General features: G+C 33.0%; 1 protein-coding gene across 1 annotated transcript; it reads right to left on the reverse strand.

The window, feature by feature from the left end:
• Positions 1–6,812: 6,812 nt before the first annotated feature.
• Positions 6,813–70,870, reverse strand: LOC127705968 (mannosyl-oligosaccharide glucosidase-like). Its single transcript, XM_052210350.1, has 7 exons — positions 70,419–70,870; positions 59,216–59,795; positions 57,746–57,850; positions 38,358–38,645; positions 32,159–32,227; positions 30,505–31,097; positions 6,813–12,179 (listed from the first exon to the last, which is right to left on the reverse strand). Exons 1-7 carry the CDS (start codon positions 70,467–70,469, stop codon positions 10,353–10,355), a joined length of 3,513 nt encoding a protein of 1,170 aa, XP_052066310.1. The 5' UTR covers positions 70,470–70,870; the 3' UTR covers positions 6,813–10,352.
• Between the last annotated feature and the right edge of the window lie 62,596 nt (positions 70,871–133,466).

The following is a 133,466-nucleotide window of genomic DNA, read 5'->3' on the forward strand; positions in this document are numbered from 1 at the left end:
CCAAAAATAAGCATTTTTGTAACTTCCAGACATAACTTGTGTGTTAGTGTATGGATCTCTCTGACATTGTACCACAAGGTTCCATATTACAAAAGGAATGCTGGGAATGATTTTGGGGGTAATTGCCTCCAAATTTTAGGAATTAGGGGCCAAAAAAGGGGCAAAAAACAAGCATTTTTCTAGTTTCATGACAATAACTTGTGTGTAAGTGTATGGATCATTCTGAAATTGTACTACAAGGTTCCATATCACAAAGGGAAAGCTGGAATTGAGTTTGGGGGTAATTGCCGAAACGTTTAGGAATTGGGGGCCAAAAAGGGGCCAAAAATAAGCATTTTTCTAGTTTCCAGACAATAACTTGTGTTCAAGTGTATGGATCTCTCTGAAATTGTACTGCAATGTACCATACCACAAAGGGAAGGCTGGGATTGATGATGGGGGTAATTGCCTCAATATTTTAGGAATTAGGGGCCAAAAAGGGGCAAAAAACAAGCATTTTTCTAGTTTCAGGACAATAACTTGTGTGTAAGTGTATGGATCTTTCTGAAATTGTACTGCAAGGTTCCATATCTCAAAAGGAAAGCTGGGTTTGAGTTTGGGGGTAATTGCCCTAAACGTTTAGGAATTTGGGGCCAAAAAGGGGCCAAAAAACAAATTTTTCTAGTTTCCAGACAATAACTTGTGTTCAAGTGTATGGATCTCTCTGAAATTGTACTGCAAAGTACCATACCACAAAGGGAAGGCTGGGATTGAGTTTGGGGGTGATGAATCATAAGGGGGTTCAAAAAATTTGGGGGGGGGATTTTTTTTTTTCCTTTTTTTTTCTTTTAAAATTTTCCATTTTAAGTTGGTTATTTCTGATTTATATTTAAAAGCAAATAATAATGATATGGTAGGAGATACACACCAAACAGGAAGTGTAAATTATTATATAATAAGTATTGTGCAATAGCAAGAAATTTTCAATTGCACAGTATTGCACAATAACAAGAAATCTTCAATTGCACAGTATTGCGCAATAGCAAGAAATCTTCAATTGCACAGTATTGCGCAATAGCAAGAAATATCCAATAGCACAATATTGCGCATTAGCAAGAAATTGTCAATTGTACAGTATTGCGCAATAGCAAGAAATATTTAATTGCACAGTATTGTGCAAAAGAAGATACTTCGTATAAATTGCTTATTTTTTTACCAATTTCAATGGGGTTTTATTCTTGAATTCTTGGGGTTCTTTTATATGCTGAAACTAACCGTGTATTTAGTTTTTGGATTTTGGGCCCCGTTTTTAAATTGGTCCACATTGAGGTCCAAAGGGTCCAAAATTAAACTTTGTTTGATTTCATCAAAAATTGAATTATTGGGGTTCTTTGATATGCCGAATCTAACCGTGTATTTAGACTCTTAATTTTTGGTTCCGTTTTCAAATTGGTCTACATTAAGGTCCAAAGGGTCCAAAATTAAACTTAGTTTGATTTTAACAAAAATTGAATTCTTAGGGTTCTTTGATATGCTGAATCTAAACATGTATTTAGATTTTTGATTATGGGCCCAGTTTTCAAGTTGGTCCAAATCGGGGTCCAAAATTAAACTTTGTTTGATTTCAACAAAAATTGAATATATGGGGTTCTTTGATATGCTGAATCTAACCATGTATTTAGATTTTTGATTTTTGGGGCCCGTTATCAACTTTGTCACATTGAGGTCAAAAGGGTCCAAAATTAAACTTTGTTTGATTTCATCAAAAATTGAATTCTTGGGGTTCTTTGATATGCTGAATCTAATCATGTATTTAGATTTTGGATATTGGACCATAATAGGTGAATGTCTAATTTAAAATTTTTAAGTTCTTAGACCACATTCATTCTGTGTTAGAAACCTATGCTGTGTCAAATATTTAATCACAATCCAAATGCAAAGCTGTATCAAGCTTGAATGTTGTGTCCATACTTGCCCCAACTGTTCAAGCTGCGCCCTGCGGAGCATTTTATTACAATATACGAACGCGAATTGTCTTTTTTTTTAACAACGACTGCTGGTTCCCAACGCTTTTCTCTTTGAACATATACATTGTCATTAACGTTCAATTTTGAAAGTTCTATTGTTTTCTTTTCATAATACAGTTTCTGTTTCTCTTGTTTTTTAACAAAAGTGTTCTTTGCATTTTCCGGAACTTCGGTTCTCAGTTACTTCTTCGTTTTCGATAGTTTTGTTTTACGACGGCGACCCAGCAATAGTTGAGATGGCGACGGCATGTCACTGTCTAACGGAGTATTTCGGAAATTCAAGATACTCATATACGGATATTTTCCTTCACGTTCGGCTTTCTTTAATAGCTGTTTAACGGTTTGAACTGTCCTTTCCGCTAATCCATTGCTTTGTTGGTATTTTGGACTCGACGTAGTAAGTTTAAATTCACATGATTTCGCGAACTCTTGGAATTTTGAACTTGTATAATACCTTGCATTGTCAGATACAAGTATTTCCGAAATGCCATGTCGTGCAAATATCGACTTTATGTTCATTATGACTGTGTCACTAGCCAAATCGTTCAGCATACTCACTTCAAAGAACTGTGAATAGTAATCCACAATTAACAAATACTGTCTGTTCGGCTTTAATCATCGGCTCCTTCGCATTTGAGTTTTGAAAACGCTTGCAAATGTCATACTTTTGAACCACGTCTTCTATCTGTTTTGACATAGCGGGCCAGAAAAAACATCCCTTGCTCTGTTTTTACACCTTTCTATTCCTTAGTGTCCCTCGTGAATAATTCTCTGTAACATTTCTTTTCTTAAAGCAAACGGAACTACGATTTTTTCTCCTTTGAACACTAATCCTTGTGTTTCATGAATTTCTTCTCTGTAGTCCCAATATGGTTTGATTTTGTCGTTTATTTCGGCCTTGCTCTCGGGCCATCCGTCCTTTACGGTTTTCTTTAGTTCTGTTAATGTATCGTCACAGTCTGTTTCTTTTCGAAATTCGTCCATTTTCGACTCTAATACGGACACATGTTTTTCCAATAAATGTACTTGAGCACCTATGTCCTTGTCACATGAGTTCGTTGTCGAACTCATTTAGGTAAGCTCTTGACAAAGTGTCCGATATGTACATCAATTTTCCTGGTTTGTATACTACATTAATGTCATACTTCTGAAGTCGTAGCATAAGTTTTTGTATTCTAGGAGGCGCGTTTACTAGTGGCTTTTTGAATATTGCTTCTAGAGGTTTATGGTCCGTTTCTACCTCAATTGTCCTTCCGCATACATACTGATGAAATCTTTCACATCCGAATACGATGGCGTACAGCTCTTTTTCTATTTGTGCCCAATTTTTCTGCGATGTAGTCAGTGCCCTCGATGCATATTCAACTAGCAACTCTTTCTGTAATAGTACAGCACCTAGTCCATTTTGTGATGCATCTACGGATAACTTCACTGGTTGTACTGTTGAAATATCTTAGCACCGGAGAGTTTGTGATCAATGTTTTCAGATCTTTGAATGTTTTATCATGATTATAGTCCCATTGAAACGGTACATCCTTTTTCAGTAAATCCCTCAAAACTGCTGTGTTTGATGAAAAAATTTGGTACGAATTTGGCTATATACGTCACCATTCCAAGAAAGCGTTCAATTTCTTTTTTGCTTGTCTTTGATTTTATCTCGGTTATCGCTTTCACTTTGTTGTCATCCATTTTCAATCCTTCTCGTGTATACCTGTGACCGAAATATGTTACTTCTGAAATTCCAATTTCACATTTATCACGCCTTAGCTTCAAAATTGCGGTACGGATTCGTTCTAGAACCTCTTTTAATCTCTTGTCGTGCTCTTCTTTTGTACATCCACACACTAATATATCAAAATGATTCGACACCATTTAATCCTTCAAGAATTTTACCTACGGCTTTGTGAAACACTTCGCTAGCAGATTTTATTCCAGACGGTAATCTCAAAAACTTAAATCTTCCGAATGGTGTGTTGAACGCACATAGGTTTGAACTTTCGTCGTCCAATTTTATGTTCCAGAATACACTAGTAGCATCAAGCTTATATTTCGCTCCTGCTTGCTTAACAGTTATTTCTTCCTGTCTCGGCAATATGAAATGCTCTCTCTTTATTGCTCGATCAAGACCTTCAGGATCAAAACATATCCTCAATTTACCATATGCCTTTTCTACAATAACTATTGAACTAACCCATTCAGTAGAATGTTCCACCTTTTCCACAATGCCTAATTTTTTCCATTCTCTCTATTTCTGATTTTATAAATAATCTTTCTTGCAGAGCAAACATTACTCTTCGCGGTGGATGAATAACAGGATTGATTGATTTATCTAATTCAATATGATGATATCCTTCTAATTCACCTATTCCTTCAAATAAATCACTTTTTTCCTTCAAAATAGATTCCACACTTTTTTCAACTGACAAAACATAATTTTTCACCAGCACTTAATCCTAATATACATTGAGCATTGAAATTTACAACTGCGAATTCCATTCTTTCAATTTTATCTTAATGAGATACATTTATGTAATATTTTCCTACCACATTCATTTTTTCACCTGAATATGTGACTAATCTTGTTTTGCTTGGAATAATTTTAATATCTCCTTTCACTAATTTCAATACTTTGTACGGAATTACATTTGCTTGCGCACCCGTATCCAATTTGAACTTCTGGTTTTTTCCATTCAGATTCAATACAAAATCAAATCAACAACACACAGAATCGTCAATCTTTTTTAGTTTCCACCTTCTGCACCAACCTCCAGGACTTCTTTCTTTTGTATTTGTACCAGTTTGTTTCCTCACTAGCAATGCCTCTCATTTTTTGACATTTTTGCCTATTATGTCTGTTTGTTTTGCTCACACATTGTTGTCAAGATAATAGATTTTATGCCACTGTCATACAAGTGAGAGGTTTAGCTAGCTTTAAAACTAGGTTTAATCCATCATTTTCTTCATAAGGAAAATCCTGTACCAAGTCAGGAATATGACAGTTATTTTCCATTTGTTTGATGTGTTTGAGCCAGTTGATTTTGAATTTTCCTTGGAGTTCGGTATTTTTGTTATTTTACTTTATACAAAGAAACTCTGTTTGTGTCATTCTCAACATCACTTTGTTTTCAACGTCTGGGGGATTTTACTTTACCCGACCATACCAACAAGTTAGCAGTCAAAATATAATTGATAACGACATTTTCATTTGTTTCTTACAAAGCAAGATCAGCACGTAGTTCTTGACCTTCTGCTAAAAAAAAACCTTGCCACAAATGACAACTTCTAACCTTGGAAGTAAGACAACCGATTCTATAACAACCCGTCTAAAGCAATCTTTAGATCCCCGAAAATGTAAGTCTATCCTGGAATCCTCTACATTAAATAGTATTTTACTATAATCGGTGAATCACTCCATGGATCCCAAGCCAAGTATATCATCAACTTACGGATCAGTCATTACAACTTCAGAATGCAAATTATTTGGACTAATTGTTTACGAAAGAGAGGCGAATGATTCCAAACGGATATTCAAACTCATAAGTGGAAAACAAACCGACAATGTCATTGCAAAAAAATGACAAACAACGAAAAGACAAACAACAGTAAACGAAACACAACATAAAAAACCATAGAATGAGCAACACGAACCCCACTAAAACCTTTGGGGTGATTTCAAATGGCCCGGAAGGGTAAGAAAATCCTGCTCCACATTTGGTACCCGTGGTGTTGCTCATGTAAATACAAACTAGGTGATAAGTATATTTCGGTAGGTCGAATTCGAGGAAAAGAGGAGAGGATTGCCGTTACGACAATAGAACATATCCGTCGTTATACATGTCATATGTAACACAGATATTCCATAACGGTCGAATGGATAATTTCAACTTCACCACTTGGAACTCTATCATTATGATCAAGGAAATCATTATAGGAAATGCAAGCTCTAGAATGGCGTATCAACTCGTAGATATATACTCGATTTGCAGCGGCTGTCGGAATGTTGCACACTTAACTGTATCTGTTATATCCTTTATTTCAAGTTCGATGGGATAAATGAGTTCAACAGTCTCCAAACCGTGATTATTTATAGAGAAGACATCACCTATATATCGAAGATTGAAGTTAAAGGACAATACTAGCTTCTTTTTTTCTTCAGTAATTAGAAGCTCCTGTATGAAGTCAGCCTTGTATGAATAAAGAAACAAGTCGGCAAAAATAGCTAATTTCGTACCCATGGGAATGCCGATAGTGTGTTGCAAAACACTTCCTCCAAACGTAACAAATATGTTGTCAATCAAGAAATCAAGCATCTTGATAATGTCATTTTTAGAGAATTTTTTGTTTGAATCAGAGTGATTTTTTCCAAAGTACGATTTATCCCTCTTACGTGTTTTTGATGCAATCAAGAACAAGCACCAACATTATCCTTTGTTGCACTACGATGCAATTCCATATTAGAGACTTCAATCCCTAATGATCACGTATCGTACGTATCATAGCCATTGTCTTGGTAGACTTAATTAAGACGAATGACTCTGAAACACAATTCTCGTCGACTGATAAACGACTCTAAGGGGCATATCTTTATTGTAAAAGGAATGTTCCCTAACATTCCGCATTGCTCATCGAAGAATTTCTCTTCGAACACCCCTTTAAAGTTTACCTGGCTTGATTTTACCCGTTAAATATGTTGTTCATTTGTATGTTCTATCGTAGTATTATCAAAACGTACAATAAGGTTGCTATAAAACTGTCACTATTGTAAACTATCTAACCTTAAATTTAGTAAATATAACAAAATTAAAGTTTGTTTAATGTTCACATCTTTAATATGCATACGTCTTTATATAACTTGTACAATATACTATGAAAGTTCGCAAATATATTCTCTTTGATACTAAAACAGACCAGTCTTAATCATTCTATGAACATTATGTTGTCTATTTTACACCAAACTTTATGATATTGATAATTTTGATAAACTTACATCTTTTATCAAACTCAACATTGCATGTACCATATAAAATGTAAACATTAATTAAGATGAAAGATCATTAAACTGATTTGAGTATTGAACATAAAATTTTGATGTCATTGACCACGCCACATCATTCACAGATTTGTTTCGAATTATAAGAAAAAAGTAATTACATAAGTATATCAAATGAGGAGGCATTATGAATATTGAAAAGAGTAAGCTATTCTTTTGTAACTTATACTACACTAAACACTAGACTAATTACCAAAGAAATCACATAGCTATGCTATATAATTAAAAAATTTTGTCATGATAATTTTGGGAAAACTTGCACAAAGATTACTCTTCACAAATCTAAATTGACAATTTCCAACGATTGATATTTTGAACAACAAATAGAGGCATCATAAAAAAAAATCTTAAAAACATACAAAATCAATTATAGCAGTACAATACAAAAGTTTGACAATTATTAGATATGTTTCGTTACATATAATAAGGTTTATTCTGAATTGGAGCGTTCAAATCAGTGTAAACTAAATAATCAAATTATCAAAAGCGTCATGTAAAATCATCTGATCATTATCCCTGGGCAATCGAAATAATCAATAAATAAAGTGAATCAGCATGAATTTCGTACTACTCAGGGACCTTGTAACCTTTGAATGCCCAACACTGCCAATCTTTTGCATCGAGTACCTATGCAGGTACATTTATTAGCTTTTGTTCTTAACTTCATAGAACATCCCCACATTTTGAATGGCTAGAGATTGAAACGAAGTTAAGCAACATGAGCGAATACACAAAATCGGATTTAGTATGAAGACTACAATTTAAATTCATTAAATAAAGATTTAAAAGAAAAACCAAGAACTAAAATGAAAATTCAGGAAACGCCATTAACAATTCTTTTTTTGATGTTGGAATTTTGAGATGCAATTTTGACATTCTGGTATCTAGTCCTTTAGATGTACCCACGACTTTTGTGTCGCATTTTATCTAAACATATTAACTCTATGTCCACTTATTTAGTTTTTTTTTAAATCCTGTTCAAGGACTTTGTAGACTTAAACATAGAGTAGAACCTTAGATATACAAATAAACAGTGTCATCAGCATAAAAGTTTGCACTTCACGGTTACAGTTAGTGTTGCTCTTTGTGCTCCCTAGAAATTTTAAAGAGCTACTTCTTTTAATGTCTTCCAAAGATTGAATTTAATACCACCATGCAGTGTTGTTCACATCAATTTCTGGCAAATGCATATCCAGAAATGATGAATTAAAGCGATCGACACACAGATTCCCAAATACTGTATGTCACGTACATTATAGCGTCTAGTCAAACTATTGCATAATAAATTGCCATCAAACGCCAGGCTAGTTATCTGCTAATGGATGCACGAATTGATCCTTCCTTCCGAACACGCCATTTTTTTGATAATTCTTCCAAATTGTGCATGCATCATACCTCCGTTATACACCAGAAACTCGGAAGTGGATGGAAAGAATATTGTTTTAACTGTTTAAATGATCATATAATTGATTGATCATTATTATGTGTCCGGAATCCTATACTTCATAATAAATATATGCCGGGTCTGATATAACATTTACCCGACAACATAGGGATCAAACTATCACATTTACTCGTATTAATTAACTACTGTTGTCAAAACTAAAGTTTGTTTAATGTTCACATCTTTAATATTCATACATATTCGTTTAACAGGCATAATTGACAATGTGTGTTCACAAATATAATCTCTAGATAAAATCACCTGTGTACAATTCGATATTCTTAACAAAAACTTGTAGATTATAAAGGTTTAAATCTATGCTAATTTGGTTTCTATTTCATTCCAAACCCTGTTTTGTGGTAACGGAATATTATTATAAATTCATCACTTTTATTGCAAGTTTACAGAGCATCCGATGTACTATATAAGATGTCAAAATTCATTAAAGATGAAAGATTAAACTGATGAAATCTTTGTATTAACCATCAAATCTGTCATGTAATTGACCACGCCACACTATATTACTAAGATGAAATATCATAGAGGTAAATCATTTAAGAGTTATGAAAACTTTTGTTAAGGAAAATACTTTCTTATCGATTATCTGAAGTTACAAATATTTTCAAATTTGTTTGATGACATATAACGAAAACAAAATGGAACTAAATTTATCACGGCATTAAAAAAAAACCTTTGATATATGTTTGGAAAAGTATTAGAAACACTTTATAATATTGCTTTTACATTTACAAAATTCCAAAAAAAATAGATGTGGTTTGCCAATGAGACAACTATCCACCTCAAATGACATTGATATAAATATCTATAGGTCAACATCCAGCCTTCAGAATTAGAAAAACCAATACCGTATAGAGTACACGTCAATGACATTTCATTACCACCAAGAAGAAATACTCTATATCCATATATGATAAAGGAAATTCAGCTTATATGAACATTAAATGTATGAAATTTGCTATGATCATGTATTCTTTGATTTTTTGTATGTATATTCTTCACAGTTTTAATTTACCACAAGTTTATGTTTTTGTAACTTTATTTTTTTGTTTTATTCGTACATCTTCATTTATTGAATTGTTTAAAGTTCAAGGAAACAGATCTTACTACATGTTAGTTTAACATTTTTTTCTCCGTTATGAAATATCTGTTTTACAGATGACGACAGATATGTTCCAATTGTAGTAACCACAATCCATCCCTGTTCATTAAGTTGAACACGAATCAAGTTTGAAGGCCAAAATCAAAAACGGAATCAAAGGCATCTCAAAACAAAAACAAAGCAAAATAGTTGTGCCGAATATTGTTCAGGACATACATAAAACAGGCTATACTGAAATATAGCAGTTTACCTTATTACGACATGCATTGCTTCACCGCTAGAAATTACACTGCTTACTTCATACATTTTTACAACATCTCGCAATTTTGTTTTAGGTTTTTAGGCAGACATCACTAACACTTAACTGGAATTAACGAATTGAGAATGTATGATAAGATTTATTATATCATGTATATGGTCCAATAGAATTTCCTATTTAAAAAAAAAATAAAAAAACAAATTTATTAAAAAAGATACGCAAATCATATCAACCCGATTATAAATGACATTTATTCCCAAATACCTTACTAGTTTTTTAAAGTTGGTTTTGTTTATAGCAATATATAAAGGGAAAATATTCAAAAACGCAAAAAAATGTACTACTGAAATCTGACAATGAAGTTAAAAGTTACGATACAAATGATATTTAATTAGAACATATATAAATGAAATGTATTATACATACGAAATCACCCAACTTACGAAATAAAGGAGTATTTTACCGAATACGCATTAAACGTATATTTCTGCCATGATTGCCACAATAAGTGCCGACCATCCAGAAAAAGGGTGACAACCCTCTCCTTCTCCAGTTTTATCGTTGTATTTCTCATATAAGTAACCTTGTCTGTAATATTCCTTCATAACATTTGTTACTAAATTATTCCTGAGGCTTTTGTAAATTTTTGCTGCTTCTGTCTGATATTTTCCTGGTGTATTCGAATAATAGTTGAGTCCACTTAAAACTAGATAATTCATATTAATCCAAATTGACCCTCGCCAGGACGGATTATCAGTTTTTGAGTTCTTCTTTAGGTAAAATGGAGATGTTGTTGCAAGAGACCGCAATCCATAGCATGTCCATAGTAATTGCGGATTCAATAAATCTTTAAGAACCCTTTGAAGCTTTGGGGAATTTGGATCAATTATTTTTAGCATCAATGGAAACAAACTCACATATCCGAATGAATTATCGATGAATCGTAGTCTGGGTTCAGTCATGAGAATACGTTTTTCTTCAATATTATTATACAAAGCTAAATCATCTGTATGAAAACCATAATCACTATAGATTTCTTTTTTAGGTGACCAGTGGAAATAATCAAGAATTTCATTATTCATCAACAGCTGATACGTATCATCGTACTCATGCCATTCGTTGTTGGTTTTCTTAGCTATGTCAGACAACACCCCAGATGCTATAGCTATCCAACATCTAAGGTCCAAATGGCGTTCAACAGACGATGGATGGGACGCCCGAGGATAATCATCTAAACCGGATGATGAAGTTTTTGGAATTAACTCAATTTCTGCTCCATAGTTTCTGCCTCTCCAGTAGAAAGTAGTTGGTATCTCACCAACCTGGCTGGTATTCAACCAGTTGAACCACACCTTCAATCTTGGAAAAATCTTTTTCAAAAAAGTAGTATTGGTCAAATCCCTTGCAATAAGATTTTGAAGTGTAAGAAAAAATGTTGGAGGATTAGCAATGCCATTTTCCTGTACAACAAATTTTTCCGGGACTTTAGCTCTAGCCTCATGTCCTAAAATTTGTTCCCTTGGAAACCAACCTTCAATGTTCAACAAATCTAACCAATACGCAATTATTTCTTCAGAAATTTTGGAATTCCAAAGGCTGATAAGAAGATTATCAAAGCCAACATTCCATAGAAAGCCTCTTGGGAAAATTGACCTTGATGGAATTGAGGTATATAGAGGAGCAGACCAATAATCAATAGGTTCCTTGTTGAACACTGATTTAACACGAGATGAGCCATAAAAGTAGCTTATTTCTCCAAGTAAATTACTTAAACCAGCTTTTGCAAACTCAATTGAACGTGTATTGAATCCCTTTGTTTCAAGTTGAAATATTGATGAAAAACGCTCATCGAATGAGTGTGAATATCCTTCTAATGCTCGTGTGAAGATATTGTCTGTAAGACAGTCCTGTCTTTGATGAAAACTCTTTGATTCGAATACTATGTCAAATTCGACAGGAAGCTCTGCTGTTACCTGGTAAACAACGAAGTTTGGTGAATTTTGCCATTTTTTTGATAAAGATTTAAAAAAGTGAGTATTGGTCCAAAAATGGTGAGTTATCTCCGTCTTTATTAATGAGTCGAGTTGAGTAAAATTTGCACTGTTTGTAACGATGTGAGAAAATTTCACTTTTTTTGTCAATTTAGTCTTTGGAAACTTTAGTACAAAATGACCTAAATCTCTGGTTGATCCCTTTATGTAATCAATGCGGTCTTCGTCGTTTAAAACAGGTAAAAGGTTTCCTTCACCTTCAACAGCCAAGTACACAAGAAAGGATACTATCGTTTTATGTTTGTTGTCCTGCAAGTAATCAAAAATATGAATCAATATAACATAGAACTTGCTTAAACATGTTAAATATCGTATAATAAAAATGCTAGTCAGCATTATGAATAGTCATAAGTATGATAAAATAAAAATTTGCAATTTAGATACTATGATGGTAAAAAAAAAGTGCAGTTGATGAAATGGAATATCATTTAATTCATTTTCAAGTCTTGATTTTGAAACTCGTGACTATCAAAGTTGCATCTACTGACAAAATATTTGTATTCCTCATCTCAGATATGGACTTTAACGCAGCCTTTCACCTCATTTTCTCATCAATGAATTTTATGTCAAGATGACTTATTTTTTAGGATCCTCCTGACTATAAAAGATGCATCTGCTGACAAAATATTATTTCTCCACGAGTTGTATCTCAGATATGGACTCTAAGGCAAACTTAAATCAGTCACTCATATATGAAATGTAGGTCAAGATGACCTTATTTTTATCAGGACCCCTTGGTTATTCAATACGCATCTATGAAAAAAATCTCATGATCTATGACTTATACTTCCACAGATAGATGGACTTTAACTTTGTGACGGACAGATGAAACACTATCTCCCTTCCCCAACTTCGTTTGACAAAAGATATAAAAATCTTAAACCAAACAAAGGTCCAATTATTCCTCTCAGTAAAGGTTGAGAAATCCTCGACAAAATGTTGTCATTTCTAAACGGTTTTGGTGAAATTTTAAAGTATCAACAAACAGACATAACAATATGGATGTAGCTTTGTATGATATTTAACAATGAATTCTGCTCAAACCGATACGAAGGGTCAACTGGAACTTATTACCAGTTATGAGGAATATTGCTCATTGTTGAAAGCCTCATGGTGACTTGAAGATGAATGACAACAATAAAAACGTTCAATTTTTGGGTTTAACCATGTATTGATATTAATATTGTCTCATGTACGTTTACCCCATATCCCTTCATATTTTCATTGGTTATACGACAAAATAAAAAACTGCTTACATACTACAACTAAAAATCAGAAAGCTTCAGACAGTATAGCAAATTATTCTCTTCGTAACAGCTGAGAAGTCCTTGACAAAATGTTTTCATTTCTGTTGGGTTGCAGTAAAATTGCAAAGTATTAACGTAAAATTGCAAAGTATTAACAAACACCAAGTGGATATTTGAGAGGCTTGAAAATCACTTTCAGTTACTGAAGTTAAAAATCCTTTTTGCGTGAACCCCCTGTACATATTGGTGAGTTTTGGAAGTGTCTATGGGTCATTCAAAATCCTCAGAATCAAGATTCTCGGAACGTCTTGAAAATTTTCGATCATTTATACAGGTAGTTATCTATGTCTTTGATACGGTCCCTTTGTGGATAGGCTACCACGTGACATATTTCAACAATCAAAGATTGGAAAGTAAAACAATAAAGACTATGTTGCAGTAAATAAATCAATTATATGTTTAGAACCTATTTGCCTTTCGACAAAACATGTGTTTTAATAATGTGAATGTTTATTAAATATCAAGTATAATGAAAACGAAATTATATACTACATGTTTTGAAATGGTCCCTGTACGCGTTGTGTGTGTAGTATTTAATATAGCGTCACGTTGTGCATTGTGGTTATAAACCTGGGAATAGTTTATTGATATATAATGTCCCAGAATAAACTGATTATTTCTGAACGTTTATCATTTGATATTTTGTATCTCAATCATAGCATGGGAAAATGTCGGAAGGCATGATGAAAATTAAGAAAACGATATTTCTGTTAAAAATATTTATCTTAGGTCGGAAACACAGTGGTCGGAAAGCAGAAAGATAATCAAACAAAAGGATTTTTCCTGCTAAAATATCTATGTTTCATTAATAGATACTACCAGATTAAGAGAATATTCTGATTAAGTTTAAACTGAGACTGAATTTATTCTTAATAGAATACTAGTATGATTAAAATAGTCATATATACGTGCATTATGTCTCACAGGTTTGAACAGTCATTACATTTATGAAAATTATATGCAACATATGAGCACCAATGAGCAGGGATGCGTACCCAAAGGTAGCTAAATATTAAAATTCTAAACAGTCGTGAATGAAAAAATATGAAGATATGATAGATAAAATAAATTATCCAGTTTATAAAGCAAACTACATGAGTGCTTAAATTTATATTGCGATTGGTTTGTGCAATTTGCATTAGACATCCGGTTTGTAGAAACTGGGATTTGCAAAAGAGTTATGAAAAAATGATGTACACTCCCAAGTAATAAATAAAATAGTCGAGCCTTAAAATGTATATTCAAATAGTAGCTGTACAACTATCCAACATTGCTTTCAAATGACTTGTGCAAAAATCTACACACAATTACATATTTTCAATAAAGGTGTTTTAACATCATCATAATCTTATTCTATTCACAGTCAATTATTTCAATTCAAAAGCAAACAATTTTCAGCAACAATGTTTTGGTGACCAGTCAGCAGTCTTGGGTTCACGTATTGTTTTTCTTCTTTTTTTTTTTTTGAAGGAAAGCAACTTGTATCTGTGCGATGCTTCTGGATTGGGCTGATGATAATCTCCGAGAAAAACGAATAGCTTGAACTTTGACATTTCTGTGTCTTTGTGAAAAAACCGAGAAACATTGTAATCGTTTACGTTGAAAGTAAAGATATCTTTATTATGATTATTTTTCATAGTGATGAAAACTGTATATATAATAATCAAAAAAGAATATAAAATAACTATTTTGAGAAAAAAAACCCCAACTATAAATCATTTCCCATGTTCCAACGACGAGTTGTTGTAAGATTATGGTAGATCTCTACCTTGTTTACATTTCTAAAAATAACCCGGTTTGGGAATTTACGCAAATATGAGTCACCATTTCGTGCATAAAAAAAACAATGAACATTCATTGTTATAAATATGTTTAAAGTTTTCTTTGGCATCTTCTTCTTTTATAAAAATTAATAAAAATGTAATTATTTCAATTACCTAAAATCTTTAATTTTGCATATACAGAAAATAATATATATAGCTCCGCAGATAATCATGTAACAATCTCAAACCCACATCATATGATGGACCGGCTTAGTGCCGGCCCATAATCAGGCAACGAAAAGCATAGTTATGTGACCAGAGAGAAAAAAGTGGTAGAATTTTCAATTCAGGCCATCTTTATAAATTTTTTTGAATTAGAAAACAGTCTGGTTTCTCATGGCGGGTGATGCATGCAAAACTGGACACGCTTCTCGTGTAACTTGAGAATCATGAATAGTAGGAAATGCTTAAACCTGTAAACGTATCTATTTTCTGGCAGTTTAAATTAATGGTATTCTAACATTATTACGTCGATTTCTGTTTATAAGCAGGACTTATGTAATAATTATTAAGTTGGTATATACAGAATAAAGATATAAGGCTTATAATTTATTTTTGGCTAGGCTTGCGTTTGGTCTACTTAAGACTCGTCAATGATGCTCGAATACAAAAGCTAAAAGGTTTATCATATTTTTCGATCGTTCAAGAATCATATTAAGGCAATATTTGACAACCAAACATATTGTAAAACTAGCTTCTGAAATTCATTCATATGTTGTACTACAATATTTAAAAAATGATTACAACACAATTTTATTGCAGCAAAATTTCTTCTGTTTCGATTGATATCTGTTACGGATAGTACATACTAGTACGAGATGTTCGCGCTACCGCTCTACATGTATACGGCGTCACCACAGTTGTGACGTTACCTACTTCAGAGTTCCAATACAAGTATCATTGCAATCAGACGTTTTTTATTACTCAGACTTAATTTGTGTTCGATACAACAACTCTGCGATGTTGGTACCGAAGCCAGGATGAATTTGAAGCTGCGTTCGATAAGAGCAGGTCATAGAAGTGCAGTTTCAGACTGATAAAGAAACTTGAAGACATTCAACAGGAGGGAAATGGAACCAAAGACACGTACGATTTGTCAAACATACAGGATAGGCTGAAACGGAAGCAGGAAATATTAAAAAAATCCGCATGATTTCAAAAATTTCTATATCCGTCTTGGATTTTTCTAAGTTTAGTGAAAAAATTATTTTTATTCAAACATTTCAAGATTAACTCCGTCATATGCATTGACGATATAACTGTAATATTTGCCACTGAACATATAACAAGAACAATGCATGATTTCGATTGTGATACGCGTTTCTGACGAAAATTGATATAAAACGCCCCCAATATAAAACAGAAGCCTTATTTTAAAATCACGTGACATCAAATCCTACAATTTCATTGGTCGAGAGCACTTTGCTATATTCTAATTGTATCATAAGTGTTTGTAAAACGGAGTTCATTAACTAAGTTTTATGTTTTGTAAATCTACTCACTAGTATCATAATAAAATATGTGATTTCAAAAGGCACTTGACTCCAGAATAAAAAGATGGTAGCTGCTGGTGTAAGTATGTATATTGATATAAAGCGGTGTTTTACTACATGTAATTCTTAACAGGGTAAGATGACAAAATAAATCGACCAAAAGCAGGCATATATAATTAAATTACAGTGGAAGCTTTACATGTTTTGAAAACATTTCTCAATTTCACAGTAAAATTAAAGCTATAACAAAGTTGAAACATATAGATATATGTGCCCATAGATAGTCTACGAATATTTTTTTTTATTTCAAAGTAAAAACTAAAAGATTTATCAGAATATATATATTGGTGGCACATTCCCTTCAGACATTAGATCACGGTTTTTCAGTTCATGATGAAATAGATCAATTTCCTTAAGAAAGTTAAATAGAAATCATCACTGACCAAGTTGCTTTGATTTCCCTTCACAAGGTTTTATAGTACACACTTGTTTTTGTACAAAGTAATTGCATAGATGATAAATTACCACAATTATAAGATAGCGTTGTACTCTAATCAAGGTATTAAGGACCATATCTGTTATATATGTACCCGGGTATATGTAACACTTAGAAACGTGTCCATCCCCCCAGACGTGTCCGATTCTCCCAAACATGCCCATATGACGTCACTGAACTGCAAAAACTAGTTGCTAGTTGCTTAAGGCGAAGTTTACGTAATTGAATGCCTCTAGCGGAATTTAGGATAAAAAACGTACGTCGTTAGTTACGCGGGTTATCACCCCTACTTCGTGCGGTCTATCATGAATCCAAACAAGTATGAGGGTCGTAATGGGGGTACCTTCATGCCGAATAACGGTAAAAAATCTTGACAAATGACGTTAACGGTAAAATTTAGTGCATGACGATAAAATGTACACTTACTTTCAGAGATAAAAAAATCAACTGATTTTGACGAATCACGTTAATTTTTTTCCAAAAATAACGATAACGATAATTATTTGAGACCTCTGACGAATCACGATAAGGACATTTTGACGAATCACGGTAAAATTTTAACCAATTTGACGCTTACCGTAGCCGAAAAATGACCGTTTGACGCCTGACGGTAAAGGGCATTCCTACCCTCAAGTATGCCTGAGGTAGCAATAAACAGTTAGGAAAAAATATTAAAATTTTCCCTCATAAATTTTACCATCCCCTTTTCATTGCCTTCTTGCAATATTAAGCTTACTGTTTGTGTCATATATGTGTATATGTATGTAATCAGAATCTTCCATAGATTTCATATCCAGTATATGAAATGGTAAAATATAATTTCTCCTTGGTGTATCCATGGCAACAAACTGCATTTTTTTGTTATAAAATATAGCAAAAAGGGGGGAAAAGATGTCACATATTTCCCCAAAATTTGACCAAAAGTAGAATTTCAATCACTTCAAGTAATACCTTTTCTGAAACTGTTTACATATATCTTTCAATAAATCCAATGAAAATCATATGTCTTTCGTCTCATTTTTTGGTAAAATTGCGTCAAAAACTTCGTGTAGAAAAAAAGTGTTTGTAAACATTACATTAATTTCTGGACCGATGACCGGTCTAGCTATGAAAATACGGAGAGTCAAACAGAAAATAGCATGTAAAAAATAATCTTGATGTTCTTATAAACCACCTTTGAAGGCTAAATTAGTACTCAGCTGTCTAAAAATGAATTTTATTACACAATAACTTTCATATTTGAAAAATCCACCAGGGCCAAAATGTGAAACCAAATTCCTAACTGTGTATTGCTACCTTAATAGTAAATATTTTTTTCAAATTCTCCCCTTTAACTAATTTTCTCTGTTCTGCTAGCTAAAACGAGTAAAATGGCCTTTTATTTCTGAAAATTGGTTGAGTAATGAATATTTTATGAAGGTTAGCAGTTGACACTGAAACGCGACAAAAACTGATTTAAAGAAAGGTGTCAAGTCAAAGTGTAAAATCTTGTTTCTACCTCAATTTTTGGCAAAATCTTAAAAACTATACCTCTTTTGTCAGTTTTTTAATGTTGAAAATCTTTATAAAACCTCTGATGATTCAAAATTGTACAAAATTTAACAATTTCAAGCATGAAAATGTTAATCTTTATGTTTAATGTATACCAAAGACTTGATTAAAACACTTGGTAATGGGGAATCAATTTCTTACAGCTGAATCAACTATACATTTAATATATGTCAAAATGTAACATGAAATCTTGATAAAAATAATAATTTGATATATTCGCAAGAAAAAATACAAAACATTCAATACTTAGGCTACTACATACTGCGCAATCCTTCAGAAGCAAGGGTTAAGCAAATAGAGTACAATTATAAGCCTTGTGTCAAAATGTCTAATTTTGGTTGCTAAGGACTGTAAACAATAAAATTGACATGTATTGTCATTCTTAAACACTTAATCCCATCAGAAGTTGATTTAGAATCTAAATATCAATAGATTTGTGGTATGAAAAGTCTTAAATTGTACAATTCTGAGCTTGGTAAGTATGCCATAATGTAGCAATAAACAGTTAGGAAAAAATATTAAAATTTTCCCTCATAAATTTTACCATCCCCTTTTCATTGCCTTCTTGCAATATTAAGCTTACTGTTTGTGTCATATATATGCATATGTATGTAATCAGAATCTTCCATAGATTTCATATCCAGTATATGAAATGGTAAAATATAATTTCTCCTTGGTGTATCCATGGCAACAATCTGCATTTTTTTGTTATCAAATATAGCAAAAAGGGGGGAAAAGATGTCACATATTTCCCCAAAATTTGACCAAAAGTAGAATTTCAATCACTTCAAGTAATACCTTTTCTGAAACTGTTTACATATATCTTTCAATAAATCCAATGAAAATCATATGTCTTTCGTCTCATTTTTTTGTAAAATTGCGTCAAAAACTTCGTGTAGAAAAAAAGTGTTTGTAAACATTACATTAATTTCTGGACCGATGAGCAGTCTAGCTATGAAAATACGGAGAGTCAAACAGAAAATAGCCCATAAAACATGTAAAAAATAATCTTGATGTTCTTATAAACCACCTTTGAAGGCTAAATTAGTACTCAGCTGTCTAAAAATGAATTTTATTACACAATAACTTTCATATTTGAAAAATCCACCGGGGCCAAAATGCGAAACCAAACTCCTAACTGTGTATTGCTACCTGATCTATCTCAAAACTTCAAAGAATTATCAGAATGACTCCAATCAGAAATCAGAGTATCCTATTATGAGTTAGTCTAGTCCAAATAATTATGACGTCTTGAAAGGCTATTTTAATTTTTTTCTGTGACGCCTTCCTACGACGTCATAACGCTGAAGCCATTTTTTCCGTCTGGACTTTGAGAGCAAATTTTGGGGGGAACTTTGAGACCCAATTTTAGCATGAAATTTTCATTGCCAGCTAGAAATTTTGGCATAGTTACAAAGTCCTACCTTTTTTGTGCTTAATGATGCAAAATATTTCCAGAAATATCCAAAAGATATGATAAAATAAGATACGATTCCATTTGAGGTGAGCAAATATTTACTTTAATTTCAAAATGGTTTCCCAGAATTTCCAAAATAAGTCACTTCCGAAGGAAATTCGGGTCTGCCAAATTTTACTGAGTTTGATATTTTATACTCTTCGGAAGTGACTTATTTTGGAAATTCTGGGAAACCATTTTGAAATTAAAGTAAATATTTGCTCACCTCAAATGGAATCATATCTTATTTTATCATATCTTTTGGATATTTCTGGAAATATTTTGCATCATTAAGCACAAAAAAGGTAGGACTTTGTAACTATGCCAAAATTTCTAGCTGGCAATGAAAATTTCATGCTAAAATTGGGTCTCAAAGTTCCCCCCAAAATTTGCTCTCAAAGTCCAGACGGAAAAAATGGCTTCAGCGTTATGACGTCGTAGGAAGGCGTCACAGAAAAAAATTAAAATAGCCTTTCAAGACGTCATAATTATTTGGACTAGAGTTAGTCTGACTCTATTACCACTGTTTTTGTTTTAGACACGCAGGAGCAGGTACACAATACGACTCGTGTTTATTTCAACAGAAGGTAAAAACGCAAACAACAAATTTATAACCAAATACACAAATAAACCAGTGACAATTCTGCTTCTATTTGTATCAAATTCATTAAAATCAAACCAGATTTGACCCCACAATATTTTTTTGAAAAACCATCGTTTTGAATGAAATTCACAGTGTAGCGTAAAATTGTAGGTAACGAATAATATTGCATGTGAATTTGTGTGTTGAACTAGAAAGACGTTAGCATGTCCGTTTTTATGCAATTGAAAATTTTATGATGCTTAATATTTTATTATTTATGTGAAAAGTATAAAAGATACTAAGGGGTAATCGACCACTAGTACAACATTTATATACTGAAGAACAAAGCCAACAGGAAAAAAAAAACGAAAATAATCATCTACGATACCTGGGACGATCTCATTTTACATGTTGATATTAGCAAATTAAGTGGTTAAACTACAATGTATGTACATGGTGTTTTACATTCAAATTGGGGATACAAAGAAAAGAAGCAGTGAGCTGTTATCTTAATATGACTACTTAGGAAAACTGAATTGTTGAAGTGTGTAATCTGTTTCATTGCGGTATTGTGAACTGGAAACAGGAATGACTGTATGTATATATCTTAAAATAGGATTTGTTTTTGGTTTAAAAAAATTTATGAAGTGTTATTTCTATTGTCTAGCTCTTGGTCGATACTGCTGCTGGTTAACTGCTAATTCCAGAGGGTATCATCAGATCAGTAGCCAATACTTTTGTACTGATATGATTTATAATTTACTTTTCTAAAATTCTCTGTCCAGAAATCTAAAACTTATTATGAATCTAAGGTTTTAATCCGGACAGGAAAATTAAGGTCCCGCAACGAGGATGCGGGAGCCCTATAGTTTACACTTGTCCGTTTGCGTGTCCGTCTGTCCGTCAACAATTTTCGTAAACGCAAAAACTCCAAAAGTGTGGGAGGCCAATGAAATTGTGCACAGTTGTTGTGGATAAAATGTAGATGTGCATATTTATGTTTTGGTGAAAACTGATAAATTTTGGAAATGTCTTTTGTAAACGCAAAACAATCTAAAAGTATAGGAAGGAGGCAAATGACATTTTGCACAGTTGTTATGCATGATATGAAGATGTTAATACCTCATATTCATTATTTCCTATCACACAAAACCTCAAAAAGTATAGGTAGGAGGTCAATGAAAGTTTGCACAGTTGTTATGCATAATACATAAATGTGCATACCATATATCTTTTCTTTTCTATTATTTTATATTTTGATGAAATTTGGTTTATTAATTTCCGAAAAAAACTACGAGAAATGTCTTTTGTAAACGCAGAAGCTCCAAAACTAGAGGCTGTAAAGAGCCTGTGGCGCTCACGTTGGTCTATGTGCATATCAACCAAAGAACACTCTCCAACATTGTAGACAGGAATAGACTTCATGACAAAAATCTTTATTTTGTTGATCTTGTATTACTGATCTTTTAGTCTGTTTAGTTTCTCTCTATCTTCTTTAGTTTTTGCTCAAAACACAAAAGAGGGTACAAAAAATCCTTATTTAAGGGCAATCACTCCTATGAAGAGTGACAGTCTACTAACTGTATCGGCAAAATTTGACTTTTTAATAGATCTTGCCTTGCTGATCATTTTTGTGATTTAAATTGTTTATTTATCAATTATAATTTAAATCATATAAGGCATAACGGAAAAAGATGCTTCTCTCTAAATATCATAGTCTTCATGATAATAGGCAATAAAATGCTTCGCTGGGCGCAGCTTGATACGACCGCAGAGGTCAAACCCTGAACAGTTGGGGCAAGTATGGACACAACATTCAAGCTTGATACAGCTCTGAATTTGGATTGTGATTAAATATTTGACACAGCATAGGTTTCTGACACAGAAAGAATGTGGTCTAAGAACTTCAATTTTTTTAATTTACCTATTATGGTCCAAAATCCAAATACATGGTTAGATTCAGCATATCAAAGAACCCCATATATTCAATTTTTGTTGAAATCAAACAAAGTTTAATTTTGGACCCCAACTTGGACAAACTTGAAAACTGGTCCCATAATCAAAAATCTAAACACATGTTTAGATTCAGCATATCAAAGTACCCGAAGAATTCAATTTTTGTTAAAATCAAACTAAGTTTAATTTTGGACCCTTTGGACCTTAATGTAGACAAATTTAAAAAACGGGACCCTAAATTAAAAATCTAAAAACACAGTTAGATTTGGCATATCAAAGAACCCCAATAATTCAATTTTTGATGAAATCAAACAAAGTTTAATTTTGGACCCTTTTGACCTCAATATGAACCAATTTGATAGCGGGCCCACAAATAAAAAATCTAAATACATGGTAAGATTCAGCATATCAAAGAACCCCATATATTCAATTTTTGTTGAAATCAAACAAAGTTTAATTTTGGACCCCAATTTGGACCATCTTGAAAACTGGGCCAAAAATCTAAAATCTAAATACATGTTTAGATTCAGCATATCAAAGAACCCCATATATTCAATTTTTGTTGAAATCAAACAAAGTTTAATTTTGGACCCCAACTTGGACCAACTTGAAAACTGGTCCCATAATCAAAAATCTAAACACATGTTTAGATTCAGCATATCAAAGAACCCCAAAAATTCAATTTTTGTTAAAATCAAACTAAGTTTAATTTTGGACCCTTTGGACCTTAATGTAGACCAATTTAAAAAACAGGACCCAAAATTAAAAATCTAAATACACGGTTAGATTTGGCATATCAAAGAACCCCAATAATTCAATTTTTGATGAAATCAAACAAAGTTTAATTTTGGACCCTTTTGACCTCAATATGAACCAATTTGATAGCGGGCCCACAAATAAAAAATCTAAATACATGGTAAGATTCAGCATATCAAAGAACCCCATATATTCAATTTTTGTTGAAATCAAACAAAGTTTAATTTTGGACCCCAATTTGGACCAACTTGAAAACTGGGCCAAAAATCTAAAATCTAAATACATGTTTAGATTCAGCATATCAAAGAACCCCATATATTCAATTTTTGTTGAAATCAAACAAAGTTTAATTTTGGACCCCAACTTGGACCAACTTGAAAACTGGGCCCATAATCAAAAATCTAAACACATGTTTAGATTCAGCATATCAAAGAACCCTAAGAATTCAATTTTTGTTAAAATCAAACTAAGTTTAATTTTGGACCCTTTGGACCTTAATGTAGACAAATTTAAAAAACAGAACCCAAAATTAAAAATCTAAATACACGGTTAGATTCGGCATATCAAAGAATCCCAATAATTCAATTTTTGATGAAATCAAACAAAGTTTAATTTTGGACCCTTTGGACCTCAATGTGGACCAATTTAAAAACGGGGCCCAAAATCCAAAAACTTAATACACGGTTAGATTCAGCATATTAAAGAACCCCAAGAATTCAAGAATAAAACCCCATTGAAATTGATCAAGAAATAAGCAATTTATACGAAGTATCTTCTTTTGCACAATACTGTGCAATTGAATATTTCTTGCTATTGCGCAATACTGTACAATTGACAATTTCTTGCTATTGCGCAATATTGTGCTATTGGATATTTCTTGCTATTGCGCAATACTGTTAAATTGAAGATTTCTTGCTATTGCGCAATACTGTGCAATTGAAGATTTCTTGCTATTGTGCAATACTGTGCAATTGAAAATTTCTTGCTATTGCACAATACTTATTATATAATAATTTACACATCCTGTTTGGTGTGTATCTCCTACCATATCATTATTATTTGCTTTTAAATATAAATCAGAAATAACCAACTTAAAATGGAAAATTTTAAAAGAAAAAAAAAAGGAAAAAAAGAAAAAAAAAAAAAAAAAAAATCCCCCCCCCCAATTTTTTGAACCCCCTTATGATTCATCACCCCCAAACTCAATCCGAGCCTTCCCTTTGTGGTATGGTACCTTGCAGTACAATTTCAGAGAGATCCATACACTTGAACACAAGTTATTGTCTGGAAACTAGAAAAATGCTTATTTTTGGCCCCTTTTTGGCCCCCAATTCCTAAACGTTTCGGGCAATTACCCCCAAACTCAATTCCAGCTTTCCCTTTGTGATATGGAACCTTGTAGTACAATTTCAGAAATATCCAAACACTTACACACAAGTTATTGTCATGAAACTAGAAAAATGCTTGTTTTTTGCCCCTTTTTTGGCCCCTAATTCCTAACATTTTGAGGCAATTACCCCCAAAATCAATTACAGCCTTCCCTTTGTGATATGGAACCTTGTGGTACAATGTCAGAGAGATCCATACACTACCACACAAGTTATTGTCTGAAAGTTACAAAAATGCTTATTTGTGGCCCCTTTTTGGCCCCTAATTCCTTAACTGTTGGTACCATAACCCCCAAAATCAATCCCAACCTTCCTTTTGTGGTATTGAACCTTATGGTGAAATTTCATGGAGATCCATTCACTTAAACTAAAGTTAGAGTGCGAAAACCAATGTGTCTTCGGACGACGCCGGACGACGCCGGACGACGACGACGACGACGACGACGACGACGCCAACGTCATACCAATATACGACCAAAAAAATTTTAATTTTTGCGGTCGTATAAAAATGAAAAAAAAATTGTAAAATTTGTCATTTATGGGCAATGACTCCTATAAGAATTTGTCTTACAGTTTTGACGTATATGGACAGTTGGTAGAGCTCATTATTCTGAACATTTTTGCTCCTTTAAGATTTTCTCTATTTATAACGGTTCAAAAATTAATAGACAAAACTTGCATTTTACCCCTATGTTCTATTCATAGCCATGTCGGCCATGTTAGTTGTTAGACGGGGTCATCGGACACATTTTTTAAACTAGATACCCTAATGAAGATTGTGGCCAAGTTTGGTTAAATTTTTCTCAGTAGTTTCAGAGGAGTAGATTTTTGTAAAAGATAACAAAAATTTACAAAAAATTTACTATAAAGGGCAATTACTCCTTAAGGGATCAATTGACCATTTTGGTCATTTGACTTATTTGTTTATCTTACTTTGCTGAACATTATTGCCGTTTACAGTTTATCTATATATATATATCTATAATAATATTCAAGATAATAACCAAAAACTGCAAAAAAAATTTTAAATTACCAATTCATGGGCACCAACCCAACTACGGGTTGTCTGATTTGTCTAAAAATTTCAAGGCAGATAGATCATGACCTGATGAACATTTTTATCCCTTGTCAGATATGCTCTTACTGCTTTAGTTTCAGAGATATAAGCCAAATTCTGCATTTTACCACTATGTTCTATTTATAGTCATGTCCGCCATGTTGGTTAGAAGGCGGGGTCATTGGACACATTTGTTAAACTAGATACCCTTATGATGATTGTGGCCAAGTTTGGTTAAATTTGTCTCAGTAGTTTCAGAGGAGAAGATTTTTGTAAAAGATTACAAAAAATTACAAAAAATCGTTAAAATTGACTATAAAGGGCAATAACTCCTTAAGGGTCAATTGACCATTTTGGTCATGTTGACTTATTGGTAGATCTTACTTTGCTGTAAATTATTGCTGTTTACAGTTAATCTCTATCTATAATAATATTTAAAATAATAACCAAAAACTGCAAAATTTTCTTAAAATTACCAATTCATGGGCACCAACCCAACTACGTGTTGTCTGATTTCAAGGCAGATAGATGATGACCTGATGAACAATTTTACCTCAGGCAGATTTGCTCTAAATGCTTTGGTTTCAGAGATATAAGTCAAAAATTTACATTTTACCCCTATTTTCTATTTTTAGCCATTGCAGCCATCTTGGTTTGCGGGCTGGGTCATCGAACACATTTTTTAAACTAGATACCCTAATGATGATTGTGGCTAAGTATGGTTAAATTTGGTCCAGTTGTTTCAGAGGAGAAGATTTTTGTAAAAGTTAACGACAACGAACGACGATGACGACGGACGACGGACAACAGACGCCAAGCGATGAGAAAAGCTCACTTGGCCAAAGGCCAGATGAGTTAAAAATACGTAGGAGGCCCATTTCATTTTTCACAGTCGATGTGGAAAATATGTAGATGTGCAAATAATATTTTGGTGAAATTCGGCTCATTTACGTTTGAAAAAACTTCCTTTTTTGTTAAAACACTAATATAGAGGCGTATAAAGTTATTTCAAAGTGATTGATAAACTAAAAAATAAAAAAAAAAAAAAAAAATTGCAAAAACTTCTTGATAAATGATATAGGCATAACATGAATTCCAAATTGTTTCCTCAGGACAAAATTGTGTTAAAAACTTAGTTTAAATAAAGATAAATTTGAGAATCATATTTTTTGCTATGATTCAAATAGAAAAAGTAACATTACGTATCAAGAAATACTTCTCTGTGCCAAAACTATTTGTTGCCCACCATTTACGAAAATGCCCATTAAAATACATAGTGCTTGGATTTTAACAAAACATAAATTGATCGAGAACACATCCCGAATAAATTAAAAAACAATTGTTCAGAGAACAATTGAAGGTCTTGCCACCCGAAACGATATATTTTTATATGAAAATCTTAATATCTGGTTTAAAATGTCATTTTCAGTGTCAAATGATAGCTTATTGTAAGCTAATTCCAAAATTATATGGTTTCTATACACTTTTGTTTGAAATATGGGAGATAATTTGTTACTTCTGGTTTGAAAAATGTCACTTCCAGTACTATTTGATAGTTAACTTGACATTGATTCCTAAAATATATGGTTCTGTATACTTTTACATTAAATAAGTACAAGAAAATAGCTTCTTTCGGATTATACAAGGTCACTTTTGGTTGGCTTTTTCAAGGTCATATGGCTTACAACCTAAAGCACAAAGTCTTATGGAGTTATCATGTATACATAAGAAGTTAAAGCAAAATCTAGAACATCACATTTAGCTATGAGCTTGACCTAAATGTCAAGGTCATAAACCAAGGACCTCAAATCTAAAGACCCTAGGTCTTTATTATATATGGTTAATGAGTTAAATCATTATACGCGTAATATTGAATATAAGAGGGGAGAAAACTTTCATTAAATGTCAACGTACCCTTTCAACCAAAATGTATGTGTTACGACATGTCGCAACTAACAATTTAATAAAAAAAATGTTGTCAATATCTTATACGGTTTTTGAATAGAAGTGAAAATAAGCCAAAATCAAAATTTAGAATATGACCTTGACCTTTGACCTTGACCTTATTTTCTTTTTTTGAACCAAGGACCTCAAATCCAAAGACCCTAGGTCTCTATCACTTATGGTTTACTAGTTGCAAATGCATATCACTTAAATCAAATGCATAAGGGGAAATAACTCTCATATGGAGTCTCCGGAACGCTTCGATCAAAACCAAACTCAACGATGTTTTTAGACTAAGAACCTACACAATAAATTGACAATTCTCATTTAATATTAAATAAAAATATTGAACGCATCCATGCATTACCAACGTGCTTGTATTGTTTTCTATTAAAATGCATCCTTATTTCTATAAAACATATTTTGTGTTATTTTTAATGAAAAAACCCCATTTTTTCTCTTATCTGCAAAATTGTTTTTCTCTATCTAAACGTTGTCCACCTGCAATAAAAACTTAAGTAGCAACATAATTCCCATTAAGATTGAAATCTTAGAGCTATTTATGAATTTTGGTAGATTCAAAATGGAGGAAAGATACCAAAGGGGCAATATAATGTAGAGATCATTACCCTTTTTATAATTATATTGTAAAATTAAATATTGGATACTGTTAAACATTCAATACTTTATTCAGATTTCGACAAAACAAAATTACGAATTTTGACCGTTGTTGGAAATTTTTGGATTGGTTGAGCTTTTAATTTATCTGGTTCTGGTATTTAAATAAAGTAATTGAATACTTGGTAATCAATTAATTCCAGTCGTACTTACACCAAAATGCAATATGGAACGAAAGATCAGTTTTCACTGCTATCTGTGATTTCGATCAGAAAGTTTTTGTCTTTCATAATAATATGTCCTGTTCGTGCTTGCTTTTAGTATTAAACTTAAGAGCTTGAATTATCTGGATATCATTTTAACTGCATTTGCCAGTATGACGAAAACTAAAGTTATATCCTATAAAATTATAGAAAAACAAGGACACACTTCAGTTCCTCTAATTTCATAGACTGTTACAATGGTTACCATTCTGTGTTTTGGTAAAACTAAAAGCATATTAAACATATATTCAGTGTGCAATGTATTGCAATAACTGAATTATTGTGTAACTGACTGATTGTCATCATGCCATCCTTCATGTATGATCGAATCTAATTTGTGAAGAATTTTTCAGGATTACGCTTTTTATAAGTGTAATTCAAACTGGATAATTCATTAAAGTCTATCCCGAGCTCGTTATAAGACATTAATGGAAAATACCATGGTCAATAGGTAATATTATCAAATACGAACATTATAAAATGTAGATAAAGTTATCTGATTGTTCTTCAGTTTAGATTTTGAGTAAAACGTGAAGAAAAATTCAGACAGACAAACGGACGGACGGCTATTGACATTGCAGTATTTAAATTTACAGGTTTATAATGACTCTTTTTTATAAACATTGTCAACTGCGGCCATGTTGGTGTCTATGTTTCTACCACTTATGGGATTTGATTGTCCCCTTGTTAAATTCTCTTTATTTGCAAAATCAATGGAAACTGTGAACCACACCAATGCATAGAGGATACTACACTCTCCAAGGAGGTTGTATCGCTCACCAACTCCATGCAAAGATGTATTTCATATGCTATGGTTTATCGACTTGTAGATTTAGTAGGGTAAACCATATTATTTTAATCGGTTAAAAATAGAAATGATTCACGAAACAGTATGTAAGAACTGGGTATGTGAGAACTCAGTAAGTGAGAACCGGTTTATTTGTATTTTTCATTTGTACTGTTGCATAACGGCGTCAGTTGGAATTGAGATCTACATAAAAAAAAGATTCTAAGCTATAAAACGTCAAGTCATGCATATAAATAAAATGTACCAAAGATACCAGCTTATATTTTGGTACATAAAATTCGAGTTATGCCTTCCTAAAACTCATCAGAGTTGTTGATCTATAAAAAAAAAAGATGCCGAATTTTAAACGAAGAGCACTGGAAACCAAAATTTCTGAAAAATTGTGCAAAATACGGTTTTGACTTTATATGCATAGCAGTTGGAAACCGTAGTGTCTTGCACATTTCAACATTTTATAAACAGTAAAAAAAATGATATTTTGTTTCAACAGTGCTGAGTACTAGGCTTGTGATATAATCGGGAACGAAATGTCTGTCATCGACCCAGTGTTTTCAAAAAGTATAAAAGATAAGAATAAGATGAGGAATTTATGTCCCTTATTCGTGCCAAATGAATTAACAACCAAGGTGCATAAAAGCACAACACACATACATGTAAAAAGACATCTATGGACAGACAATTTAGAAGAAAATTATTTAATTCTAACTCATTAAATCAACCGACTGAAATCATATTAAAATAAAGCCATAGTAGAATCATTTAACCATTCATAGATTTAATCGACTCAGAAGAATAATTTTTTTTATCATCAAATCAAAACCCACTTCATTGTCCAAACTTGACAGACCTGAAAACACAAATTCTGATAGGAATGTCTTAATCAGCATTTCATTTTAGGATTTATGTAGACAAGTGGTGTCAAGGAACAACTATCAAAGTCTGTTTTTAGCTGCAAAAGTAATTCCTGACCCTTATTTCATATATTCGTTAAATTGCACCACGAATGTGTCTAATTTCATTTATTATTAAGGCAATCTGCTTATTTTACATTAAAAATACTTCATGAAATACTTACAATTGGTATTGCTGTTATTCTCGATGACCAATCTCCACCATTGATTCCTCCTGGTCGCTTCACAAAAGAGGTGTTGAACTTGAAATTGTTCTCAACAATTTCTTGTACACCGAAGTTTTTTCCATCATGTTTCAACCATCCATATTTCTTAAGGTAGTCTCCTTGGTCACACCAGTGTCTAATCTTAATAACAGGATTTTTCCATTTATCTATGTATTGTTCAAACCACATCAGTCCAACCACAGGAGATTTTGGTGATCTCGTTTTCATTCCGAAATATAAATTTGAGCGATATGTTCCCCAGAACAAATCGGAATCCAAATTTACATTCGATGAATTTTCTAAATTAATTTTTGGAATATTCAAAGGGGTCACAACTATTTTGTCCGGATCGTTGGAGGCTCTGTCAAACGCATATTTAGTACAAACAGCTGCAATCACGCATATGACTGCAACAAACGCAAGACAACTATTACTGAAATGACTTGTTTTACTCGTGCCCGTCATTTTGGGATGTCCTCCTATGTCAAATCTGGATCGTGCACTACGTTCTGTCATGATGTCCATCGAAGGAGTTGCTTTGTATTGGTATTCTATAATGAAATAGACGCTGTAATATAATCACATTCATATTTGTTTTGTATTGAGCCAAAAACTGTATGTAAATATTTACGAACAGATTTGAGTTTTTTGTTCTTATTTTGATTGATCTCTTGGTATTTTCTAGTTTAAACAATATTTTATTCAAATAAATTGAAGTGGATTGGGCAATAGGCAACAGGCAAAGCCTTTGTAAGCCATCTCATTTTCAATCTATTGTTCATAAAATAAAAGCTCAACAATCAATTTCCTGTGGTTTTGTTTTATTAAACCTGTACATGGTACAAATAGCTGACTATGGTCCCGTTTGGGAGCAAACAGGTGCACGGCAGCAAAAGTGAAAAAGTCGGATTACTATCCCAATGATCTGGAATGTCATATATCGTCTAAACGCAGTCATATACGTTCGTAACAAGGTTTTATGGATCGGGAATGTTCTGGACAGATTGACAAATCACTCCCAACAGAACGGTGCGTCCAGTAAACATTCGGAAAGCTCGACCGATTTTGTCTAGTCGGATTATAATGGTCACTATGGTGACAGATTCTGCTGTATCGGATCAAAATCGTAATTTTGTCCTGCATCCGTTTGCTGTCTGATCACTATCTGATCACTGTCGGATAGCATTCGGGAGAATATCTGAGCTGACGGACATACTCGGTCAATTATTTTTAGCATGCGAAAGATAAAATCGGATCAGAATCGAATTTGGAATAGGATAATCGGGACGCTTCCTGAACAATATCTGATTGTTGTCGTTATTTAATAAATGTTTTGGTCAATTACCAGCCACGAATCACTGGATCCAGATCCCAATGTTGATAAATTTAACATGTTTAAATCGAAAATTGTCCTATCAAGAACTGCAGTAAAAATCCTGAATGTGTGACAGAGCTTTAGATAATTCTGAACTAACTACTAAAACATAACGTGATCTGTGGATATTTTTCTGATCATAAATAAATAAAAGCTCAGTTTATTGATCGAATCAAATTTGTTTACTTTTTCCTCATTTGAACTTGAAGTTGTCGATATAATATATCATTTGCATACCTGGTTTACCTGGATTGCCTTCAGACATTGCCACTTGAGCTTGCCCATCCATTTTCTGTTCTGAATGATCTTGAGATAAATACAAAAAAACATTTATATATCGTATTTAGATTCACATTGTCCTCTCAAGTATTTAACAAAATCAATGTAAGACTTCTTACATATTCTAATGAAAATGAATTCAGATCATGCAAATCTTACCTTGCCTCGTTTTTTTCTTCTAGAATATCTGAATAATAACTGAATAGTTACAAATAAGTTCATGTCTTCTTTGCATAGCGATTTAAATGTTCTTTCATAGACTTTAATTATATGGGCAATAAAAAAATATATATATACTCAAACGACATTTATCACGGAGGGTAAGCTTGGCTTGTGAGAGAAGGTTCTGTTCTGTGCTGGTGATTTGGACTGATCGGTGAAAACATGCAAGCAAAGACGAACATGATGATTTTTTGACATTTCCTAACATAACAAATGCAAAAAAATATTTGAGATATTTTGCTTTGGAAAAGGGGGGGGGGGGGGGGGTCAAAGACCAGCAACTGAAGAAGATCTTTTAGGCCGCTTCTGAATGAGTAAGACGTCTTAAAACATCTAAAAAAAGCTCCTAGAATCTGCTTTATTGACAAAGTTACACGACATAATCCTCCTATAAAAAGTCCTGTTGCAATTTCTTATAAGTGTGCAATTTTTATAAAGTAGGCATGTTCTGATTCTATGCTGGTGGATTCTGATACATGCTGGTAATTTTTTACAAGACATTTATTATTTGGATCCAATAGGAGTAGGCAAATAACGCCTTTAAACGGATTTGTGACACATATTTTAAAGTTGGACATCTATCTTTTAAATTATTATCACTACATATTGGTGAAAAAAGAAACATCTTTAATTGAAAATGAGATGAAAACATTTTTAGTAAGACTAATTTTGCTAAAGCTATTAAATGGGTATTTTCATCAACACCATGATTCTTAAGTCATATTTATAAAGATATCAAAGTTGAAGGTAAGGGGATGACCATTTGATATTCTGGGGGGCCAGGAGGATTCGTTTTGGATCGGTTATTTATTTTTTTAAAACAAGAGGACAGATTATCTATTTTCTGCACTATTGAAGCAAGATTTTTCATTTTCATTAAAGCAAGGGACTGATTATTTATTTTCACAACTATATTTATAATATTCGAAAGCATACAATTTTTAAATTATTTGTTTATTATAAATAATTCATGTATAGTCAAGTCATTACATTATCATTTAATCAGAATTAATTATTATCGTCTGCAGAAATGAATCTTCTATATTCCCCAATGCATATACATGTATTGCATACATACACAGTATTAAAGTTTGGTTGTAACTAAGGCTCTTTTAAAAGTATTGGCAAACATGTTTCGCCGAGCGGAGCAAGGCAAAATTTTTTTTGAAGGGTTTTTGAACCGCTGAAGGCCCAAAGAAGCTATAGAACAAATGATGCAAAATCATGCCTTCTGGGTGTTCCCCAGACCCTTTCTTAAACTGAAAATGCAAGTTCTGTTTTAATAATTTTATAACAATATTTTGGTCTCAAAGCAAAATCAGGTTATAGATTCAGTGTAAGACTTAAGTTTCTAGGAACAACATCAAAAGACAAATATGCATGATAAAGCAAAAATGTAATTCACATAGTTAAGTCTGTGGCTGCTGTGTTTTTTTAAACTCAAGATCAAGTTAATAATAAAATTACTAAATTACAAAATGAATGCAACACTAACAGAATACAGAAGGGCAATCAATGAACAAAAGACAAATAAATAAGAAACATTGATCCCGAAAAATCAGGGGCTACGTCTGAGGGAGAACAGAACTTGCTTCTTGCAAGGCACTCACGGTGAACACAATTTGATATAGAGACAAGCGTTTGGTTTTGAAATTTCCTACATGAGGCATTTGTCTCAATGTAGTTACGGCCCTGATTTAATAAAAGTGAGGTAAGTGTTCCTGAGACAATTAACCTTAAGTTAAATGAAACCAATTTTCTGACATTTCAAGTACATTTAAATAATATTTATACTTTTATTATTAAAAGATATGGGAAGTGTTTCCCTGATTTTTTTTTGGAAAAAAAATGAATTTATGAAGAATCTGGTGCCATCTCATACTTTCGATTAGACCTGCTGAGTTATTTATTTTCAATACATTGCAAGTCAGGTAATTTATTTTCAAACTACCACAGAACAAACCATTTATTTTTGTGATTATCAAGGCTGAGTTATTTATTTTCAAAATCCTCCTGGCCCCCCCAGAATATCAAATGGTCGTCCCCCAATAGGGACGTGAATGGGACGTGAATGGGCGATCTCACGGACATTAACAATCAGCTTAAACATGTGGAATTGCATTTTGTTAAAAAGCATTAGCTGTCAAATTCATGTTCACTGATTTGACTCAAATTCTTATATTCAACTTATAACATATTCAAATGCATATCCAAATTATAAAAAGTCTAAAATAAACAATTTATGATGCATAGACTCGATAGTATATATCAGCATTTCGTGTGTATTTCAGTCTAGACATCTTCTAATTAACCATTGATGTGACCTCCGAAGACTGCCGACGGTCATATAACCCGATATAAACATAAACATAGTTATAAATAGATTGTGAACTCGCGCAATTTGATTTTTCTAGGTCTGTTTGATTTCATATTATAGGTTAAAAAAATATGTTAATAATCATTTTTATCTGTATAAGTTATGAGTTTTTCTAGATCGAACCAGTCATCTAAATGGTTTACCCTTGTTTCACTTTCAATGTTTACATTCTTTTCCATTTATTAACTAAACACGCCTAGTTCATGCGTAACCCATCTCTAGCTATAGGGATCAATAACAGTTCACATGAATACGGATTGAATGAGGTCGAACTATTCACTTGCAAGTGAATAATTCATTATCGATGTTTCTTTGCTTAATTTGACAAAACTGAACCAAACTGGCTGTTAAAAGCGAATTATTATTTCACTATTTCACTTTCATTAATGATTGAACAAAAAAAAATCATATTTTATTTGTTTTTATATCTCGTAGCTAATGCCACTTTAAGAATAATATTTCTACAAAACAATTAGTTTTATTGATACAAATTCATTGGGTCATCGCAATCGTTTTTTCCTGTATAAATCATTCAGGTGTATATGTTAAAACATCGAAAACTAAGGGCCGATGCACAATGAAGTCACGACGTCACGCTAACGTTGCCTTTTCGGTGCTTTTTTAAAAAATACCAAATTATATGCCTATTATCTTTTCGGCCATGTGAATTATTTGGAGATCTTATTTTGCTGCTTATATTTTTTTCATTTTTACTGTTTTCCCTTTCAATGATAATTTCGGCAGACAAAGAATACAAATGGGTAAAAACTGTCATTCAAGGAGCATTACTTTTAAAGTTGTCAACTGACGATTCCATAGTACTGACTTATTTGCAGATTTAAATTTGCTGATAATTTTTACTGTTAAAAGTTTCTCTTTATCTAAAAAACGTCATTAAGATCATCCCCAAAAGCTGCGAAATTTGCTAATAATGGATATTTCAGGGGGATAAATTAAAAAAGAGCTATCTAAATTGAGCTGAGCTATAAGCCAAAAGCTGCAGTTTTTCAATCTGTTCTATTTTAACCAATAGCGGCAAAGTTCGATGATTTGTCAAATCCACATCCCTGGAATTTTTTTCCAAATAAAATGTCAAATGAGCATTGATTGTTTATTAGTCAATTTTGGCCCAGTAGTTTCAGAAGAAAGACTTTTAAAAAAAAGGTCATGACAAGGAAAGACGAAAACGGTCGACAAGTGATAACAATTGCCAAAATGACCTTTTGGTCCAGATGAGCTTTAAACAATGTGTTTTGATATCCACTGCAGCAGAAGATAAATGCTGTATGAATGTATTTCAATATGTTTTCAACATCTCAAATTTCCCACGACTAATCTTTTGGTAGGCTTCAATGCGTCGTTACAAAGAAATCCTATTTAAGCTTAATAAGACATATATCGGAATAAAGACGACGAAATTCATTTGGTTAAATACAAAGAAAAAGATCTGGAGTATTCTACGAAATTAACACTTTGCCAGAAATGAGATCAAGGATAATTACGCTGCATCTAACTTATTGCCTTACATTTTGTAAAGGGTCAGACTTTTTGTAAATCCAACTGGATAACCTTCCCTAAAACGAGGACACAACGTTCCAATATAGGATCATTACATATCTTTTCAAGCGCACCATTTACATAGATAAATAACATTCCACATTTTGATCTTAGAGCCACATGTTATATCATCTTTTTTGTTTTAAGACAAACTGATTTTAAATATCAAATTGTGTTCGTATTAGCTGGATACATTTTTATTTTACGAGCACTTGACACAAAATTTTAAGAATAGGGTATTTTGCAGGTTCTTATGTGATCATGCATGCACCTGTCAATTATATGCATGTTTTCCAGCCTGCATATGTATGCTAAATGTCTTTACATTATTTTGCATCAATGATCTTATATATACATTTCTCTAATTCTTCGTCAATTTATCCCTTTCTGCACCCATTGTATTTGAGTTTTCTTGCTTTCCTCTGAATTTCCTATTGTGACGACATGAAAAAAGGCGACCATGCCTGATGACGTCACATAGAAAGAACACATCTTTTTGCAGATCATTCGAAAAGAAGGAATAAATTTGCCTGCGTATTGTTTGAAAATCATTAGAGAAACAGATTCCACCACCAAATCTCGACAGTTAAATTTTAAATATTTAAAATGCTCGGCGAGCCTCGCGTTTTAAATTTGAAAACTTAACTGTCTCGAGTGGATAAATATCGTATCTCACTCGATGCAGTGGTAGAATCTATATGTATGCCACGTTATACTCAATTATGATAAGAACATTATCAAAATATTGTTGCACAGAACCAGAACATTTTTCTCATCATTATTAAGACAATTATGTGCAGCGAATTTGCAAGACTTTTGAAATAAAAAAAATTCTGTAATATAACTCCAGAGGTACGTAAAACAAATTAATGAATAAGTTATCAACAGAATGATTTTTAATTGCCGTTATGATATCATGTTAACAAACCAACCAGCACAAAATCAGGATTCATCAGCACCGACCAGGACGAAATCACCAGCACAGAACATTCTCTCGCAGAACAACATTCTGCATTGTGTTCATGATATACGTCATTACTTCAGAAGCGAAAAAAGTAATATATGCATTAAACATAAGATGCAATACAGTTAATAATTTTAACTTTAGAAAAATAATACTTGTCCTTTGAGAAGAAATTAATACTGTCAGAACTAAAATCAATAAAAAATGGTTATTTTAAATTTTAATACCATTTCTCTTCAACTCTAGTAAAGCTGTAACTTCTGGTTTACGTGTTAGAGACTGCCTATTCATATTTTGCACAACATTTGAAATGAAATTATCAAATGTCTGTGAAATGGATTCATCAGTTTCAAAGGCACTATTATTTATTTCAAGCTGTATTACAAGGTCATTATGCCCTTCCAATGGCTCCATACAATCACCGTCTAAGAATAACCAAACTTTTTTTAGTGCTTAAGTTACGACATTGTGTCAAAATAATTAATATATTGACAATTTTATCTTCATCTTATTTTGATAACAGATTGAACATTAATGCTCTTCAACTCGTATTTTATTTGTCCTTTTTAACTTTTTGATTCGAGCGTCACTGATGAGTCTTTTGTAGACGAATTGCGCGTCTGGCGTACAAAATTTCAATCCTGGTATATATGATGAGTTTATTCAGAACTGTCTACACCTTTAAAGAGGCTGATGACTGAGTAATGACATACATAATACTAGTTAATGCATTATATTAAATTGTGTATAGTTGTTACTTAAACCATTCCAAAATAAAATGGCCACGGTAATTTTGATTTGTTTTCTCTTAATGTTCAACCCTTGTCGTATTTTGTTGAATACTATTGAATATACACAAATTGTGAACATAAACACTGTGATGAAGGTAAATCTGGATAATTAAGCAAATGTACTACCCTTATTATATTTTCTCATATACCTTGTTGAATTTCCCATTCTAAAATGTGATATTGAAAATAACTGATTTTGAAATATTTTGATATGTTATAAACGGTAGTAAATATGCCGGAACTTACCATTTTCGTTCTCCATGTCTAGAGCTACATTGCACTGGCTATATAAAGTGCATCTCAAATCCGCAATGTTAAACAGTTGGTCAATAAAACTTTTCAATTCAGTTTCCATCGATTTGTCACTTTGAAATAAGCTGTTTTTTATTGCCAAAAATAGTAACAAACTTCCATCTGTTGCCCTTTTGATAGATATTTTGTCTGTGTTAATATCATCCTTTCTTTCATAAATCAGTTCGGCTTTCTCGTATGAATTTTCTAAACCAGGTATTCTTAATTCTGCTGAACTTGTTCCTGAAAAAAACATAATTCATCTTAACACGTCATGAACATTGTTCTATAACATTCAATCTATCTTATTGAATGATAACACCAGAAGATATAATAAAGGAATATATAGGATGAAAAATGTTGTCCTGCCTTTTTTTTTAGTTGTAATCTCTGTCCTGTCTTTTTATTTTTCACTTTATTCGGTCCTGCCTTTTTTTTATTAGTTTATCCTGACTTTTTTTTACATAAATTTCCATTCTGCCTTTTGTTTTTGTAGAGTTGCTCATCCTGCTTTTTTTTTTACTCAAAACTCCTGTCCTGCCTATTTTTTTCAAATTTCATCCTAGCCCCCCATAAAAATCAAATGGTAGCTCCCTTAGACAACACGCAAACAAAACAATAACCCAAATGAAAAGATGTTTGGTTTTCTGTTTGAGTGAGTTGCTGTTTCCTTCCAAGTCGCATACAATTAATATAATTGCTTTTTGTTAAACGTGCCTCGTACAAACGCAGGATTGTACGAAAGCCGAGACGGATCATTCATATTTCAAAATTCAAAATTCAAAATTCAAAAATCCTACATTAATCTATCATGTTTCCTTACGAAAAGCTAACAAAGATCTCACTTTAATATACTACTGACAGCTATGTTATAAAGTTTGTTAAGAACACAAACCCAATAAAACAAGGCACAGGGTCCGATAAACTTTCAACGGGATGCATTCAATTTTACCATTTGAAACCCTTGGTAAAGCAGTGTCCTTGCAAGCAGCAACCCTCTATCAAGACAATTGGATAGGAAGCCCTATAATATCGTATCGTATCGTATATATATATATATCTTTAATGTGAAGACGCAGCTGAAATGTCGCTTCACAGAAATGGAAGGTTCACACTGAGAAAATTGAAATCATCGCTTTTTCGTAAAGTTTTAGATGTCTGCCAACCCTCGTTTTCAATTTCAGAATGTAATGCAGACTAAACTGTACCTGTGGTATCGTTATTTTAGGTTCATTCATATATATTTAAATAACCTAAGTCGACGAACGCTGATTGTTTCATCTATGTCGCAAATTAGAAGTAAAGTTAAGATAAATCCCAGTTATTTTCATTTTTTATTTAAAATTGAGAAGCTCTTGTTTTAAGTCTGTCTCTTAAAAAAAAAAGATGCGTCTCTTTTTTTTTTATGTTTGACTGTTGTATAGAAATATGGTCATCCCTTGGTATTCTTCCAATTGGCAGTAAAACGCTTGTCAAATCAAATTATTTTTGATGTGCGGGACGCATGACCTTGCAGTCACGCCCGGTCATACTGAGGGCGTTTAATCCGATGTTTCGTGTAGAGAAAATGCGTCACTCTCTGCACGTTACGAATCCTTACAAGACCTTTTGAGGTGTCTTGTCACAAGGCCAAATTTCTGTTCTATTCAATATATCCTTATTTCCAGTGGCATTCAAAATGCTCGCCCTTCATCTCGGTCGACCGCCTATTACAGGGCCTACCCTTTGTATTAATTGTTATTTTTCTCAGGTCATGAATATGCATGAAATATTTGCCACTGGAGGTTGAGCAAACAGCAACCACTCACTTATTCTAACCCGGTTTTCCAAAGGAAGGTTCAAGTTATTAAAATAGGTATGTACAGCAAACAGATTTTGTTTATCCTTTATCAAATTTTTGATATGTTGTTACATTGACAAAATTAAGTCAAGTTTTTGACGATTTTCATTTTTGTTGTTTGGAGTCACGGTCTGTGATTGAACGAAAGATGACACTTTTATTTACTTCTGTAAATAAAATTGTACATTCATAAAGTTAAGTGTGTTAAAATTATATATATATATAAAAGCTGATATTTTATCAGCTATAATTAGAGGAGGGGAAAGGCGTCTGTCCAATGCTAGGCGGTGTTGTCGTAGAAGTGAGAAGTGAAAAGTACAGGTTCCAGACCCGGTCGGGGAGTAAGTAAAGAATCAGATCTACTCTAACATTGTTAGGTTGATTTTCTAGGCCCTTTATATACATGTATAAAAGATATATATATATAATGGTTTACTTTTATAAATTTTGACTTGGATGGAGAGTTGTCTCATTGGCACTCATACCACATCTTCTTATATCTATGTATTAGATACACCTTGAGGGCGTTAGCCTGAATGGTTGTATCTAAATTACATCAAGATAGTGTTGTCAATGCAGAATGATAGTTTTCAATAATTTATAGGAGGGGGTCTTTCAGCGATTTGATCATATGTTATTGAAAAGCATGATAAATGCAGGATATACAATTTCATTTAACGACATCTTGATGTAAATATATGAAATCGAATGAAATCTTGGGATCGCCCAGAATCGATGAATATGAAAGAAAAGTCTAAACAAAGCACACAATTCATATAGAATAATTTCATAATACTCTCATTGCTAAGAGCATAGATGTAATATAACATCTATGATAAGAGTTGATCATATATAATTACATTACATGTATGTTACATTAGAATTCGTACTTTTTATTGTCTGACAACAATCGAGAGTCATTTCAAGACCATATTTTATTACCGTATAAAATACAACAGCTATGACTGCACGTGCTATCCGTGACAATGTTAAAATAGTGCATTGAAAAACAAACGAAAAACGATATAATTTCATTGTTGTAGCATAAAAATGTAATTATAAGATTTGAATGCTTCTTTTTATAATTTTATAGGGTTGTAAAAGCGTTGATCGTGCGCACATTTTTAATATGAAGCGCTTCACCGCTTCATTCAAAATGTGCTTCAGTCACCACATTCACACCCTAATAAGATTACAAAAAGAAGCATTCAATTCTTAAAATGAAATATAAGAAAAATTTCACAAAAAGCAGCAATAATAAGATGTAATAAAGTTTGTATTTCTCCCTTATGGACACTCGTATGACCGACATACAGTAAAAAAACACCTATAGGGCGAAGAAAAAAGGCTACCACACAATTAAATTTCAAATAAACATGCAACTATACACATATATGACAATAACCTTGTGTGTTTCAAAATACTTGATTATTAATTTTATTTACAATAGTTTACCTATATAAGATATAAAGGTAATTTTGAACATACGAAAGTTGTAAATCGTTCTCCCAGATTACTGCAACGCAAATTTTATCTTTAACATGTTAAAGTTGAATGTCGTTATAATCTGTTTTACGCATAAAACTGATAAAATGAAAAATATGTCAAATGTTAAAAATTACCAGTACAGCTTGTGGTATATCAGTAAGACACATGTATTTGAGAATGTTTCATGAAAATTAATAAGGTTTCCAAAATTTGAAAAATAAATCAATTCCCAGGTCAAAGTGGACAGCAGTTCTTTAGCAGTTTATTAGCATTCACAGTTCTTACTCAACAGCTGTTCTTTAGCAGTTCATTAGCATTCACAGTTGCCAAATTCAAGGCAATAGTTAATTTGCATATAGGCATTTCAATAGCATTCCATAGCAGTTTCTTAGCAGTTTATTTAGCCTTCACAGTTATTTAGCAGTTATTTTTGACGAAAAATTTAAATGAGATACTCAAAAACTGCTATCTTCTCTGAATATTCATGAGAACTGCTATAATAACAGCTATCAATAATGAATATTCATAGATACTGCTAAGTTGTACATCCTAATATGGCTTTCTAAACTGCTAATAACTGCTATGGAATGCTATCAGATCTGTCAAAAGTTGGAATACAAAGGTACACATGAATATACAGTGTACAAGATATGAATGCAAAAATTAAATTCTAATATTTTACTGCAAGTCTTGTTGAAATTTCAAAAAGTTGTACCAACTTATATTTGTAATTTGAGCAGTAACTGCAATCAAATGACTCTATTTTAAGGTAGATTCATGGTATACCGCCATCTTGGATTGTACAATCGGAGTACACAATCGGTCTAGATCTTTGCCCAAATCTGCAAGTTTGGAATTCAATGAAAGAAAACTTGGTGATTTATTGCATTATTCAAAATGTTTAAATAAATACCAAATAATTGTGTTTTTAGAATTATTTTTTCAACTTGGCCATTTAAGGGGAGATAACTCTTTTAGTAAAAAAATTATACTGGACTGATAGAAAAATTTGAATTTTTTACTTGTAGCAGGAAAACAAATTCGGTGACACCATTTTTTCTTTTTATTTTCTTAAAGCATATTATAAAACCTATCTTTTCATATTTTATTTCAAAATTCTATCTCATAGATTTCTTTTTATGCACAAAAATGTGTTTTTTCATGAACAATCTAAGCAAATTTGTGCAATTTCGTACGACCCGTAGCTTGAAAAATAGCACGGTGACCCATACTTTTTATTATATTTTTGGAAAAAGCATAGAAAAATCTTTATTTTGGCAAAGTATAAAAAAATTCTATCTGAGGAAATATATACCTATGATCTACCTTAATCCAATAACAGACTTGTTAAGGGGTGTAAACATGCTTTGTGAGTACTGTACCTGGCCTTATACCCCTTATTAATTATGTCAGTGGCAGAATAATAGGAACAGTTAAGAATTATAATGCACTTTAAATATCAGTGCTTATAAAAAGCAACTTATTCATTAAGAGTGGTTACTTAAGAGACTATTTATTACCTTGACTAAGTGATTTTCAGATTAAAAGTTATTTTATTTTTATCATTATTTGATTACCAAATGTACTACTTATTTCTCTTCTACTATATATATTTTGTGTGGACCAAAAGAAAACAGTTATCTCCTCTTTCTCTTTTGGAATTAAACAAAATAATTCTTAATACATGTAATATATTATGTTTCCACTTTCTGAAAAAAATTTAAGTAACATTTATTAACTTCATTAAATGGATTGTTTGGTCAATAATAAACAATCAGCTATATGTGACCTAGGTTTCCCTAATATTCCCTCCCCCTTTTTCAACTCTTGAATATGATTTATTTTTTGTTTTTTTTACAAAATTATATTAAAATATTCATATTTTTATTTTCAAATAACATCTTGCACTGTTAGTATATGCTAGTATTTTATTACAATCCTATCATCATCAGATATTCTATTTGAATAAACAACTATCCCCCCTTTTTTGGGGCTTTCTGTATTATTTCTGTTTTTCCCTACAAAGTTATGTCAGAAAAAACACATGCATTATCTGTAACTTCAACTTACTGTACTGCAGGTGTGAGAAATTATTCCATTTAGCCCAAATTAAACTTCATAATTGACAAAAATACAGTTTTTCACTAGCAAGTATTTACACACAGCTTGGAGCCAAAATGCACATTTGAAAATGATCAAATAACCTTCAAATAAAGGTTTACTATCAAGCTGAAAACACAGCCAGATCCAAGCATTTTTATAACAAAGATTAAAACCAAAACTGCTATCAAACTACTATTGAACTGCTGTCATAACTGTTGTTCAATTGACAAATTGACAACAGTTTAGAAGGTAGATCCAGACTGCTAAGATGAATACTAAGAGGAATGCTAAGAAATGGTGAAATAAGGCAGTTTCTCAAACTGCTATTAGATGGAATGCTATGAACAGCTGAAAGACTGCTAAAAATATGAAGAACTGGCAAATAACAGCTAATAAACTGCTAATGTTAGCAGTTCAGTTTGACTTGGGAATTTTAAGAAAATGTTATTCTCTTCTTTGCTTTCTCATAATTCCCGAATTCTAAATGATCTCCAATCACAGGCGCTTATAGGGAATGGATCCCCCTTTTAAATTTCATTTTTGGAATTCATTTAAAATTGAAATACAGGGGCATCGGTCATACAATACTCTTATTTTCAAATCGTTTGATAATAGCAAGAACACGTTAAATAGGGGGAAAATAAGTTAAAATAATGAAGAAATTAATTTTTTTTACTTAAAATGAATAAAAAACTAGAGGCTCTCAAGAGCCTGTGTCGCTCACCTGACTCTACTTTGGTTTTAGAAATCATGTAAAGATAGATAAAAATCATAACAGATACCCAAATAATGATTGAGGCCAAATTTTGATTAATATTGGTCCCGTTATTTAATAAAATATCCTGGTGGCCATCTTGAACAGTAAATCGGCAACAAAGTAGCAACACTTGGTCAGCACTTCATAAGGAACATTCATGCCATGTTTGGTTTCATTCCATTCAGTGGTACTCAAAAAGAAGACATTTGTATGTATTTCCCATAGGGTCCTATGTTAAACTAAGCCCCTCCCCCTAGCAGCCATCTTGGATGATGGATCGACTGCAAAGTAACAACACTTGGTCAGCAACTCATAAGGAACATTCATGCCATGTTTGGTTCAATTCCATTCAGTGGTTCTCTAAAAGAAGACAATTGTATGTATTTCCCATAGGGTCCTATGTTAAACTAAGTCCCCCGCTGTCGGCCATCTTGGATGATGGATCGGCTGCAAAGTAACAACACTTGGTCAACATCTCATAAGGAACATTCATGCCATGTTTGGTTCCATTCCATTTATTGGTTCTCCAAACGAAGACATTTTCATGTATTTCCCAAAGGGTCCTATGTAAAACTAAGTCCCCCGCTGGCGGCCATCTTGGATGATGGATCAGCTACAAAGTAACAACACTTGGTCAGCATCTCATAAGGAAGATTCATGCCATGTTTGGTTTCATTCCATTCAGTGGTTCTCTAAAAGAAGACATTTGTATGTATTTCCCATAGGTCCTTTGTTAAACTAAGTCCCCTGCTGTCGGCCATCTTTGATGATGGACCGACTGCAAAGTAACAACACTTGGTCAGCACCTCATAAGGAACATTCATGCCATGTTTGGTTTTATTCCATTCAGTGGTTCTCTAAAAGAAGACATTTGTATGTATTTCCCATAGGGTCCTATGTTAAACTAAGTCCCCCGCTGGCGGCCATCTTGGATGATGGATCGGCTACAAAGTAACAACACTTGGTCAGCACCTCATAAGGAACATTCATGCCATGTTTGGTTTCATTCCATTCAGTGGTTCTCTAAAAGAAGACATTTGTATGTATTTCCCATAGGGTCCTATGTTAAACTAAGTCCCCAGCTGGTGGCCATCTTGGATGATGGACAGACTGCAAAGTAACAACACTTGGTCAGCATCTCATAAGGAACATTCATGCCATGTTTGGTTCCATTCCATTCAGTGGTTCTCTAAAAATAGACATTTGTATGTATTTCCCATAGGGACCTATGTTAAACTAAGTCCCCCGCTGGCGGCCATCTTGGATGATGGATCGGCTTCAAAGTAACAACACTTGGTCAGCACCTCATAAGGAACATTCATGCCATGTTTGGTTTCATTCCATTCAGTGGTTCTCTAAAAGAAGACATTTGTATGTATTTCCCTTAAGGTCCTATGTTAAAATAAGTTCCCTGATGGCGGCCATCTTGGATGATGGATCGGCTACAAAGTAACAACACTTGGTGAGCACCTAATAAGGAACATTCATGCCATGTTTGGTTTCATTCCATTCAGTGGTTCTCTAAAAGAAGTCATTTGTATGCATTTCCCATAGGGTCCTATGTTAAACTAAGTCCCCCGCTGGCGGCCATCTTGGATGATGGATCGGCTACAAAGTAACAACACTTGGTCAACACCTCATAAGAAACATTCATGCCATGTTTGGTTTCATTCCATTCAGTGGTTCTCTAAAAGAAGACATTTGTATGTATTTCCCATAGGGTCCTATGTTAAACTAAGTTCCCCGATGGCGGCCATCTTGGATGATGGATCGGCTACAAAGTAACAACACTTGGTCAGCACCTGATAAGGAACATTCATGCCATGTTTGGTTTCATTCCATTCAGTGGTTCTCTAAAAGAAGTCATTTGTATGCATTTCCCATAGGGTCCTATGTTAAACTAAGTCCCCCGCTGGCGGCCATCTTGGATGATGGATCGGCTACAAAGTAACAACACTTGGTCAGCACCTCATAAGGAACATTCATGCCATGTTTGGTTTCATTCCATTCAGTGGTTCTCTAAAAGAAGACATTTGTATGTCTTTCCCATAGGGTCCTATGTTAAACTAAGTTCCCCGATGGCGGCCATCTTGGATGATGGATCGGCTACAAAGTAACAACACTTGGTGAGCACCTCATAAGGAACATTCATGCCATGTTTGGTTTCATTCCATTCAGTGGTTCTCTAAAAGAAGTCATTTGTATGCATTTCCCATAGGGTCCTATGTTAAACTAAGTCCCCCGCTGGCGGCCATCTTGGATGATGGATCGGCTACAAAGTAACAACACTTGGTCAGCACCTCATAAGGAACATTCATGCCATGTTTGGTTTCATTCTATTCAGTGGTTCTCTAAAAGAAGACATTTGTATGTATTTCCCATAGAGTCCTATGTTAAAATAAGTTCCCCGATGGCGGCCATCTTGGTTGATGGATCGGCTACAAAGTAACAACACTTGGTGAGCACCTCATAAGGAACATTCATGCCATGTTTGGTTCCATTTCATTCAGTGGTTCTCTAAAAGAAGTCATTTGTATGCATTTCCCCATTGGGTCCTATGTTAAACTAAGTCCCCCGCTGGCGGCCATCTTGGATGATGGATTGGCTACAAAGTAACAACACTTGGTCAGCACCTCATAAGGAACATTCATGCCATGTTTGGTTTCATTCCATTCAGTGGTTCTCTAGAAGAAGTTCAAAATGTAAAAAGTTAACGCCGACGCCGGATGACGACGGACGACGCCGGACGACGGACGACGCCGGACGACGGACGCCAAGTGATGAGAAAAGCTCACTTGGCCCTTCGGGCCAGGTGAGCTAATAAAATAGGGAGCATTCCCTAAGCGAATGTGACTCCAATATGATGGGCTTGGGTCGCTAATGATCTTTGTACCCTATTTTCTATGTAAAGTTTTTTTGCTGGCGTAGGAGCCAGGGTCAAGGGGGGACAAAACTATGAACTTTGAATTTAGGTGGCGTCACTTTTAGCCGTTCTTGAGTTATGTCTCATTGTAAATTGAAAAAAAAATCAGAATATGCCGTATATTTACAAGCGGGGCCATCTGTGTCCGATGGACACATTCTTCAGTTATTTCATTATATTTTGTGGTTGCAATTGTTTTATTTTTAATAAGTCGATCAATATTTCAATGGGTAAATAATTTAAAATCTGGTATATAATGAAGGATTTCAAAAACATGGTTCATATATGAATGAGTCAACACATTGATGCAAAAATATATGCATGGGATTTTGTGTCCTATACAACAATAATAAGATGTGGTATGATTCAATGAAACAACGTTCCACCAGAGACCAAATGACGTAGGAGTATGCACCTATAAGTCATCATATACGGCCTTCAACAATGAGCAAACCCCATACCGCATAGCAAGGCATAAAATGTCCCAATGTCAATATATGAAAAAGAGGACTGCTTCAAATGCCATCAGTACCCCTGAACAAAAATGTACATGTAGAGCTGATCTATAAATGTTAATGGGGGAAGATTCTTTTGTTTATTATCATCCTTATAGGAGCATGGAGGTCTATAATTCGTGAGATGAATACACAACAGACGTAACATTATACCAATTTTAGCAAAGGGGGGTTAGTCGTTGCAGATTGACCAGAAAGCTACAGAAAACTACAAAGACCAAATTTATTCGAAGTGTTCACCCTATTGAAGAAATTGTTTACTAATCTGTGTTATTAGAAGTATACATGAAAATACACGTTTTATGTCCATTACTTATCGAGATAATTACATTAGAAGCTTGTGAAAATGAAATTTAAAAAATGTTAATCTTTGCTGCATATTGATAAAAAAAAAGTTGGAAAAAATCATGTACCTATAAGATTTTACGGGTAACCAATTTTCGGAGTGTTCCACAATTTCCAAAAATATACATATTTTTCATATTTAAGTTTTCGAGTACACCGGTCTGCTTTTGTCATGTGAAATTTCAATATCGAAATATTGTCTTTTCGTGAATATAACAATTTACTATTTTTTGGTACAATTTTAAGAAATTTTCTATTTCTGTACATGCATTTGCAGACTTCTCAATCTACTCACGTTCAATGTTTGCATCGGGTTAATGTTGGTTTGAATTTACTTAGTAACTTGATTTCAAAAGTGTTAATCTTTGCTGCATATCAATCGATTACCTTGGAATTTTTTTCCTGAACTTCTCTGATCTAGCTGCATACATACGCGAATAATTGGCATGTTCCTGAGAGGTATACAGCTAGTAAAAAAATAAATTGAAGTTGGTACTCTTATATATCTTGCATAGCAATTATTAGCGCAATTTAACACAAAGCTCATATAGCCGTTTGCTATGTTAGGATGAAAATGATAGCATTATATGGACATTTTGTTTTACTTAAATTTATTTTTATTGTTACTATTTACCAGAACGTTTACTTGTGAATTCATAAGTATTAGCGTCTTTGCTAAAACAGAACCAATATTGAAAAGAACAAGTTTTCAGTGTTTACAGGGGAGGTAGTATTTTGACGCTAGATTTCCTACTGACAGTGTTAAGATGCAATGACATATTCCGGAAGGGGTAAAATTGATATCCAGGAACATTGCAAAACATTTCGCCCTTTACAAAGGCAATTTTGGGTAAAATAAATAACAGAAATAAATCAATAAATAATCATTTAAAAAAATAGTTGAAATTTAACAGAATCAAATATATCATGTCAAAATTATGTAAACACGTCCACTACAATGTAAGAAAATTTGTCTTTTCTGACACAATGCAAAATGCTTGATTTCCTTACAGCATGAAATTCCCAATGTGTTACCTGTGTGAATAACTTACTGTTTTTAAATGAAATATGTAGTCAGTCACGTTTATTTACCAGCAGGTGCGGATTCAGGCGAGGTGCACCTGGCGCCCCCCCCTCCCCCCCCCCTTAATAAAGAAAAAAAATGTGTAATAAAGGTAAATTTACAGCAAATTTTGCGTCAAAATACGGTCCACTAATTCCTCATTCTAAGGAGCCCCCCTCCCCCAATCTAACATCAAAGCATGGATCCACGTCTATCCTGTGACCTTTAAAATGTTCAGATCAGTTTAGCATGAGGTAATTTTGAAACGTGACCTACTGGCGCCCAATTTTTCAACTAATATATGGTATACATGTATTGTGAATTTTTCCTTGCACGTTACTATTTTATCGCTATAGAATAATCCAATTATACACTGATACATCCCTGAATGTATTAGTGTATTCTACGGGGAAAATGTAAACATTATAAATGATTTTCAAGTTATGAACTGAGGAAAAACATGACACATTCGAAAAAGGATTGAAGTGACACGCGATCTCCCCCTCTCCTGGAATATAAGTGATAACAAGAAATAGTTCACTTGTCTGACATAATGTCGGCACATATCCTTTCATATTCTTTCGCTGTTTGTCTGTACACAATTATATTATTATTTATGTATAAAAAACTTCACTGTCACTACTTTACACAAAGAAAAAAGTTAAGCACCCCTAAGTCTTTTTAAAATGACAAAAGATTCAATTAGATTTATTAGATTAATTAAAGCAATGAGATAACGGACCAATTAATCACAAACATACAAATGTTGCCAGTTACGATATTAAATTAACTTTAAGAAAACACAACAAATATTAGCACAAGTGTAATTTGATCAATATATTATCACAACATCACAAGCTCAGTTATTAGGTACACTAAAACATATAAAAAATAAGAAGATATGGTACGATTGCCAATCAGACAAGTCTCCACAAGAGACCAATTGACATAGAAGTTATAAACTAAAACCATGGATACCGCACAGTCAGCCATAAAAGGTCCCGAAATCACAAATGTAAAACAATTCAAACGAGAAAACTAACGGCCTGATTTATGTACAAAATAATGAACAAAAAACAAATATGATATACAGCAACAAACGACAACCACTGAATCGCAGGCTCCTGACTTGGGACAGACACATACATAATGTGGCAGGGTTAAACTAGTTTGAAGGCACCAAGCCTGCACCTAACCTTGGACAGTAGTTTAACAGTACAACATAAGAACAATTATAAAAATCAGTTGAAAAGGGCTTTACACATCAGATCGATACAAAGCAGAAAGACATCTAACAAAATCACTGACCGGACGTAAGGGGGTATTTTTACATCCCCACAACAAAAAAGACACTATATAAATAAGAAGATGTGGTATGAGTGCCAATTGCAATGAGACAACTCTCCATCCAAGTCACAATGTATAAAAAGTTAACAATTATAGGTCAAAGTACGACCTTCAACACGGAGCCTTGGCTCACACCAAACAGCAAGCTATAAAGGGTTCAAAAATGACTAGTGTAAAACAATTCAAACAGGAAAACTAACGGTCTAATCTATATAAAAAACGAAAAACGAGAAACACCTATGAACCACACCAACAAACAACAACTACTGAACAACAGGCATCAGACTTAGGAAAGGTGTATAAAAATGCAGTGGGTTTAAACGTTCTAACAGGTGCCAACCTTCACCCTAACCTGAGACAGTAGATTAACATTACAATATAAAAAGACACTCTATAAAATATCAATTAAAATGGCTAACCTCGACCAAAAAAGACATTTCAACAAAAACAAGTAAACATAAACACGATGTAGAATGGTAACGGACTAATCGGGTTTTTTTCGGCGTTTCTGCACTAATCGGGTTCGGCAACGGACTTATCGCGTTTTCAGATGACAACATTTGGCGTTAGTGGTTATTTCTTTCAACTTGTATTAAAGCAGAATTGATATTTCCAAATAAGCTTGATGTCACGGAATGGGGAAATTATTTATTTTGCTGGCTAGCTAATCATATATTCATGGGAAGCTACGATTTATTTCAAATTGTTTCCACCAACGTGGTACCAGAACTTGAACACAAACATTTTTCATGGAAAGATGTCTAATTGAAGCGTGTTTTAAGCATGCTGTTTTCTTTTCCAAGTAAAGTTTTGGTTATTATTCATTAAATGTAGACATTTTCCCTTTCGGAACTGTTTCATGCACTATTAAGGTCTTAAATGATGGTTAATTTGAAAAATTAGTGGCACCGGACTTTTTGTGATATTAGCACCGGACTTTTTGTGCGCAAATGAATATGGAGACTCCTATCTTCTCAGTCAGTCTATGTGTTTACTCCACCTGGGTTAATCACCTCTTACTTTATACATTAATATTTTATTAATCCACAAACAAATGTGTGGGATTCTATCAGTATCTCGTCCTCATAGCAGGAATTTAAGGTTTCTAGTCCATATAATTATGACGTCTGGGAAGGCAATTCTAAATTTTTGCCTTGACGCCATTCTGCGAAGATGTAAGGCGTCAAAAGAAAGAAAAAAATATAATAAATAGCCTTTCAAGACATCATAATTATGGTACGGCCTTCAACAATGAGCATAGTCAGCTATAAAAGGCTCCGAAATGACAATGTAAAACAATTCAAACGAGAACTTTTTAACGGCCTTATTTATATAAAAAAATGAACGAAAATCAAATGTGTAACACATAAACAAACGACAACCACTGAATTACAGGCTCCTGACTTGGGGCAGGCACATACATACATAATGTAGCGGGGTTAAACATCACGGTTAGCGGGATCCCAACCCTCCCCTAACCTGGGACAGTGGTAGAACAGTCCAACATAAGAATGAACTATAAAAATCAGTTGAAAAAGGCTTAACTGATCAGATGGACAAAAATACAAGTGGAGGTGGCCGGGTACTTGTACATCCCAACAACAAAAAGACACTAGGAACAGACCTGCGAATACTTGCAGTTAACTGACAACCAGTTCAAAGCCACTAACAACTAATAAAACAATCATGCATCTAAGACTAAATGGGTTAATAATTTGTCACAGTTATTCACCGGCTCCATCAACAATTGTTTTTCATGACTGAAACATAAAGCTTCACTCATACATGCATCATTATGAATACGTCGAAAGAAGACTTGGTATGAATATATATATTTAGATATATAAATTATGTAACGTAAAATAGGCTAACATTGAATTGAATGTTGCTGATTGTTTTTTAACACCCTTGCCCTTGGCCTTGCATTTAAACGAGAGACATTAATATTAACCTGTCTTTTCTATTACGCCGGAATGAATGTGTCTTTTCGAAACATCCATCAATAGACCTGCACATGTTAATCTGGGAAAGAGCAGAAATAAAAGCCTTATTCCTTGACCATTTGTGTTTTGTTTGGCATTGCATATGATATTACCCCATACCGGTGTACTTTTACTCAATGTCCCTTTATTTTCTATCATAATGTAAAAATCAAGATTGAAAAAAACACTTGTCCGTGATAAGTTCCAGACTTGTATATTCTCGCACAAGATGTCAAATGGGGTTTTTAAAATCTTTTATTTTTCATTTCCCAAACAAACAAAAAATACGAAAACATCATTTTTTACCCTTTTTAAACAATAAAAACACAAAAAGTCCTTTGCTCAATAAACCCCAACAGTTCCTTGCCAAAAAACACGTCATTTTAGGGAAACCCGATTAGTCCGCTGCCAAGCAATTTTGAAAAAGCTTTAATATATGATATTTTTTGTTTTTGAATGCACACAAGTGGTTCTAATATGTATTTTGCATGAAATAAAGGAGCACAAAAAGTCCAAATTCTAATATACTGTGTATTTGAACAGAAACCACACCACTAGTAGCTGTGTTCGGCCGGTTGTCCTGTTTAGTGTTGAGCTCTTTGAAAAAGCCAAGAGTGGTACCGAAGCAAAATGAAAAATTTTGCAAACTTAGATCATCGGTGCCTTCCGTGATCATATAAACATAAACACTAACGACTTCTTTTCATCTATTTGGCTCATTTTGTGTCACACTGTCTGGAAACAAAACGCGATAAGTCCGTTGCCGAACCCGATTAGTGCGGAAACGCCGACAAAAACCCGATAAGTCCGTTATCATTCTACACCCTGATAAACTGAACGAATAAGTATGTCCGTTTTAAGTATTGACCTTCTGAGTTCATGATGCCCCATAAGATTGTCGTTTCACTTGGAAAACGTCAATTTTGGGTCACTTAACGACAACTATGGTTCAAGGTAATTAATATCGAGTGAAACCACCACATGCTTGGGTGACGGCCTAAACCCTGCGTCTCATCCCTCCTGTCATTTCCTGCTGTGGTAGCTGTCACCATTCTCCGTGCGATGCTGCTTTCAACTGACGTAAGTTTTTTAGAGGTTTTTTAAATGCCTATAGACGACGGCCTAACATTTCCCATATAGACTTATAGACTTTATCGGATTCAAATCAGTGCTCATGGCTGGCCATGAAAGAGAAGTCATGGATTCACCTTGATGGTAGGCGGTTATGGCCCTTGAAAGATGTGGCCTAGTCTGATGTATTGATCACCAGTTTCCTCTTATGGTCACCAAGTCCAACTTGCAATTATAAGAGATGCACCCCCATTTCATGACAGAGCTTCCACTGAAAGGAACAGTTGGTTGGGTGTTCCTTTGGGGTATGTGCTGTATTTTTCTCTCTCCAAACTCTCATTCGTCCATCTGTTGCATGCAGCAGATACCGGCTCTCGTCCGACCAATGGATCCTGCGCCAGGTTCTCAAGTTCCAACCACGCTGCGCTATACACCCTGCCAAATGCAATCGTTGATGTCCATCAGATAACATGGGATGTTAATAATAACTACTTTCATTGACTTCAGTCCTGCTGATTTCAACTGATTCCTCACTGTTCTGGTTGATAGACGTCTATATATAGCTATTAGGTAACCATTGCCTTTGTAGAACAGGACTAGTTGTAAATGGCTTTCATCAAACCAGGAGATGCAGTGCCCTGTCTTCACGCTGCGATGTAACGGATGGTCTACTGGATCAAAGCAAGTCTTTCACGGAGTTGGTTTGTAATTTTTCTCACAAGTGCGCTGGCTTACTACAGTAAAGTGATAGCCCATCTGACGTCCACTACTAGTAGCTTTAAAGCCTAACTGTCCTGTTGACCACATGTCGATAATTTGCCATCTTGGAACCTATGATATTCGTCTGCGTTCAATGTTTCCAGAGAATGAATACATTTTTCAAATAGCCGGACTTATATTCCCAAATTCAAAGCGTGGACATACTGAATTTTTAATATTGCTTTGGAGGCATGGTTTACGTACATGAAACCTCAATATCTTTATTACCGGTCACACCTGTATGATCACATCTTTTTAATGGAACAATGGTCTTGTTAAAAGCAACGAATTTCTTAGTACAATGGTATAATTCAATACATGAGGGGGTGCTTAACTTTTTTCTTTTGTGTTTATAATGATTTTCTATACGGCCTGATTGACAGATATGTTCATATGTTACAGATAGTATCACCCTTATTTTGACCGATCAAAATTAAGGAAATTCTTTACGTAGTAGTTATACACCGAGGGATAGGTGTGTCTGGATAAAAAACCCTGACGGCCGGAGGGGTTTCTTATCCAGACACGCCATATCCCGAGGTGTATAACTTACTTACACCCCATGCTAAACCTTATATTTCTTAACCTTGATTACGAAATGAAAAAGAATGGATAGCTTATTTATTTACAATATCAAACTATGATTTATAAGATTTTTTTTACATGAAACCCCACTAGTAACCTTACTTCATGTACTTTGGCTACATGTATCTTCGTTCAAACTTTGACAAGTGAGTAGATTTTACAAATGTCGAAGATGCTGTTTTGCATATTCCCGTTAAATCCTTGTGCTAATATGGATCAGCAGGTCAAGGTTGACCGTTTCGTGCATTTTCATTACAAAAAAAACATCATGCTCCTTGTATGCAGTTGTCAATATGGACGGGTGTAAGACAGACGACATTTTGAGTCAAGCGTTGGATTTTGTAGAAGAGACTGAAGATAAAGGCAATATAATAACTCAAAGTACTTCCCTGTATCAGTTTAATGAAGGTGTTTAATGAAGGTAATCATAAATGTATTTTTTTATGTAACGGTTTTATAACCCCCCCCCCCCCCCCCCCCTCTATTATCAAGTATAAACAAACAATCATATTCGGACATACTGATGATAGATGTGTCTGGATTAGAAATCCGAGGACCGGACACGCTCAACATACAAAAATACAGATTGAATATTTAGGAACTCCCTTTTTTGTTGGGCAATCCAGGGATGGAGGTCCGGGAGTTAGAAGCTAAGTTTTTTTTATAAAGATCAATGCTTAAGAATAGAGACATATGACCGGGATCAGTGGCGGATCTAGGGGGGGGGGGTCTGGGGGTTGGAACCCCCCTATTTTGTGACGATCAATGCATTTGAATAGGGAAACATGGTTGGAACCCCCCTTTTTATCCTTTTTACCTTCAAGCAAAGGAGTATTTAAAGGATTTTTTTTATTCAAAATAGATGCTTAATACTTTTTTCGCTATTTGAATTTCAAATAGCGAAACAATTTAAAAAAAAACACATTTTAGGAAATTTAAATTGAATTTCCTAAAATGTGTTGTTTTTTTTTTATATCTTGAAACAACTTGTAGTGAACACTATTAGTAATTTCTTTTGTTCATGCTATTTAAAAAAATAATCCATTTCTATTGTTATGAATAACAATGGACTGTGTTTTCGGGATGTAGAAGCAGGGGTGTCCAGAAACCCCGCTCGTCACACCCTGTGATCAAAATCCATTGTTCTTCGTTACAATAGATCTATTCAATTTACACTTGTTTCAGAAATAGAAACTATGAAGTATAACAATAGAACTGGGGTGTAAGTCATATTATTTATCAATGAGTTTTCTACAATAAAATTATACCACAGTGACCATGGTGACTGATGGTGTGTATTTTAAGATAGGATTTTATGAGAGGCGTAATTAATGACAATAAACCTCTGCGATCAATGGATAGTCTAAGACTTGAAAATAAGCCAAACTATCATCCTTCTTTCTCCTCCTATGGTTCTACCCCAAGTATAGGTCGCATTAGCCAGATTCGGTACACCATTTGGGATTGTTGTTTATCAGTGCACATAATTTTGCTTTGCTGATCATTTTTATCGTTTAAAGTTTCACTCCATCTACTATTTTATTTTTTTTCAAAAAATAGGTATCGTTATTTAAGATAGATAGATATTATCTATTTTGATAGAGTTGACGTCCTATCAAATGTTGTATTTCTCCTTCTTTTGCTGCGTAAAGTTTAACGTTTTGTGTGATCATGGTTTTCAACAAAAAAGCTAAAAAACCCGTAAAACATCATCATTTAAGGACAATAATGTAGAGTCGACTGACGATTTCGGCCATATGGACTTATTTTTAGATTCTTTTTTGTTGACTTTTTTGCTGGTTTTTTTTAAATACTATTGTTTTATGAATAAAAAAGTGGTAGAAATCATCATTAAAGGACAATCACTTCTATAGGGAGTCGATTTCCTATTTGGTTTTGTTTGTTAGTTAGTAAATCTTGCACTGCTTATTATCTGTATGTTCCCCTCTATCTACTATAGCTGACGCTAAAAAATCAAACCCTTTGAATTCACCAAAAGAACAAAAACTGGTATAATGAGGCGGCTGGCCATTTTGGCCATGTTAACTCATTTGTCGATCTTTTCTTGCTGATAGTGTTTGCAGTTGAAACCTCTCAATCGCAATGAGTAAATGTGATCATTTATCAACAATAACTCCTATACGGAGGATTTGGCTGACGTTTTTGCTATGTTTACTCATTTGTAGATCCTGGTTTGTCGACCATTTCATATTCTAGGTTTAACCATGAAAGTTTCAACATAATAGCCAAACAAAAATGCAATTATAAAAAAGGGCAGTAACTCCTATGACAATGAAAAGTTAACGATCGACGGATGTCGGACGACAATGCAAAGGATGGTTAAAAATCACACTGATCCTTTGGAATAAGTCAATATTTGTCAGTACGATATATTTTTATCTTACTCGTCTAAAATTAACTTTTATTAGTATCGTTGCACAGACCTCTAGACTTAAAATATATCTTCAATTTTAAAGAACTTGGGTTCTGGAAAATATTACTGCATTATAACTTAAATGTCACTTTTGTTATCGTATAGTTAATGCATTTTGCACATCATTTTACCTTCAAATGATCCTGTAGCCTGTATTTGTTCAATTGCAATTTGCGTTCCAGTTGAAGCAACCATGACTACAACAACACCCTGTCTTGATTTTGACCTAACCAATACTGAAAAAAACCCACTAAATATAAAAAGTCCATACTTCTCTCTAAAATATAAACATTCGTTTAACATGTTTAAGTTGTTTAAGTCTTCCTGTCTAGGTAATATTTGTCATTTTAACAAGTGATTTTTTTGGTTGACATTTGTCCGTTGTTTTCTTTTGCAGGCATTCAATCACATTTGAAACTTTTTGTCTGTTAATGCGTTACAACGTGATCTGTAAAACTTTTGACACTCTAAAAACGCAAATAAAATACAAATATTTTTGTGGAATTTGTTCTTTTAAGGAAAAATATAACGTTTTTTATGGAAGTTTTAAGGCGATTAATCAAAAACCAAAGCTATTCATGCTATTAATGTATTCATCATTGAACAATAGTGGGATTCCATACCACCATAAAACGTCTGCTATGATTTATGAATTAAAGATTCCTGGAAGATAACGGCATGATGCATGAAGTCTTATATTGCGTATCCATCCCATCCTCTTTTCCTCGAATATGGCATCAACGATATTAGGCTTATCACCGAATTTACACTTGCATGAGCAACACAACAGGTTCCACGTGTTTAACAGGATCTGCCTACCCATCAGGAGTACCTGAAATCACCCCCGGTTTTCGATGGGTTAATGTTGCCCAGCTTTTACTTTTCTATGTTGTGTTTTGAAGACTGTTGTTTGTCTTTTGGTTAATTTTCGTGTTCTACCATAACGTTGTTAGTTTGTCTTCGACATTACTTTGGTATTTTCCACCTCTCTAGAAAATATCATTTAGACTCTAAAATTGCTTTTGAAGGAATATCTATGTGCACCATATGTACCTATTGATAAAACCATCGAAAATGACCACTTTACATCCTAAAACCATCGAAAATGACCACTTTACACCCTAAAAAGTGTTTATACTGCATCTGCCATTTTAGATTTTTAAAAGTAAAACAAAAGTTATATCGTATGAATTATTTTCAACCGTAACAACGACCAGAATGTGTGTAACTGCACCTAGTGGTTTGTGTAATAGTGTGTGTGTGTGGTTGATGGTATTTATACTGTATTGATAATGACATTAAGTACTATAAGATGATCAGATAAGACAGAGCTTTTATGGACAATTCATTTATAGAAAAGAAAAAAAATGAAAAGCGAATAAATTAATTAATTCGTGTTAATAGTTTTGAATGTGTTATGGCCCAATGGCTATACAAAGAAAGTCAATAATTTTTTTTTTCAAAAAAGGATATCAGAATAGATTTTAATATGTTTTCCAATGCTCCTTATGCATAACATATTATCAATAAGCAACTGCCAAGGATATGTTTCGGAGTAATATTTTAGTTTTAGAATGCTAACATTTTATTGTTAAACTTACTAAGTAGATCTTCAATTTCTCGGGCCAATTCATCCATTTTTTCCTCCATGTCTTTGTCAATACAACAAGTTTTGTATTTTTCTATGCGACGCCTAAAGCAATATTCACTCTTTGATAGATGACTGTCAGCTCTTCTGCCAATGTCTATATATTTTTCAAACAATTCTTTAAATTCTGATTCCAGGATAGTCGTATCGATTTTATGAGCTAAGTCATTTCTGCATTTATAAATGCGCATAATGTTATCTCCGATTGTATTTTCGTCTTCTAATGGTTCTGAGCCCCACTTACGTGTTGGTATATCCGGAATTATCATGGCAAATTTTTGATGTTTCACAATCTTGTACATTAAGCTGATATCAAATTCTTTAAATCCCGCTTTTTCCAGAGTCTGGATTTTGTCAAATTCTTTCGAGTTTAGAGTTTTTTTTAATGACGAGCACTTCATTATGTTTTCAAAAATTACTTTTGGAGGAATGCCTATCTGCACCATATATTCCCGCATTATATCTGTAAAAACATCGAAAGCGGCCACTTTACACCTCAGAAATCTTGTTTGTCCTGCATCAGTCATTTTGACCTTTAAAAGTAAAACAAAGTTTTTTTTAATTATATGGAATGGAATTATTTCCAACCGTAACAATGAAATACATGTGTGTGGTTGTAAATTTGGTTTGTGTTCTAGTGTGTTTGAGAGTTGATGCTGTTTATACCATATTGATAATGTTATTTTTATTTGTCAAAACTAAATTTAAAGATAAGACAAAAGATATATGAATAATTCATTTATAGAAAAGAAATGAAAAATGGTGCATCTGTTTCATTACTGCTCTTCGTTTACATTCACAATAAAGTCTTCAACACGGAGCAAATGTTCACACGATACAGCAAGTTCAATAGGGCCTGAAGTACTTCTTTCAGAGGAAATGCAAGATGGTAATTACGATGTTCCGTACATATTTGCGTCCAATTGTTCTTTGTTTTAAGAAATTAAAGACTAAACATGTATTCGTTTTTCCTTTTTGATACCAACAAACGAAAAACGAATATGGATTAATTTTCTTTTTTTACTTTTTGAAAGTTCAAAAACAACAAAAAAACAAAACAAAACAAACAAAAAACGCAAATTGCGAATTTGATTTTAATTTCATAAAACAAAACCTTTAAACGACATTTGGAATACATTTATCTGTCCGATTCTGGATAAATGTCAATGAAAAAGCACTATGTTGTCTTTTTCCATTTATTAATAGCAGTATCGGAAAAAAGAAAATGATAAGACTGTTTAAATTGCGTCCAACACGTTTCATTTTCTAACGCTAAAAAAATTCTTGCTAAAGGTAAATGAACTACACCTCGATACTTGATCTGTAATTGACGTTTGAATTATGAAAGAATTGGATAAATATAATTTTTGTCGTTTTATTTTAGTATAAATCCGGCCGTTGGTATTCTCTTTTGAATTGTTCCATATTTTGTTATCCAAGGCCTTTATATTTTACTATACGTCATCATGGTCATAGGTTTTGTTTTGTTGTTGTTAGTTTAAACAATATTTATTCAGATAAATCATCACATAACGATATAATACAATTGAAATAAATATTTAGGATTCAGAAACATGCAAATATGCTTTTACAAATATGTCTCCTAGTTCACAAATTATACACTTATTGAACAATACATAAATATAAATACTGGCATGCTCTGCAATAAAAATATGAATATGAAAAAGGTGAAAAATACAATAGAGAAAACAAAAACACATGAATTTTTGTAATGTATACAGTGTTTGCTTTTGATTATGTATTTCTGCACCAACCTAAATAAATGACTATTTGCTCATCTGAGAGTACCGTTGGGCCAAAAAGCAAAGTTTTTGTGTCAACTTGGGCAGAAAGACTGAAACTCATGTCTTAAATCGGTGTAAATGGGACTAGATAACAGGAAGTGAGAATTTGTTTTTTAATCACCACAACAACAGTTTGGGGAGTCTACTAAATTACGAAGGGATAGGTGAGAATTCAACGAACTTGAATCCATTCTTTAGCAAGCATGAAGTATTTGACCATGACGATGTCCTACATAGCAATATATTGGGACCTAACTATTTTGGGTGCGAATTTGTTTTTTGAATAATGGTAGAGATTCACATTTTCTTATGTTTAAGTTAATTGTGTTCTATAGTCTTGTTGTTGCTGGGATAAAATATTTAGAATACAAACGGGTCCGTGTGTTGAGTTATGTTATATTATTTCTTTGTCTTGTATACGGTAATGTGTTTCCCTCGGTTTTGGTTTGTAACCCGGATTTGTTTTCGCTTAATCGATTTATGACTATTGAACTGCGGTATACTACTGTTGCCTTTATAATGGTCATGTCTACTTCCCAGTGAATCAGACATTATGTCTCTTAAATACTCTGGTGTTTTATTATTCAAAATTTTGTGAAAAAGAATTCATCTATTATTGCATCGTCTACCAGATAATTTTTCGCATCGAATTTCCGTATATAAATTATTAATACTGGTAAGTTAAGTACCCCTCGTGACTATATATACACGCCTCATCAAGCTGGATATTTTCAAGTTTAGTAATCAAATTCTGATTCTGAGAGTTCCAAACGACATCTGCATATTCGAGAATTGGGAGAACAAATGATATGTAATTTTTTTTCAATTGTAAACCTATCAAAAACTTTTTTCATTTTCCTCATTATATTTATTTTTGTGTAAGATTTAGAAATTATATTATTATTCAATATGGTCATTCTATGACCCGTTGTTGGAAAAAAAGACACCTAGATGTTTGTGTTAACTTACTATTTGTTGCTTTTGAGTATTCATATTTAATGGAGATGACAGGGTCTAATTAGTTTTTTTTTAACTTATCATACTTTCAGTCTTTTGGGCATTAAAATTCATAAGCCATTTCTTTGACCAATTATAAGTTTTATCTAAATCATTATTTAAAATTGTAGCTGCTTCTGTTGGATTGGCAACCATTATATATAATGAAATGTCATCTGCAAATAGTTTAATTTGAGCTTGAATATCTTCGACAATATCGTTTATAAATATCAAAAAAAGAAGAGGGCCCAGAATGGGTCCTTAGGGGAAGCCTGCATTTACAGATAGCCATTCAGAACTTGTACCGTTAATTACCATCCGCCGGACTCTTTTTGTTAGATAATTTTCAAACCACTTTAATAAAGAACCCGATATGCCCATTTGTTGAAGTTTGAATAGCAGCCAGACTCTATCAAAAGCAAAACTTATGTCACAGAATACTACCTTAACATGCTTAATGTCTTTACTGATACCTAAAGCTTTCCCAAAATCATTTGAAACATTAATTAATTGATTAACCGCACGCAGACACAAACCTGACTGATTTTTTTGTCTCGCCTTGACGGAGTCAAAAAGCGAGACATAGGTATGCTGCTTCCGGCATCTGCGGCGGCATCAACAATGTATTAGTTTGTGATTAGGTCTAGTTCATGGTGAACCACTAGTGGTAGGTCAGTGATATTTGGTATGCAGTTGTATTAGCATTGGCACATCTTGTTACCATGGAGATTATTTGGCCCCGCCCCCTCAGTCAAGGTCTATTGACTTTGAAACTTTTCATAGTTTACATGTATTAGTTTGTGATTAGGTCAATTTATGGAGAACCACTAGTGGTAGGTCAATGATATTTGGTATGCAGTTGTATAAGCATTGACATATCTCATTTCCATGGAGATTATTTGGCTCTGCCCCCTTAGACATGGTCTATAGACTTTGAAAATTTTGCTAAGTTAACATGTATTAGTTTGTGATTAGGTCAGTTCAAGGGGAACCATTAGTGGTAGGCCAATGTTAATAGGTGTTCAGTTGTAAAAGCATTAGCACATCTCATTTCCATGGAGAATATTTGGCACCGCCCCCTCAGTCATGGTCTATTTACTTTGAAACTTTTGCTTAGTTTACATGTATTAGTTTGTGATTAGATCAGTTTAAGATGAACTGCTAATGTTAAGTCAATGATATTTGGTATGCAAATTTATTGGCATTTGCAAGTATCGTTTCCATGGAGATTATATAGCCCACCCCTGATCATGGTTCATTGACTTTGAAACTTTTACATAGTTTACAAGTAAATGTTTGTGTTTAGGTTTGTTTAAAGGGAACGACTTATAATATAAGTTATATGGTTCGCTATTGACCCCCTACGGATCCATAGAGGGTTAGTAAAATCCATAGGGGGTGAGGCAGAAGGCCGAATCTCCTATGGATTTTATTCACCCTCTATGGTCCGTAGGGGGTCAGTAGTTAACCGTATAACGAATTTATCGCCCGCGAGACTTTTTTCCGCTGTGTTTTGTAGAGAAATAAACAATTAAACACAACAACATTAATAGATGACGTCACTATTAACAGTAGACGTGACGTCATGAACCCCCTATGAAATTTACTAACCCCCTACGGATCCATAGGGGGTCACCACGTGACGGCGTTAAACCAATCACAACGTGATAATTTACCGGCCGTGCGATAATAAGTCAATGGTATTTGGTATGCAGTTGTATAAGCATTGGCACATCTCATTCCATGGAGATTGTTTAGCCATGTATCTTCAGTCATGGTTCATCGACTTTGAATATTTGCATAACTTACATGTTAAAGTATTGCTATTTTAATTTCAACATTTGCATTATCAAAATTACAAAAAGGCGAGACATATTTCTGTGATAACAGTTTATGTTAAAATGTTATTACTTTTTAAATGATTGTAAACGTTTTTATATACACAGCGTTCCATACACGTTGACACTACACTCAACAAAGAAATAAGTCTATAGTTTTTCACGTTAACTATTTTTATAAACTGGGGTAACACTTGCTCGTTTTCATTGATCTGGAAAAGTAGACGTACTTAAGGATAAGTTAAATAGCTAACATAATGAATACTTTAACACAGAAGATGCTTCTTTTAATAATTTGGGATTTATGAGGTCTGGACCAGAAGCTTTTGTGGGATTAACAATTTTCAATATATCTTTGACTTCAGTAACAGTAAGTTCTATATTGCTAATTATATAATGATGACATCACTAATATTATGAAGTTCTTCATGCGACATATCACTTAAATCATCAATATTTGACTGGGAAGAAAAATCCTGATTGAATTCATTTGATTTTTCGATTTCATCAAATATTAAGTTGTTACTAACCATTAATGGAGGTTTACTTGAGTCGTTTGTTTTTAATTCGGATAATTGATTGTGCGGTTCATCTATCATTTTAGTAACACTAAATTGGCTTAAAAAAGATGTTATTTTTGATTTGACAGGGCTAGTTAGTTTTCTTTAAAATAGCCTATGGTCATTATGTAAATAATAATACTATCATTGGACGCCATATCAAGAGAATAATCAATATTTTCCCAGATTTCCACTATTTGGAGGTATATACAAGGTTCCGAGTAAAGCCTTTTTATCTTTAAATTTTAGTTCTAACAATATTGCTCCCAAATTTGCACTTTCGAGGTCAGTTCGACGGTAAACATGTATATCATTTTTTACATAAACAATTATCCCCCCTCCAGCCTTGTGTGGTCCTCTGTCACGACAGAAGGGGTTTTAATAATTTAAGATTTTGATTAATTTTGTCTGTATGGCATGTACTCTAATGAGTAATGTTACATTTGTTTGAAATTGATCAAACTGAGGGCGGCCGTATACAAAGTTGAATAAACCACAGCTTTTCATCTGTTTTGTGAAAAAAGTATAAGTACAAAATATGAAAAAAACTTGTATGAACAAAAATTGAATAACAGTATGTAATATGCATGAAACAAAAGAAAAAGGATGCACATGTACATGGATTAAACAAATAGTTCGAAGGAATGAGTATTCACATATATAACTATTGAAGAATGATAATACTTTTATCTACATAATTCAAAACAAATGTTAAAGACAACCGTGTCAAGTCATCTCTATTTTTAGTTATGATTGATTGATTGTTTGATCGCTAAAACTGTCAAGACCTGTCTTTATATTTTACAATATAGTAAGCATACACGTTAATCAACAGTAAAATCGCTATAAGTGTTATTTAAAGCCCGCTTGTCTTCGACAAAATTAACAAATGTTGTCGCTGCATTGAAGACCCATTGGTGGCCTTCGGCTGTTGTCTGCTCTATGGTCGGGTTGTTGTCTCTTTGACACATTCCCCATTTCCATTCTCAATTTTAAATGGAATGAAATATTTTCTTAAACATGTTAAGGGACTGGCTTGCCTGAAGGTTGATTTGGTTCTATTTTATAGGTGCATGAAATGAACCATGAAACTTTACTTCGCGAGGATTTTAACATCATGTAAAACAACATTTTCATGCACGAGTAATAATTCTAACTATGAGAGCTTGTGTTGTAAATGCAAAACGTGTACATCTGTCACGTGACAGATCAGCGATCAAGGTAAGTATTCAGTAATAGTTATCCCATGAGGACGCGGTGTGTCAGATCACCCTGATGGCCGAGTGGGTTAACTATATTACAGCCCAGCTCTTCTAGACTATATGAAAAAAAAACATTTATGCTTCTTAACATCTAGTTCAGAATGCCATACAATACTTGTATATATCTAGTCGTCCTGGTGTAAGGATATACATCATGGCTTCATATGCTTAAGGTCTTGAGATCGATTCCCAGCATAGGCACTGGAAATTTAGTGGATTTTTTCTACATAATTTTGAAAGTTAGTCTTTATTCCGCATTTTTTTTATTAAACTGGCTAAATATTGAGATTGTTCATGGACAAATTTCCTTAAATCAGTCCTTCTTTTTTGTGCACTATGAAATTTATAGCCTGCATTTTGTTAGACATTTTATTCATTTTTCATTCTGTTTATAGCAAAGTTGTTTATTTTCTCCTATTCTGAAGTCATTGTTTTTTTCTTCTTTTTAGGGTGCCAAAGATGAACGAATGCAGTAAATTTACAAAAGGAGTAAAATTTTCCTAGTAAAGGAAACCTTTTGCTGATCGTAATATTATGAATGAGCTTCATATGCATCTGTTGTCGTTTCAGACTACGCTTCTCGTTCAAAACATGAACTTAATTCATTTTTAAATTAAAATCGTATTGAGGACATTTCAATGGTATATATATATTTGATAATAAAAAGATTTTATTTACACCAAGGATTTGTATATGTAAACACATAAACAATCTTACTTTTAAATTGCCATCTCTTTACCCCAGAATAAAAAGACAAAAACCGCTACAAATGATTAAAAGACAAAAACCACTACAAATGATTGTCTCATGGAAACAAGGTTATAAAATACTTTTTAAATAGTGTCTTCCGTGTTGCTTTGATGTATGTATCTTTTACTACAGCAATTGATCAGTTAACTTAAAAGGCTAGCAAAGCTATTTTTTGTATTAGAAAATTATTATATTCTGAAAAGATGAATTTACTACCACATTTAAAGCTTTTTGATTCATGTGTTAAACCTATTTTATTAAATAGCAGTGAAGTTTGGGCTACCGTTAGTTTAGTGAAACAAAATACTACCATAGAGTCAAACTATGCAAACTTTAGTCCAAATAAGATTCAAATCAAATTTGCTAAATTTTTATTGGGTGTAAATAAAGGTGCTGTGAATAATGCTGTATTGCTGAATTAGGATTATTCCCACTTTCATTGTCAGCCCTTAAAAATACAATTAATTTCTGGATTCATATCATTAATATGAATAGCGAGAGTATGGTAAAGAAAGCATACAGTGATAACTTTAACATGTCTAATGGTTTTTGTAGTAAAATAAAAGTGTTATTAGGTAAACTTGGTTTTCAGCATGTTTGGGAAAATCAAAATACTATGTCAAAGACAAAATTACTTTTTTCAGTTCAGAAGAAATTAGAGGAGGAATTCATAAAATCCTGGAAACAAGCTCTTTACTGTGACTCTAATAAAGATAGTCATGGTAATAAACTAAGAACGTATCGCAAAGTTAAAAATAATTACGAATTAGAAAAATATCTCCTACTGGACCTTAACAAAAATGTTATTTCTAAAATGGTAAAAATTAGAATTAGTAATAGCAAATTACTAATAGAAGTTGGTAGATATACTAGAACACCTTTAGAACAGAGAATTTGTCCACTTTGCAAGGATGGAATTGAAGATGAATTCCATCATTCCTCATTAAATGTAAAGCGTTAGAATTTAATAGAAATATACTCTTTTGTAATTTAAGTGATATAGTTCCATCTTTTGTTAATATGTCTGAACAAGATAAATTTAGTTTCATTTTGAAAAGTAATGATACTGACATTTGTACTGTATGTGTAGCTGGAACATGTGGAATAAGCGATATGTATGATTCGAACATTCATTTAAAGCAAACATAATGTTGTTAAGAACTGTTGTAGTATTAAAGCTTATTGTAATAACTTGAAGTGATAATATAGTATGAATAACACCTCCACGCAATGTAGATATAAAATATGTGTCTCATCATTGAGAAAACATATCTCTGTATATTTGTTTTTTTGTTTATTTTTGTCTGTTTTTGTATTTGTATTTTGTAAATGTCAGCTGGTATCATTCCTGTATTGGAATTTACACCAATAAAATTATTTGATTTGATTTGATTTGATTTGATTGTATGACCTGTGTTTTTTTATAGATTTTTTGTTGCATTCGAGGACACACATATCCATCTATGTATGCAGTATTGTCAATTGTTTTTGTTGGTGGGTCTCTCGCTTATGTTTTCGTCCTTTTCACTATCAACAAAGAGTTCGTTATCAGTTTATTCAACTAGGAGTATATCTAAGTCGTAACTATTAAGATTGTCATCCCACGAAATTAAGATTGTCATCCCACGAAATAAAATCGGAATTTTCCATATTGCGTGCACATGAATGAAGCTTTATTCAAATGAGAAATTAATTGTAATTTTCTTAAATATTAATTCTCAATACACACTTCGAACATGAAGAAACCATAAATTTACCGACAATCATTTAAAAAAACAACTCAATGCAAGCCTATATGATAAAACTGTCAAACAACACTTAGAAATCAAACATTTACCGACAATCCTACAGAAAAAAAACTCAATGAAAGCCCAATAAATGAGGAATATAAAAATAAATAAAATTTTAATAATTTATAAATATCAAGAATAAAAAACAAAGCCTTTCATGATTAACAATTAATTAACAAATAAATTAAGTTTTTTTCCATATTAATTAATTATACATTTTGTGACTTGTATTTTTGGAAAGAGTGTGGACACCTGTGGTGTGACAACTTCTTGTTTACAAGGTGTCAATTAAAACTCATTATTTATAACATGTTCGTGATTTACCTGGTCATCGAATAATTCAAACCTAATATACATGTCACACTGTGAAATTATGTCTCCGAGACAGGTGTATATTCAAAAGAAACCCATTATGTAACTATCAAATAAAATGAACTCTGACACAATTTATCAAGTGTTCAAGAAGATCATTAAATCTATCTCCTGTAATGGTATTAATATTGAATCCAAAACTTTTGTAAAATATTTGGGAATAATAATTGATCAGTTTCTAACTGGTGATTTTATTGTCAACTCTATAGTGAAAAAAGTCAATCAAAGGCTTAAATTTTTATATAGAAACAAAGAGTGTCTAAATTTTCAATCTAGGAAAACATTGTGCTCTTCCCTGATTCAATGTCATTTTGACTATGCATGTGCATGCTGGTATGAAGGTATATCAAAACAAATGAAGAATAAACTTCAAGTGGCACAAAATAAGATTGTGAGATTTATTCTGCAATTACATCCCAGAAAGAGTGTGACATATATTGAATTCAAGAAATTGGGCTTTTTAAATATTAGTAATAGAGTCAAACAACTAAGACTCAATCATGTTTTTAACATTTTTAACAATATATGCCCAAATTATTTACATACTAATTTTGTTACAAATGAAACATCTTTCAATACAAGATCTAGTAGTAAAAACTTTTATATACCAGGAATAAAAGGGTGTGAATCCACCACTTTCTTTTATAATGGAATAAAAGACTGGAATTCGTTACCAGACATGATTAAAAGTTGCTCTAAAAAATATAATTTTAAAGTGCAGGTGAAAAAATTTTTGATGGATAAATTTAAATCTATCTTTAATAGTGAATTTGTTTTTTATTAATTATATTGGGGCTTTGACCATTTATCTGTGATAAATTTTAGATGATTTGTGCTTGTATTTTCTATGTGTCAACCCTTGGTGTAAACTGGAAGTCTTGTTATAAAAGGACCCCACTGGAAATAAGTTTTACTAACTTTTGTGGGTCATCCTAAGATATTAGGCTACAGTGTAAAATCTAGTCAAGTTAAATTTCACTCATTTCTAATCTAGTCTAATCATATTATCAAAATATCATGAAAATTTTCATAATTTTATTTTTTATTTCTTAATTTAAAATTTTTAGTAAACATGTATATCATTTTAGTGTCTATAAACTATGTCTAGTGCTATATCTGTGTCTTTGTAATATTTTGTATCTGTCAAATTCATGCCTTTTTATCTTGAATAAATATAAATATATAAATAAGTGTTAATTATTTAATATCCGTTTTTTTTTTTATACAATATCAAATTATGTCTCTTTTTCAAAATACAAATCTAAAATCAAAATTACATTAAAATAAATAATTATATATGTACTCAAATTATATTTAATTAATTATGATAAATTTAACACTGAAACAGTTTATGTTATGCTTAAACATTCGTCCTTACTTCGAGTACTTTTAATACTTTTATTAATGACTTTATTACCTAAGGAGATCTCGCGAGGTTTAACTAGTGGCCGCGTGTTATTACGGGATTTCGCCGAGTTGCGAATCTCTTGTAGTATATGTCTCTGCACATACGTAGACTTGATTACGTCAGGGATATGCATGGCTCTGTACAAACTTTCAAAGTCTGCGAATCTGTTGATTAGGGCACATATAATCATGCCGAAATTGAAAATTCTATAATAATCAAATAATTCTGTTGACAAACACATAAGTTTTGTGCACTAATTAGACTTGATTACGTCAGAGATATGGCTGTGTGAAAACTTATAAATTCTGCGAATCTGTGTCGTTGTTTAATGTCTATATCATGCGTATTATAACTTACTATTAGTAAAAATCTTACCGGTTCGGTATGTCTAAATCTGTTAAGGTACGAGGTCGAGGAAGTAAACATGTCCCATGACCAAGGTCACCAGTATCAGTCAGCTTACATACACCAGGGGCGTGTTTTTTTGTTCTTCTTCTTCTTTCAGTTTCCGCACTCCATCATAATATTGATGACTATGTGCCGTGCATGCGTGGGTAGAATTTACAAATATATATTTACATCAAAATTTAAATAAAGAAATAATAACTTGTTTTTGATTTTCACTGTACATATAAGATAAAACTATTTACAAGGTGTTACAATTACATAGACGAAAAGTCCAAAGTTTCAAATTGACATTGAACTGGCAACTAATACAGATGAGAGGAAAAGTCCAAAGTTTCAAAGTGTAAAAAAATCTGGTAAGGAAAAGAGAAATATAATTGCATTCACTGACAATTCTGTGACTACGACTACTTCAACCAATATCCACCAATCACCATCCTGTGAAGTAGAGCAAATAACAAAAGATATAGGAGCCTCATGTAGTGTCGATAGCACATCACAGAATTTTTTAGAACTTCCCGGCCTAAGGAAACAACCACCAGACAACAAATACACGTTTCTTTCTTACAGCCAAACCACGAGAGATTAAAAGTAACCACTTTCAATGTTGAAGGGGTCAAAACCAATCAAAACTATATTTTAAACCTACTTAAAGCACGGGATACAATTCTGTGTGCTCAAGAACATTGGCTTTGGGACTATGAGAAAGGAAAACTGGATGAATTATTTCCAAATTTTAATAATTACATAAGATGTCATGATACATTCGATCCTATTGTAAATTTCCAAGCACCAAGGGGACAAGCGGGTATTGCTATCTTATGGCCTAAAAAGTGGAACGATTTTAATTAGAAAATTGCAAGAAGGCAACGAAAGAGTTATTGCCATCTCTATTCAGACCAAGGATCGACAAGTTTGTATTATCAACTCATACCTACCAACTTTAAATACAAACTCAGTAATAAAATATAGGGAAAATTTACATGCCAAGAAATTGCCTCCGTTGAAATTTTGCAAACATCCCATAGAGCAAATTACATGGATGATTAATTTTGACCATTTGGTATATGGCTGTGATTTAAGTGAGACGTACACGCGGGTCATAAATTAATTTATTGAATGAAATCAAATCTTTAACTACTAATTGATGCCGTAGGAGGTCGACCGGAATTTTTAGCGAGGATTTCTTGGCATGTAACAGACAGACAACTCAGGGTAAACATTCATAGAACCGAGACAAGGGGCAGTGGCAAATATTTCATGTATATTTTGAACACAAAGAGGATTACCCCGGTACCCTTTGCCAAAAATAATCTTCTTTTTCTTCTATTTGCCAACGGACTTTATGTTATGGATTGTAGTTTCACTTTCCATATTCGGTATTTATTCTAATTTAAGTTCCACGTAGTAAAAATCACGTGATTCAGGAATATAGTATCTTGGAGTTAGACTATTTCTTTCTTTTCGGGCGGGGACTCCAAGCAATCAACATGCATGTGTATAACGGCAATGAAGATTTTCTTATTAAATAAAAAAAGTTGCCTGTCCGGTACATGAATAGATCGGTTAGAAATCAAAGTTTTAATTTTAATTAGATAAGAGGGTTGAAAATAGAGAGCACAAAAAAAAGGGGGTGGGGGTGGGGGTGTTCCACAGGGAATATTTCCTTCTTATATGAACTCTACATCTGAAAGGTTTAACTTTTTTTTATTTAATTGAAAGAGAGAAAAACAAATGTAAGACAAATTGTGAATGGTCTTTCTTCCTTTCTCCCATGCCAAGAAATTGCCTCCGTTGAAATTTTGCAAACATCCCATAGAGCAAATTACATGGATGATTAATTTTGACCATTTGGTATATGGCTGTGTTTTAAGTGAGACGTACACGCGGGTCATAAATTAATTTATTGAATGAAATCAAATCTTTAACTACTAATTGATGCCGTAGGAGGTCGACCGGAATTTTTAGCGAGGATTTCTTGGCATGGATATTATTAAATTCCTTATACAAAAGTATTGTTATGTGACAGCGATATTTTCCTCTTTGATTTAATTATTTCGTGGAAATTCAAACTTTATCTAAAAGCAAGCGACTATTGTTCTCGAAATTGTTAGCTTACATGTTGAGAAGTTAATCCATTTTAATCCTAGCATTGTCCATTTCTTGTTATCATATATATGTTTTTAATTGTATTATTTGTTTGAATCATTAAGTGACAAATTTCATTATTACATGTAGTTATGATTAAGTAAGATTACGTAATTCATATTAGATCGTTTCTATGTAAATGGTCAGTTGGATACCAGCGGTCAAGCTGTACGGACGCCGTGCAATTACAGTGACATTCATTGTGTTTAGTATAGAACATTTATTGGAATTTCCATTTGTTTTATCTTTTCGGAATATTACCGTTGAACTTTTATTGTAATTAATGTATTGCACTATTGAAGAAGTTATTATATAAACCATCGTAAAGCTTAACTTAGTTTTGTTGACTTTATACAGTGACTTTCCCCCAGAACTCTAAATATAACAGGAACGACGAAAACCCCTGTTATAAATTGGTGGAGGTACCCGGGACAGTTTGCTTAGTTTCACACTTATCAGACAAACTGTACACAAGATCATACCTACGCTCTACAACTGTATAATGGATTACAAATTGAGACACAGATTTAATTGGTGGTGTCCACCTGATAATACTAGAAAGAAGTGCAATGTGAACAATCAGCCATTTTTTGTAGAAAACGGTTATAATCTAGAACGTTCGGATTTTCTTCGTGTTACAAATTCAAATATCGATAAAACAGTGAGATGTTTCCGCTGTGGACAATCAGGACATTTTTATAAACAATGTTGTGCAGAAATCAGTATAAAATCAAAGAAAAAGCTAGACAGAGATTTCGAAAGACTTTCCTTATTTATACAGCGTAAAACTTGTGAGAATTTCCCTTTCTTCACCTTAGACGATGCAGAATTTCGTAAAGCAACACGGACAAATTCAATACTACATTTCCAGGTAAATTTACTTCAAACAAGTCAAACCCAAATTTTGAAAGAAAAAGTGAAACTTGAATCAGTCGTTGATTTAATAAAAGATCAATTGAAAGAAAACAGAAAATCGCTCAGACAGGAAATCGAGTTTCTTAAGCAAGAGAACAAAACATTAAAAACCAAGCTCCAGAAAGCAATTTCTAAAAGCACAGAACTATCGCGAGAAATAGAATTTCGGAATCTTGAAAACGATAAATTGGAGAGAACAATCGGAACGCTCTACATCAAAATATCAGGCTTGGACGTATCAGAACTAGCAATCCAAAAGAAGATAAAAGATTTAACCACTAGTTGCAGGAAATTAGAAACGGAAATTAACGCTTTAAGAAATGACTCTTGTGACTGCAAAGTTCGAAATCAATCGCGGTCAAGACAGAATCAAAATAAAGGACAAAATGTAAACCACGATCCATCCCGTGGAAGAAGAAGACAGTATTTTTATTAGACTCTGGGACAGAGTCTTTTTCAAGTCGGAGGGAATTTGTGACAGCGATATTTTCCTCTTTGATTTATTTCGTGGAAATTCAAACTTTATCTAAAAGCAAGCGACTATTGTTCTCGAAATTGTTAGCTTACATGTTGAGAAGTTAATCCATTTTAATCCTAGCATTGTCCATTTCTTGTTATCATATATATGTTTTTAATTGTATTATTTGTTTGAATCATTAAGTGACAAATTTCATTATTACATGTAGTTATGATTAAGTAGGATTACGTAATTCATATTAGATCGTTTCTATGTAAATGGTCAGTTGGATACCAGCGGTCAAGCTGTACGGACGCCGTGCAATTACAGTGACATTCATTGTGTTTAGTATAGAACATTTATTGGAATTTCCGTTTGTTTTATCTTTTCGGAATATTACCGTTGAACTTTTATTGTAATTAATGTATTGCACTATTGAAGAAGTTATTATATAAACCATCGTAAAGCTTAACTTAGTTTTGTTGACTTTATACAGTGACTTTCCCCCAGAACTCTAAATATAACAGGAACGACGAAAACCCCTGTTATAGTTATATGGATTTCATAATCTGTGGGGACCTAAACGGAACCTTACTCAATTCAAGACAAAACCAACATGATAGAATAAATTATTAAAAGAGTTTGTCAAAGACTATAATCTACACCAACTAGATACTGATGATCACCTACACTCTTTCTTTCATCATAATGGAAAATCTACGTCTAAAATAGACTACATCCTGTCATCAAATAGCAACCTTATCCACTCTATTCAAACTTTCTCTCAAGATGCAATAAATTTATCAGCCCATGTACCAGTCAAGGCTCTTTTAACACTTCAAGCTGACAAGCATAAACTAAAAATTTCAGCAACGAGGTACTGCATAAAACAGAATGGGGAAAATGTATACCAACAATTTACAGTGAAGCAGTGAAAAAATCTTAAGACCAAAATAAAAATCGAAAAGTAACAACGGAAGACCAAACAACTAATCTGATAGATGCAATTAAACAAGCTGCAAGGAAAACAATTCCGACAAAAACTCTGAAAATCCGCGGCCCAAGACTAAAAGTTTCGCAACATGCAAAAAAGTTGCTAACGATTAGTAAGCAGAAACACAGGATATGGGACCTACATGGAAGAAAGAGAGGTGAGGACACTTGTTTTTTGGAACTGAAGGAAGCAAAAAGAAATGTTAGAAAAAGATTACGGCAAGAGAGAGCAGCTGAATGTAAAGAATTTTATAAAAAAATGGAAAGTGAACCCAACTCTAAAAATTTCTACAGATTAATACTCAGAAATACAAACAGCACTAAAGAACTTGCTACAACCATACTATATGATGATCATGAACTCACCGATCCAGAAGAACAAAGGGAGGCAATGGCAAAATATTTTCAAAATTTAGCAACACCTAAGGACGATCCTGACTTTGATGAAAATTTCCTAAATAACTGCCAATTCCGCTGTGAAATTATAAAAGAAATCTGTAGCTTATCTGATTTCAGTTCAGACAAATTCAACCCCGCCGAAATTTCAGAGGCAATATCAAATCTGAACAATGGAAAGGCATGCGATGAATATGGGCTTTCTGCTGAACACTTCAAATCTGCTGAAGAGGTTGTTGTTCCGTATCTTGTTTCTCTATTTAATCAAATTTTGGCTGAGAAAAAAGTACCAATCCAATTCAAAACCGGTATTCTTAATGCAGTATGCAAGAAAAATAAAGATGACAAAATACTTGATAACTACAGAGGCATCACCGTCTCGTCAATTATTGGAAAATTTTTTGAACATGTTATCCTTAATAGAATACTTCTGAAATTAGATAAACAATCAGAATTACAATTTGGCTTCACAAGTGGCCTCTCACCAGCAATGGCAGCACTACTAGTCTCTGAATCGGAACTTATATCAAAAAATCAAAAATCTAAATTAATTTTTGGACTTCTGGACTCACAAAAGGCATTTGATGTTGTTCATCATGATATTCTTCTCGACAAGTTATTTGACCAAAATATTGATCCAGATATTTGGGAAATCATTTTTGATATGTACAACAACCTTACCTCTAAAGTTAAATGGAAAAACGGATTTAGTAACAGCTTCCCTGTACGGCAAGGAGTCCGCCAAGGAGGAATTCTATCCACCCATTTGTACAATCTGTACATTAACGACCTACTTACAGAACTTGAAGAGAATGGTATGGGCCAGTACATCGCCACACACTTTACGGGATGTCCAACCTGTGCAGATGATATTATACTTTTGTCATCAACTGAAGAAGAAATGCAATCTATGCTAGATACATCTAAAAGATACTCAGACAAACATAGACACAAGATCCATCCAACCAAAAGCGTTATAATTAATAAATATAGTAACTCAAAAACAACGAAGAGTGAAGTTCAATTCAAACTCGATGATAAAAACATGCCATCAGCTAATCAAGGTACACATCTGGGTATCATAAGAGCAATTAAAGACCAAAATAAAACAAACATCCAGGACAGAATTAGCTTAGCCAGAAGGACAGCCTATTCTCTTATGAACGTTGGAGTACATGGTACAAACGGATTAAACCCTAAAACTTCTTATATGATATACAGAGTATACGTTCTACCAAGGCTACTTTACAGCCTGGAAGTTCTGCCACTAAATAATGGGGACATTAAGTTGCTAAGAGATTTCCACGTGAATTTTTTGAGACAAATACAAGCTCTTCCCTCACGGACAGCAATTTCAGCAGTATACTTACTCTTGGGTGCGCTCCCCATAGAGGCAGAAATTCACAAAAGAGTTCTTAGCCTGTTCCACTCCATCTTTTCATCTAACAACGAGAATCTAAAAAAGGCTCTAGAGAGGCAATATGTCCTGCAAACACATGAACTAACTTTCCTTAACAGAGTAGCAGATCTTTTATACATGTATAATCTTCCTCCATGGACTTATCTGAAAGATCAATTGCCATCAAAGTTATCATGGAAATGCAAGGCAAGAGAAGCAATAAACAACTACTGGAAAGTGAATCTTCAAAGGGACGCCAATAGCAAAACAACACTAAAATTTCTCTGTATCCCTAATTTAGACATTGGAAAACCTCATACTATCTGGAATAGTCTACCACCAAATATTGGCGAACTCAGGAAAGCAACAATAAAAGCAAGGCTATGCACAGGGACATATATATTTCAATCACAGAAAGCTCGTTTCTCAAATATTAACCTTGATGCAACTTGCCCAATTTGTCAACTGGAAGAAGAAGATATCATCCATTTTCTCACCCGCTGTCCCGTTCTGGAAGGCATACGCAGAGAATCTCTAAGTGTTATCAAAAGAATTACGATCAGTAAAATTGGGCTAGGAAACTGGAATTCCAACTTTCACGAGAGAACTTGTATTGCCCAACTAATTTTGGATTGTCAGCAACTGGCTCTAAACAATATTCTCCCTCATGATGACCTTTTTCTTAATTCAATAGAAGAATTAAGCAGGAACTTATGTTATAGACTCCATCTAAAAAGAGTGTCTTCTCTTAATGTCTAGTTGTCATAAGGTCAGTGTGGTTGTACCGCGCTATACCTTAAACAACTATCTTCAACTTCATAAAATAAAATATGGCTTTTTTCTCCAATCTAAGGAACAATCATTTATGCTTCTTCGACAGTACAACTAGGTCAGTGTGGGTGTTCCGCGCTAAACCTAACATCAATCTTTTACACAGAATTAAATGCTGCGAAAATCTAAATGTTTAAATCTTCATTTAATTTAGGTTAATATGGCTGTTCCACGCTATACCTTCAATTGCTTTCTTTAACTCCGTAAAATGAAACAACTGAAACAACGTTTATCTTTAATCTAAAGTCATCATAAAGGTTTTTGGACAGAGCAACTAGGTCAGTGTGGGTGTTCCGCGCTAAACCTATCAATCCTTTACGTAAAATTAAATGCTGAGAAAATTCATGAAATTTTAGAATAACTGGTCAGTGTGGTTGTGCCGCGCTATACCTATAGTTGGAATAAATGTACATGTTTACCGTTAGCTTTAATACCCAGTAGCTTCACATATATATATATATAACAGATAGATAATGGCTATGCATAATTAGATCGCTTAGGACATATAAGCTTATATGCATGATTTTATTGATTTTATATCGCCTAGTAGTGCTCATAGACAGATGTAGTAACTCCAGCATGTAGCAGGCAGGAAGCTGAAAACTCGTTATTTTTTACCTTTAAGTAACATTGTTTAGTGAATGTAAAGATTTTTTACTATAATGCATGCCCTGTAAATAATATTCAAAACTTTTTTATTTTTAAAAATTTTATTAATAACTTTTAAACTGTGACCCATTTTTAATGTACATAGAAGTTATTATTAGTATCTTTACAGGGATTTAACTGTACATAATGTTATTTTTAAATAGTTAGGTATTCACTTAATAATTTTTATAAGGATTAACCAACCTTAATTCAGTAAGGTTGGTGTACTCCAACTATTGGAGGAAGATATAGAGGAAAGAAGAAGAAGAAGGTGTAGTATTGGTTGAGAACAGATGTAGGAATCTGTTCTCTGAATGCTTCAACTGTGGTGCATTGGACAGCAGTAACTGGTAAAAGGTTCCATTGGATGATTGTCCTTGGATAGAATGAAAATTTATATGAGTCTTTTTTTGCCTGTATGTGCCTGAATGAGTGACTGTGAGTGTATTGTCTTGTGCGACTGTCTGATGCCGGTATTAATTAACAAGTTCGTGGGGTATATTGCTACTTGGTGGTGTGTGATTTTGAAGAAAAATATAAGTCTTGTTCTTATTCTTCTAAGTTCAAGTGTTGGCCAGTTGAGATGGTTAAGCATGTTTGTCACAGAGCTGGTATTATGGTATCGATTGCATGTATACCTGGCTGCACGTCGTTGGACCATTTCTATTTGTGATTTTTGTGATTTTGTATGTGGGTCCCAGATGCAGCTACCATACTCTAGCTTTGGTCTCACAAGTGAGATATAGGCCTTTTCTTTAACTGACTGTGAGCTGACTTTAAGGTTTCTTTTGATAAAATTAAGTTGTTTAGTTGAATTTGCTGTGATGTTATTTATGTGTTTGTTAAATTTTAAATCAGTTTGTATTGTTAAGCCAAGATATTTAGTAGATGTTTCTTGGTGCAAAGTGTGCCCATGTTAGATGTAATCATATGGGAGAGGGGTTTTCTTTGTTGTTACTTGGAGGACTGAACACTTGTCCGGATGGAAGGACATGAGCCAGTCCTCTTCCCACTTTGCTGCTGCTGTTAGGTCTTCTTGTAATTTTTCTGAGTCATGTTTATTTTTTATGGTTTTGTAAATAATGCTGTTATCTGCAAAAAGTCTAAGAGTGCCATGTTTAATATATTCATTCAGGTCGTTTATGTACACCAGGAATAGGATGGGACCTAGTACCGTTCCTTGCGGTACTCCTGATGTGACATGTATTTGTTCAGATTTTGTGCCTTCCAGTAATACTGTTTGTGTGCGAAGTGTGAGAAAGTCTTCTATCCATTTCAATGTTTTGTTGTCGACACCATAGTGTTTAAGTTTATAGAGTAGTCTTTTGTGAGGGACTTTGTCAAATGCTTTGGCAAAGTCCATCACAGATTACGTCTGTTTGAATGTTATCATTGCTATAATTTGCCAGTTCTTGTATGAATGATACTAACTGGGTTTCGCAAGATCTTGAGGAGCGAAACCCATGTTGTAGATCATATAGAATGTTGTTATTTTCTAGATGTGCCATGATGTTACTTGCTAATATGTGCTCCATGATCTTACATAGGATGCATGTTAGGGATATAGGCCTGTAGTTGATAGGATTATGTTTATCTCCGTACTGGGCAGACGTTGGCATGCTTCCAGTCAGTAGGTATTTTTCCGGTGTTCAGGGATTTTTCGAAGATTAATGTTATTATGGGTGCGATGTCAGTACTAAGTTCTTTAAGCACACGCCCATATATACCATCTGGCCCTGTGGCCTTGTGTGGGTTAATCTTTTCTAATAGTTTCAGTATGCCTTTCTCTGAAATTTGTATGGTGTTCATTTTTGGATGTATAGAAATTCCCTTGTCAGGTATTGTTTCACTGGATGTTTCTGTTGAGAATGCCTTCTGAAATTGGTTGTTTAGTAAATTGGCCTTTTCTTCGGTGTTGTCAGTAAGTATGCCATCTTTCCTTATGCTGCAATGCCTGAACTGTCATTTTTCATGTTTTTGATGTAGCTGTACAAGTTTTTAGGTTGTCTTTTAATTATGTTATTATCTGGTTCGTTTACTGGGAGATCAAATATCATGTTCTCAATGTAATTCCAGTAAGATCTTCTCATATCTGTTTGAATTGATTTTTTGAGATGCTTGTACTTTTTCTTCAGTTGTTCATTTTTTCTGCTCTTTTTATGAAGTCGTTTAGCTTTGTTGATGTCAATTTTAAGCTTGTTATTAACCCATGGTAATTTTTTCTTGTTGGTAACTATTTTGTGTGGGATATTTGCTTCTATTGATTGTGTTAGAGCTTCTGTGAATGTATTCCATAGGATATTTGAGGTTGATTCTTCAAATTGTTCTTTAATTTTGCCTAAGAGTGTTCCTAAATCTGTTCTTATTTTACTCCAGTCAGCTTTGATATATTGTAGTACTTTAATTGGTTGTTTTTTGTTTCTTTTTAAAGATACATTGCATTCAGAATAGACAATGTCGTGGTATGCATTCCCAATAGGGGGCATGGTTTCGGTCTTGTTAACCAAGCTTGGTGTATTTGTGAGTAGGAGGTCAAGTATTCGGTCACCTCTAGTAGGCTTATTTACAATTTGCTCTAAAGAGTGGTCATTTATGATGTCTAAGAGTTGTGTGTGCAGTTTAATTTCTGGTTTGCCTGGAATAATGCATGGTACTTCCCAGTCAATGTGGCTGAGGTTGAAGTCGCCACATAGAATCACTGTGGTTTTTGTATTATTGTTGATGCGATTAAGTGAGATGTTTAGATTTTTAAGTGATATGCCATTGTCTGAAGGTGGTCTATAGTAACAGCCTAGTATAAGTTTTCTTGCATTTGTCATGTTTATTTCTGCCCATATGCTTTCAGAGTCTGTTTGTAATTCTCTGATTTCATTTGATAGTAATTGTGTTGATATGGCAATGAGAACGCCACCATAGTTTTGGTTATTATTGGATGGAGGGCGGTCTTTCCTATACACTGTGTAATCATTCGCTGGAAAGTATTCAGATGATAAGATATCGCTACTGAGCCAGGTTTCAGCGCCCAATATTATTTCTGGTTTTACAGATGAAATAATTTCATCTAGTTCAGCTTTTTTATTTTTAATAGACTGAAAGTTTATTGTTAGTATTTTCAATGGTGTTTCTTTCTTTTGAGCTTTCTTGACATAAGTTTGTTTTATAGGTGACGATGTTGCTTTAGGTAAGCCAGGACTTCCTACTGAATGTTCTGATAAAGGTGAGAATGAGTTTGATGTTTCAGGTATGGTAAGATCAAAAATGGATGAGGAGAAGTTTGGCATACCACATTGTATGCACGCCCAAGATATATTTGATGAATCCATACATTGATATACATTAGCTTGACAGTTTGCATGATACCAAACATCGCATGAATCGCAACAGAGTGCTTTTTGTTTCCATGTGACAGCTTTTCCACATGTTCCACAGGGCCACCTAGGTGTTCTGGGGCCTGGGTTTATTTCAGTGTCTCCTGATAGTGCAAGTACTAGTAAACATAGATATGTTTTTGATTGTTTGATGTACCTTTGATGTGATTTATCTATAATAGCTCTGTGGTTTGTAAAATACACTGATGATATGCTATGCATATTACCAAAAGAATCTATTAAGTCAGCTGGTGTGTTCATTTGTACAGGTTGGTTGTAAAATTTATGGAATAGTATTGATAGTATGACTAAGTGGAGTGTTAATACATAAGCCATGACTACAACTTTTGTATGTCAGATATGGTTCTTTATAAGTTATAATTCGCAAACAGATAAAGGGTGCACGTGTTTAAAATTCAAGTGCAAGGACAATTTACACAGTACCTGTTAGCTCATAGATGTGTTAAGTCTTCGTTCCCTGGGCTCCTCAGGGCTACAGGTTAGGTTGACAGATAGCCATGTTAGTAAGAACTGTTGTAAAGTTCGGGACTTTTTCAGTGCATAGAAATCGGAAGTTCTTGACCGGATGTTTACATGTTTCTAAGCGTAATGTGTCAAAAAATTATGGTTATTATTTGTCTTCAGTGTGATTTTATGTTATCATATGATGGATTTATGATAAATATGGGAGGGTTTATGTATAAAAAAATGCAAAAGGTCGAAAAATGTCAATGTGAACTTCAAATAAACAAAGTTTTACGAAAAATTTTTAGCAGCTCCAAAAAATCACCCTTCCATTCCCACGCATGCGCATACTCTTATTTTTTCGGTAGTGAGCCAGACAGGGAAGATCTTCTGGCTCTCTTCCACCTCTTCTTTTTTGATAGGTAGTTTAGACGGCAGAGGCACATAACAAACATGGCGTCGTTTAGTCTAAATGACATTAATAAATTTATGAATGCAGATATATTAGAATGTGAGCTGTGTTATAAACGTTTTTATGGTATGACAGTCTTATTAGGACATCCCTGTAGGACGATAAGCTGAATAAATATAAGAACTACACGGACAATAACAGTTAAGGGACGACTATATGATATTCTAGGGAAGGGATTTTGATTGATTGGTGTTTAACGCTACTTTCAACACTAAGTTGGGCTATTCCGTGGTGGTCAGTTTAAATTTATAGATGAAGGATGGGGAAGGGAAGAGGGCATTCTTAACTTTTTTTAATCTGTCGCTAATTATGCCTATTTTTCAGCTCTGACCAGGCAACTATATTCATATATGAAATCCTCCTGTCCCCAACCCCAGTAAATGAATAAATATCAAATGGTTTTTCTTCTTATTTAACACATGTTTAAATTGCAATGATTGATTGTTTGTTGCTAATTTTTAACGCCCAGTGACAAATATGTCATGCATGTTCAGGACTCGGTTCATGAAAACATGAGATTAAAAGTCAGGTATATATAATATAAAAACGAAGAGCTAGATGTATGATTGCTAATTAGGCAACTATCCACTGGAGTTCAAATATGAAGTGCATGGATGTAAGCAATTATAGGCAACTGTAATTAAGGCCTTCAACAATGACAAAACCCGATACTGTATTAAAAGTCGTCTATAAAAGGCCCACGTGAAAAGTGTGAGAAACAATTCAAACGAAAAAACTAACGGCCTAATTTTACATAAGTCATACACATTTCAGTATAACTTACGATCAATTTTAATCGTAAGATTTTTTGTGAAAAGAGTCGCTGACTTGGGACAGGCACACACAGAATATGGCAGGTTTGATATAAGAACGAAGATTGCCAATGAGACAACCCTCCACAAGAGACCAAATGACACATCAATTAACAGCTATAGGTCACCGTACGGCCTTTAACAATAAGCAAAGCCCATACCGCATAGTCGGCTATAAAATGCCCCGAAATCACAAATGTAAAACAATTCAAACGTACGAGAAAACTAACGGTCTAATTAATGTACCAAAAAGTTAACGAAAAACAAATATGTAACACAGCAACAAACGACAACCACTAAATTACAGGCTCCTGACTTGGGACAGGCACATAACCAGCAGGCACACAACATTGATTAAACATTGAATCAATGTTTATTTTCTATGTTGAATCAACGTTGAATTATTATTAGATTTTGCAAGTTTGTATCAACGTTGAAATCCTACGTTGAATCAACGTTGATGTTCAACTTTGAATCAATATTGAATAATGGTTGCTTCAACATTGTTTCAACCAATAACTTAATTTGAATTCAGATTGAATTCAGGGTGAATACCATATTCAACACGGAATCAAAATTGTTTAGTGGTTGTGTTCAACTGTGTTTCCACCTAAAACTTTAGTTTCATTCATTCTGTATTTTCTGTTTGTTGCATTCCATAATTTTATACTGTAGTAATATTCAAGCTAGTGTCTTCTCAAGGCACTCAACATGCTAAATGTCATAGCAACATTCTGCCGCAGGAAACTTTATTCAACAACTGCTCCATCAGACAAAAGTGTAAAAAATAATCTCAGAAAAAAATTGATGAACTGTAAATAAAATCATTGTATGGTCATATTTGACATGGTGTGGACTTTTGCTCATTGTTGAAGACTGTGGTGACCCAAAGATATATAAATAATGTTCTTTGGTTGATGGTTGTCTTGATAACAATAGGTAACAACAAAAAGTGGATGGGTGCACAAAACTTTGAATAGATGCCATTGACTGTCAAATACTCGTAGAAGATCAGTAATTTCAACAATTAAACTGAGTGACAACATTCTTGTGATGAGAGCATGTGTTACGTATTGGCCGAGGGGGAGATGTAAAGCATCAAGCAACCATTGTTTACATGTTAGGAACTACTTTAATCAAGCATGTGTGTAAATAACAATAACATATTCATACGCGTGGCGTAACTAATAAAGAAGTCAATGACGGATATAACATTTCTCTTCCCAAGATTTTTCAAGTGAAAACTTTAAAATTGACTAGATATAAAATAAAATATAAATTGAAACAATTCTTCTTTATCTTTAAAAGTCTGATATTCAAATGCTTAATGAACATTTTAACTTATATTTTTCAGATTTTGAAGATAGCATTTTTTAAAGACATTTTCTTTGATGTGGTGTACATAAACGGTCTTCATTCTTGGAAACAGATAGTTTTACATATTTATTTCATTGATGATGATATTTTGATACTACAGACTATGACAATTACAACGGTATATAGAAACTATATTTTATGCAGTGAAAACATATTTTTTTCATTTTTTTTTAATGTAATGAAAAAATAGTCATGATGAACCTTAACTGGCAAGTTTTGAACATGTATAGCTTGTTTTGAAAAATATCGGTGTCATACAGTTAAAGACAAAGCGGAGGGGATGCATGGTCATTTTCAGCATCTACCGTTAGCGTCAAATGAGTCTTGATTTTATATTGTCATTCGTAAAATCTAATTTCATAGCCACGTTAGGGTCAAATGGAGTAAAATATTTATCGTTAACGTCTATAATGACTAGTAAAATGGTTTACCCCATATAAAGGCATAACTTCCCTCCGACAGGGGTTCATGTAGTCCAACATGATTCCCACTCCCAATCCCCAACCTCTATTTCTCTTCCCTTTTACTCTAAAATTTTCTCCCCTAACTTCTACTTCCATCCCCATTGCTCCTAGACAAAAAAATGGCAAAATATATTTCCCAGATTATTCATCACCCCCCCCCCCCCCTCTTTTCGAATTCTTGTCTTTTTACCCAAAATCATGTTCGCTCCAATTCACGTTCATCCCTTTTACATTCGCACCCTGAGTCTGTTTGTACCCTTCCTTTAATCTAAATCATGTAAATCATGCTTTTGTTAGTATAGTTCTATAACCGATAACACAATGAAATAAAGATATATGAAGTTTATTTTTATTGTTTTAAAATAAAGTGACTCACACGAGATCAAAGGGTTTTTGTATTAGATTTACTTCTACCAAATTAGTTACTTTTATTTTCACTTCAGACCAGGCTTACTAACGGACATAAAACATTTACTAAATTTTATCATCGATATAAGGACATCATTCGTAAATACAACTCAACATGCAGTCTTCTTATACGTTTGGGTATTTCACATCCAATCTTTTATGGTAATATTCTTTACAAAGCACAAAAATGTCAGTATTCACCTCAAAATCTAACAAAACCTTTAAACAGACTTATTAAGAAGGGATATAGTTACGATACTGTTGTCAGGTCATTAAAGATTGCATATTTTGGCTTTAATATTGATTCACTTATAGGGTCTTTGCATCGGAATTAAACATATTTATTCTAAAACCAGTTGTTGGCATGACACGGGTTATGTTCTTCTCATATATTTTATGATGGTATAATACTTAACCCCTAACAGGAGGGATTGTGCCTGATATTCATATGAATCAATCAGTTTAATTGAGGTCTGGAGCTGGCATGTCAGTAACTGCTAGTAGTCTGTTGTTATTTATGTATTATTGTCATTTTGTTTATTTTCTTTTGTTTCCTATTCTGACATCGGACTCAGACTTCTCTTAAACTGAGTTTTACTGTGCGTACTGTTGTGCGTTTGTTTTTTCTACATTGGCTAGAGGTATAGGGGGAGGGTTGAGATCTCAAAAAACATGTTTAACCCCGCCGCATTTTTGCGCCTGTCCCAAGTCAGGAGCCTCTGGCCTTTGTTAGTCTTGTATCATTTTTAATTTTAGTTTCTTGTGTATAATTTGGAGTTTAGTATGACGTCCATTATCACTGAACTACATGTAGTATACATATTTGTTTAGGGGCCAGCTGAAGGACGCCTCCGGGTGCGGGAGTTTTTCACTGCATTGAAGACCCATTGGTGGCCTTCGGCTGTTGTCTGCTCTATGGTCGGGTTGTTGTCTCTTTGACACATTCCCCATTTCCATTCTCAATTTTATGCATATAATACCCCCTTTTCTCGCTTCTTGATCCCTCATTCCCATGTTCCCTTACCCCTGTCCACCCTCTCATGGGGTTTGATTGTTACGTTTGTTTTTTTGAGAATATGAATGGCCTAATTTGTAAACATTTTATTGATGGATTTGTCTTGATCACAATTTGTCTCTCTTTGGTATAAAAAAATTCATAACGTTAAGTATCAGGTTTAAACATACCATGCATACATGTAGGGCTTACCTTGTTTACCAAATAACACATACATTTGAGTTGAAAAATTCATTATTGTTTTGTGCTTAGTATTTTTAAATACAAAATTTGTGTATCCCATATTCCAAACAAGGTACAAGACACCTCAGCATGATTTGGTTGACGAGGAGTACAAATGTAGCTCCGCTGCATTTCAGAATTTTAAGGCAGAGAAATAACTTGTCCCTGGCAGCGAAACAGCATGCCCCGAAAAGTCTGTATATAACATATAAAAACAAAATCACTATTTACACTTGCTGTGCATGTATTTTTATTTTTTTGCTCATTATTGTTGCCACAAATTCTTCATTTTTTTACGCCGTAGCGGAGGGGGCATTAAGTTTTACCCTTGTCTGTCTACGTACGTCCCAAAATTGGTTTCTGCTCGCTAACTTCAGTTTGCCTCAACCAAATGTTATGAAACTTATACAAAATGCTTATTACCAACAAACACAGATCAAATTTGATTTTTTTTTCATTTTGTGGTGTCACTTTTACTGTTCTAGAACTATGCCCCTTTACAAATGGAAAAATTGCTGATTTTTTTATTTTCATTCTCTAACTTTAGTTTGCCTCATCCAAATGTTATGAAACTTATACACATTACTTATTACAACAAAACTCAGATCAAGTAAAAAGTTGGGTAGTGTCACTCTTGCCGTTCTTTAGTTATGTTCCTTTATAACTTTATATGCAAGCGGGGGCATCATCTGTGTCCCATGTACACATTCCCCATTTTATATTTAAAATATGAATTAGATTGTGCTTTTAAATGTCAATCATGGTTGATTTTCTGACAGAATTACTCTGACATTTAATTTCAGGCTTCAAGTACAAATGTACATGTAAGAGGAAGGAGTGATTTGTTGTGAAAGATCCTGGAATGTTCAACTTTACTTGGACACTATTGGCAAAGTACTGATAGAATTTACAGGAGAAGCCAGTATCATCTTGTCTTGCAATTGGGAACTATATGTAAAGTGCTGAAACTTAAGAACAACCAACATTAGAAGCCAAGATCAACAATACTTGGAACTACATGTATAATCAAAGTACTGTCAGAATCCATATGAGAGAACCCAAGATCATCTACACTTGGTGTCTATTTGCAATGTGTTGTCAGAATCCACTTAGGAAGCCAAGATCAATTATAATTTGGAACTATATGCTTTAGTGCTGTCAAAATCCATAAAAAAAAGTCCAAGATCAAAAGGACCTACTTTACCTACCTGTCCCAATGATGAATACAGATTATTGAGTCTTATAAAAAACACTGAAGATTAATATTGATATAAAAATAATGAAAATATAGAGCTGATCAGATAATAATTGTACATGTACATGATGTCTACATGTCAACAATTACTAGTATATTGAAATTAACAATGCTAATAAATGTTTTATAAATTTGATCTCACAAACATTTGATGAATAAAAATAAAAAATGTTTCAAAAAATGAATTTTAATAGAGCTGAATTAATTTTTATGCCCCCGTCCTAGCAGAGGGGGCATTAAGTTTTACCCTTGTCTGTCTGTACGTACGTACGTCCGTCCGTCCATATGTCCCATAGTTGGTTTCGCTCTCTAACTTGAGTTTGCCTCAACCAAATATTATGAAACTTATACACAATGCTTATTACCACAAAACTCAGATCAAGTAAAAAGTTGGGTAGTGTCACTCTTACCGTTCTTTAGTTATGTTCCTTTATAACTTTATATGCAAGCGGGGGCATCATCTGTGTCCCATGTACACATTCCCCATTTTATATTTAAAATATGAATTAGATTGTGCTTTTAAATGTCAATCATGGTTGATTTTCTGACAGAATTACTCTGACATTTAATTTCAGGCTTCAAGTACAAATGTACATGTAAGAGGAAGGAGTGATTTGTTGTGAAAGATCCTGGAATGTTCAACTTTACTTGGACACTATTGGCAAAGTACTGATAGAATTTACAGGAGAAGCCAGTATCATCTTGTCTTGCAATTGGGAACTATATGTAAAGTGCTGAAACTTAAGAACAACCAACATTAGAAGCCAAGATCAACAATACTTGGAACTACATGTATAATCAAAGTACTGTCAGAATCCATATGAGAGAACCCAAGATCATCTACACTTGGTGTCTATTTGCAATGTGTTGTCAGAATCCACTTAGGAAGCCAAGATCAATTATAATTTGGAACTATATGCTTTAGTGCTGTCAAAATCCATAAAAAAAGTCCAAGATCAAAAGGACCTACTTTACCTACCTGTCCCAATGATGAATACAGATTATTGAGTCTTATAAAAAACACTGAAGATTAATATTGATATAAAAATAATGAAAATATAGAGCTGATCAGATAATAATTGTACATGTACATGATGTCTACATGTCAACAATTACTAGTATATTGAAATTAACAATGTTAATAAATGTTTTATAAATTTGATCTCATAGACATTTGATGAATAAAAATAAAAAATGTTTCAAAAAATGAATTTTAATAGAGCTGAATTAATTTTTATGCCCCCGTCCTAGCAGAGGGGGCATTAAGTTTTACCCTTGTCTGTCTGTACGTACGTCCGTCCGTCCATATGTCCCAAAGTTGGTTTCCGTTCTCTAACTTGAGTTTGCCTCAACCAAATATTATGAAACTTATACACAATGCTTATTACCACAAAACACAGATCAAGTTTGAATTTTGGTAGCGTCACTTTAACCGTTCTAGAGTTATGCTCCTTTATAAATGGAAAAATTGCAAACTTTTTAGTTTCCGTTCTCTAACTTCAGTTTTGCCTCAACCAAATGTCATGAAACTTATACACAATGCTTATTATCATAAAACACTTCATTTTTTTGCTGTCTGCAGTGAATTTTGCTGCAAACACAATTCATGATATGCAAACTGCAATATATGCAGTTGTCTTTAATACAGAAGGTAGCTATGAGATTTGTAAATTTTGGAAAACATAATACCAAGTGGCAGTTGTGGTAAATGCACATGTCTTTGCCTCATCTTTTACCTCACCAACCCCTGACCTAAATTGTAACTTGAATTATTTTACATCATTTGGCATTTGTTTTCCATCCATATGCTATTCAGTTTCTATTTCAAAAGTTATATTTTCTGGATAAAAGGAGAAATAAAATACAGTTTTGTTCAATGATACAGCAACCAAACAAAAAAACAAAAGAATTATATATTGTCTGGGAAAACTTGTGTCTCACTATTAACTGACAACATTTTTACCTACTGTAAATTCAGAAATTATTGCGTGCATTTATTATTGCAATTTTTGACGAATGGACTAAATTGCGAGTTTAATTATTGCGATTACAAAAACAATCTGCATAAAGATCTATAATTCAGTTTTCAGAATGCAAGTTCTTAATATTGTGATATTCACCCTGTGGCATTATTTGCATTAATAAAAACGTCACAATAATTTCTAAATTTACAGTATCACAATGATCCAGATTAATATTGTTTTGTAAATTTAGATATGCACTCAAATTGATATAGATTACTACAAAGATCTCAATCTCATTTCATGGATCAGTGATCAAGGTTAAAGTTACCTGATTAGGGTTGTTTATCAGATACTGTTAGCAATAGGTCATTTTTAAAGGCAGTGCTTTAATGCCTTTCTGGTTGCCGGGTTAATCTTTCTTTCCGCGATATCCAACTTATCTACGTGGGGGGTCATTAGGCTCCAAGTAGATCCGGAAATGTTGAATTCTCTCCTCTTCTTATTGTGATATAAAATGTTTTTTGTTTCATTTCATTTACATTGGGAAATAGAGAAACGATCATTGTGTTTTGTTAGTTTTAAAAACTTTTGATATATTTGTATTTTGCATTATAAGCAGTCAACCGATTGACAAACTAGAATTATTTGAATTCCGTGTGGAAAGAGCTCGGGTTAATTTCGAGTGTTATCTGCAATCTAGATGTTTATAAATCATTTCAGTCGTTGATATAATAATAAAAGGTCGACTGAACATGAATTATATTATACAATTTAAAGCGCATTTCTGTTTATGCACGTGAACCCGTCTAACGTTATTGTTATTTCGCAGTTATATAAAGTAGCAAATTATCGTTCCTGAATAGGTGGCGCCGTGGTAACCGATCCTGTTCCTCCACTTCCGGTTGCTGCACTGTGCAACTATTTCAGTTACATTTTTAATTAACGATGCCAAGTACTTGTTGTTGTGTACCTGGATGTTATTTAAGAGGAGGACATGCATTTTCAAATGACTTAAAAAGAAGGAAAAGTTGGATCAACGCCATGGCCCATATGCAGATTGGACGAGAATACGATGAAATCGTGGAGTCCATCTCAATCAGCTGTTGTTTGCAAGGCACGTTTTACTGAAAAAGACTACGTGCAGGAAACTATTCATGGTAAAACTCTATTCTTTTTGAAATATATAGTTATATATGTAATCGCCATGCGAATAAACCAAAGTCTGTTTACAACCGCAATTATCGTTTTAGAATAAAAGGGGGTGGTTAAATTATTCAAGACGTCATAATTTTTTGGATTACGATTCAATGTGATCTGTTTGAGATTTTTTGGTGATTGCTACAATTATAATGATTTCTTACAAGAGGTATATCATACTGAGAATTATTTTAGCAGTAATTATGCTAATGTAGTTATGACAGGAATGCATAAGCTATGCCTCATAGACTTTCTTGAAAAATATCAATGACAATGTTAACAGGAACAAAACAATGACATATCTCTCATCTATATTATAGTTATTTAGGTACAAACAATGTACGTTTGTTGCATAAGTCTCTCATTGTTTGTCCTTTGGATTTACATAACATACATTGAATCAGGCAAACATAGTTTTATCCAGATTGTTATGAATAAATCTAGTTAATATTTCGCCAGGTAGTACAAAGTATACAACGCTAATGGAAGTTCATTTAATTATCAAAAAACTAATGTTTTATTACCTTTTTCAGGGCGCAAACCAACCATACAGAGACTTAAGTCTACTGCCATTCCCAGCCTATTTTCCTGGAGCAAGCAAGAGACTGAATCGTCCGCAAAAAAGAAAAATCAGGGCAGTTTCCTGTGAAAACAAAAGAACTAAACTTTATGAATATTATAGTAGAAATCTAGAGGAAAGTTTTGATTGTAAAGTTGGTTTTCCTGAAGAAGTCATTCATACTGCAGAAAGGATTTATTACTGTCCACCACCAACTGCCGAGCTAATGTTGAGCTTCACAGATGGAATTACGCAAACACCACAGCAGAGAATTTTGAAATGAAGACACGTGACACAGCCATGCATTTTTATACCGGTTTAGAGTTGTATACTAAATTTTTATTTGTTTTGACCACACTTGGTCCAGCAGCACATTGTTTGAGATACATATATTTTCAAATTGATAGGGTGTCAGTTGAAAATCAGTTTTTTTATGACTTTGATGAAATTGAGGCATTATACAACCAACTTTGAACTGTCTAGATTCTAGATTGAATCTAGTGTTATGAATATTGTGAATACATGGATGGTTTTTATGTCCAAACAGTGGTGTGAGGCTAACACTTGGCCATCTAGTTGTTTAGTCAGGTATTTTTCGCCATCCAACTTCAAATTAAAGTTTCCTACGACTTGGATCATTATTATTGACAGCACAGAATATGCCGTGATAAACCTAAAGCTCCTAGAGCTCAGGCAACCTTTTCATCATATAAAACAGAAACACTGAAAATTCTTGAATGTTCGACACCTGGTGGTTTAGTCAACTATGTCTCTAATGCATATGTTGGTTGTACCAGTGACTATGAAATAGTTGAAAGATGTAGAATATTTCAATTATGTGATCCAGGTGACAGTGTGTTGGCAGACAAAGGTTTAAATGTGCAAGATTTGTTTGCTAACTTTTTTCAAAAAAAGAAACAGAATTAGTGCCAAAACTCTTATACAGGATAGAAAAGTCTCCAATTAACACATGCACATAGAGCGAATTATTGGACTTGGCAAAACATACAAAATTCTAATAAATCCTATGAATGGAACTGAAACAAAACTTTCATCTGAAATAACATTTAGTTGTTTTATGTTGTGTAATTTTAGAACTTGTATTGTGCCAAAGGATGCATAAATAAAAGTGACGCAATGAATTTTGTTCTGATATATATATATATTTACAATTAAAATGTAAATTGTAATGCATATAAAAATGAGGAGATGTGGTATAATATTCAGTGAGTTTATCGAACTAAAATGCATAAGAAATAACTTTAAGCAGTTACAGGTGTTACTGTCACCGTACAATCTCCAACAATGAGAAAAACTCGTACCGTGTGAAAAATTTCAAAAATCTTACAACTAAGTTTTGTTGTCTCACCTTAACTTTGGTAAATTGTTTATATCTGTTGATGTAAATATAAAAAAGAAGATGTGGTATGATTGCCAATGAGACAACTCTCCACAAGAGACCAAAATGACACAGAAATTAACAGCTATAGGTCACAGTACGGCCTTCAACAATGAGCAAAGCCTATACCACATAGTCAGCTATAAAAGGCCCCGAATTGACAATGTAAAACAATTCAAACAAGAAAACTAACGGCCTAATTTATGTACAAAAGATGAACGAATATAACAAATATGCAACACATAAACAAACGACAACCACTGAATTACAGGCTCCTGACTTGGGACAGGCACATACATGTAAATACAGAATGTGGCGGGGTTAAACATGTTAGCGGGATCCCAACCCTCCCCTAACCTGGGACAGTGGTGTAACAGTACAATATAAGAACGAACTATAAAAATCAGTTGAAAGAGGCTGAACTCATCAGATGGATAAATACAAATACAAGTGGACGTGGTCGGGTAGTTGTACATCCAAACAACAAAAAGACTAAGTACAGATCTGAGAGTACTCGCAGTTACTGACAGCTAGTGCAAAGCCACTAACAACTGATAACAAAATCTTGCATCTAAGACTAAATTATCAATCCGTAAGCTCCCTTTAGAATTTTATAAATTTTAGATTTTACATTTCTGAGTTATGGGGTTTTATTCATTAAAAAAAAGGGGATTTTCCAGTTTTTGGACAACAACTCAAAAATGCTTTAAGCAGTTCACATGAAACTTTGGTGAATTATTTATAGCTATTGATGTAATCTCCCTATTGATTTTCATAAATTTCAAATATGACATTGAGAAGAAATTGAACTTTATTTGTTTATAGTCTGGCAACAGATTTATTAAGTATTGCACAACAGCAAGAAATCTTTAATTGAATATAAATTCAATTCATATAACCAATTTCCAGTTCTTTGACTACATTTATTCAGAAAGTATAATATGTCAAATATTTAATTACAATCCAAATTCAGACCTGTATCAAGCTTGAATATTGTGTCCATTTTTGCCCCAACTGTTCAGGGTTGGACCTCTGTGGGTGTATCCAGCTGCGCTCAGCGAATCAGTTTATTTCTTAATTAAGAACTCCTTTTTTCATTCATAAATTACTTTATACTTGGAAATATAATTTTGCTTGGAGTTATAGTTTCTAAAAAAAGTATTGTCATTGAAAGAGTTGACATGTTGCAATGTACATTTATTCTACATAGTTCTATGGTTCCAAATCAAAAGTTTATATAAAAGAAAGAAGTCAAAGGTTTTCCATCATAGTTTAGTTACATACATTTTTTTTTGTACCTGAGGTCGTTGAATATAGATCATTATATAAATAAGGAGATGTGTTATGATTGCCAATGAAGCAACTATCATCCATACTTACCAGTAACAAACCACATTTGCAGAGTTGAATAAAATACAGTTGATAACATTTACTTATTACTAAAAAGAAAATGCCTAACTATTTTAAACAATATTTGAATATCAATTATATGGTAATTTTTATAAATTTCCTGTTACAAAACTTTGAATTTTTGGAAAAACTAAGGATTTTCTTATCCAAGGAATATATTACCTTAGCCGTATTTGGCACAATTTTTTGGAATTTTTGGTCCTCAATGCTCTTCAACTTTGTACTTGTTTGGCTTTATAACTTTTTTGATCTGAGCGTCACTGATGAGTCTTATGTAGACGAAACGCGCGTCTGGCGTATTAAGTTATAATCCTGGTACCTTTGATAACTAATTTGACTATAAACATAGATAAAAAAGGTACAAACTGGACATAATGCACTAGTTCATACACAAGTGAGAACAATCGCCTTCATATAGTGCTCAGAATATGACATTCATAAAACTTGTTCAATATCATTAGAGAACTCTAAATCTTAAATACTGAAAGCCACCTCTGATAAGTACACTGTACTATGCAAGATAATGATATAACTGGACTAAAAATACACACAACCTGTAATTAACTGCCTTTACAGCGCTTTCGCGCTTTGATTAAATGTCACGTTTTTGTGTTTCTGTCTGTTTTTTCTAATACTAAAAGTACATGTAGTAGATAAACTATATGTATGCAATGATTCACAAATGTAAGGAGTACATGTCTGTCTGGCAGTTGTTATTGACCTCATTTGCAAGGTTCATTGGTCAATGGTAAGTCCTCTTTTAACATGCTACATTGTGTAATCAATAGGTTATTATATTTGGTGTATGGTATGATTATTAAATGTATATATTGAAATATTAAGTAAAAAGATGTGATATGATTGTAAATAAGACACTCCACAAGAGACCAAATAATACAGAAATATAACAACTAAATGTCACCATACGACCTTCGACAATGAGTAAAACCTATACTGCATAGTTATAATTTAAAACAATTCAAATGAGAAAACTAGCGACATGATTTATGTACAAATGATGAATGAAAAACAAATATGCCTGTCTTGCAGGGTCTATCTGAACTTAACCTCATGTTCATGTTTTTTGTCGAGCCTGCGACTTTTGTCGCAGAAAGCTCGACATGGGGATAGTGAACCGGCGGCGGCGTTATCTTACTTCTTAAAAGCTTTATATTTTAGAAGGTGGAAGATCTGGATGCTTCATACTTTGTATATGGATGCCTCATGTTACGAAGTTTCCGTCAGTCACATGTCCAATGTTCTTGACCTCATTTTCATGGTTCAGTGACTACTTGAAAAAAAAGTTAAGATTTTTTATAATGTTAAATTCTCTCTTATTATAAGTAATAGGATAATTATATTTGGTATGTGCGTACCTTGCAAGGTCCTCATCCCCGTCAGACAGTTTTCACTTGACCTCGACCTCATTTCATGGATCAGTGAACAAGGTTAAGTTTTGGTGGTCAAGTCCATTTCTCAGATACTATAAGCAATAGGTATAGTATATTCGGTGTATGGAAGGACTGTAAGGTGTACATGTCCAACTGGCAGGTGTCATCTGTCCTTGACCTCATTTTCATGGTTCAGTGGTTATAGTTAAGTTTTTGTGTTTTGGTCTGTTTGTTTTTCTTATACTGTATGCAATAGGTCTACTATATTTGGTGTATGGAATGATTGTAAGGTGTACATGTCTAGCTAGCAGGTGTCATCTGACCTTGACCTCATTTTCATGGTTCAGTGGTCAAAGTTAAGTTTATGAGGTTTTTTTTCTTTCTTTCTAATACTATATGCAATAGTTGAACTATATTTGGTGTATGAAAATATTTTATGATCTATATGTCAGTCACGCAGGTTTTATTTGACCTTGACCTCATTTTCAAGGTTCATTGCTCAGTGTCAAGTTTTTGTGTTTTGGTCTATTTTTCTTAAACTATAAGCAATAGGTCAACTATATTTGTTGTATGGAAGAATTGTTAGCTGTACATGCCTGCCTAGCATGGTTCATCTGACCTTGACCTCATTTTCATGGTTCATTGGTCAATGTTTAGTTTACTTGGTTAATGTGACAGTTGTAGTAAAGCTTTATATTTAGGACTATCAACATAATATCAATGATTAGTAAAGAAGGCGAGACATTTCAGCGTGTGCACTTTTGTGTCTGTTACTAGCATACTATATATATGTTTCAAAATATTTGGTTGATGGGCTGATTGCAACAGAGGCGGATTTAGGGGGAGGGACCATTTGTTGATTATATAGGTGATAGGAAGTGTCTCTGGAATAGGTCACCTTTTCAAGCTTGAAAATATATGAATAGGTCGGGAAAACTATCAAAAAATATATGATAAGGTCAATAAAGTTTCCATAACTTCTTCGTCTGTCATCTTTCTTGGTGTTCCCGGGTTTGATTTTATCAACCAAATTTTCTCTTTTAACATTTTGGTATTCTAGTCTTACATTACACTACATGAAACCCAAGCATTATAGGGAAAAGGTTACATTTTTACTTACGCAATATATGAAAAGTTATACATTTTTGAAATATAAATTATATGAAAAAGGTGGTCCCCAGCGGCACCCCTAATCAATTAAGCATTGAAGTGCCCCCCCCCCCCCCCCCCCCCCGAGGTATTTATACATCCAGATGTATAAACACCCTGTCATAGCAAGGGATTATCTGTCAGATTAGGGAAGTCATATTTCCATACCCTGCGATATGAAAATAACGAGATGTGGTATGATTGCCAATGAGACAACTATCCACCAAAGTTCAAATTTAAAAGTCATCTCCATATTATCATCATAGGCCGATAATTACGTTTCTTTGCAGCTAGCAGGTGGGTCAAACCAGTGTTCACACATCATTAAAAAAGTTATCATATATATTTCTTGCCGCAATGACACACTGCACTTTATTTTTTTTTTAAATCGAGAACTTTCCATATTAGCTTCCCTTTTGAAAAAAAAAACGCATGTCAAAAAGTAAGACAGAAGTTAAAGTTTGGCAATATCACCGACTAATATAGCGTCCCTGTGTACTGGGCGGAGTTTTAAAATTACAATGCCAACTTTTCATGAACCTAGTAAGTAGTATAGATTTTGTTTATATATAATGTCTATAACTGGTAGTGTTTGGAACTGACCGGTAGACTGTGGATGTGTTAGGCAAAATCCCGACTTGGTCAAACCAAATATTTTACGCTGATATTTCCTCTTTTTTTTTAATGCGAACTCTGTTGGCATATTGAAAGATACAACAGAAAATACAAAATTAACAAATTAACAAATATCGAAATAAGTAAATGGAAAATATCATAAATAGAAAACATTGGCCCCGAGGTCTCATGTTATAGGACTAGAGTTCCAAAAATCATAGAATCATGATACGAGAAAATTTGTTAGATATATTTTTCGTGCCCATTATTTGATAAAGTATATAAATCTTTAAATAAAAATGTTATGTGTAACTGTCAAGTATTTAGTCTTTGTTTGAAAATTGTAATGTCCAAAACTTTTTTTGGGAAAATAAAAAATACTTAGCTATCAAAATTTTGCAGTGTTAAAATATTTCACATACTCCGGAATTGTTATGTTCAAAAATTTTTGGCAAATAAAAAATACGTAACTATTATCAAAATTTTGCAGTGGGAAAATATTTCACATACTCCAGAATAAGATCCCACCAATACTTGGAAATGAAGATATTTCAGGTAAAAAAGAAATTTATGACAGTAACAAAATGTTATAATACGCCAAACGGATAAAACGGTTAAGCTTATGTTGACTCTATTTGTATACTTTGCCGACTCTAAAAAACGCTTATTTATTATTATTTATTTATTTATTATTTATAGCGTGCAGATGAACCCCGATGCCTTTATACTATAATAGCATACTATATTGGTTTTACTTGTTTTTGAAAGCCAATAGGCGGATCCATATGTCCTGCCCCCCCCCCCCCCCCCCACCCCCCCCCCCCCCTTTGTGGGAAAAATTTGGTTGATTATATAGGGAATCACTGAAGCATGACTGGAGCGGCCCCCCTTAGGTCAGTCAGTGGGCCCCCCTTACAAAAAGTGTTGGATCCGCCAATGAAGCCGTAAGGTGACATGCAGTTATTTACATCGATTGCTATCCTTTGTTTACGGTTAAACGTTGAGTCATTGGCTAAATATTTTCATATATATATATATATATATATATATACTAATACATCTAAAAGACATCTTTTGATATATTCAACCAGTATTTAAATGAAAATAGGGTGTGAACGGATCTAAGGAGCGAACGTGTAGGGTGAGTGTTGGAGCGAACGCACCAGAATCCGTCGTACATGTCAATATTTATATTTTCTTTTTTTTAATGTTATGCTTTAATATATCATGTATAATTCTGTCCTTTTTATGTGAAAAATGAACAAACCACTCTGTAGTTCTGACCGTACGTATTTCATGTTTTGTAGAACGTTTTGCATGGTTTGTTGACATCGGGAAAGGGTGCTTTCATACACGCCCGCGTTCCAATGTCGTCAAAACTATTTTTGAGAAAACCCCTCAAAGCGACCGTTTCTAAGGAGTTCGTCGTTAGAAACATGCGTTAAAATATACGCACTGTTAAAGGGCCGAGCTACCTTAAGTCTATAAATATGCCTTACACATCGTTTAATATGACCTGTGACTGATTTAATCCCCACTTAACATGCTTCAATAAAGTTTTTCAAGTGTACATGCTGTACATAAACAATTTATAAAATGGAACACATAGATGTGTCATTTCATTTTGCACTAAATATAAACTATCATTTGTTCAATTATCTTTAAAAATCACATAATTACCAGAAGCCAATTATTAACAAAGGTGATAAAACTGCCTTTTATTGATAGGTTTATTGTATATAGATATAGGAAGACGTGATATGAGTGCCAATGAGACAACTCTCCATCCAAGTTACAATTTATAAAAGTAAACCATTATAGGTCAAGGTACGGCCTTCAACACGGAGCCTTGGCTCACACCGAACAGCAAGCTATAAAGGGCCCCAACAAATTACTAGTGTAAAACCATTCAAACGGAAAAACCAACGGTCTAATCTATATAAAAACGAGAAACGAGAAACACGTATGAACTACATAAACAGACGACAACTACTGTAATCAGATTCCTGACTTAGGACAGGTGCAAACATTTGCAGCGGGATTAAACGTTTTAATGGTACCAAACCTTCTCCCTTTTCTGAAACAATAGTATAACATCACAACATAGAAAAACACACTATAAAATATCAATTGAAAGGCTTAACTCAATAAAAAAAACGTAAATTAACACACAATGAAGGAATAAATTTGACCTGTGACACCTGAATGCAAATACACAGTTAATAAAAAATTTCAAGGGATAAATAATTAAAGTCAAAAGTAAATAAACAGGTTTAAACAAAGTTAAAGTATGATATCACTGTGAAATTTCAAACAATTTATAGAAAATCAACACTTTTGAAGAAACCTGCGTCATATTATACACAGGTAAATGAAAATAATTTTGTTGTTAAGTATGTTATTTTTTGTAAGTTGATCATATTAATGGGGTCATTAATATGAATATATTCTGTGTTGACGTTTTCATCCACGTTTTTAAATAAAATGTGCATTGCATACAATGTTGAATGTTAAATGGTATTCTATAATGAATAATATATCTACTAAGTTCAACCCTTGAATTTTGACAAATCAGAAAATTGACAAGTTGAACCAGACGGTGTTATACTTCTTCTGTGTGTATAAAATCTTCCGTTTAGGAATACCAAGAAATTTCTTTAATATCAATAAAACTAATCTAACACTTGGTTCATATGGGGTGAATATCAACAATAAAAATATACAATAAGTGCTAGATAAAACTTCCTGTACCTATTTATATATCATTGTCAATTAATTAAATGTTTAGACAATCAGGTATACTTTTACCAGAAATGCCAATATACATCTAATTTGATTAAGTTTATTGTTGAAACGGCAGAAGGGTGCAATGTTTTGTTCTGATGGGCATAGGGGCGGGGGTAAGGACACCAGGGTTGGGCCGCACTTCTTTTTTGGACAAGAGGGAACACTGATAGCGGATGTCAGATTCTAAAAGCAACCCAATAAAAAAGCTAATTTCTTAGTAGCACACGATGATTCAACGGAAAAATAAATGTACCATAACTGTAGATATATAACCGTATACAGCTTAATCACAGGAAATCTTTCACGGATTGCGCAAAGGACAAGACACAGACTATTCCAATTCTATAAAAAAGGATAAGATGTACCTTTCACTTCAACTACTCGACAAAACCAAGTGTGTATTGTAGCATGATTTAATTGCTATTGTCTGTTTGTCTCGATATCACTGTGAGGCTTTCAACATGATAAAATGCCAAGTTCATGAAGTAGTTAACATAAAAAAGATTATGGGGTGTATATCAATAATGTAATATCCAACAACCGCATCCCTAAATCATCCCAGCAAATTAAAAAAACACTTGCGTTCACGCATTTTGTTTCCACTGTAATCAAATTAAGAGTATTTCATACAAGTGTTTGGTGCACTGAAGTATTTTCGTTCACATAAATTGATAGAATATACAGTATGCAGACCTGGAGTAAATCTGTCAAAATTAATAACGAAGCTTTAAAACATTTTTTCACCTTTCGCGCTCTCTCTCTCTCTCTCTCTCTCTCTCTCTGTGTGTGTGTGTTTTCCTGCTTATTTGTCCCAATTGTTGTTGACATCAATTCCACGAAAGGTAATATTTGAAAAAAAATATGTGCTGAGGTGGTTCAATTGATTGGACAGTTCCTGTCTGTGATTTGGATTAATCGATGATGATTATGTTTCGCCAGAAGTACGATTCTCATATATAAATACATTTTTCCATCAACTTCATCAACTTCGTCATTGATTTTTCGTCCAGTCATTTCTGTTTGCTTGCCTGATTATTGCGTCACTTTCAGTCCATGCAATAACGTACGTTTCGAATCCACAATCTGAATTCGGATATTTCTAGTAACAGGCAATATTTGCCCTCTGCTTCAACAAACAGTAGTTTGGTATGATTATAAAATCAAAGTGTGCACCATACTAGGAATCTGTCCATTGTTCCCGGTATTCCAAGAAGACATCAGGTCATGTTAACATGCATTGAATAGAAAAGATGACATACATATGAATACATGAACTTTTAAAACTTTAGTGTTTTAAAGTCTCCAAGAGTGTCTTATATTAACATTTGATAGACTCTGCTTATGTGAAAGGATGTAGAATATAAATCCATTGATAAGTCTCACGCAATAATGTCATTAATGAGGAAGAGAGGACTGGTTTGTAAATATGACAATCTTACACAAATATGTGATAATGGTCAATCAATACAAAACATCTTGTTGTCCGTCAAACATTCGAAAATATGACTTTGACCTTGTCACCAAGTATCTTTTATTCAAAAGCTGCCTATGACTCAAGCACTTTGTCATGTATTCAAGGGAAGAAAACTACCGATTAAAACATTAAAGTTACCACATGTTTCATGTTACCATGTGTTGCAAGTAACAGTTTTGTGAAAATCTTTTGTCGATATATATAACAGTTTTTATGGAGTAGCAATAGCTAGCAATAACTAGCAAAGTAAAAAATAAAAACATGATCTTGACTCTTTACATTGCCATGACTTTCTTTTTAGGTAACGAAGGACCTCAAAACAAAAGACCTTAAGTCTCTATCAAACTTTGCGGTTTGCGTATTGCAATTACATTTCACTTATGTCAAGTACATTGAGGGAAATAATTCTAGTATTGATTTTCCGTATCGCTTTGGTCAAAGATACTCTTGACATCCAGAGCAATTTAAGAGTAACGGTATCTTTAGCGGTTGCGGAGGAGTAGTGCTTATAAAAAGTGTTCGGTTTAGCGTTGTCAATTTCTAAAGCATACAACTGTTTGATATCATATATACAATATCTAAACAACAAGTAAGAAACAAATTAGCAAGAGGAAACAACAATAATAAAAAAAAAAAATCAAAAGGGTACCACGGAAAAGTTAAAAGACAGAGAAATTATGACAAACATCCGATTTTAAATATATTTATATATATCGATGTCAAAAGATAGCTTGTTCTTACGGAGTCCGAAAATACGTAGTAATAATACGCTTTATTAATTAACCACTCTGTTGTTGGACTTAATATGATGAAAACTGCCTATGCAATACAAAAGTGTCAACTCGGCATATACAGAATAACATGGCCGATATTGATTTTTTCTGTATTGGCATAGTTCTGACAAATACAGGATTTCGGAGTGTCTCTATGTTTTCGATCGAATGTCATGATAAACACAAACTTATTGTAAACTGTCGTTTGGATGACGCTGTTTTTATTTACTGACCATAAAGAATCCGGGTCCGTTCGCCCAAAATCACGTTCGCGCCTATTCTCGTTCGTCCCCTTTCACGTTTGCACCCCACACGTTCGCACCCTGTGAATAATGAATAGTGCCATTATGATCAAAGACTAAGTCATTCGTCTCTAAGACTTGTAAAAGAAAGGCAAAAGATTCCAAACGGCTATCAAACTCGTCACAAGCTGTTAAAAATAATTATCTTTCATTTTTTTTATTTAAAATCTTCATTGTTTTTACTCCTACCCAGCTATTAGTCTACTTGTATTTTACTTTAAACCAAACACATAACAATATACCATATACCAATTAGCTTTGTAAATACCAATTAACAGTAATCTTAAATAAATCACAATTAATAATTAATCATCTAATCACAAAAAAAAAAAAATTTCATTTAAAAAATTCACGAAATTGTATTCATGAAAATATTAATATTTGGATGTATACATCTAAAAATCATCTAATTATTCAACCGGTATTTGAATAAAAATAAGTTGCGATCGGACACAGGGGGCGAACGTGTGAGTGCGAACGTGCGAACGTGTAGAGTGCGAATGTGTTTAGGGAGCGATCGGACCCGATACAGACCAGAAACATGCCGAAACGTTCAGTGTGGCAAATATTTCAGGCTGAAGACGGTCACATTCATTTAAAAAAGCATTTTGTAAGCAAAAAATTGAATTATTTCAGGTTTGGGCAACGAGTCTGTAGATTATCACAAAGCTCATTTCTTGTCGACCTCATAACTATTTTAAACATTTTATCAGTTTAATGGGTGCATTTCAATTTACTGTTAACTTTCGCTTCTCATGTTTTTGTTAGGTATCATACAGTTTTCAACCCGAACCAAGCATATGGATTGTTGAGGGATAACCTGTAATCTACTGTTCAAGTCTTTGTTATTTGGTCATGGTCTAAACTCTTAGTTTTATTTAATCTTTTTGTTTCTGAATCTCTCATGTAATGGCAGTACCTTTCCAATTACTATTTATGTGTTGCGTCTAAATATGTATTGTAACACATTATAGTGACTGAAAAGGGTTAACAAATCATCAAAAAATGTAGAAGACACTTCCAAACAGCACCATATCATTTGACATTACAGCTTATAAAAGGAAACTCAGATTTGGATAGTTCAATTTCAAGGTAAAACATGTTAAAATCTTGTGAAAGGAAATAAAACACACAAAGAAACCCAGGTAAACACTAGTTAATCAATAAAGATATCCTTACGTGATTATTTCTGTATTGGCCTTGTTATTGGTCAATACAGAAATAATCACGTAATAAAATCATAGTATAATATGATAATATGATATATTTTTTTTTCACTTAGTGTTTACTCAAAACAACTTCTAGTGTCAATTCATAGTAACTGTTAATTTTATACTAAATCCAAACATGTATGGTTTCTATGTACTGAGTTAAAAGGAGAGATAATTTTTTACTGCCTGCTTTTTAATTGTCACTTCCGGTTTGGTCGGATAGGTTATTCCATGAAGATATGGTTTCTATGTAGATTATCATTAAATTACTATAAAAATGGCTACTGCCTGTAAACACAAAGTCACTTCTGATTTACTTTTTTCGAGTTCACATTTCTCCTAACCCAGTGCATAACACATATATCAAGTATCAATTTGAAGTTATAGCAAAGGTCACAGATTTAAACGTCAAATTTACATTTGACCTTGACATAAATACCTAGGTCATTGAGGGAGGATATCAAATCATAATACCCTAGATCGCCGCTGTGTATGGATTATGAGTTATAACTTGTTTGAAACTTTCTAGGGTATAAAACTCCCTACTAAAAACACTGTATGCTTTACGATCAATATTTTTAGTTACGATATGTCGCAACTAACTAGAAAAGTTCTTCTGTCATTACTTACAACGGTTCTTAGGAAAATCAAAAAACAATCAAAAGACGAAATTTGAAACATGACCTTGAAATTGATTTGAACATGAAATCATTTTAATGAACCAAAGACCTCAAATCGAATCCTAGGTCTCTATCACTTACAGTCAATAAGTTACATTCATATGTCGTTTATGTCAAATGCAGAAGGGGATATAACTTTGATACATAATTCAACAAAACATCTTGGAGTTTGACCAGCAATTCGGAAACATGAACTTGTCATTTTTTTCCCGTTCGCGAAGGAGAAGTGATAACAATAAAAACAGTATTCGGAAATATATATATCCTTCAAAGAAAATTTTTAGCTAAAACAGGGTGAAATTATAAAGCACGAAAAGTGTTTGATATTAAAAACCAAACATCTAATCAACATGTTGCGTAACCAAACAATTCTGCAAGACAAAAAAAAGTGGCGAAAGAAAAAGAAAACAATAATAATATTGACAAATTCTGGAAACTGGAAGAATCAAATTATCAGAACAAATTTTAAACGTCTTTCCGAGAAAAATATCAAAATGCCTTTTCATGGAAGAGTGGAAAGATCTTAAAAATATAACGGACATGTGGAAAGACCGAATCATACTGGTTACTGTCAATCCCAAAATGTGTGAACAGTGTCTCAAGTAAATGAATACAATTCCAGAAAAAAAAAACGATAAATTGTATAACAGACAGAAAACGTCACTACTAACAAAAGACACAACACATTCCATTTTGTACTACTAGAGAATATTTTGACGGACCCCTACACATCATAGATAGAATGAAATCACAGCGGAAAGTATACAACAGTTAATCAGTCGACGTCAGTTGAAATTGTACATTAATTTGAAATTCATTCGAAAGGGTGGTGGGAACATTAAATTGACTTGACGAAAATGATATTACAGTTTTTTTTTTAGAGAGATCAGGAAACAAACATTGAGAACTGTACTTACTGAAATTGAATCCTTTGTTAACATCTCACCCACATATGTTTAGATATCATAAATCTCTCACCATTGACACCGTGTCACCTTTTACACGGACGGATTATTTCAACGATGGAACTGCAAGCAACCACTGCAATAAAACGTTTTGAGAAAAGCAATACTTGTATTAGACCGTTTTGCACGTTGGTCTAGCGAATACCTCAGCGAATTGAGTGAAAAAGATGGACAAGTAGAAACTTTTTAATATCGTTCAAATAGAAAATGAATCGCCATGACTTTTTATTAACATTAGGAGTTATTTAAGACATAATCAAAGGAAAGGTTAGACTTATCCGTGTAGCAAAAATATGGAATAATAAAGGACTAGTTCCCAAACGACTAATTCGGATTTATATCTTGAAGAAGTGTAGTTTCTATTTAATAAAGGACTGTTAAAGTGATTCAGTAGTAAACTATGAAATTTTACAATGAACTGCCAATGCCGTATTTTTTTTATAGAAATGTTATTGTTTTCAATATTAATTGTGTAATACAATTTCATTTCTTTTTCATTTTGATGGCCCAAGGATATCGTGAATATGGATCAGGAGACTAAAGTGAACGAAATGTAACCAAGGATATCGTGAATATGGGTCAGGAGACTAAAGTTAATGAAATGTAACGTTTTCGTGTTACGGTCTTTTGCACACGCAATTATAATTACTGTTGTCAAATCGAACATTTTTGCCTAATCGGTTACTCGGACAATCTTTCGACCGATTAACCGGTTAACCGGTAGTTATGTTGATGTGCAAAGGCCTTATCTATAGTATCCTACAAATGTACGTTTTTATGATACGATAACTTGAAGTTTATACTTTGGCATTATAAGGTTTAGCTTTTGGCATGCCTAATGAGTTTTATTTTTATTAATCCAATACTACCATATCTACTATTATGTTTGAAATAACTTCATATTGAGAAGATAAAAATCTTCATGATTTCGTCGAATCCCCTGATGTCTCAGAAGATAATGTGAAGTGTTTCAATTTGAGATAATTTTGCGACCCAATATGCATTAGTTGCATTACACCATTTTTGAGTCGGCATTTCGTTAAGAAGTATGACAAAGCATTTGACGATAGAGGTGGCAAATTTAAATAAAGTTCTAGGCAATATTGAATAAAAATGAAATATTAAAGTAAATGGTAAAATGTAATCGGCTTACAACTGTTCAAAATACATGTATGCTGATTGTGTTTATTTAGGATATTGCCCCGAGCTGATAGACAGGTTGTCTTTTTGCTAATTAATTTTATTTACTTTCAATGTTAACAATAGCAATCAAAATACTGGACAATTGATCTGTCAAATTAATTTCCACGACGATTATTGTAGAATTGAACCAAATGTATCAATGCTTTCAATACACATTTATATCAAATCTATTAGAATGGATAAAAGGTCCGGTTAACCTGTTAGCATTTTGGTATTCGATGTTCGGTCTATCCGACGGTTAACCGGTTATCCGATTAACCGTTGAAAACACTAATTATAATGCAATGTTTTGTAATGCTATTGTTGCGTAACTACGAGCTGTAAAAATAGTAAAGCGTCTGAACTAGAAAGACTTTATTTTCTTTAACAATTCTAACAAATTTTATAACACTCAAGATATCGGAAATATATACAGATCCTATCTGAAGGATTTCTCGGCATGTTTATCTTTTTTCATGCATGAAGAGGACTAAAAATGCAAGTTAGATATTCAAAAGTGTCGATAATAAATGTTAAAGGGTCAAAGGCGTTTGCTAGACCATACTCATCTTTCAATCGTAAAGACATTTGACCCAAAGAAAGACAAGACATCGAATCAAAAGATAAATTTACGGAAACGTTATTATAGAATTGTGTTCAGTAGGTCAGTAGAACCGTTTTGACATACATTATTGTACACACAAGAGTAAAAAGAATATCACGAATATTCTTAATACTAGTATTAACTGTCCGACATCTTTGTAATAAATTAGGAAGCAGTTTGTGAGGTTTTATTTCTTAAATTTTAAAAAAGCTTATCAAAGGCTGATACTTTAATACACTAAACCCGAATTACTAATTCCTGAGACTTATCACTGAGCTAAAATCAAAACAGTTGGGAAGGAAAAAAAAACGACGTGGGAATATATATTGTATACCTTATGATTAAATCGTGTTACAATTCAGCGTAAAATGGGTACATGCAAGAAGTAAAGCACACAAAATTTGACTACAGAGAAATAGCTACTTCTTCGTTCGGAATGTTTGAAAGATTTACATGAAGACTGGCTTTCAGAAGTTGAAATATTAACTGCAGTATAAATCCCCTAAATCGGAAAATGTTAGGTGTCGTCATATTATTATTTATTTGGTGCCTGAGAAGAAAGCAAAAATGAAACAAATCACAGTAGCAATTCGCCATTTATTTATAAGTGCATGCATGATTTACTTCAATGTTTAATTTGTTCAATGTGACTTTAAAAGTAATAAAGTTTAAACATTCATAACCATTTAACATTGATAAGGTTTATTAGTAAGTTATATACATTGTAATACTTAATTATGTATCATTATTTATGTCTTACTTCTATGAAATAAAAATCGACAAATTGAATCAATAAATACAGTAGTTATGTTTGGAACTGTATTATTGTCTCAATTTTTCTATTGAAATTATTCAAATGTTAGATATACATGATAACGCACACGTTAGAAGAAGACACGGTAAACATAATAAAAAAAGAAATGACCAATCTTTTATTCTATTCTTAAAAAAAAAAAAAAAAACCGAAATGCCTAAATTTCTTTGAACATTCAGTTGTTTTTATTGTACACATTTAAATACGATGTTATCAGATAATGGTTGATACTTTTCCAGTACCCTTTTTGAAGGTCCTCAAATTTGAGAAACAGATTTTGTAAACGTACATTTTTGTCCCAAAAATACTAGAAATTCCATACACCTTTTCTTGAAACTTATATATGTTAACCAAAGACTAGATTTTATCAATGTATCAAGAACATGGAATGAGAATTGCAATGTTAAAATATGTGCGTCTTAATAATTGATAATAAAACGCACCTTTTCTATCTCACACCTACCAAACAGCCTTTGTATAGCGTTGTCGTTAACAGTTATGAATTATCGACCTTATATACTGTAAACAGGGAAGTTTTCGCGGCAGTTTTATTTTTGATATTTTCACGTTAAGAATTGAAACGCTGAAATAAAATTTTCTCGAATATTTCAAGGAAAGCCGATTCTAAGGACGAAAACAATACATGAACCTATGATATGTGTAGCCTTAGTTATATTTAACAAAATTTTCTGAATTGTCAGATTTTTAATGATATCCCACGTTGTTTTTTTAACAACTCTATTGAGCATTTTTTGAATGAACTTGGCTGTCGTATTCACAGCCGCATAACTCCACCAGAAACACTTGACCAGCTCCGCAGGGCACTTGTTGCAGAATGGACAAGCATCTTAAAAAGCCTTAATCCTAAACCTCATTGGTTTTATGCACCGTAGTTGTCAAGCTGTCATTAATGCAAGAGGGGGACATACCCGCTATTGCTAACCGGACTCACACTTTTTACTCTTTTATATTCTGGTGCTCGTAAACGGACACAATGGACATTTGATGAATTTTGTTGACATCTTTATTGTTATAGAGGTTGATGCTTGAAATGTTTGTTTGTTGTTATCGAATAATATTGTTGAAACGTTTCTTATTTTGACAAGTATACATTGACTAATTATTACTATCATTTTCAAAACGCCCCGAAAAATTGAAAGGTATATTACAAAAAATGTTGTAGAATGATATGTTCACAAAAACTGAGCCCTTGAAAGCATTGAACAACAGAGCAGTTTTATCTATGATAATTACTGAATTTCAACGCTTGCATTTATAAATTATTTTATAGACAAAAAAATAAATTCTACTGAATTATTTAAAATTCCAACAAACACAGAACTCATCAAACATTTGTTATTTCATAAAATGTTAGGATGACATTATATGTTACACATTTGTTCTGTTTTTGTTTTACAAATACATCTTTAGGCGCTAAATATGGTCTAATCGCTACAACCATATGTGATAGTTTTTATGATAAACTCTTAACGTTTAAAAAAAAACTGGGGCTCTCCAAACAACAAACACATGAATATCTTATATTTCATGTGTTCCCAAAAGATTCAAAGTAACATTTCCATGATTAGGTTGACAAACATCTTTTGGCAGATCTTCGCATGGCTGGTGGTGCATGCATTACAGGAGACGCTTATCCTGTCGATGCAACTGGTCTTGCTCTTTATGGAGTTCATGCAATTCCCTCAGGTTTATTGTGTTACCTTGATTTGTCTTTTCTCCATCGATTTTCGAGATTTTATCATCGTTAACCTACCGTCGACTTAATTCATCAGATTGTAAAGACTCAATGAAAATGAAGATACTCATATCTTTGCATCACAACCAAAAACGATTTTGTATGTTGAAGTCCATGCTATAGAAAGGAATCCATTTGTACATGCAGGATATACAAATATGCATTCATTCTGAATTGGGACATTGGATCTGATGTTCTTGAAGTAGATTGCCACACTATATGCACATTAAGAACTCTTTGATCGTTCCATAGGTGGCCGTTGGATGAAGACATTTTTGTCCCTATCCAACATACCTTCATTTTAAGCATCAGTCGAAATGCATGTCCATTATCTGGGTCAAACCATTGCAGAACTTACCAATTTGATTAATTATTAATTTGTTCTTTTCCTTAATATTCATGAAATATTTGCTACTAAATGCGAATAAACAACAATCAACAAACAACCATCTTTTTCTCTGCTTTATATTTAACACTTCTGTTTTGAATAAATTTGTCATATCAAATTGATATTCAAACAATTTTATATAGTGCTACGTATAAACGTACTTATTATTAACTTTCAATCAACATTTTTTTATTTCCGGAAAATGATCACGAGGCGGCGCTATATTATAATAATAAAAAAATCATACAGTTTTTTTTAATGGTATTGACAATGGAGGAAATCGGTTTGTTTGATTTGTAAACTGCTGGTTACCTGCATAACGACGTGTACAACTTAAAGGTATAAAAAACAATGGAACAAGCACATATCTTATCATCATTAGTCCTTGTTTATTTTGTTTGTTTCCTTATTTTGTCTTCTTAATTAATTTATTAGATGTAAACATCGATAAACAATTATTTCATACCTTTTTTACCTTTCGATGAAAAAACATATTTAAAGGCATTGCATATTATATATTGACCTTTTCAAAATCAAATAATCTTTTTGTATATTATTATATATTTTTTAAATGATATAATTATTGTATCTCAAAAAGTCTGTTATTTCTTACATATGACTTTTAGAAATCAAATGATAAAGCAACTTGCTATTTAAATATATGAATACGGTTAAAATACGAACAGAAAAATTCAAACTTCCAAATTCATACATGTCATAACTGCTCAAAAGTCTTTACAAATAAATATATTGAATACTTGTAAATGCAAAATGACTTGGTATGAGGCAGTCACAAAACACAACAGTACCAGAACAGACTTCTACAATGTTGTTGATCACCAACGGTCCTCATCAATAAAAAGTGTCAGGACCATATTCAATTTCTTAATTATGCAAGGTCCAAATACCATGGGTATACATTTAACATTGATTATCAAAGATCTGCAGTTAACCCAATTCAAAAAATTAGAAATACAGAACCCGACGTAGACAACTATTTGATATTTGTCTGAATGAATGGCTGTCGATAAAAGGGCTAACTATATATTTTCAATACATCTATCTCCTTAATGGTGAATATTCCTATCGGACTATTTTACTTGTAGTTTTGAAAATTTCTTTTTTGAAATACTTCTATCTTTATATCTTTATTTTTAAAAGTATCAAAAACAGAAACACATCACTGCAATTCAGATTTTTTCTGCAATTCTTCAAACGATATTAACATGATTAACGTTCAACTCACCATGTGAAAATACACTCAAGCAATAATATACTCATGCAAGAATGCTGACACCAAATTTACAGACAGACAAATGCAAGACAAAATATTGTTTTATTTCCTTTTCTATGCAATAGGCGTTTCATTAAAAAAGAATATTTGAGTTCATTACCTATAGGGTAAAACTTCATGTGATAAAGCTATTTGTTGATTGTATTCGTTTAACTTCCCTTTTCGGGGATGACTCATAATGAATTTTGTTCACATAGTTAACGAATATCGCAATATATAGTTTTTTTTGTATTCAAATGAAATAAAAAAATCTTACCTTTACCACCAAACAATTGTTTTAAGAAAATTTCCAAATCATTTCTTTAACTGTCTAATTCTAATACACTCCCCTATGAAACGTATGTCCTTAATAAGAACGTTTGTTCAATTAGTCAAACAGGTTTACAGTCGATTAAATTTCAATGGACAAATTTACGAAATCTGTGTCATAAAACCCTATTTAAGATTTTTGTGAAACTCAAAACATTTCATTGGCATTTAAAAGGAAGTGATGTAAAAATCGTACACTTTAAAAAAATGTCTTTATTCTACCTTAATATATTTTCTGTCAATATCAAACACACAATAGAATATAAACAATGACTTAAATGATTCAATTGACACAACATGATTATTTTGACTTGATCTCAGATGAGCACATTATATACTTAATTTAGCATATCATAGTTACTAATGAAAACATACGTTTCAGCAGATACAAATGTATAGTTGATAAATAACTTAAAAAAAAAACTCATCATAGATACCAGGCTTAACATTTAGTACGCCGTTTACAAAAGACTCATCAGTGATGATCGAATAAAAAAGCTAAAAAGGCCAAATAAAGTACGAAGTTGAAGACCATAGCAGACCCAAAATTCCTAAAGGTGTTGCCAAATACAGCTAAGGTATACTATTTCTGGTGTAGAAAATCCTAAATAATAACATCTGATGAGACTGAATTCGTCTATAAAATTTCAAACTGTTTCACTCGAAATGTGCCAATATGATATCAATATCATACATAGGAAATAATGTAAATAAAACGAATAAAACGAATCGTGTATATTGCAGATTAAACAAAAGGAAGGCGTATAAATGCATCAATTTTTAATATTAGTGCTTATCAAACAATGTGTGATCCTATAACCCATTTAAGCTAATAGAAACTTCGCCACATCATTAGGCAACCAATCAGGACTAACTATTGTTAAGTAATAACTTCAAGATGACTTACATATCGTATGAAACTAATAGCGTCGCACCGTGATGAGAAGCAAACACATTTAAGTAGAATTAAATATGTACTAGACTTCTTCGAAGATGAATAAATCTGTTTTACCGGAGGCTGGTTTTAATGTGAGGTTAACATTTAAGAACACTTTTGTGTCAGCAGTAAATAATTCCCAGTTTGTTTACGGGTTAATACGAGTTTTAACATGTAGCTTATCTCAATAAGTTGGATTCCAGTGAGCCTTCATGAATTGTCACAATCATCGAGAAAATATATCACCACACCAATAGCCCTATACTAAGTACTCCTTTCCGAAAAGATAAAGAAAATGTCTGGCTAAGGGAACTAGGTCCTGCAATGCCATATGGTTGCAATGATATCATCAAAGGAGTAGAAAATTTGTTAAGTCCATCCTGCAGTGATGTAAATATAATGAGATTATTTTAAACTACTTTAAGACACCAGCGTACTCATGGGCACAAACATTACCATCGGCCCAATGTAAAAAAATCTTCCAAATCTAGATCGCCCTCTGGGAGCTTTGATGACCTTCTTTCACATCTTCATCATCCGCTAGGGTTACATTACATTAGAACTATTATTTTTTCACTGCCTGTTAATTTTCTAAATTTCTAGATTATGCACTTGACAAGGGATGCGTAAATACATTTTCTCCAATATACAGACTGGTCAGTATAATTTGTGATGTAGCTCTTTTCCGTCTTTTTAAACCAGTTAGATCGGAACATTTACATATGAAGAAAAGAGGAAATTCCTTCCACTTTAGTTTTCAAATAAAGGAATTGATGCAATCAACATCAACAACGTTTTACATCACAAGGAGGAACTTCTAAAATTCCACTTCATTTTCAAAATCAGTCTGTTCCTATTGTATCCTACAGTTACACCAAAACCATTGCACCTAACGTATTTAACTATAAACAAGCATTGTAGGACCTTAATTTAGAAGAATACCCCCAAAACTCTCTGACATGTGACTGTTCCCACTCGCCTTATATTTACAGCCCCTCTGGCCATGCTATTACTGGGTTTCAAAACATAATTCAACATGTACATCTCCAAAAGGTAATGTCTAATGGTCCTCAGTTCAGAGAACCCCAAATACATCAATTGGAACCATAACTTCAAAATAATTATGGATTCCATTGAGGACTTCGCCAGAGCATGGGCTAAACGAGAAGAAGCTGAACTGGACACTTTGTCAGAATGGGTCAAAACAATCAGGTGTCTGATAAAACGTCGAATTTATAAGTTGAAAAACTGTGTGAATGATCGACCAAAGTCTGTTTTCAGAGACGAAGAAGCTGTGAAATGTCTATCATCTCTTCACGATAAATATGTTGTTGTTCCTGCGGACAAAGCTTCAAATAATATTGTCTTTGTATGTAAATCGTACTACTACGATTGTCTTGTAAAAGAATTAGGAATAAATGAGCACTCTGGTAATCCCACATACAAAAACATATCATTTGACAAGGATGAGATTTTGGTGAATCATAAGTCCTTCATGGTTTCAATGAACATTACATTGAACAGCTAATCAGAGGACTAACCTTGTTTGTATTTGATACCTAAGCCTCACAAAATTCCGTACTAACAACGGTACATTGACGGCTCACCTGCATGTTCTACAAATAAATTGTCAATTAGATTGACAAAAATTCTGTCCGCAGTGAAAAAGGGTCGTCAGAAATACTGTGAAACTGTTTACTCGCGTAGTGGTATTAACCATATGTGGATTCTAAAAACCTCTAAAGAACTTCTGGATAATTTTAAATATCGATCTTTCTCTGAAATTAATTCTATCAAAACTTTTGATTTTTCAACCCTGTATACCACCATTCCCAATGTGAAATTGAAAAATCGTCTAAAAGAAATAATCCACAATGCTTTTCAATATAAAAATGGTAGCACACGCTATGAATATATTACTTTGAGATACCATACGGTATTTTATTTTATATGAGTCGGAGTTCCTTCAGATACTTGTCAAAAACCAGAAGATCAAAGAAGCCAGATCATTTAATTTCGCATTCAGATATATTGATGATGTCCTTTCCATTAACAATCCAAACATTTCTGATTGGGTTCCATTAATATATCCTTCAAAAATAGAAATAAAAGAAACAACAAACACCGTTTCCTCCGCCTCATTTTTATATATAAGAATAATTAGCTATAGGCTTTGAAGATTTCTCGAAATTGAAGCCAATATTATGAGTTATATAGTTTGCTGTTGATCCCCTATGGATCCGTAGGTGGTGAGTAGTGAACCATTTAACGAATTTATCGCATAAGGGAATTTCCAAACCAAGTTGTGTATACAACTAAAAACAACGAAATATAAAAACATAAATAAATGACGTCACGATTAAAAGTAGACGTGACGTCAAGAATTCCATATAAAATCTAATGACCCTATATGGATAAATATGGAGGTCTCCACCACGTGACGGCGTTAAACTAATCATAACGTTACTAATTTACCCAAGGTACGATAAGCTTTCTTAGAGCCCCGTCTCCTATTGAAACAATTTTCTTTAAAATCTTGTCTGTAGCATGTTTTTACAGAAGTTTTTACAAGCATGAAACCTTGTTTTACCTCAAGACTCTAAAATACTCTATAAAAAACATATAACATCTACAATTATGGACAATTGAAGATATCTGCGATTTGCTTTATTACTTTAACAATGACATCATTGGCATTGATATTGTTAGAACACACTTATAGGCAACGGAAGATAACTCCGATTTAAATTATTACTTTAAAAATGAAATCATTGATATTGCTAGAACAGATACTAGATTCATACATTATGATCACTGTATGTTAAACTTAATGTTCTGACGAGAATGGGTATGCACATACACATCATTTTGTAGCTAGAACATCTAAGTATATATTTCATAGATACATTTCTGGATAGTATTGATACAGTTTTCAAAATATGAATGTAATCTTTACTTCAAAATAGAAATCGCGTGTTTTTAAGCTATCGCAGAAGTAATCGTTTAAGTTCACGTGCGTTTACTTTTTGTAAGGTATCATAATTTGAGGTTAACACAGAGTTAACATGGGGTTTACATGAAGCGCACATGGGTTAAAGCCATGTTACTTTTTATGGCCTTCTTATCCGTTGCACCTTACTGTATCACCTTATCTTAGACAGGCAGTCTATTTTGTCTACATCACATATATTATTTCTGTATTGTTCATGCAGATGTAAAAAAATGTTTATATTTTCAACTCTTTAAATGACAAGCAAATAAGCATAGAGTGTGTGTATTTGTAGTTAATTTGGCGCTTCGTACATGTATGAAATATCATTCGGTCAACGCTTTCACAACCCTATTAGAATCCCAAAAAATCATTCAACTCTTATTATAACATTTTATGCATTTACCATGACATAAGAAGTTTAAGCAAGCCTTTAGTTTTTCTGTTGTCACAAAGAGCACATGGAGTCATTTCGAAATGTCATTTTATTGAGAAAAATATACCTTATTGAATGCCGCGGCAAATTGAAACTACATAAAAAACATCTATTTAAAATGTAATTGTTCAAAACTGTAAAGATAAATCAAATCCTTATGTCATTCTATTTTTGTTTCATGATTTGATAAAATTAAAAGGAAACAATTTCGTTTTTCGGTGAATATTTTAAGACATTTTGCGTTTTGTGGAATGGGAGAATTTAGAATAAAATTCAATAAAGAATTCCTCAAGACTAAAGGGTAATTCTTCATAAAATATTACATAACAATAATGCTAACTTACGTATTCGTGACAACAATACACTCTGATTTGAAATGAAATTCTTTGACACTAACTTTATTTAAAAAAGGAAAACAACGCGTTATATCGTTGATTGGTTGAATCGATTTAAAATATCCCCTGATGTGCTCACAACAAAGAAGAAACTCATTCTGAACTGACAGAAAAGTTATTTTCCGTAAGGGTTTTATTTCATTCATTCATTCATTCATTCATTCATTCATTCATTCATATCTTTATTTCTTCATAAATGAGATTAAACGAACATTCAATTAGTGAATATAAGTAAATGTCATAATTACAAACAAAATATCAGTATGACAGCAAATATATAAAGTAAATACACCACAATAGATAAATGACTGTTTATACAAGCAATATTAAAAGTATAGATGCAGTAACATATCATGTATTGGCACACATAATAACACTGTCTCAGAGAACGACTATATTCTGCTACACACTGGACAACATGTGCATGACACAGCTTGAGAAACTGAACCGATTCATCTATGTTTGAAAAATTTGTCAGTGCTTTTCGACCGAGTAACAATTGAAACAAGGTTTCGTCGTCATACATGCTTAATTCTCATACATGCTTAATTCACAGTAAAGCTGCACTGGATAATTGTCACTTAAAATGTCCCACCAGACTTTGCTCTGTGCATTAGTACTGGGACAATTGCAACAAGCGTGTACATAAACATCTTTAAAATTCCTTGTACATATATCACATGTATTACTTGTTGTATTTGGTATTTCAGTCAGTAATTTAGTGATTAAAAGGAATGTTTAATCTCCTGAGAAGAACTTGAGTGTTTCCAAAATTCCGTAATAGTCACTAACTTGTGTATATTCCTGAAACGTGTGAAACTGTCATCAGAATTAACACGGTTTAACCAATTGTTTAACTGTATACTATCAACTGCGCTATAAACGATAGACTTCCAAATTTGTTTTGAAGGGAATGTTCCATCTTCAATATAGTCAAGAAGGTAACAAATAAGTCCATACTGTTTTAAAATGTCAATGATATCAGGAATAAATCCATAGTGTTTCCTTTGAGTGTCTATAAAGAAAGTAAACAATCTGGTGAGAAATATCCTCTTAGAAAGAGAGGAAATGTCTAAGGTACACAGTTTTTGTAGGAATATGAGTTTTCTTTTGTCAATATAAACTGTAATTGGATGAATACCAAGGATACTTTTGCACATATCAGTTCGAAATATGCCATTTAATGTATCGTCAAAGGTTGCTTTGTATTACCGCTGAATGGAATTTTTCTTTTACCTATATAAAAAATTATACCAATTAAAATATTATAGCTGCTTGATTTTGTTCAATTTTTTTTTCATATGCTTTACTCAGACTTTTAGTGATAGAGGTTTTTCCAGATTCGAAAACCAATAAGAAACTGTTTCTCAGTTCAAACGCCTTTAGATGTCTCTTACTTTGATCATGAATTTTCAATCTTCAAGTCAGGCTTGATAAAATACACAAAGTAACTTTATTCAAACAACTTGTAAGGACACTGTCTTCCACAGTTTTTCCACATCATGTTTTCGGGCGAACTAAAAATTAACTTCTGTTGCTTTTACCATGTTCTGTCTTATGAAGTTTCCACCTTAGAACACATATCGTCAAAGAAACAGTATTTTCACATCTGTAAAGTGTTGCGTTATCAGAACCGAAGTTTTTTTTAATAATGCTCACATTAAGGCAAATTTATTAGAAATTTTGCTGAATATGTTAGGCCATTGCATAAAGTAATCAGTGATAACTATCTTTTTGAATAAACAAATGAATAAGATGAAGCTTTTCAGAAATATCGTTAATGACAAGACAAATATTAAACTTTCCAGATATAACAAAACCATTTCATACTAGACACTGATACTAGCGGTTTTTGAATAGGTGCTGTTCTGTTTCAAGTACATGAACATGATGAAGGTTAAGATATCGGTGTACTTATTTTAATAAGTCTTTCAACAAAGCTCAACGACAATACTACATATGTGTTACATAACAAGAATTATTGGCTGTTATATAAAGCACCAAACATTTTCATCACTTTCTCTTTGGTTCAAAATGCATAATATGCACAGATCATGGAGCTTTAAAATGGCTTTTCATGTTATAGAATTTGATTGCTAAAAAAGTGTATATAATATTGAAATTCGTCACCCTTTTGGTCGACTACATAGCTATGCAGACGGTCGGTCTCGTCGACCATGTTTTCCTTAAAGGTATTGCACACACACACAAAATTGACAATTGAGATGATAAATATTCAGTTAAGTGTTTGAAAAACAAGACTCCTAGGAGTATCCCAGTAAAAACAAAAATTATTCAGTTGAATTATAGGAACATTTATAACTGATCAAGAAATGTTGCACGCTCAAAAAAGTAACAACATGTAATATGATATATACTGCCTTAAGTCTAGTAAAAATAATAGACCTGAATTGGCTGATGTGGTCATACACGATATAAGATCAAAGACATATTTATCTCAATGAGATCGCATTATTTTAACAAACAATTTGTTGTACTGAAAATAGATAAACTCTACCACAGAAGTAATTAACATACAATTTATTGAAAATCTGGAAAGATAACACCATAAAAATATTGCATGATGATATACTTATTGGCCATATGGATATATATAAATATAAGACAATGGCCCAAACCCAAAGTAGATTTTATTGGATGAAATTACCAAACGATGCAAAACAGACTTACAGAAATATCTGTATAATGTAGGTGCTCTTATTGAAATGGATATAATTGGCCACTACCAAGATCATAAAAACGCAACACATTGTAAAAGATTGTTTGACTTTATGGATGAAGTTACAATCAAAGCTGATAATTTTATAAATTAATTTGTATGTAGATTTAAAATCTCTAGTCAAATTCGCTCAGATCCATGGAGACAATTTGAGTCTCGCCTTTTTCTTGAACTCTGTACTAGGTACAACATTGATAAAAATATGAACAACAGCATTTAGGCCGCAAAGTTATGGTCTTGTGAAGGGTCAGAATAGGACTGTGTAGGTCAAAGAGATCAGATTGAGCAACTACCATGGTCTTGATATTGCTAAATCTCTTCAAAACATAAAAAAAATAGTCCAAGTAGGCTAATGCTTAACAGAGAAATACAACTACCTGATGATTTCGTATATTGCCACATTCAATGTCTCCTCTAATAAAAGCTCTTCAACTGCAGGATGGTGCAAGTGGTGTGGTAACAGACGATGTATGACTTTCCAACAAATACTGAATACTCAAACATTTACTTGTCACTCCACTGGGTCTGTGTTCACTATATTTTGCAATGTAACTTGCAAAACCCAGAATGTTGTATACCTTCTTCAGTGTCGATGTGGCATGCAGTATGTTGGCGAGACAGAACAGCCATCCAACAAACGCATGGATGGTCCTCGAAGTGACTACACCTGCAAGCCCGACCTTCCCGTAAGTCGCCATTTGAGATCACCTGGGCACGCCCAAGCTGATCTCAAAAACCTTACCATCACTATCATAGACCACAACGAGGGTTGGTCAAGGGCCGACAGACTTGCTCGGGAAAGGTTTTGGATAAGAAAGTTAAGGACAGTTTCCCCAGAGGGCATTAATGAAAAAACATAGAATGAGTCACTCATTTTCCCTACCATCACTCATTTTCCTACCATCACTTGTTTCCTGTAACTCAGGCTTTCGTACAGTACTCTTACAGTTATAGGTAATTTATTCCTCCTCCAAAACATCGATATTGAAAAAAATCATCAGCATATTGATTCGTGATAATTTGTATAACGATCAAGATTATTATTTCAGTTTGACTACCACATGTCAAGATAAGATTCATTTGACATCTAACTGATGAAGGATATTAGTTATCCGAAATATTATACATTTGTTCATGCTTTTATTTTTCTTGGCGATGTTGTACCCTTTTAGACTTGTTATATTATATATATACAAGTCTAAATTGATAACAACGTTCAAACCTATGATTGCGTTGGATAAAAACCGCAATTTGTATACGTGTTCATGCAAAACAATTTTTTTGTTAGAGGGGTATAAATACAGCACAAACAACATTTTCCAAAAAACCAAAAAAAAGTGAAAAAGTATATTTTAACAAACATATATATATATAGAAATTTGTTTTGCATGCACACGTATAAAAATTGCAGTTTTTATCCAACGCAATCATAGGTTTGAACGTTGTTTTCAATTTAGACTTGTTTATATATATATATATATATATATATATATATATATAGGGATGCATATAGAATGTGTACGCTACAACACAAAATACTTCCCCAAAAGTGTCAAACAAAATTGACAGTACGATGTTAAGGCGAATGAGAATGCAGACAAAACTCAGTAAAGACCCGTCATTGTTACATTTGGTTGACACATTCAACAATATCAACCGTTATCTTGATGATATTTTTTTCGTTAAATAATCTAGAGTTCTCTAAATATACTACCGAAATTTACCCAAAGGAACTAACTTTAAATGTTTCTAACATAAACAGCGGTAGTTGTCCTTTTCTAGATTTAGACATTTCAATTTCTAAAGGGAAACTCCATACTAAGATTTACGATAAAAGAGACGATTTTTCATTCCCTATTGGCAATTTTATTTTTTTAGACGGCGATGATCCTTCGGCTCAATCATATGGTATTTATATATCACAACTCGTTTGTTATGCCCGTGTGTGTATTGATGTCATAGATTTTAACGAACGTAATTAATGCATCACTGGTAAATTATTTACTCAGAGATTTCGTTACCATAAATTACTTAAAACATTTACTAAATTCTTTCATAGATACAAAGATTTGATTAGTAAAATTGGCTGTACCTTAACAAAACTTATTAAAAACAATATTTCACCTCCTAAAGTTTACGGTAATATTGTACTAAAAGCGCGGAAATCACTATGTGATCCGTGTAAACTCATCGAACCTTTAAACAAACTTATTAGTAAAGGTAATCTTATTAATGTTGTCATAAGATCTTCGAATATTGTTTACTATTAGGTTAAATCCTAACGATCCTACTGTCTGTCGATACTTTTATTTTTGCATTGCACAAGTCATGTCTTCTTTGACTGTCCATGGCGTTAAAACACTAAATCCCTGGGATGTGTTTTCATTGATTTTAGTCTCTGATGCATTATTTTTTTTATTATTAATTGTTTTTGGCTTTTGACCGTACTTTAACCTATAATGGTTTACTTTTATGAATTTTGACTTGGATGGAGAGTTGTCTCATTGGCACTCATAGCACATCTTCTTATATCTATTTTTACTAGCTTTCAGTAACTGCGAGTACTTTCAAATCGTAATTTCGTGTTAATTTGACCTCTTGACACAATTTGTAATGCATTTCTGTAATTAAATGTTTTCTTATTTTGTGTTATATCTCGTCTCACTATTTTTAATATGTACCACCTTTGATAAGTATTTAGTATGACGATAAATTTTCACTTCTGTACTCGTACTGTGAACAACAAATATATTAATTTTGTAAAAAATGTTTACTTCCGTACTTTTAAACGCCTTTTTTTCCCAGGTTTGAGATGTCTTTTTGACACTGTTCCTACATCCTTTTTTTTTTTATTAATATTGTATTTATATTGTGTCATAAATCAAACTTATTCGTTCAATGTATGTTTAAAGAACTCGCCAAGGAATATGTTTTTGTCACGGCTGATAAGGCTGCTAACAATATCATTATTGTTTGACGTAAATTTTACATTGAAGTTCTACAAAAGGAAATCACAAATTCACCAACAATCCAACTGACTCCATTTTCGGAAAATGACATCTGTTACAAACATAAACTTTTAGCTACCTCTTTATAAGCAGAACCAAATACAATGAAAGTTCCAACTATGTACTGGCTTCCGAAGCTGCACAAAACTGCTTACAAATATAGATTTATTTCGTCTTCAAGCCATTGTTCCACTACTAAACTATATATTATACTTACTAGTACACTTGGTACAATAAAAAACCCTGGTAATAAATTGTTCAAATACGGCCTTTGAAAATAGTGGGAATAATTACTTTTGGAGTGTCAAAAATTCGTTGGAAGTACTTGATAAATAGCATGCCTATATTGGTGATTTCGAATCTGTTCAAAGTTTTGATTTTTCTACCCTATATACCACTTTGCCTCATAATCTTATTAAGAAAAAATTCACACACCTGATTAAATGGGCATTTAAGAAGTCGGTATGCGAATATATATGTTCAAACTCTTTTAGGTCATTTTTTAGTAACAACAAACAAAAGAACTATGTCAATTGAACTTGCTTTGATACTATAACTGCCCTTGAATTTTTACTACATAACATTTTTGTTCGCTATGGAGATTCCGTATATCGTCAGGTTATCGGAATTCCCATGGGGACTAACTGTGCACCACTTATTGCGGACCTGTTTCTGTATTGTTATGAGTTACAATGTATGGCTAAAATCAGCAAAGACCAATCGAAACAACATCTGATTCAAAAATTTAATAACACTTTTAGATATTCAGATGATATATTGGCTCTCAATAATGACGACTTCAGTATGTACACTAAAGAGATTTATCCTGCCGAACTGACTTTAAATAAAGCTAATACTAACAATGAACACTGCCCTTTCCTGGATCTTGATATCTATATCTTTAACGGGAAGCTTAATACCAAAATTTATGATAAAAGAGATGATTTTTCATTTCCTATTGTTAATTATCCATTTTTAGATGGTGACGTTCCTATTTATATATCTCAACTTGTTCGATTCGCTCGTGTATGTAACAACGTATTTGATTTCAACGAAAGAAATCTCTGTATTACTGAAAAATTATTACACCAGGGTTTTTTTTATTACAAACTAGTCAAAACATTTACTAAATTTTATCATCGGTACAAGGACATCATTCGTAAATATAAATCAACACGCAGACATCTTATACGTTCAGGTATTTCACATCCAATATTTTATAGTAATATTCTTTACAAAGCACAAAAATGTCGGCATTCACCTCAAAAGATAACCAAACCTTTAAACAGACTTATTCGGAAAGGATATAGTTACGATACCGTTGTCAAGTCATTAAGGATTGCATATTTTGGTATTAATATTGATTCACTCATAGGGTCTTTGCATCGGAACACATTTATTCTAAAACCAGTTATTGGCAAAATACGGGTTATGTTCTTCTCATATATTTTATGATGGTATGATACTAAACCCCTTACGGGAGGGATTGTACTTGATTTTCATATGATGAAGACATAATCTTTCAATCAGTTTAATTGAGGTCTGGAGCTGGCATGTCAGTAACTGCTAGTAGTCCTTTGTTCATTTATGTATTATTGTCATTTTGCGTAGTTTCTTTTGTTACCTATTATGACATCGGACTCGGACTTCTTTTATACTGAGTTTTATTGTACGTATTGCTATGTGTTTCTTTATTCTACATTGGCTAGAGGTATAGGGGGAGGGTTGAGATCTCACAAAACATGTTAACCCCGCCGCATTTTTGCGCCTGTCCCAAGTCAGGAGCCTCTGGCTTTTGTTAGTCTTGTATGTTTTTTAATTTTAGTTCATTTATATGTTTTGGAGTTTAGTGTGACGTCCATTTTCACTGAACTAGTGCACAATTTTATTTAGGGGCCAGCTGAGGACCACCTCCGGTTGCGGGATTTTCTCGCTGCATTGAAGACCCATGGGTGGCCTTCGGCTGTTATCTGCTCTTTGGTTGGGTTATTGTCTCTTTGACATATTCCCCATTTCCATTCTGAATTTTATTACCTGTTTTTGTTTAAATGTCTTTTTGATCGAGTTAAGCCATTTCAATTGATATTTTATAGTGTGTTAAAACGTTTAAACCCGCTGCATTTTTATGCACCTGTACTAAGTCAGGAGCATGTTGTTCAGTGGTTGTCGTTTGTTGGTGTGGTTCATAAGTGTTTCTCGTTTCTCGTTTTTATGTAGATTAGACCGTTGGTTTTCCTGTTTGAATTATTATACACTAGTCATTTATAGCTTGCTGTTCAGTGTGAGCAAAGGCTCCGTGTTGAAGGCCGTACTTTGACCTATAATGGTTAACAATTTATACATTGTGACTTGGATGGAGAATTGTCTCATTGGCACTCATACCACCTCTTATTATTTAAAACATATAAGATATAATTTGAATACTAGTATGACAGTTGTTTTCCAGTCGTTCAGATGGTAAATTTAGTCAAGCGGTTGGTTTTATCAGTTTTTATAGAAATCTCTTTTTTTTATTTCCCTTGAATTTCGGTAATTTTGTTTTTGCAATTTTGTTGCTGTATTCTTTTACTCGAACTCCAAAGCGGAGTCCGAAGTTACAAACGAATTGGTATGGGCCGTACACTTTTGTGAAAATAAAAAGATTTATTATACATACTCAGAAAACAACAGATATCCAAAATTCAAATTGTGCTTCATGATTGGTTAAAAACAATCGATTGCAATGTTGATAACTGGGTTAAAGAACCAGAAAACACTTCAGTTGACAATAAACAGATGGACCAACGTATTGCCCTTACTGTTGACACGGTAAACACAACCGGAAAATAAATAAAATATGTATTGAGTTCGTTTATGAAATTTATAATTGTGTTCATATTGTTTAAAAGAACACATTTTGTGTGCTCCGATAGTGAACAAAGAAATATTTATTGATGTGTATGTGAACAGTTTTAAGCCACAGTAATAAATTATATTATAAATAAAATGAGAGCAGAAATTTGGAATTTTTACCGAAATAACTATATTGACAACTTACCGTAGTATGCAAGCAATTGGTAAAACTGGTCAAACTGATATCATTGTGGTGCATACTATTTACTATTAAGAAGACATTTGACACGCCATGTCAGAGATCACATCTCAAAAAGATGCTGGAGTGCAGATTGTACAGGAGATACAAGTACACTGCCATGGCCTGAATTCAAAATCAAAGAGAAATGATGCTATATATCCCACTACTACACTACAGAGACCAATGGACGAGAGGAAAACCCTCAGTTCAAATAACAGAGCCCAGCCCTCTATACTGTTACTACATACACCCCATACATGTGAGAGGTTTAGCTAAGTATAAAACCAGGTTTAATCCACATTTTTTTACATAAGGAAATGCCTGTACCAAGTCAGGAATATGAAAGTTGTTTTCCATTCGTTTGATGTGTTTGAGGTTTTGAAATTGCCATTTTATAAAGGACTTTCCGTTTTGAATTTTCCTTGGAGTTTGGTACTTTTGTTATTTACCTATTTTATTATTAAAAAGCTTACCACCACAATACGACCAACTTCCCCTCTGTCGGTGATATTACCATGCAGTATATCTCTGCATGAGACAAGAAGATCATGGCTTTGACTCCAAACAGGAAAAATTAGATAGAGATATACTGTAAATAGCAAAAACTGATAAGTAACATTAAAACTAGAGATACGTCAGCATCGTTTACCATCTGTTACTAAACGTTAATCCTGACATCTGAGAGAATATCATAATTCCTTATCGTGTTATGGAAGATGTTCGTCTGTTGTGAAACTATTTCAGTGATCGTTTTGTCAACGTTCAGTATATATAAAAGCAAACAAAATCCTCCAAAAAAAACCGATATTCCAAAGTTGTATGTTTTTTTTGTTATATTCATATTAGGATTTGAAAAAATGGCCTTATCAGGCCTCCCTTTTCTGTAATTATCTGGTATTTTGAACGAACATTTTTCAATGAGGTACATGTTGTTTTATATATATTAAAATCCTTGCTTATACTTATGGTTATGTCGTCTAAACATTTGAAAGATGCTATTTAACAGATGTATAGGAATAAAAGGAAATTTTGGGTATAAATCAATGATGCAACAACCCATCAACACACATCACCAATGACACCTTGAGGTCGGCTTACGGTGTTCAACAGTACACATAACCAGGTGTCAATACAAAATACCACCAAGTCTAGAAAAGCAGAGAATATCATATATATGTAATCAACACAAAATTCCCTCATTGACAAAAACACAATAGAATATGACAGAAGACTAGTGTTTATTTGTGATCTTCATATTGAAGAAGCATGTCGATGTTGTATCTAGTACAATTTTTCTTCGAGTCAATTAGATTGAACTTTTCAACGCTAGACTTAAAACCGTCACTATTGGCCGTTAATATAGTTATCAAAGGTACCAGGATTATAATAATAATATGTTTGGCCCCTTGATTTAAAAATCGCGAATTAAACATTGATGCAAAATCACCAGACTAGAATTAAATAGCTTTGTTGTAGTTTCACATGAGACCCCCCCCCCGATCTACAACACTACATATATGGTGTTCAATTAGCAACAATGTACCCATGGCAGCATTTACGTAGGTAATGGTCGCTGTGTGCCATTTAAAATAGTAATTTTCATACGCTATTAACCAATATTGAAAATGACAGCATGTGGTATTTAACAAAGTTTGTTGAGATAACGCAGATAAATGTTTAAATACTTAAAGCAACAAATGATATTGTGTAACTGGCGTAATGTCATTTCGTAAAGTATTCATGAAGGTTCCATGTTTGATACTAGCTTGACGAAAAAAGAATATATTTTAATAGGTTTTAAAGTAACAAATACTTCGAATAGTTATAACGTCAACTTCCGAAGCATGATCGTTGGCTCTCCGAACTTTCCCGAGATCTTCTTTGATTGCCGAGTTTAAAAGCTTAAATTCATAAATTCGTTTCGTTGTACGTTTTACATAGAACCATTTTAGAGCTAGGTTTGTTCATGTTGTTACGATTCAATACTCCTTAACAAAAGATACAACCTAGGTATTTAATTACCATTGATATTCTTAAAGGAAACAACTCCAAACAAAACAATATTTGCAACGTTTAAAATGTATACACAGTTTTCCAATTTGGCGTCGAATCCAAGTAGATAACGTTCTCTACAGTGCAAAGTGTTGGAATAACCATAAATAGTACCAGTTTCTTTCCATTCTTCCCCAGAAGTCCATGTATAATGTTTAAGATTAAGCAAATCTCAAACATGACATCTGATTAATGAGCATGGCAAGCATTATTCTGGTAACACATTTTAAACAAAGTCTAGGAACAACTTGTTCTTCATATGTTTAATGTTCCTTTTGTGACGTTTGACAGAATATTTTATATCCTTATCTCGATCAGCTAGAGATTAACATTTGTGGTTTAACAACTGAGTTTCATTTCCAACGATGAATCGATCTGTCGTTTCTGTCGTATCTGCAGGTCTCGTTCCTTTTTGGGTTCATGCGATTCCCTCAATTTGTGTCTTCTTAATAGATTTCGGATATTTTAACATCGGTAAAATTCTGTTGCTTTAAATGCACCGTTAAGAGCGAAGAAAAGCGTCTTAAAGACGTTATTTTAGAGTTATATGGTTCTTTTTATTTTCAAATTCAAGGAAGACAAATTTGCCTTATTATACATTTTTCAGAATGTATCTGCAGTTGTTCAATATTTCTCATCGAATACGTGTTTGTTCAAGACGGGTCAATCTAAGCACTATATTTTTTGCATTGTTTGCTTTTTCCCTCCAAAATGCAAGAATCAAAACATGAAGCTAATATCAACACTTCAAATATATACATGTACATTATTAATACTGATATTTGAAACTAAAGTCATCTAAGCATTTGACAGATGTATAAATCAATGAGACAACACCCATCCACACACAAAACTACTGACACCTAATTGACAACTTGCTGTATTCATCAATAATTAAAGTTCGGTGCCTCTGCTATATTACACAAAGTCTAGAAAAGAAGGAAATAAACTGAATAGAGACTTTTACCAAATATATGACATCAACATCAAATTCACAAAACTGACAAACAGACATTAGAGTATTACAGAAGACAAGCACTAGTGGTTATTTGTGATCTTGATACTGAAGAGGTCATGCAGATTTAACATTTAAAATCTTGTATTGGCGATTAATATATTTGGCCCCCTTAATTTAAAAGCGTGACGAAATTGATGCGAAATCACCAGACTATAAGTAACATGCTTTGTTGTGATTTCATAAGATAACCCCATGCTCGACAACACTAATATAAATGTTGTTCATTTAATTACATTGTGCCCATAACAGCATTTACAGATATAATGGTCGCTTTGTGCTTTTTCAAGTGGTAATTTCAGAAGAAATTGATCAATATTGAAAATGACAGCATTTGGTATTTTGTTGTGTTGCATCGTTTAATGAGATAATGCATTCAATATTTTAGTAGCTAAAGAAACAAACGAGATTGCGTTCACGGTATTATATCATTTGGTAAAACATTGATGAGGGTTCCATTGTTTCGTTGAAGTTTGACGACAAGAATCTGACACCGATATTTAACAAATTTCAAAGTTACGAATCATACCAAAAGTTATAATGTATGTTACTTTGTGAAGTCATTGTTATGAGAGAATTTTTGTGCTTAAATCCTTTTTGTTTGATGAGCCATTTTAAAATTTGTTTGTAAAATTCAGAGTGAAATAGAATTACAGGAATATCATAGTTAGTGTACTTCCAAAAAATATATGTTTTCATTTTAAGACTAGATTTAATTTTCATGATTTTAATTAACCCCATCCACACTAAATTTGTCTAGCTTACATATTTTGACATCTTTCTGATACACTCTTTGTGTTAAAGGGGTAATTATATCAAAAGATGTTTCATTCTAATGAATTAAATAAGAAAGTACTTCGTGTTTTGGTACATAATTCCTCAATGTAATATTATTTCGAGGCAACAGTAATCCCTTTTACTTCACAAAAAAAACCCTAAAAAAATATTGATATAACCTTGAAACATTACACATCTAAAGGTCATTACAAGTTGTATTCAACAATACACAAGTCACGCATCTTAAGTAGGTAAACTCCTTATTATTGATATCAATATTTAGATACAAGCAAAGGCTCTATCAAAAAGACATTTTACTACAAGATGTATGTTAACAAGATGTTAATATATTCAAAATATCTTTTTGTAAAGGCTTTGTTAATGGCACAATATCAATAAATAAGATATAAAAAGGTGGATATTTGTGCAGTTTTTGCAGTTTTGCGCTAGATATTTTGCGGAGAACAAAAAAAATAATATAATTCCATGTGTAAAAGAATCAGTAGAGGGAGAAATCACATTTTCACGTTATTGGACATTATTTTTGTTAAAATTATGTCTTCATAACTTAACAATTTGGAAAACAACATCAATGGAGAAAATGCATTTACCAATCAATATCATGACAACCGAATAAAGAAGGTCCCTTTAATTTTACACCCCCACCAAATAAAGGGCAACATACCGTATGCAACAATACACAAGTATCTTAAGCGTCTTAAGTAAGTAAACACTTAAATTTTGGCCATATATAAATAATTGTTTTATGTATCGAAAAATTAAATGTATATTTAGATTACAATTATATGTCATTATAGTCTCCAAGCATTACTACTGCTAATTGCCTGGTTTAACTTTATAGAATAAGATATTTTAAATTGATATGTTTATAGGATAGTAAATTGCAATCGTCGGCAATGCATTTTATTAATCAACCTAAATAATATCAAAATGTGTTACGATTTTTGTTTGCGCCTTTGGTATCTTCTGCCGCTTTTAAACATCATATAGATACATCGAAATAAAAAAGAATATATTTGTTTCATAAAACAACAGAATAATCAAGGTAAAGATAGAGTAGTCTGAACAAAAGATGTTAATTCTAAGCGTATTGTTTTAATCAACCTGCGTCATTTGAAAATTTGTTCTGTTAAAATGCATTTGTTAATGTGCATAATGCACAGTCTCACAATTGTTTGAAACAATGGACTTGTCATGAATATTTGAAAATCTAAATAGATAGTTTTAGCTGTTCACAATAAATATCAATATGCACTGGTATCGACTGTCTTGATTCTACTCGACAATTCACATTTTATAGATATACAAATAAAGTGATTTGCATGAAAAACAATGAAACAATTATTCGCAAGAGACCAATTACATTGCAAATGACGGCTGTAAAAGATTTTGTACTTTAACTATGTACATAAGGGTAGCCTTTTCAGATCACCACCCCCCCTCTGTAATAAAGTCATCTCCAATAGGATCCAACAGAAAAGACATTAATTTTTGAAATGCCAAAAAGGAACATATCAAAATTAACATTTCTGCCGAACAAAACAAATGTCTAATGCTACGAAATCGACCAAGTTTTGCCGAGTGGCACCTTTAATGACAGTTAAAAATTGTGCTTACTGTCAGTTCGCTAACAAACAGTGTGTCGTTCTCTAGTTGTGTATGTGTTCTGAAGTCTAATGTTTGTCATTTCGTCGTTTTATGTTTTTTATTCTATAATTATCTGTCTTTTTTTTTTATCTACTATTGAATTTTCATTGCCCTTTTGGCATCGGCATTTATTTTGTTTTACATCATATAGATATGTCAAATTATTGAAATACGAAATGCATTTAGTGGTACAATAGAATGATTTAGGGTAAAGTTAGAGTAATCTGATCCAAGTATGTTCAAAATTCTACATAAAATACATTCGAAAAAAAATTATTGGAAAAAATACACTGAACGTTTGTTAAATCTCAGAGGGTTTACGAGCATAGTTTAAAGATTTGATTTCTTTGTTTTACATGTTTTATCGGTGTATACCTATTATCATCATGTAAAAAAGCATTATTTGTTATAGTTGTTTATTTCATTTTTTAATAAACAGTAATTTATAGATATCTCACGAATATATTTGATTTTTGTTTAGTTTCGCATAATGTATCATCATTTGCAGAAAAAAGAAATATATAGAAAAAAAATATTTGAAAAATGTAATCACTAATATCTTACTATTTCAGGTGAACATCTGCATTTCGAAATAAATGAGCTACAATCTTGGTCCTTTTTGAAAAAATATTATTAAAACATATTAATAAAGCAACACTTGATAATAGGTACGGGACTCATTAATGTATTATAATATACACTCATCATAGATACCTGGCTTAAATTGTGTACGATATATATTTACAATATTTAGAGCATAACAATCAAAACAAGATTTACACCAGAGTTAGGCTAACTTTTTGGTTTGATCCGCTCTTCAACATATTTGTATTAGATTTTGGATATTCCAATATATTTTGGCTTTGAGCATCAATGAAGAGACATGAGACATTATTTGTCGAAATGCGCAGCTGGTGCATCGAAATTGGTACCGTTATGTTATAACTTGAATTGAAAGAGTTGCAACCTGAGGTTCAGGAAAGTTTGATTATTAATCAACCGTTAACAAAAAAGCGATTTTTATCGTGTTGCTCATAAGTATTGTTTCCTTAAAATATTTGGATGTAATCAAACGATCGAGGGTAAAAGCGTAACAAGCAGGCTCCACCAACAATTATATCAGAAGTTATAGCATTACGACCAAAGCCATCTTATTTTTAAGTAGACCTTACGTTTTATTTATTTGAATCATTTTTGTGTCCGTTTGCTTCTCAGAAACCTATTTGTAAGAATTTTTGATGTTACCATGGTTACCGTTTATGTTATAACTTGAAGTGAAAGAGTGCAACCTGAGGTTTAGGAAAGTTTGATTATTAATCAACCGTTAACCAAAAACAGATTTTTACCGTGTTGCTCATATGTATCATTTTCCTTAAATTATTTGGATTTAATCAAACGATCGAGAGTAAAACAGTAACAAGCAGGCTCCAACAACAATTATATCAGAAGTAACAGCTGTACGATCAAAGCCATCTTTTTAGTAGCCCCTACGCTTTAATTATTTCAATCATTTGTTTGTTTCCGTTTGCTTTTCAGAAACCCATTTGTCAGAATTTTTAAGTTACCATTTTCATCTTTTCAGCTAAACACGGAGAAAATACATTAATTAAAAGGATTTCCAAAATTTTATAAAGATAATTTTAATAATATCCGTATTTCCATTCCAGTACAGAAGTAATGGCTACTTGACTGTCGGTAACCTTAGGGAATAGTAGTCCATTTGCTGAGATATTAACTCATAAGTTGTAATAACATATCAGTACCAAAAATTACTGCAACAGATGAGCTAGAATGCGACAAGAGTCAGCCAGTATTAAAACGTTTTAAATAATACAGTTTCGCTGAATTTATCTTGTGAAGAACGTTAAACACTACAGGACCAGAAAAGGTCTACCAGTTCTTCAACCTAGGTTTCATTCTAAAGATTTGTTTGTTTTGGACATAATTGTTTGGTTATGATTATTTTTTGACTATTTGGACTGTTGACGATTTCATTTTCCTTATTTCTTCAATTTACAACTGATAAAAACCATCTTGATATCTTCAAACATTGGGGTTTT

Source organism: Mytilus californianus, unplaced genomic scaffold, assembly GCF_021869535.1.
Source record: "Mytilus californianus isolate M0D057914Y unplaced genomic scaffold, xbMytCali1.0.p SCAF_6, whole genome shotgun sequence".
Classification (NCBI taxonomy): Eukaryota; Metazoa; Mollusca; class Bivalvia; order Mytilida; family Mytilidae; genus Mytilus; species Mytilus californianus.

Coding starts and splice junctions, on each gene's coding strand:
- LOC127705968 (XM_052210350.1), bottom strand. CDS start 70,469: ATGTTTACTTCCTCGACCTCGTACCTTAACAGATTTAGACATACCGAA. Junction 59,796..70,418: donor GATTTAGACATACCGAACCG/GTAAGATTTTTA, acceptor TTACTTTTAAAG/GTCAAAATGACTGATGCAGG. Junction 32,228..38,357: donor AGACATGGAGAACGAAAATG/GTAAGTTCCGGC, acceptor ATTTATCTCAAG/ATCATTCAGAACAGAAAATG.